Consider the following 144,179-nt stretch of genomic DNA (forward strand, 5'->3'; position numbering starts at 1 on the left):
CTACTTGTCCAACATGGGAGTCATGTGAGTGTGGACAGTTGCCTCAGCGATTTTAAATTGTAGAAAATATTTTCTGATCTGGTGAGTCCATTCTTTTCAGCAGTGCACCGTCCTCCTCCATGAGTGCTGTTGAGGAAAGAAAAGCTCTTGATTTGCCGGTCGATCTGAGGTGAGGAGATGGGTCTTCTGCACCCTTAAAAATGCTGGCTTGTTTTCCTAACCCGTTCATTGGGCAGCTCTGGACTTTAAGGTACCAACCAGCCCAAGGTTAAGTTTCGTATTTTGACCGAGCTGGCTGGGTCACCTTTAACAGGCTTCAGAGGATGATGCTGACCACCATTCTGGACACCGCAGCTTCTGAGTAATGCCCAAGGCGCTGGGTATATAGAACCCAGCATTGGGTCGGTCTCTCTTGGGCCAAGCTGTGGGTTAGCGTTTTCCCCCAATTTGGGCTACTTTTAACCCCTGTTGAACCACTGCTACTCCATATAGACAGAAGCCAGTTGAGTTGGCTCAAGCACCTTTTTGGGATTCCTCTTTGGTAAGCAACTTTGGACATGACCAACTGGGAGGAGACCCCAGGAGAGAAACTTCGCTGGATCAGGTTCAACTTAATGACCATGAATCTCATTTATAAAAGAAGGCGTTGGAGGGAAACCGAAAGTTGACCAATATGGTTTTAAAAATGTCCACTGTGAAGCCAAACCGTGGCTTTGTGGAGGGCAAGACATATGGTACAGGCGTCTTTGACTGCAACACAACAACCTCAAACTTCGTCCGTCATTTGATGTGAGGCAGAGGTGGTTTTGTGTATATTGAAAATCATAAATGAATAATTCTATGACAATACTTACGACGTGACAAGACTTGAGCAGGAAAGCATGACTTCTGACTTACCTGAGACTGTAAGGTTAAGGTATTTTGTCATGTATTTCATTATTTCATGGTTCTATTTTACGTAATCTATATAAAATATTGATAAAACTGTTTGGTGCAACGATAAGCGATCGGCAAAAGCTACAATTGGGGAATAAGGGCTGTATGGTTAGAGTGTTGAATGTAGCCTTAGATTGAAAGTTCTGCCCTGGAGAGGAGGAGGAAGTGACATCATTGAATATGAGAGGACCAATGGGAACAACCCTTGATTCGGACTGTAATAGAAATTGTATTTGCTTTGTGTTACCTGGGTCTCTGCAGGCATGATGTCAAGCTGGACGGACTTCTTACGTGTGATCACCTTTATATACTTCTATATTTTCGACTTTTCGCTCTTGAACTGCTCCATAGTCAGCCATCATGACCAAAGAGCCTGGGTCTAACAAGACTTACGGGAGACTTGAACGTGTTACTTCCTTTTGTTATGTCCACGTTTTCCTTGTCTGTATTGTTATTGTCATGTCCGCATTTTCTCCATGCTCTTAGTTTCCTGTTCCTTCATTTCCGATTCCTGGTATCTCTCCAGCTTTCCGAGCGACACAGCTGGCGTGCATTGATCATCAGACTTTCCACGAATATCAACCCCTCAACGCCAGCTTGTGTCGCCAGATGGTTTCCTCACGTTCCTAATGGTAAACTCTCCTCTCTCGTTTAAGCTCCCTCAAATATGCTAAAGTTTGTGCGCGCTTGATTTCTCTTTCAGCCGCTTCCCCAGTTCTCGTTCTTCTCGCTTCGTTTCTACTTTCGTTTTCCTTCTCCGGTAAATTTCCGTGAGTGAGTATTTTGTAGATCCCACCTTTTGTTTCCTCATTGATATAGTGATTCCCTTGTGTGTGTGTGTTTTCCACCACCGAGTGTTTTATGTTTATTGGGCCTCGCGAGTAACTTCCGAGTGCGTTTGTGTTCTCCCTGTGTGTAAGCCTCTCTCTTGTTCCAGGTTTTTCCCCAGCCCTTAGGTGTAACTCAAGATCCGTGTTCTGGTCCCGCCGCCTTTCGTTCTTTGTTCCAGTTCGTCGGTGTATGACCTCATCTTTGTCTATTAAATTATTGAATTTAATCTTGTCGCCGTGCCTTCAGTCGTTCAGCACACATTTGCACCTGGGTCTAACCTCAGACAGCCATGACACCATCTCTGTAAATTTGCATTAGTCTACCTGTATGGGACATGATGTTGCTACTTCTTGGTCTCATGTGTCGCCTGTCGACGACAACACACTCTCACCAGCCAGTAATAGCCGATACCCTGCGGGCTGAATGTCTGCAACTGCTGGAAGCATATTACTGCTAAATGAGGAAGAGGCACACGCTCACACGGCTAAATGGTTGCAAACTGGGACTTGGACAAAGATTGTCTATTAGAGGCTGAACCCAGGGGTACAACATTGAGACGGTGTGTGTCATTTACGCAGAGATTTTATGTTGTGGAGCGATGCTGGATTCAAGTCGACGTCCCTCACGCAAACTGAACTGGATGCAGCCATTCATCACTCGACACTGGAGAATTACGCCAGCAGGAGACGTATTTGGGGACATTAGCTGTCTGTCGTTATCCTGCTCCAACTGAAATATTGTTTTCGCCTTCACACTCAAAGATGAATCTCTCATTGACGAAGCGTTTAAAAGCACCGTGACCCACGGTGATATTCATTTGACGTGTTTGATATCTATTTCTGTCCTTCGCTTGATGTCTCACCGCGTGTTAATTACTTGTGACAGCAGCACTGCGTTTGCGCCGTAACAAGTTCAATAAGACATTTCTCCTCAGATGCTACAGCTTGGGAGAGTTTGTTTTCCTGCGTCGAATTCCACCCCCGACCTGATATGTTGTCCCACTTCTGCACGATAGTCATAGCGCAGATGCTTAGCGGAGCAGCAGGCGGCTCACTGAGTACGCAGACGGTCTTTAACCTTGAGGATGTGGAAGAAGTGTCTTTACTCTGCAGTTACCGAGCCTCTTCATTGCCTCATTTTTTCGGTGGACAGGCTTTTTCCTCCGAAAAGAGGGTGGAAATATGCCGCGCAGGCACTGAAGGCTCATTAGGACATTTCCCTCCTTCCTGACATACCTTTCTTTGTGACATCCTTTGATAAAACATCCCGAAATTCAGGACTTGGTAACCTCTCGTCACCTGATACAGTGAGCATGGCTTAAAAATAACACTTAAATAGTGTGTTGAAGGAGACAGTCATTGTTAGTGTTGACTGTGCTTAACCTCAAATGCTGGCGTCTCAACAGGCTTTTAGCTAGGAGGGCGTCTGGGCGCCTGCAAAACATGAGAAAATGGACGTCCGATTCTCGACCGTAGCTTGGCATCAGATTACACTGATATATGGCGGCATCTGGTGGCCAAGATATGGTCGAGAAGCAAGCGTCCATTTTTTCATGTTTTGCAGGCGCCCAGACGCCCTCCTAGCTAAAAGCCTGGGTCTCAAACTGTTATCTTCTGTAGCCTTCTTTCACACAAGTTTGGTCTACTTTACTTATTCACATGGACAGCTACCATATGAAAATAAAATAGACAATTTTTAACCAAACCGTTTCTCCAAAGTGAGGTGAGCTTTATGTAGTGCCCATCATCGAGGGGTGAAGTAGTAGTTTTGTGGTGACTTTTTCCACCCGATACAGATTTTCTCAGTCTATTGAATGTCAGTTGCAACGAAAAAAAATAGCCTGGCTCTGTGGTTTGGACTGATTTAGTCCACTTCCACTTGAACGGGTCCACAAACCACACTTTGACTCTCCTTGTTGTGAGTTAGTAAACAAGCAATGATAACAGCGACGTTCCTTGCATCTCCATCAGTGGTTGCTCAAACATTACGGCCCCACCCACATGCCGCCTCGATGTACTACATTGTGTTACATTGTGCTCCTGAATCCCACTTGGATGACAAAGAAAAAAGCCAGAGTTTCATCAGACTGTACTTTATTCTCATGTATACGTCAGTTGAGTAGATCATTGAATGTATTTGCATAAGGAGACACAGCCTAGTCATAGAGACACGTGAGGTTCAGCAGGTAAGTGCACAAGGTTAAAGTGAAGGAATCAGCATGAGGCTGCCGGGGGAACTTGCAGTCGGCAAAGTCTTTGAAGGTCTTTCAGAAGTCAGGGCCCTCTTTCTTCAGGCTCTTGTAGTCTGTGTTGATGGCCACAAACTGTCGAGGACAGGATGAATACATTTAAATCTATTTAGCTTTAATTAACTTCATCACAGACGAGCCGTGGGACAGCAGCACTTGCACCCCACTCCTGCGCCGGGGACCGCACACACACTGCTTTACTTGAATAAAATAGGTCCATAAGAGGCGTTTATGTTTTGCATGTGAGCGAGTGCTTTGTTATCTACGCTGAGCCGCAGCTTCTGCATTTGTCACCCGCCGAATCCATCGCACCCCTCTCACCCGCTTTCCCTCCTCATTACGATCATTGTTTGGACTTCAGTAGAATCTTGATGCGAGACCTTTGCCTCTCTATTGAGAATTAAACATTTTCTGTTCCGACCTTTTGTCTGCTGCGACTTTCATTCCACTGTCGAGCCTTGAATTCCTGAGGAAACGTGAAAAACGTCATCCGCCTCTACCTTTGGGATCCACCCGTCAAACCTTGTGCTTCTTGTCTATCCTTTGATATTTCAGAGAGCAATGGCCCTGTTTTATATCCCTCTCAAAATTCGAACTCAAATGAAATGCAAACTATTGACATGTTTCTGGAATGTTCCCATCTGTGTGTTCGGCACACTCAAAACCTTTGTCTTTGCCGCGTAAAAGAACAACTGTTTAAGGTGAAATGAACTTACTTTGTTTCTATTCCATGGCTTCTCAAAATGAATGTGAATGTGAGGTAGTTAAACCAACATATGTTGCAACATACTTGCACCCGATGTTATAATAATAATCATTTAGGATTTACCTTGTACTGGTAGCTGGGGTCCAGATTGTTCCAGGGTTCTGGGTTTCTCCTCTTGTCCCAAAGACTGCATGATAAAGGGTGAAAAATAGGGAGAAAGAGAAAGATGGATTTGAAATCTACTGACAACATCATGGAGAAGAGGTCAAATAACTCGAGGTCATATAATAATATTTAGATTGTACACCGGTTCTCGTGTCCACACCCCTCTTTCTCTGCTCATGTAACTTCGCCACACCTCAGATAAAAAGCCCCTTCCACCTTCTAACCCCTCATATTTTCCCACTACCCCTCTCCATTACGACAAATAGTATCTGAGAGAAGAAGCTGGTGACCACAGCACTCATCACCAGCTGCTGATGAGGTCAGGCTCCATGGCCGACCCTCAGAACAAGTTGTTCAGTTGGGCACAAATGGAAAACAAACAGAATGTGACCAGTCCCGGAGAGTGGGAGGTCAGCTGTGTTTGTTAAAACCTGATGACTCGCAAAGATGTGTTGTGTAACACCAAATGATCCTTTCAGAAACAAGTATGTTTTCAGTCACAGATTTGTCATGAATGTTACTTCATCCTGAACACCAGAGGGGAGCAATACTGCTGGACAATATGGGATTATATTTGCACAGTTAGGACAGCACAAAAGGACTTCCACAAAATCCTCACAAAAGGATGGTGTATTTTGTGATTGGCTGCGCAGTGGCTACTCAAAAACCCATTCTTTCTATTGCCTTTTAACATTAGGCGATCCTGACACACTGCCTCCTCCTTTACCAATTTATTACATAACCCCCCAAGTCACAGCTATCACATTCACTGTTCCACACGTCTTTAGCCTCAAAGTGTCCAAACCGTCTCTAAAGGATAAATATTTGTAAAAGTCGCTTGAAGTTCTTCGATATCCAGCACCCTCAGTGGTGTCACGAGGCTTCAATGACTAGTTATAGTTTACTTATTGTATTGGACGATGTCCAGTGCCGACAACCGCCAGAGCTCTACTGAGCAGCGTTGAGCAGAGAGTGCTAACATGTTAGCACAGAGCTGCCAATTCTCTCGTAACCGGCATAAACCTCTGGCAAAAGAGGCTTTTGTCTGCATTTGACAATAGTTGGTGTTTGAAAAATAAAAACTTGTCAATCGTTCTAAACGTGTGTTTTGATCAAGTGCTGCTTCCAAACTGTTTACCAGCAAACAGACACGTCAGCCTGACCTGAAACTACTGCTGCTGCAAGGAAGCAATGGACTGAACCTGCCCAAGTATCATTATTGTTTGATGGTGCTGGTCACCATTCTGCAACCCCCAGCGAGGTCGATTGACTTGCAGTGCTGGTTTTACAAGCTGTTTCAAGAGAAAGAAGTGGGTTACACTTGATTACATTTGATCCTTTTAGCAGAGTTAGAAGGTAGCCTCCACTAATGTGATCAGTTAGCCCCAAGGTTGACAGTGGCGGATACATTCAAGAGACACCCCAGACCTTGGTGTGTTTTTATGGCTTGCAACAGAATACCACGCAAAAAAGTTTGACACAGACAACTTGTTTACTGTGTCTGATTTGCCTTTTGTAAAAATGAGACAGTGTGAAGTGTGTATTATTGCTTCTATGTGGTCATTATACTGTAGGTGTACCTGCACTGTATGTTGTAGTGGAATCAGGGAATTGGAATGACTGACATACCAGTTGGCGATGAGACTGGCGACTGACAGACTTACGTGACATGAGGTCCACGTGCCAGACGGATCAGGTAGAGGGTGGCCCCGGTGACACCCAGTGTCATGAAGAAAAACTGAGGGATTAACTGAGGAGGAAGAGACGAATGCATTAAACTCTGAACCACTGAGACATATAAAGGTAAACAAACCGTCTCAATCACAGCAGTTGGCTGCGAACATACACAGCTGTTAAAAAAAAAAGTGAGAGAGAGAAACACACACATTGTTATTCCTGTTTTTCCTTCTCCCTGCCCCTTCTCCATATGCATGAGGTCCAGGCCATGTGTGAGGCAGCCTGCTGTCAGACCGGGGTGAGCGGGCAAGGACGCCTTCACGAAAAGAGCAAGCACATCTCATTGTATTCCTCCTCTTCCTCAGTCTGTTACATGTCAAACTGAGTGACAGCACCACATCTTTGCACTTATGATTATATATATATATATGTATATATATATATATATGTATGTGTGTGTGTGCGTGTGTGTATGTATATATATATATGTGTGTATTCGATAAAAAAAAATCATCTAGTTTATTTGATAATTCTGATGAATTAATCTCAATTAATCGCAGTTTAATGGGATAAGAATATATACCATAAGAAGCTACATTTTTCAATTTGAATGAATTTGGTGTATTACTGAATCAAATGATGGACCCATACATGCATTTAAACAACAAAATATTGTTTGCATCAGTTTGACAACTGCACAATAAATCAGGATGGTGGCTATATTCAAGTCTTTATATCACATTATTTAAACTAAAGCTCTTTTAATGTCTTGAAAATATTTGCAGAAGAATTTCAATGTAATAAGAATTTCAAGTACATTCAGAGTAGTGGAAACCCTGGCCATTGTGTAGTGAAAAACAGCAAACAGAAGCTTTTGTTTGCTTTTGTTCAGGGATTCCTCCATGTTTGTTGTTGTTGTTCTCATCCTAGCTGCCACGTGTCTTGTGCATCAGTGTGATCAGTGGACCAGCAACTCCTGCACTTACAAAGGTTCCCTGTTGTCTGGAGAGCAAACTGTTACATTCAATTATTTATTTATTTATTTTTCACACATTTATCCAGATTGTAGAAGCAAAGAGACGCCATGAGGTATTTGCCTGGATTATCCACATTGCCAGTCAGTTATCAGATGTTTCAGCCAACATAGCAAAGGTGCTTTAATGATCACTGTACATGAGTTTATTCGCTGTACTCTCAGAACCTTTGACCAGTAGGGATTAGAAGTTTTGAAACCGTTGATAGTTGAAGCCATAAATAAAAATAAAAACAACTAATTTCAGGGGGTTACAATGTTTTTCAACTTTTTACTGGATAACTGCCCATTATTTACATCTCAGTTGAGCCAGCAGCAGAAGACAAAGATGCTTCAAAGTTAACGTCTTTTAAAACACTAAGAATTTCTTGCTTCAGAAGTGACATTTATGGCGTGCGTCTTCTGTCTTTACCCATTAGTGGTTACCGCTGCAACTTCTACTCTACTGACCTACGTCCTGCTCCTGCCTCTGACTAGACAAGTCGCTGTATTCACAGCAAACATCGCGGTGGAGACGCCTCCCTGGCTGTGGCAGTCAGCTCAGTCTATAAATTCAGGTTTCAAATCACTATTAGTGAACACACAAAGTTCTTACAAAAGAAATTGGTCTACACCTTGGAATATCAAACTCATGGACCGTGGGCCGAATCCATCCCACAGTATAATTCAATACGGCCTGGGAGATTGTGTCATCATGTCAGTTATTCATATGCTGCCCATCACTCATTCTACAAAAAGCAAAAATATGTTTTTCCATTCTGGTGAGTTTATTGTTTTGTTTCGTGCTCCTCTGCGATTGGCAGCTGGCCGTCATTCATGTGAAGAATGAAAAATGCTAGATACATATATGACTGATTCTTTTATACACAGAGTTTTCTCCCTGTTGATGTGAGGCCGCAGTGAAACAGCCTCCATTATGTTACGGAGAAGTATGTAGCATTTGAGTGTGGCTGCTAATTAGCCGACGCCACTTCCACTTGTCCTGTCGTCTCTGTGATATAGCGAGTCCCACTAGTGGCGAGCAGCTGTTCCTCGCTCCCACAAATCTCGTCAGGCTGCAGAGAGACAGTTTGATCAGGTTGGACTGAAGGATGTCACCGCTCAGCCGTGTCTGGACATCTGTCTTCTGTCTCTGCTTTTCATGTGGTGGATTACAGTGTCTGATGGTACCACTTAAATAGCTGGTGTTTAGAGCTGGAGGAGGGAAGCATCTGTCTCAAAGCACCATCAGACACATGCTATATGTAACTGCTGAACAGTTCTGGCCCCAAACTTTTGATGTTTGTTCTCAAGTAGCAAACACAGTCAAACCTGGCGTCGCACTGCTTTGTCAGGTTTGGCAAAAGGAGCTAGGTGGAGAATGAAATGTAGTGACTGAGGTTTAAGGAGAAGTGTTGATGCAGAAGAGAATCCAGGCCTTAAATATGGATTATATCAGTTTCACTTGTAGTTAAACATCAAGCTGCTATTGTATATTCAACTGAATACAACATTATATTTCACGTTTGTGTCTCCTTTTCTACTCTTGTTGGTCCATAATTTCAGTATTTATTTTCACAACAGGGTTTCCATTCACGTACTCTTGTTCACATTTTCACAAATGTGGTAAATTCGATAAAGCGTTTTCTCGCTTGGAGGAGGTGGATTTGCTTGCGTATATATAAGACATTACTTCCTTTTACCATGGAAACAGGCTTTGTGGATAAACAATAACATCACGACCTTGGCCTCAGCTCTCTCCTCCCGAAAGTCGCCACTTTAAAACAATACTTGACACACCATATAAATCAGTGTACATTCAGCGACCACTGTTCAGGCTATTGTCAATATTAACACGAATTCTTCGGCTACTCAGCGAACTATTGTACAAGACAAATGTGCTCCTGTCATGTGAGCAGCATTCTGCAGAGAACATTTAATTTTGCAAACCACAGTCAAACATGAATTTGAAATTCAAGCTGATCACCTGCTTCCTGGAGCAGGAAGAGCTGTTAAAAACAGAGATCATGATTTGATCATGATCTCTGACTCATGATCAAATCTGAAGCGCATCATCGGTAAACACCATTGTCTCCTTTAGCAGCCGATTTCTTATGCTCTTCTTTGTTGCTACAGCAGCACAGTGCCTCTACAGTCCTGGCGTAGGAACTACATGCAGTAGTTTTACATCCACGTGGACAGCTTTGTTTTTACAGAGCCCTTTTTTCAGATAGGAAAATGTGCAGCTCTGTGTGTAGTGTAATGCTATTCTGTATGGAAAGCAGCAAAAAAAGCCTAGTGTGTGTTTGGTTTGGTTGTGTGGAGACGCTGTCTGATGACATCATCTCCTGGCGCACTCTCCTTTCAATAATATAAATGGAAATGGCCATAAAGTGGCATTTTCTTTCACTTAATTTTGATTAAAAAAAATGTTGAAACATTTGAACGGAAATCTGACTAGGAATAATTCTTCTAGTAAATAATGCAACTCAATTTATGTGTAAATTGTTGTATTATACAACGATATATGAAAACATTATACATTGTTATACAGTATTTTACACAGTAAGAAATATGCCCATTGAAGTAGCTTTAGATCTTCTCCACCTGAGAAGAGCAACATAAAAACAATTATTTTAAAATGAACTTTTGAAGACTTTCCTGCCTCATAAATCCACACAAAGCCATCAAAGACACAAGTGCACACATGGAGTGTGGATGCTCACTTGCTCAGACTCAAGTAAACACAGTCATAGAGAGAGACACATGGAAGCAGGTCAGCTTTGATCACACACACAGACACACAAATGCACAGACACACCAAATAAGTTACAAAAATAGGCCTGTGCGCGCAGAACTCTGCCAAGTGCTGATATCTGGATTTTGTTTCTCGCAAGTGGGTTTGCTACCTTTTCCTATTACAGCTGACCGATATGGGAAGTGTTTTATTCACGGCGGAGTTCAATACTGTTGCTGCCCTTATTACTTTTCTGGTGCTCTGCCAAACCATCCCCGTCACTCCCCAAATTCAGGTCACCCTCAGCAATGCTCTGAGGCAACGGAAAAGAACAAACTCGCAGGTCACTCAGTTCTTTTCTTTGTCGACATTTCATGATGAAGACTGGGGCATAAATACTTTTCAGTGTCAGATGGTTACAACCACTTGCTTCACATCAGTTACATTTTGGGGTTCAATCTTTTATTTGCCTTTGTAAAGAGATCACTGGAAAGCAAAGTGTCTGTTTATTTTTGTTTGTTATTTAAGCAGAGTTGAGCAGCATTTTTTTAATAAACTGTATACCAATGAGAGTTTTCTGTGTAGGGTTTACAAGAATATTTTTGTGAAAGGATTTATTCAGTCATCACAAGTCAACAGCAGCATGACAACTACCTACCCCAGGATGCTTCTTCGCATGGTGAAACATAGTCTTTATCATCTTTACTGATCTCCTTTTAAGATCCACGAGAGCAGCAGAGGACAGAGAGAGTTGTTTGTTTGCAGCAGTACAGTGATTTGCCCGGTACAGTGGGTTTCTGCCCTCCCTTCACTGTCCGAGGCTGGCGGAGGGGGGCGGAGGGGGGCGGAGGGGGAGAAGTTTATAATCCTCGCCGTCACATCTGTTGAGGACAGTTTATGCTTCCGCAGTGGCCTATTGAGTGTCAAGTGTCCTAAAGTGTTTTTGTTGCACAACCGAAAAACTGCCACATTTGAAGCGACACAATTCGTCCCGGAGGTAACTTGGAGTGCTGCAGAAGTGCCGCTTGTTCCGATAATAGCTTCATGTGTCAAGCTCACACCCACAGTGCAGCCATTGTGCTCAATTGTGTTCCTTTAAAGTGTCTTTTGTCAAATGACAAGGCATTGTTGGGATGGAAAGCTATCACTTTTGAAACTTTGAAAGTTTCCCCCGGGCTGCCGTCGTTCCATGATGTCGCCGGGCCCCGTCGATGGCCGGGGGGAGACCTTTGGACCAGGCGTGATAATGGCGATTGATTAGCTGGTGAAGCGGCGCTTGCAGACCTCTGAGGTTTCTTAACAGCACATTTGTATCCTAATGTAACTAACAAGAAAATGCTCTGCTGGGGAAATACACAATCATTACTATTCATTACTTAAGACTCTGGCTGTGACCTCTCCATTCATCATGCTTAGAGACTGAAGACTGGACTTTTAGCGTCAAACTCATCCACTGCGTTGTCGCCTTTAGAACGTGAGTAATGCTTCAAATAGAAACATGAGCTTTTATTGAGTCAAAAAAAGTCTTGTAAAACAGTTTCCCCTTGAATGGTCCAAGTCACATTGTTTTGTCAGACTTTTATGGTAAGGTTAGGAGCCTGTTTAAATGGCAGACTGGGTGTTCTGCAGCATGGTGGTTTTTGGAGAGACACGAGAAGGCAGCATATGGTGCTGTCCCACTCACCACAACAGCTGTTGGCACCTTTCAAGCTCCTGATTTCTTTTTTTTAAACACATGGCACATGGTGATAATCACCAGGTGATATCTTTTAGTAAGCGCTGTGTTTTTCTGAATATAAGTCGCTCCAGAGTATAAGTTGTGCAAGTCAAAAACTGCATCACAACCAAAAAAAAAAAACTTTAAGCGAGCAACCCATAACCCCGCCCCTAACCCCACCCCCGCCCAACACACCACGTCAACGACTGACAACTAACAACTTGCTTTGTCAAAAACAAAGCTGTAAACATCCATTTGTACCACAATAACTTGATAAACAACAAATAAACAAGCATCTGAGTCAAATAACAAACGTGAACAGACATGAACTCAGTAACTGTTGCCACAGTAACACTTTGAGATGCAGGGGTCTCCTGGGCAGTTTTTTTACTTGGCTGACCCTGATAAATAAAAAAAAGAATCATAATAATAAAACATTTTTAACGATTCTTTACCTTACAACAAGTCATCGTGTGTACAGCCTTGTGTTTACATCTTTTTTTTCACATATTTATGCAAGATAAGCATGCGGTTGTATAGATCGAACTACTGGAATTTTGATCCCTGTTAATGTATTTTGCTCTCATTCTGAAAGGGCTGCGTGTTCGTCCGTTCGCCGCCGGGATGTAGAGGGGTATGGAGTGGAGCGCCAAATACTCCTCCCACTAGAAAGCCATGAGTTAGTTTTGTGAACGTTCGTTTCAAGTTTGGAACTTGAAACTGCGGTTTCCTCCTGTCGTCAACGTCAGATCAGTAGCAGCGCGCTTCCATACTACGAGTGTCGCAACTCGCAAGACCACCGCGAGATAACAGCGGTAAACAAATATGGCGACCACGATGGCCAAAACACGGTTGCGAAATGTTTGAGAATCTGCGAATTTGGATGATATTGGAAACACAATTTAATGTAAAGTGAGATGACAATACAAGTCGGGCATTATATAGGTGCAGATAATACATTCAGTGCCCTCTAGCTGAAAGCCTGATGTTAAGTCACAATGGACTGTAAGTTGCATTTTCTGGAGAAATCCATTTTATATAATCCATTGCATGAAGCAGCAACACCACAGAGGTCAGTGGTGGAACAGAATCAAGATTATTGCGGTGCGTCATGGACATGAAGCAAAGTTTACTCCTCCGTCATGAATTCAGGACCTCGGACAGCACTTGTGAACACATCATGCAGTACAATGCCAGTCTTTTAAGTGAAGTTAATTTCCCAACACGTTGGCTGATGTGTATCGTACATGTTTCCAAGTTAAACACTATTCAGAGTCCGCAACAAGAGTGCATTATTTAGAAATTTCACCTGAACTACTTTGACTTTTTGACTGATTTCTGGTATGAACCATCATCTCACCTCAAAAATAGAACTCAATCCTATTTCCAGGCTCATCTGGTGTTAGCCTGTGTATTTTTCACTCCTTTCTATTTCCGCTGCTTTTTGTTTGAGTCCAGGGTTAGAATAAAGCTGAGAAAACAATTTTGAGAAAAGGGTAAACAAATGTGCTCTTGACGTCACCTTACACTGACCCGATGTGTTCATCTCCCCACAACCACAGCAGCCATCCAGGCATTATTATGCACCAACAACACCCTGTTTGACCTGTAATCCAAACATGAAACGTAGAAGAAAAACATGGCCTTCAGTTTGATAACTAGAGGTAAATATATGAATCTATCAACACGTTATTTTGCCAGCGTGACAGAGGCAGACTCTGTTGATAACTCGCTCTGTGTGTGTTCAGTGCAGACAAACACGCTGTTTTCTTCCACTTTCATGAGCCTGAACCTTCCTTCAGACATCTTGTCATGACCCAGTTGCCTGTTTTGGTCAGTGTCCACACTGAAGCCTGGAACTGCGTCTTACTGCATGATTTTGTAAATCCTCTGGCTCAACATTTATGTGAGTCAAGCTCATGGTGATAAAAGACACAACATATTATCAAGTGACATCAAGAGTAACATACCAGCCTGAGCTGTCGAGCATCACCCTCCTGCGCTCATCCTAACTCCAAGCATCTTTTTGAAACATCAGGGAATACAGCAGAGTAGGAGACGTTTGAAAGGCTTAAGCGTGATCTTGTAATGCAGAAGTGTGACTTGTGGTGCCACAAGTTGAATTCATTCTATCCCAAATCTCTTAAATCAGTTTTCAAAATGCTATCCGTCCAATATGGGCCGTGCTTGATGGGTTTTGGTTGCTCCGCTGTGAGGGGTCATCTGTTGTTTTTTTTGTGCGGCGCTTGCTTCAGCCTCCTTGGTGTCAGGTGGTTCCTCAATGGGACCTCCATGTCTCGACAAGCCTTTGGAGCAGGCATCATTGACACTAAAGTTGCTCATCTCCTGTCTATTGCATCAGCGACCTCTGTGTCCTTTTGTTGATCATGCCTGCTTTTCTTTCTGTAGTTTGTGTCCTTATTCTTCTTGGCCAAATATCTTCACGTGGAGGTGGGACTGCAGCTCTCAGCCCCTTCCTCCTTGCGATTGTGATGGACAGGTTGACAGGTGAGGTTAGACAAGAAGCCCCTTGGACAATGATGTTTGCAGATGACAATGTGATCTGTGGTGAGAGCAGGGAGCAAGTGGAAGATAAGCTAGAGAGGTGGATGTTTGCCTTAGAAAGGAGAGGAATGAAGGCGCAGTAAGACGGAATACATGTGTGTGAATGAGAGGGACCGAAGTGGACAGGTGAAGTTACAGGATGCAGAGATAAAAAAGGTGAAGGATTTTAAGTACGTAGGCTCAACTGTCCAGGGCTAATGGAGAGTGTGAGAAAGAGGTGAAGAAGCGGGTGCAGGCAGGATGGAATCATGGGAGAAAAGTGTCAGGTGTGATGTGTGACAAAAGGGTGTCAGCAAGGATGAAAGGGAAGGTGCACAAAAGGGTGGTGAGGCCAGCAATGTTGAATGGTTTGGAAACACTGAGGAAAAGACAGGAGGCAGAGCTGGAGGTAGCAGAGATGAAGATGCTGAGGTTCTCTCTGGGAGTGAGCAGGATGGATAGGATCAGGAAGCAGTAGATCAGAGGGACAGCACATGTGGTCAGGTGTTTAGGAGACAAAGTCAGAGAGGCTAGATGGAGATGGTTTGGACATATACAGAGGAGAGAGAGCCAGTACATTGGTAGGAAGATGTTGAGGTTGGAACTGCCAGGCAGAAGGTGGAGAGGAAGGCCAAAGAGGAGATTTATGGAGGTGGTGAAGGAAGTAGGTTTGTAGAGAAGAGGAAGCAGAGGACAGGGTGAGATGGAGGAGGATGATCCGCTGTGGCGACACCTGAAGGGAGAAGTAGAAAGGAAAAGAAGATACTTCAAATCAAGGGTGATTCCATCCGCAGCTTCACCGGGATGAGGAGGCCAGGTGGTGGCATACAGTTTGCCCTCTGTAGGTATTGACTTGCTACGGCGGATATACAGTCATAATTCAGCAGAAACTCAACTGTAGAAAGTAGTCTGATTAAAATGTTTTTATTTAGGTTTTCTTATGAAGTTTATCCCACCGTTCCTTTACTGTAAAACCTTGCATCACCTCGATCCAACAAGGCAGTTCTATCAGTTCCTCCCCTTACTTTCAGTGATCTTTCTTATGATGCGTGGTTGGTCCAACAAAACATAAAAAAAGAAAAACAAAACAAGCCCAACGACCGTGTGACACTCTTTGTCACGATGGCAGAGGGCATTTAATTCATTAATATAAGAACTGTGGCTCAGAATTTAGCTCCCAGGTATAGCAAGATCCACCAGCGTCATGGTCCTTCTGTATTTCCCAAAGAGGAGGTGATGTCGTCCTGTAACTGCAGCTTCATTTACACAGCAATTTGTAACTGCTTCCAACAGTCTGGCTAAAGTGAAACAAGCATTACTTTCTGGAGTCAGACATATTTATCTCTAAAGGCGGCTTGATGTTATCCTAGGACTAGATGGATGATAAATCCATCATCTCTGTGAAGAGCTTTGCTGGGCTCAGTCTGTTTTACTGAGGGATGTTCATCCATTTCCACAACTTTTAAGTGTCTGCAAACCCAGAGTTGTCAAATGTTTCAGTGATTGATGCTGTGATCCTTTTGCGCTCGCGCTCTTGCAGTGGTTCACCTGACGTTCGTCGCCAGAATGAATGCTATTTCTGTTCACGACATGACAAAAGGTAATGGATGCAATTTTTCACCCTGCTAGAATAGACACTGATGAAGGTTGATGGGAATGGACGCAAAGGTGCTCAACAAAAGTGGAGAAGGAGGGATACGGGGGTGAGATGCATTAAGATGAAAGAGGATAGTAAAAGTCAATACGTGATGGCCATCCTTCCTCTCTCAATATCTGCCTCGTCCATTGTTCTCCCAACTGTTTGTCGGCTGAGAGTCTAATATCCATCCCTGTTTGGGTATTTTAACCAAAGAGGAAGAAGGGCTCTAATAACATTTTGTCTGTGAGAATGGATTCAGAGTGATGGACATTTCGGATGGCTGGATTCTGCCTCCTCCAACTCAGACTGCATTCCAAATCTCTTATTGTTCATGAGGGTGTTATTCCTCCCTGGATCTCACTGTTTACTTCATAATGAAACACAATCCCACAGTTAAAGAGACTTGATTTCTTTTCTTTTTTCTTTTTTTTTATGCTGACCTCGGCTTATTTTTGGCGTCCTGTTAGTTTTGAATCGCTATGGAAAATATCCAAGCAACTTAATGTAATTTCCCTGACCACCAAAACAACCCGTCCTCCTTCCATGGTGTGATATATTAATGTCAGGAAGTGGACTCTTGTGTCCAATGCTGACGCCGAAGGCAGCCTGATGATGACACATTAGGCTTTCAAACAAAGCACAAGCAAATCCTGACGCTGTAGGCAGTGCATCACGTTAAATGAAGAGAGAGGTTGCAGAGGTTAGGTTAGAGGTTACACCATATGATGGCGCTCAGCCAACACTAAGGAGGACAGCCACATAAGGGGTTCTACTATAAACAGCAACCAATGTCATTTAGTAAAGAGAGCTTTCGAACGTTGTCATTGTCGGCTGTGGTGACTGCTGTAACATTTTTTATAGTTGTACCACAGTTTTCGAACGTCTCGGACTTCGAACAAATCGGAGTTTGAACAAAAAATTCGAGATTTCGAACGAAAATCCAGAACTTGAACGCCCCGGAAAAAAAACGGTAAAAACCTAACGTGCGCGGACCGACCATCTGACCCACAACGCGCTTTGTTATTGTGTATAACGCAGCTTCTGTATGTAGACGTGTCCCGTTAGCTACATTTACTGACTGTTTTTTCTTCATATTGAGGTGTAAAACCTTTCCTGACTCTGCACTGGACCGTGGTAGAGTGTCACAGGGGAGGTGCTCGCTCTCCACACCTCTGAGGCTGGAGCGCTCACTCCAGGGTTTGATGTCCTGTTGTGGGCTGGAGCTGGGACAGGGATGAGGCGAGTCTGGGACAGAGCGTTACTTGGTTTATGACTTTGTCACAGCCAAACTGCACAGAAGCGCACATTCAGAGCTGGACACGCACCTTTTCCCATTCATTGTAATGGGAAAAATCGATTCAGATTTCGAACAAATCGCTTCTCGAACGGCCGCCTGGAACGGATTGTGGTTGAGAACCAAGGTACCACTGTACTAGCGTTTAAAAAATAATTTTAAACATTATTTAGAATTTGCATAATTGGCATTGAGGAATGGAACATGTGTGAAATTTAAAATAAAAAATAAAAGCTTTCATTTGCCTTTGAATTGTATAGATTCTTTGCATATTTGTTCAACTGAATTGTGTGTGTGTGTGTCTCTCTCTCTCTCTCTATATATATATATATATATATAAGTATATATATATATATATATATATATATCAAGAATCTTCCAATACAATAAGAAAACTAACTCTAGTCATTGAAGTCATATTACACCATTAAGGGCGGTGGATATTCGAAGAACTTCAAGCAACCTTTACAAATATTTCTCCTTTCTCAAACTGATTGGTAAGGCTCATGAAACTGTCTGTTGCGAGACAGAATTTTGTCCACTGGAGGCCACCGTATTCAGTGACTGCTCCTCATGGAACAGTGAGCCTGTGTGGATGAGGGTAAAATGAAGAAGGAACAGGTTTCTTTCACTGACTACTCTGTGAATTTCCTCACCTGACTACCATGTACTCCCTGTGTATTGTAGCCTGAAAACTGTGCTGCCACGATTCTCTCTCCTCTGCGTAACTCCACCACCCCAATTGGCTTGGTGCACGTGCACATTTTGACCAACCACCAGCGACTTGAAGAGAAATCAGCTCTTAAACATCAGCCAGCTCCAATAGTTCACTTCTAATAGTGGGGTCTTCTAGTTGCTGTTCGTCCCATTGTGTATGTAGCGGTGTCACTCGGTGGAAGGTCTTAAGCACCGCTGCACTGGAGGAAAGAAACTGCTGGTTAAGGATGCACACGGTCGAACAGTGCAGTGAGCGCTTCACTTTATTGTTCTATTGAAACAAGGCTTTATGTCTCGACAGCAAAAAGCCATGTAGTCCAGAAATTATATTCAATTCAGGGTTTCAATTCTGCGGTCTCCCACGATGTGCTCCATCAAGATCACCATGGGAGTCATTTGTCTCATTTCATTTGATCTGATGCCAGACATTAAACTCGTGTATGTTACTGGCTTTTCTCCTCTGACATTCGTGGCACTTGTTGACTACAGTCACCATGTACTCACTGTAATGAAAGAGGAGCAGACGTTCGGTGACAGTCCTTTTGGTTTGTAAATACCTGTCATCTAAGACCCAGCCATTTTTTATGTGTCTGCTCTAGAACCTAGTTTCCCAAACTTGAAGAGCAGGTGACATGGTGGAGACTGGTCCCAAACCTCGTCCTGCGCTGAGCAAACCTATATCTGCCCCAGATCTAGTCTTCACTCGAATACTCTGAAGTACTGTCTGTAGCGCTTAAACTGTCACACTTCACGTTAGAGTGATGACACAATGACATGAATTTGTAACACAGCATGTGCTGCTGAATCACTTTATGTGTTTAATGTTGAAATGTTAAACCTTTCATAATCTTGAAAAATGATCTCCAGATAGATAGTTTGTGTTCGGCGCATGTTGTCGCCCCCATGTGTCTACAGAGAACAACTGGTGATTAAAAAAAAAAAAGCTTAATGGTAAGTAAATGTTTGCCCTCACTCTCCTTCATAGAAAGCCAGATGTCCAAACACACCGGCGCAGACAAGCTTCACCTTTCAGCGGTGAGAGGTTACACAAACATTCTCTGCCCCAGATATCCAATACCAACACTCTCATCTCCCATTAATTTTCCAGAAGTTTCTGGTGTCGCAGGGGTTACGCGCACATCCAGGAAATGGATGTCTGACCCCTCTTTGCTCTCCTTTTGAGATATGTTCTGACCCCAGCGTGCGCTGCCGTGAGAGTGGGTGGTGCTTCAGACCCGTGTGTCCAGTTTGATCACTGGAGGAGGACTTGGCGTTTGATATGGTTATTGTGATACTATATCGGTAAGGTTCCTCTCAAAGTCACTTTCTCTGTGTAACTTCAAGTGCCGAACTGAGCTTTGGTGTTATCTGGTTGGATGATAAAAGATGGTGGTGGCAAATGCTGGCACGGCTGATGACAAGATTTTCTCCCTTAATATCCTCCCCTTTCATACTGTCCCAAAAACCCACCAGCGGCTGTTACAAAGACATCGCACCGCTTGAGCCAGCAAGACTTAAAGGATTAAACAATCTGGCTTTCTTGATAGCAACACTAAAAGAAGGGTGCCATCAGTAACGTCCATCCGGTGATGTGTTGGAAGTAAAGATGGGGAACAAACTTAAAGCAACCTTCTCAGGCTGCGCTAGACTGGGACCATTTCTACTAGAGCTGCGCTGATTTCCTTAAGCGCGAGCGACCAGTGGTCTTTTGTGTGAAACCGATATTTCTTACAGATGTTATCCACCATCACTTGCACTGCATACAGGTGAGATGAAGATGGGCCGGGACATTAGGACCGGTTCTGACGGAAGAGTTGCCATGTGTCAAACTCACATGAGGTTGTAGTAGAAGGTTGATTGTGCTGCATTATTTACATTATTTTACATTATATTTGCAATAGCATTGGTTAGTTCGTCGGTGTGCGAAATAACTTTGGAGGGATATGGATGAAATTTTCCATAAGTGGGACAAAAGATTCAATTTTGGGAGTGATTCAGATCATTTTTTTAGATATACACTGATTCAACATCGCCATACTCCCTGGTGGTTTAGGGGTTAGAATTCAGCTCTCACCATTGAGTCCCAGGTTTGAGTCCCGGTCAAGGAATTGAGTTTTTCTTCTATAAATGTCTCTTTATTGGCAGAAGTTTGCGCTCTCAGAGTGCTTTTCTAGTTTACATTCCTGGGAACAGTTTCCATGCCGGCAAACATTACCGTCCCGTTCTGTAGTGAACTCTGATTTGGTCCTCATCTGTAACCCCAATCTAGTTCACCCTTGCCTCTGTTTCACGCCTGGCTCCTGTCACGTTCCCATTGTCACCCCTCAACTCGGTAAGTTTTGCCCACCTATGTCCTAAGAAGGGTCTGTTTGAGGAACCCGATCCATGCCGCCTTTGTTTCCATCGAAAAAAAGTGTTTCTGCTACACATAGTCGCGACTGGAGGATTCTTTTTTCTGTTAGCCCTCTGTGTGTTCAAATATAGAGAGCCACTAATGTTATGTGTTTAACTCAAGAGAAATTTTTCAGAAGCCATGTCCAAGAATTACAAAGCAGGAGATGAGTGGAGGAGACAACATCTGTGGGGAGCAATCCATCTGCAATTGATCTCGCTTTAATTCCTCTCAGTCAGTCTGCGTACATGAAAGTGGCAGTTCGACTGAGGACAGCCACACTACACCGTGTAGATGAGATGCTCACGCTTTTTTTAAATTCAATTATTTACAGTCATACAGGCTGACTTCTGTTTCTCAGCTCTCCACTGCTTGTTCAGCTCAGCCCAGGGTTGATTCTGTGTCTAAACTCAGTCCCAAAGTTCTGCTTTTTCTTTGATGCATATTTGAAAAGAGCTGTGACACGTTTGCCAAAAACCCTCTCCCCACCTTCATGCTGCACCAGAATTTCTGTAACAAAAACAGATTCTGTTGCGCTTGTGTTTATGGAGCGCTAAAATACCTCTACCCCTGCGTCATAAATAGCTTAGATTATTTTGGGGGCGGTTTAATTCAAATTGAAACTTCTTTGCAGCCCAGAATTGATCCTCCCTTTGGTGATTGAACCACAGTGAATGAGTAAAACTGGATCGTCTTCTGTGTTGGTTAGTGGCACAACCCGTCTCAAATGTGAGCAAACAAAGAATAGTGTTTGTTGAACCAGACAAGTTCCATCTGGGTTAGATTTCTTCTGACTCTTGCAGTGCATTATGGGAGGATGTGTCTTAAGAGTTTGGGCCTCTCTTAAGCCATTTGGAAGAGTTGTCAAATAGCTGTTAAACTTCTCTTGACACGTCACTGGTGTGTGGATGAGCCTTCCAACAGTGTCTCGGAGAAACCTGAAGTTGAGAGTGTGACTGCTCAGTGAGCCTTGTCAGTAGATCTGTGCACTGCAAGATCTCTGCATAAACCAAAGTGTTAACTACGTGGCGTTGTGTGTCGTCACATTAACCTACAGTCATCACTTCCAACCAAACTCTGCTTTTAATTTGTCACCCGTGCCGACACATTGTTTGCACACGCCTGTTGTTCTCCACCCTGCTGTTAAAGTGCTTGCAGACAAGGCTTAACGCAGTAAGTGTGACATAGACGACGTAGATCACCACACCAGGCATCGAAGCGGAGGTGTGAACGCTGTTGCACCTGCTCAGCTTTGCAGGTCAGCACACGAAACACGTGCGAAGGCTGAACGTGTCAGAACAAGTGGTTTAAAGCGCTGCAAGTGTTAACATTAAATATGAAATGTTAAAGGCGACAATTTATATGAAGTTTTTTCATGTGAGTTTTGCTGAAGTTTTCGCTTCACAATTGGTCTCCGCACCTTTCAAACACTTGTGTAACTCAAAATCTGATTAAAAAAAAAAGATGTTTGTGCTAAAAATAAGATCAATCAATTAAAAAAAAAACACACACACACAAACCAACTGTACATCTGTAGTTGTCGAGACATGAGCATACAGAGACAAAGACCAAGCCCAAACTGGTGCCCCCCAGTGGAGAAGCAGCACAGGTTACCACAGTCGTATTTTAGCATTAGTCACAAACGCACAATAAAAACAATAAAATTAAACAAATGCCACGGCTTGATCCTCCAGTTCCCTTGATCACGCGATCTATGAGCATTGAAAGGAACTAGAAGCAAAAGGCTATTTAGCCGTGTGTCACATGCTTGCAGCATTTCCGCTACATGTTAACAAGTGCAGCGCTCTGCCAAGGCTTCGATGTGATCTGCCATGCCTTCAGATAAAGGATCTCTTTATCAAGATGAACTCTCACATGGTCAAACGTAGCGAAACAAAGTGGAAACATCGAAACGAATGTATAACACACAACCCTTCATGGAGGTGGAGATGAACATACGGACATGCATTGGTTTATTTTTTGGATGTGGCATGCTTTTTTTTTTTTATCTCGAGATAACTGTTATCTCGAGATACAATGGTAAATGTCAGCGCATGCGTAACTGCCTCTCTGGCAAAGTATTTTGTTTACATCCACCTGTAACCACTGCCTCTCATGGCTTCGTAACTGTTTGTCAACGTCATCATTCACTGTCTGCAAGTTAGTGCTTTTTTTTATCACTCTGATCAAGTGCTTTCTACTCAAAATAATACCATATGTGGTTAAGCTACATGTGTTAGGCGTCCCTGGAAGCGACATGCATGGTTCATTTTTTTTTCCCCCACCGAGATAAAAATGATCTCGAGATACAAATTATCACAAGATAAAATTTATCACAAGATAAAAATTATCACAAGATACAAATTATCACAAGATAAAATTTATCACGAGATAACTGTTATCTCGAGATAAAAAAATGAAGTCATGCATACCAATTCCAACAAGTATAGCTTAGCTACATTTTGAGAAGGCACTTGATCAGTGTGTTAAAAGTGCAGAGACTTAGCCGTCGGCAATATTCTGACTTGCAGACAGTGAATGATGACGTTGACAAACAGTTACGAAGCCATGGCAGACATTGTAGTTCCAGGAGGACGTATGCAAAATGCTTTGCCAGAGAGGCAGCTATGCATGCGCTGGCATGTACCATTGTATCTTGACATAAAAATGATCTCGACATATTAATTATCACAAGATAACAGTTATCTTGAGATAAAAATTATCCCGAGATAACTGTTTTCTCGGGATTAAAAAAAATTAAGTCACCCATGTCACATCCAAAAAAATAAACACATGCATGTCACTTCCAGGGCTCCATAGGAACATGATGGTTTCAGCGTGTTTTTCACGGAAAGATCCCCAAAGAAACCTCATAATGACTGAAGTCTGTTGCTTGAAGTTGAAGAAGACATGGACGGCGTGAGGACGGCTGCCGATTTGCTATTGGTGCCAAACTTTTCCCCTCATTTTTAATTTGAGAATAAGGTCTATAAAGTCTCACCTGTTAAGGTGGAGATCTCCATAAATAATTCTTAGACTCACCTCTGGTCCGTGGTTTCGAGCTCCACAAATGCGAGAGAGAAGTTATATATATATATATATATATTGGCGGCTCCGGATGAAAACCTAATGTTATTGCTACAGTCATGATGGGCTTATCTTCAGGTGTGATGAGGCCATTTAATGAAATCATTACGAGGGATTACTTGCGCTCTCCTGTCAGCTTATTAAAAGGACCTGCGCGGCGTGTGATAGGAAAGGCTGTTTTCCTCTCTTCCCCCTGAATAATTGCGTGTTTGTCAGTCTGGCAGTCGCACCATTCGTGTCGGGCATACAGGCCCGCGGGGAGCAACAAGATCTGATTGGGAATCTTGGGAAAGAGAGGTGGAGGGGGGCGGGGGGAGATACATTTGCTTCAGTTGTATTGATGTGTTTGAACATTGGGCTCTCATTTCATGCCCTCAAAGCACACATAAAAATGGTTTTTCAATAAACGCTCTGCTTTGATGCATAGTTTATCTGCTCAGGCTGCAATAATGGAGTTTCCTTCTTTCTCCCTTTCTCCCCGTCTAATTGTCCCGGCCCCTCTTCTTCCGTCTCTTCTCTTCCTCTCTGCTCCTCTTGTTCCGCTTCCTTGTTTTCACAACTTTTCTCTTACCTTTTATCAACCACTTCCCGCCCTCAAATATTGAACTGACCCGACGCCCAAAACCTCGTTCCTCCGGCGCCGGAAGGCAGACTATAGATGTAAAGTTTAATGAGCGGCTCAGGCGAATTACCGCCGTCAATAATTCTGAATGGTGCAGGATGGAATCGATGTCCTCCTGCCCGTCTTCACTGGTAGTTATTATTTGGCTGTATGACAGAATAACTCAGATTACACCTTCATCAAGCGGCTGTAGCCGCGGGGTAGCCGTTCATCATCGGCAGGCGACGGGGAAGCCTGACTTAATTCATATTTATTGTTGTTATCAATGCCGCCGCTAGTTTTACGAGTTTAAGAACACGCAAATAAAGTAAAATGAAAAGGAGGCTAAGAGGATGACGCTGCTGTGGAGGATCAGCGTGTCTCCACAGCAGAATCTTCGCAGCTTGTTTGGTGGCCATGAAGTGCTCAACACACCACAACACATTAGCAGATCGCTGGACACCCACCCTGAAGCAAACCAAATTCCTGACGTGACATGAAATTCTCAGAGCCAAAAGAGAATAGAAGTTACCTTCGAAACAGAAGGGGATTATCTCTGGGAGAAAAAGACACGTTGAATGGATGAAGCCAGATGGAACAGAAGCAATGTGTTTTATATTCACGGAATTTGATTTGTTTTGCTTCACAGCTTTTATCCTTCTCAAATCGACAACAACTTGATGTTGCCACAGTTCATGATTGACACGGAACTCTTTGAAAATCCTGCCTCCTGTTCGAGGTTCTTGGGGTTGAAGTCACGCTAGGAGTATGATGGTCAGTGGTTTTGTAAGTCTGTCCTCAGTAGCCACAAAGTAACTATGCACTGCTTCCTTCTTCAGCACTTAAAGTTACGTGTACTCTTCTCAAATGTGACTTGGTGAGACTTGTTGTGCAACCCACGCCCTAGTAGTCGCTGGATGCCAGTGAGCAAAGCAACTTCCTCCTGGCTCTCATGGAGAACTGTTGAGGTGTGAAGTCAGTGGGACGTGGCTTATGAAAGAGGCAAAATTGTAGCCCTGAAAAGCAGAAATGATTTCATTGCAGTCGTCTCTGGGTCCATTCGATTTTTTTGGCCTTGCCATCAACTGGGTGAGCTGTGATTGGTTAACACACCGCCCCTTGGAGTTCCGATTTTTCAACTTCAGTTTTTACGTTTGGATCCAGATACGGAAGTTCCGTCTGTACTTCTGCACGTTTTCCACTAAGCACACGGAGACGGACCAAACGGAGCAATACCGCCGGAAACTTTGGGTGCAGTGTTGCTGTTGCTACCAGATACATAGCTCTAAAGAGACACAAAGAAGACAAAACAATGGCGGAAATCCTCCGTCCTCCAGTCGCAATATATTTAACGGCCTCCTACAACGCTGCCTCCGTTTTCCTCTTCTATGCAAAAGGTACATTATCAATACTTCTTCCCCAGTCGCCATATTGTTTTTAGAGTCATAACCTTTTGACTCTGGGCTGCTCCCCCTGGTGGATATATTGGTGAACAGCAGTACCATCACAAAGAAGGCATGGAAGTACGTGATCAGCGACCTGGTTTGAAACATACAGGTACAATTTTGTTTGTAAAATGAGCATCATTGGGCCTTAAAACTGCAACCCTCCTGTCCCAAAGGTGTAATGTTCCCCCTCCCATATTGTGGCACGTGTTCATGCCTCTTCAGTGACTACAGCCGTTTGCACAGTGTCAATAGACTGCTCCAGTCCAGTCGCTCATGGTTCCTAACTACTCAGTAAAACTACATTTTGTCATGACTCATGAGGAGGTTTAAAATGTTGAAGAAAACGTTGACGGTGTTGTGGAAGTGACTGATAGTTTCACTCAGCGCAGTTGCCGTGTTGTGATGAATAGCTGGACCTGACTCGTCCTGCTTAAAAGAGAAAATGAATAAATGTATGAAACATTTGTGTTGTGCCTGGTCAGCAGTGATGCTAGTTAGCGCAGGGACGGAGCAAAGACGACGGCGGTGGGCACAAAATCAAGCGCTCAGCAGCTCCACCGCACCACATTAGTCTTCATTCTGGGCAGGACATGCAACAGGGCCGCCACGTCTCCAGGAACAAACTGAAATTTATTGGATCGGCCGGTGCCGGCTAATTGAAAGAAATTGTCTGTCTGTTTGCCTTCTATTAGGTTTGTGGACGGGGGTGGGCCGGGGCGGGGTGATGATCTGGGACCTGAGACTGCTGCCCTCCAATTGTCACCTGGGTCTATTTTCCTGTTAATGCTTTGATCCATGAGCGTCCTCCGCCCAGCAGACAGTCGCAGCCGTGGGAATCATTTGAGGAGGAATCATTTAGGGAGAATGGATGAGACGCGTTTCTTATAAAACGAACTTCGATCTGCCGTCCAGAGATCGTCCCATTCACCACATGAGTTTTGATCAACTTTTAAGGACAGTCAAAGTTGACAGTCATAGCATTATGACCGCCTTTTTTTTCATGTTTTTTATTTTGGCACCTCTTGTGATATGCAGTGGTCAGTGGCCTCTGACAGCTGGTCATAATGTTAGTTTTAAGCAGGGATGTCACTACGTAACGAGTTAATCTTATATCACAACTTACGCGTTACTATTTCAAACAACGTATTAAAGTTACTGCTCTAAGCCACTGTGCATTACTATTGTTGTAGCGGTAGCTGAAAAATATTGCTACTTCAAAATACTACTTTGAATTAGTATCTGCTATAGATGATGGTATTAATCCTGCAGGGTCCACTGACGTGCAGAAATCACCGGTTAAAGATAGCGAAATAAAGTAGCTTCGCAAATGTGTCAAAAGTGCCTACTCAAAAAACTATGTACCAGTTTTTTCAAATCCTATTGATAGGCCAAGTTAAATGACACTTATGATAGATTTTTAGACTTTTATATATATATTATAGTTTTTTCTTTAGCGCAGGAAGAAACGGTACTGATGTGACGGAGTAGAGGCGAGTAACAGCAGCCACTTAAGTGAAACTACTGCCGGTGGCCACCAGGAGGCGTGACACACTGAGATTTCCTAAACTTTTGTCTTGTAGTTAAAAAAAAAAAAAAAAGCAAAACAGTTCAATAATAATTAAAAAATAATAATAAAAATAATCCATTTATGATATAAATGACAATATATCACTTTGTTTTGTTTTTCATGCTTGTTGCTTTTTGTGTATGATTTTTGCTCCAATGGGTCAGAATGCGTCAAAGTGAAGCACTGACAGTACATTCATATTGTGCTAAAAAATGACCCCAAACATGGAAAAACACTGGACCCCCAAGAACTCCAACCTCAAAATTGACATAAAAGATGTTGTTTCGGCAATGAGAGCTTGAGTCGGCTGCCTAATGTAACTTGACAAGTAACTTGTAATCTGACTTAGTTGCTTTTAAATTCTGTAATCAGTAAGTAACGGTGGCAACGCTGGTTTGAACTCATACATGAGTTGCGTTGTCTCCGTATGTAAAGGCCACACACCACTTTCCAAATACAGTGTTTTCAGTTTTCTAAAAATTTCAGTTTCAGTTTCAACAAAAATTTCGAGATTTTTTGCTTTGGATTTCGAACGAAAATCCAGAACTCGAACGCCCCCGAAAAAAGCTGGTGAAACCATAACGTGTGCGGACCGATCAGCTGACCCACGACACGCTTTGTTATTGTGTATAACGCAGCCTCTGTATGCAGACGTGTCCCGTTAGCTACATTTACTGACTGTTTTTTCTTCATATTGAGGTGTAAAACCTTTCCTGTCTCCACACTGGACCGTGGTAGAGTGTCACAGGGGAGGTGCTCGCTCTCCACACCTCCGAGGCTGGAGCGCTCACTCCAGGGTTTGATGTCCTGTTGTGGGCTGGAGCTGGGAAAGGGATGAGGCAAGTCTGGGACAGAGCGTTACTTGGTTTATGACTTTGTCACAGCCAAACTGCACAGAAGCGCACATTCAGAGCTGGACACGCACCGGGCACCTCTTCACTTCTGGAGAGACGTCACTCACTCGGCAACCCCTCCCACATGCAGCGGCCACACACATAGAGGAACAGCGCACCTGCAGCAGACACTCGACATTCACTCCTACAAAAGCCTGTTTTAAGGCTTGGAACGCATTATTTCTTTTAATAATGGGAAAAATCGATTCAGATTTCGAACAAATCGCTTTTCGAACGGCCGTCTGGAACGGACTGTGGTCGAGAACCGAGGCACCACTGTATGACATTGTTGAGTGACCGCCCCGCTGTCAGCCATTCAGAAAAGTTCGAGCACGATGCTGGAAATCCAAAATGCACACCTGTCAGAAACACTCGACAAGCCGAGTCTGAAGCCTTCTGTCTGCCACCAGGTAGATAAACCCTCCTCCTCCTTCTCTGCTCCATTAAATCGTTGCCATTTAATAGTCATGCAAGAAGAATGTGGCGGGGAGCGAGCGCAGAAATAAATTAAAAAGTCGGTGGAAGCGCAGTGACACCGCTGTTGGAAATAATAACATGCAGCTGTTGATTGTAGCGACTGTCACCAGGTTTACTTCCCCGTGGCCCGTGTGGCAGCAGAGGAGCCCTGATGAAGGAGGCAGCTGACAGGTGCTCCAGGATGATGCTGCCTTCAAGTGCATCTGCTAAACTTAACTCTGGGAGAGGCAGGAATAGATGGTGGAACCAAAGAAGACTCTCAGGCGGAAGAGTGTAGCTTACAATACATGGGAGTCATTATGAAAATAGATGCGCTTTTAATTTGACCTTTAAGAAATTCAACTCATCTTTGGTTAATCCTGCCACCAAAGTGGATATCAACAACATTTTGTTGGATCAATGTGGCAGAAGCCATATTGTTGATGGAACTTGAACCTATATCTGAAGCTCATGAGGAATGAGGGGAGAAAACTAGGGCAAAACAAGTCAATGGCAAGTCAGTGCATTTTGATTCTAAACCCATCTACAGCAACATCAACCTCAGTGAAGACATAAAGTGCAGTTACCTCTGAGTAGTTTGGACTGGCTTCTTCACAGGGCTCCTGTCTAGCAGTTAGCATCAGTAGCTCAGATGAGTGGTGAAAATGGGGTCAAAAAAGCTGGTGTGACTTTAACAAAGCTTCTTCGTTTTCAGTTGCCACATAATCTTTGGTAAGACGTGAATATTATGAACCGGACTGGAATAAGCCTTGGACGCAATGTTTTCAGAATTTTGAGGCACAAGAATTTGTGAATTGAAGTTTTTTGCCTTTGTTACCGACTTACCTTAGAGCCTAAAGTTAGGTTAGAATTTGGGACCACGTGTTAAACAGAGCTCGACAGCTGCCCTTGCTTGGTGCAGGTCAGTGTTAAACAACATGCCATGTTAGTGGGTGGAAACAAGTGAGGCACTCAGGCACTCGAACCATCCCGGAACTTGTGATGTCACACTTTCAGCTAGGATTTCACCAGTAAACAAATATGGCGCCTGTTATCGCAAAGCTGCAACTTCACAAAGCGGGAGACTGTGAACTTTGATCTAATTCAGCAAAATGAACATTTAGAGGCACACTTTCCATGAACACCAGCATGGCACATTTTTGAAAAACACGTAATAAGATGATTTTAATAAGATAAAAATCCTAAATGACAAGGACCATTGAACATTTTTTTTATATACAGTGGAACCTCAGTTTTCGAACGTCCCGGACTTCGAACAAATCGGAGTTCGAACAAAAATTTCGAGATTTTTTTGCTTCGGATTTCGAACAAAAATCCAGAAAAAAGCGAAAAAAGCCGGAAAAAACATAACGTGCGCGGACCAATCAGCTGACCCACGACACGCTCTGTTATTGCGTATAACGCAGCCTCTGTATGCAGACGTGTCCCGTTAGCTACATTTACTGACTGTTTTTTCTTCATATTGAGGTGTAAAACCTTTCCTGTCTCCGCACTGGACCATGGTAGAGTGTCACAGGGGTCCACACCTCCGAGGCTGGAGCTCACTCTCCAGGGTTTGATGTCCTGTTGTGGGCTGGAGCTGGGACAGGGATGAGGCGAGTCTGGGACAGAGCGTTACTTGGTTTATGACTTTGTCACAGCCAAACTGCACAGAAGCGCACATTCAGAGCTGGACACGCACCGGGCACCTCTTCACTTCTGGAGAGACGTCACTCACTCGGCAACCCCTCCCACATGCAGCGGCCACACACATAGAGGAACAGCGCACCTGCAGCAGACACTCTACATTCACTCCTACAAAAGTCTATTTTAAGGCTTGGAATGCATTATTTCTTTTTCCATTCATTGTAATGGGAAAAATCGATTCATTCGCTTCTTGGACGGCCGCCTGGAATGGATTGTGGTCGAGAACCGAGGTACCACTGTAATTTGATACCATTTTTGCATGTGAAATGTCATTGATGCAATGAGCTCAATGGGACAGCAGGTGGCGGAAGTGTCCCTGAACTCGCTAGCACAACACACAGTGCAAATGTGAATAATAATGCAATAATAAATCTGAATGCCACTAAAATGTGACGATCACATCACATCTTTGGTGGAGGTGAAAGGTGTTAATAAAGCGTTGCAAAAGGAAATTGGTAAATCAGTGGGAAGTTTGAGCAGCAGTGGCAGAGAAGGTTCCAGACACCGAAGGGCTAACAAGTTGACTGAGCTGGTCATGAGACGGGTAGACAGGGAGGAACTATAATAAGCACTGATAATGAGCTGGTGCAGAAAATCATGGAAAATAATAGAGCAGGCGGAATGAAATGAGAAGGTGCCAGAAACTTGTCGCTTGGCTGTGAGTTTGTGTGAGTGAGTGTGTGTGCATCAGCGTCTGCATCAGCACTTTGCTTCTTCTCCACACACTTGTTTCCCTCTCTCGGGGTCTCGATATACATCCATAATGGATTCACTGGCGGCTCTGACAGCGGTGACGGCGACTTTAATAAAAGGTGGCGCCGGCGCTAGTCTGGAGTCAAGTGAAGCCCCTTGAACCTTGGGCGTCGGGGAGGGCTTCCTTATCCTACACCATTAAATGTTGCGATCACGACCGGCGCACGAGGAGCTTGCCCAAGTGGCTGATCCGCCCTCACCTTCTGTTCGAACCGCCAGGTTACATCCGGCGTGGCACGCGCATGGAAATGAGCCTGACATGGAGCGGTACGTGGTAGGTGGCCCGGCAGAGTGTCTGGGTGCAGTGTCACCAATTTGTTCCTCGCCATGGGGGACATGCAGGGGATGAGCAGGTGATGACAGCTCCCTGTCCTCATCATGGCGTAATGAGGCGCCAGCTTCCTCTTGCTCTTTCCGTGTATTAGTATCTGTACGTGTGTGTGTGTGTGTGTTGGGCTCCAAAAGAACAAAAACAGCACACAGCACTGTTCACTCCTCTTGTAGAACTCTTCTTACTGAATTATTTACCGGGCCAAGACTCGGACATGGTGAGAGATCAGGTCTTCTTCTTCTGCACTGGCTACACCTGAAGAGAGGGAGGTTTCCTGATATCACACCCGGGAAGCTCTTGTACACACATCATGATCATCTCTCGCGCTTCAAACAGATAGTAGGTTTCCACAAAGAAATATGTTTGTTTTCTTCAATCATTTTAAACATGTGCGAAAAGTAAGTCATTGCTGCATTCAATACTCCATTTTTAAATGACTATATATTGAATAGTTATGTCAAACTATAACGCATCCTTTTTCCACCTTTCCACTTGCGGTGCTTGAGCGCCACCGTGTGGTCGAACACTGAACATGTCAAGAGAAGCTGTTTCTAACATCAAATTTAGGGACTCGGTGAAGCAGTTATCAATCGAACGCTTTGTTTTTCCGTTTGTAGTTTAGTTCATAAGGGAAAAGGAGTGACATTGAGTCATTTAAAGGGTTAAAAGCTGTAGAAGTAGGTCACCATTATTAGTAGTTGGAAGAATAAATTGTTTTTTGGAGACACACTACAATTATTCGAGTATACAGTGTTTAAATAGCATAATAACATAATTGACACCTCATTATAAAAAAATAAATAAGTCAACTGTAATCATCAGAAACTGGAACATTGTCGGACGATTATAATGAATTAAATACTGCATTGATGCTGATATTTGATACACATACTGTATGTTCGAAGTTGAGAACACTTTCTGTGGAGTGAAATTCAGTTTAAATAGTGTGTCAGAAACAAACCAAATGACTTATGAGTGGTGACGATATGAGTGGTGACGTCCATGTTTGTTTTCTTTTCTGAATTCAAATAAACAGCAGTTGAAGGGATGAAAATCTTAAGAAGATTTGAACTGCTACTTTGACTGTGAAGAAACTTGTTTTAGATGGTTTCGTCTGACTGTTACTAGTCACTCACTAGTTGTGTGTGTGCATTTTGTCCTTTTGACATGAATTCTGAAATTAATATAAGCAAATGAATACATTTCTGAACATGTTTCATTTGGAGTCAATATTTTACAGAGGCCTTCAGTCAGTGACTGTGCTCAGTAATTCATTCATTACTTTTTACATGCACAGAAAACACACAAAATCAAAGGAGAACTTCCTTTTTAATAATTAAATACACACGTCCCATTAAAAGAAAACGCTTCCACCACAACAAACCAGAAAATTCACTTGAAGTATCGATGGACTCTTCACAGCATTAAAAGAACAAACCTGCTTGAGAGTGAAACTTCACGTCCCTGATTGTAAAGTTGCATTTTTAAGACCATTTTGTTCCCCAAGCATCCGCAGCCCTGCCAGTGTTCGGCTGCGCTTGAATGTTGTCACCGGTCCTCAGGGTGCAGGAGTCGGTGGTTTAAAGAGTCCCGTCTTCCTCAGGTAGCGGACGATGAGGGGAACCGATACCAGGGTGATGCTGATGCGCACTGGTGCAAAGAGTTTGTGGACAGCGTAGGCCAAGACAAACGTGCTGGTCCCTGCGGCCATTTTGGAGCGGATGATGGCCTCACTGAAGCCCAGCTTCGACAGGAGACTCACCATGTCCAGCCCACTGAGGAGAAGGAAAGGATGAAGCAGGTTAGAGAGCCAGTTCTACACACGTCCACTGAGAGGCGCTGTTAAAGCGTTATAGTGTAAAGCAACAACAGAAACGGCTTTCACCTGGATATCAGGAGGTAGAACATTCCCAGGGACATCAGTGAGATGCAGATATGAAAGGAGACTCCCACTGCTCCGTATTCTTTGAAGACCGTTTTCAACTGCTGGGCTTTGGAGGGTTTGACGGCACCCAGCTCCGTCTCCTCCAGAGTCTTGTCTGCAGACGAGGGGGTCACGTCCTCCTTTACATTCTGGTCGACCTGTGAGGATCATTGAAGAATAGATGGTAAGACACTGACTAACAGTCAGTCATAAAAATACATGCCTGGATTGGAGATGGCCTTCAAACTTGCCATACATGAAGCAGATGATGGGGCAGACTAGTTTGACACTGCGTTTTAGGAGCACGTTCCTGGACTAGGACTGTGAGAAAACATTTAAAGAACAGCACAACAGAGTTTAAGAGGGCTGCGCTGGAGGGAATACAAGGGCTGCCGGCCTCGTCTCAGGGGCCTCTCTCATGTGTGTGTGTGCACTTCTCCTCTGTACTCATGACCTCGACACACGACCCTCAGAGAGGAACAAGCAGAAGACTCAGTCCCAACACTCACATGCACCAGTGTGTGTGTGTGTGTGTGTGTGTGTGTAATAAAACTGATTAGTGACGACAAAGACGGGACACAGCAGAGGCACGTGGAAGGGGAACATGTGACTCCCGATAGTTTACGGGGCACTAATAAGTTGGCCTCTTTGGATGCCTTTATTTGTCCAGGAATATTGTGGAAGAGAAGCAGTAGCTCCTACTCCTCTTCGACCTCAGGTCACTGCTGGAAGACCAGATGTGACGGGTGGTTGCAGCGTCTTCTTTGCGGGCGGTGCTGATGAAAGATAGCCGTTTCATTCAACGGGCGAAAGATAAAGAGCTCCACCCTGCTGGCCACAAACTGATACAACAAGTCAGTTGTAACCGTTTCACGAGAACTGTGACTCACTTACAAGACTCACATCACTCAAAACAAACTTGCAGCACACCTAGCTCAACGTCTCCTCTCACAAGTCCAGAGGATCAGAACAAATCGCTGAATTAAGTTGTCACTCTGCTTTTTGTTGTCTGACATTTTTCGGCCTGACAGATGAAGCTGCAGCAAGGGGACGTGCTCGCGCGCCAACAATAGACAATAGCAGGGCGAGAGTGGGCGCCGGGGCAGGCTGCTGTTTTTCAGACACGGCCTTAGAAAAAGCAAAGGCGGGCAATGGCGTGGGAGGGGTCATGTGACAAAGGAGCCAGAGTGAGTTGTGCTAAGCAGAGTGGTGAGAGTGGTGTGAGGAGTAGACACACATGTGGAGAGTGTCAGTGAAGGCATCTGAAGAAGCTTTTGATATGAGAAAATAAAGTGTGCTTAACCACAGACAACAAAGCCAGGGAGAGGCCTCCAGTTGGAGCTAAGATCTGCAATATTTCTGTGTTCAAAACCTAGAATCTCAGGTTGTGTTTTCATCACTGAATAAACTGGCCTCTCTTCTAGGTGCAGTGACCTTCTGTCACAGTTGGAGGACGCATCATAGGTTAGTGGTAAATCTAGCAGCAGCACTGACTTGACCCCTGACTGGTGCACGTTTGTAGAATGACACTTCAAACTAAGGAGCACTACTGTGTGCTGTGTCTCCTCTACAACTGTGGGTTCACAAATATGTTAGCAACACTGGGAAACAAACAGACGCATGACAACTGAAGCTTCACCAAATGTTTCATATGCATATCTGTTCACCGGAAAGTTCTGTCAGTCCAAAAACAACCGTGCAGTTCACCAAGACTGGAAGTAAAACCTCATTAAATGTCTTCACTTGCAGTTTGAGTGAAGCTACTCTATCAGGTCAAAGTAGACACGGTCGGAACAGCGGCTCCATCGTGTACCACAACAAGTTTTGAGCTTTTTTTTTTCTTCCGCAAAACACAAACCCATTTTTCACACATTTTCATTCCTAAAATGTTCTGTGAGCCACTGACCTGCAATGAAGGCCATCCATGTTTTTGTGTGCTTAAAACCTCTAGTTCAAAGGTCTTTATTATCATATATTTAGCATTAAAAAAATAAGTTTGTCTGAATTTTGAGCCGATTACTCTTTTTAAATAGCTATCTGAAATGATTTAGAAGAGCAGATTTGGGCCCCAGGTCTTGGGTTGACGCTAAACTACGTTGGCATCAAGACGACCAGCGTTATTTAACACTTTACAATAGTGAATAACCATAAAGCTGTTACACAAAGCCCCTTCCTTGTGGTGTTTGGAACAAAATAAAAACAACAACGATGACAATAACGTCTAAAATGTTTTCAAGATTCAGGTTAACTAGAACTAATTGACTTTAACTTTAGGAGTGTATTTTACATTGAGGGTGAAGGGCAACACTGGACTTCTTATCTCGGTGTTCTAGTATGTTCCTCCGGCGAGCCCTGGTTCCCTCAAAGTGCGGCAGACAGAACAAGTCAAACCGGATGTTGTTTGTTGTGGAAGGAACATTACCTGTCCGGGGCTCTGGTTCCTGCTGCTCGGTGACGTGGAGGAGCATCTGCTGGGCTGCATGGTTCTGCCTCTGCTTACACTGGAAGACCAGCAGCTTCCCGTAAACAAAACATGACCCGCACTTGGCGGACCTCTGAGCCCTAGCGCGACCGATGAGGGCAGCAGGGTCACGCGACCCGGGCTCCGGATCAGGAGCTGGTGCTGGTGGTGCTGTCGCAGGTGCGGCGGCGAGCCTCGGCCCGCGACGCTTACGTGCAGGTACCGGTAGCCGCGTAACGCCTGGTGGCTCTTACGTAACGTCGAAGTGACGTCACAAAGTCCGTTTGCCTTCAGTCGAACTGGTTCGATCCGACCCAGAGACGCAGCACACCGACACCGCGCGGCTTGGCTCAGGAACATGGCGGTCGAGCCTCCGACGGTCCAGATGATCTTCGAGGCTGAAGGGTGGCTAATGTCCCGGACTGTTTTCCGTAAACATGGTGGCCGTAGTGTGTGTGAGAGAGAGATCGGTCCGACTGACCGGAGGCGACCACAGCCAATGAGCGCGCAGGCGCAACGGCAGATGGTGACGTAACCAGAGAGGCGGAGCCATTTAAAGGTGCAACTCTGAACATGGTTGAAAAGGTGAATGACGTCATTGTTCCGTAATATTGGGGTGAAATATGACACTGTTGTCTAAATCACTGACGACGTCAATATACACAAAATAAGTGGCTTGCGAAACTCTAAAAATGTAACTATAGTTCATTCCAGTATGAGAATATGGCAATGTCTTTTAGCTAAAAGCTTTGCTGCTACAGTCGTCTGATGTAAAATGTGTTACTCTTTATTTTGGAGTGCGAACATCAATTGTAATGATGATATGACTGTTATTTACAGTCTCCCTCTTCATGTAGTCTCTTTGTTCAAGTTTGACATCATTAATTATTTCATTGATTCATATGATATCAGCTGTTCATTCTCATGAAGTCTCTTTGTAATATATTTTTTTCAATTGTTATTTCAGCGTTTCTTTTGTGAAAAAGCAAGTGCAGTTTTCGAATTGAACACTGAAGTTCTTGCTAAAATATTTAGGCGAAATGACACAGTTACAGAGTGAGTCGCTTTGAACGATGGCAGTTTCTTCATTCTGAGATAAGGGAGCGTCTCCTGGCATCAGGTCACATTGCTAGACCACGGTGGCAAAGCTTGTGTTGTGAAAATCCATGGACTGAAATGTGGTGGTTTATAAAGCTGCTCGATCTGGGCCTCTCAGTGTTTCTTCCTCTTTATCAGCTGCATGAAGTCAAAGCTTTCCGCTGCTGGGATGGAGCCTTTGAATATACTTTATTGAGCCTGTTTTATGGGACTGTAACTCTTCCTCTTTTGTAAAGCTCATTCAACTGTTTCGGTTTTCTCTGTGGTCGTTGTTATGAGCTCCTCATGACTTCATTCACTTTTGGACTGTGTAGTATCGATGTGGTACAACGTCAAATGGGGTGTTTATCATTCATTTTATGTCAACTTTTTACATACATATACACATTGTCAGTCCTGTTTACTAAGAGTTAAATTGTGGGGGGTTTATTTTTATAAAAAAATAAAAAAAGATGTTGTAAGATGTAATTTTGGTTGTTTTCAAATTATTATTTTATCATTAGTAGGAGTATATTTAAAATAATTATGATTTAATCTGTATTTTTATCCGTATTATTCTTTCGGTTCGTGTTTCTTTAATGAATGTATATTCCCACTTGACAAGTTTTTTGTGTTTGTTCTTTAAAGGAATTGTTGAGCAGGCGAGAGGTTGTTGTTGAGCCAAGATCCGATCCTCGAGGAGCCGTGAATGTTATCTTACTTTCAGAAGCATCTACACCAGTACCACAGTATTGACAAAAGCTTATTACATGACATGAAATATACATTTGCATGTACTTTGGAAGAATAATAATCATAATGAATTTTGAGTTTAAGGCTGTGGGGAAGGTTTGTTTGTGTCTATGAAACAAGAACAAAGCTTTTAGACCTGAAGTGACCTGTGAATTGAAATGTAAGTGTCTTGTGGTGTATTTTAGACAGCAGAGCACAACATTACTTCCCACACACAACAATCCACAGTTGAACTCTAAACGTATTACAGTTTACGCTCAGCTTGTTCCCTCCAAATCACCTGCTCAGTGTGGAGGCAGGTCCATGTGTGGTGGGTCCAGTGGAGCGTTGCGGGCTCTGCCTCTGTGAATCCACTCAGTGTCCAAACAACTAGACATATTTTCTCCTTGGAAACGGCTGACGGTTCCTTCCTCAGAATCCAAGCATTTACCCGTGCTGAAGAGCAGGCCGTGTCTCTGGGGCTGGGACCAGGTCCAGCTGGACGGCTCCCTATAACTCAGACACAATAGTGAAGCCCCACAGAGGAGGCAGTTCAGCGCACGTACCCCTGTGTGTGTGTGTGTGTGTGTCTGTGTCTGGAGCTGGGCTTTGACAGGACACCAATGCTCCACTTTGTTTCGTCAGCGAGCCGCCTTATGTGGATGTTTGGTCTGTAAATTTGTTCAACTAATCCTTGAGCTAACATTGTCAGTGTCACTGGAGGACGCTGAGTCAGCATGCTGATATTAAATACACCCAGAGGAGTACTGCATGAGGAGAGAAGAGCGTGTTTTAGGCCTTTTTTTTTTTTTAACTGACGCTTGGGCCTCACCTGCCTCCTGCACCATGATCTGCTTTCATTTTGTGGTTAAAGTCCAGGGAGACTGAAATAAACACACTGACGTGATGAATTAGCTGTTCATACTGTAGCTACCAATGAATGTTGAGAGCAGTCCAGTCCACACTTTCTGGATATGACCTGGGTAAAATATGATTTCAGTGCACTTGATTTCAACATCTGATTTTGTGTAATGGTATTTCAATTGTTTTTAAAGTGTTTGAAATGCTGGTGCTCAAAACCTTTGTAAACACTTGTTTGTTGATGAATTTAACTCTTAAACAGCCATTTATAACTGTTTATTAGAACATATTTAAATACATTCTAACCACCATCTGGACTATTCCAAGGAAACTTGGCAGCCAGATGTTCTCTTCAGGCTGCAGGTGCATGACTACAGTACTGGCTGATTCTAGACCAAAAGAGGAAGCTGTGTTATTGTGATCTTTACCATCTTATTCACTCTCCACCTCTTGTTTGAAGGTGTTTTATTGCCATTCATTCTTTTTTCTTTTTTGCTTATTTTTAAAGCCAAATATAACACCCTCTACATACTGTATATTTTTTTCCTTCTGCTCACTGACAGAGTGCTGAACTCTGGGCGTCGCCAATGGACACACTGACCTCGCCGACCTGCAGCGAGTGAATGAGAGGAAGTTCCACGGAGAGAAAACAACTGTGAGTCTTTTGAAGCCGACAGCTGAGGTGGAGCCGAGAGACAGCTGAGTGGTGAAGGACGCCTGACCTCTGACCCCTGAGTGGAGACGACACCTCAGAGAGAGGTACACGCCAATCACACGGAAGGATTATTAAATCCTGAAAGTCATTCAGCCAGACGTAGTGAAAATTCCAAAATATACACTTTATTCAAAATATGTTAATGCAAGCATGACTTTACTCCAGTAAATACAAAAATCAGTAGTTTTCTTTTCGGGAGATGAACACAAGCCTCGGTCAGCACACCATATGGGTCTGGAACAGGTGAGTCACTTGTAAGGAGAGCAGATGAGGTCAAAGTTCAGGATGGGACTGTAGGGCCAGTGAGGAAGCACGGCATGAATGCATAAACTGAATTCACTTCAAATAGTACGTTTATTTGAGGGATCGTGAATAGAAACTGGGAGTGTATATGTAAATGTGCACAAAAATAAAAGGCAAATCTTGGTCATTAGAACGAGTCTGAGAGGAGAGAGGCTTAACATGATCATGCAGCTTCACTGCTATTAAAAACCTGGGATAAAATGTTGATGAGGATCACAACTTTGAACAAGTCATTCTTTAAAGTCTCCGGACAACTTGGATCCGCAGTAGAATCTTACAACGAAAGTGGTTTTCTTTGGCACTGACCAGATGATTATCACAAGGAGAGAAACGGTTCTATTTGGTCCTTTTTTTTTTTAACATGGATTATTTTGGCTGCTAAAAATAACTGATACACCAAAAAGCATCACTCGGTCGTGGCATTTTTGGTAGCAAATTTTGTGGCAATAATTTAGTTTCCCCATATTTATTGTATTCTAAATTGTTCTTTGTTTTAACCGGAGAGTTGCACTGCATTAGCCGGTAGATGGCTCCAGTGTGCAAGGAAACAATACGGCTGCAACGTAGCGAAGAAGACGTTAGTTAGAATGTCCTTTTAAGATACATTTGTGAGTATTTATTATGATTTTTTTTTTTTTACAAAATGCTAGTAGGTGACTGAGTTTGTGATATTCAACACTGTAAAAGGGATCGTTTTTCTATAGAAAATAAAATGTAACGCAAGTTTGAGCTCAGAACAGTTTGTGCAAATGATTTAATAAAAAACACTGAGTAAGTCGAGATGTGACATCATTAGACGTGAAAAAGCTCGGCAGGAAAGTTTAAAAAAGAGCGGGCTTCAAATCTTCTGGATTTCCAGAAACAAACTATTGTACAGTAATTCACCATTTCAGTTCATGACACAACGTCAGTGATGAGGAGACCCACAACAACACAGGACTTTTCTGTTTTTTACACATGTACATGTCACTTCACCTCGGTTCTTCACGGTTGTTTCTCACTTCTTTGCACACATACACCCACGTAATAAATACTCTTTAAGAAATAATGCTTTGCACACATTAATTTCATAAATAAGGAAATATACAGTCGTTCTTTTCAACAAACACTTGCTTAAATTAGCTCCAACAAACAGATTCTGTCAGTTTCAGATGTCGGGACGGCGGCATGGAGCGGTAGTTAAACCACGTTGCTTCCCTTTACTACAGCAGGCAGCGACTCCCGCAGAGCCTGCAGTTTGCTACTTTTTGCTGATTCTGATATGTTGCGGCGTAAAAAGACATGAGTGGCTTTCACTGAAACAAGAGTTTAGCGGGTCGGGTCAAACGCGCATTTTGGGATTTGCAGTACCTCCAGATATTCCATTTGGATGTGCAAATGTGAAACAGCTGACGGCCTGAGCAGTTTTCTTCAGTCGAATCAGTCAAATCTGGAAGTATAAAGTGGCTTCTTTCTTTCCACTGCAAGGTCAAGGAGGAAGTGTGTGTAAGCTGGGGTGTGTGTTGAGCCTCCGTACCCCTCTTGACTTCTGTGCAAACACTTGCTGTCACTCCAGTGCTACGACACGCAGCAGCAGGTCCGTGCTTTGGGCTGCTCGTCCTCGAACGGCTGCTTCAGTTTGAGCAGGGGCGGGTCGCCGCTGGCCGGAGTGTAGAAGACCGCGTTGCCATTGGAGGAGACCAGCGGCATCCTGGGGTCGTCCGAGTTGATTTTGGCATCGGAGAAGGAGTCCGTGGAGCCGTTACCGAGGTGACCGTTAAACAAAGGGTGATTCAGAAGTTTGGCGGCCGCCCTCTGCTTCTTCAGCTCAGAGAGAGTCTGGGCTCGCTCCCGAGGCCATGTGTCCTCTGGGGTGGGAGGGGTGGTGATGACCACGCTCCTGTCTGACGTCGGCGTGTTGCCGTTGGAAGGCGACTGTGGCGGCACGGACGCTGTCGTATTGATGAGGCCATTGTGTTTGTTCTTGCTGTCTTTGAGGATGGTGGGCAGCGTGGGCTTGTCCAGGAGCTCCGGGAGAAGAGACGGCTTCACCTGGACAGAGAGCTGCGGTCATTGACCCGTTCATGGCTTACAGACAGGAGGCATGGCTGCTGCTTGACTTCAATCCTGTACGACTGAGTGAACTCTTATGTGGCTTTATCCAAGACAAATTTCATTTTCAATATCTGCAATCTATTAAATGTTACCACCAGGTTTGGATTATTTCATAACAGTTAAAGTGGAAAACCGCTGGTGTGGCAGAACTGAGCAACCGAGTGGTCTTCCCACACTCGCTGGTTTTGGGTGACACTGCAGTGTCTGTTTCTGGAGTAGATTAGGCATTTTAAACTTGTAGATTATTCTGGAGTAGATTAGGGATTTTAAACTTCTATTTTTACGAACATTTATTGAGGATCACATGCGCAACAGACTGCATGAAAATATCACAATCTTGAAAATCATTCTCGCACAACTCCACAGCCCTGCAGGCATTAATCTTGGCAAACACTTCGGAGGAGGCGTCCAAAATGTCGGTGAAAATTAGTCTTCTCATTCACGCTGGAGGTTTGCATTAGCCTTTCACTCCTCACCCGGAGCAGCTTCACTTGACCTAAAAACACTTGGCCTAAGATGGGGACGTGCACTATTTCACCCTCTTTGATGTCACTTACCTGGATGGTCTCCTGATCCAACTCCTTCTCTCGGTCCTCGTCCTCCTCCCTGCCTCCCCTCCACACGATGGCTTCAGTCTCGTACTCTTTACGGCACAGGTTGTGTCTGTCGGACAGGCTCGCTCGACGCACCACTTTCCTGTGGACAGACGCAGAGGTCACGCTGAGGTCATGTCTGCTCGACAGCCAGCAGGGGGCGGCGCTCACCCGCGGCTGCCTGCGCTGGACGTCCTCCGACACAGTGACGTCTTATGCTTGAGCTGCGACTTCATGATGATGTCGTGTTTTTGTTTGAGGTCCAGTAGGATGGTGCGGAACTCCTCATCCTCACACAGGTCTGTGGAAGACAGGACGGAAGTTAGAGTGTTTCAGGCTAAACAGACACCAGCAGAGTCACCAAGTATACAGAAACAAAAACGGAAAATGATGGGGAAGGAAAGGAATTTGATGGAAAGCGGAGGATGGAGGATGTTTGACTTCTGTGTTATGACACAATGTTTGGAGGATATGAAGGAGGAGAAACAGAGCTAATGATGCAAGCTGTCATCCCAGGATTTAACCCGGTTGGCTTTCAAAATACTGTTGCCTGAAAATACCTAGGAAGGCATACTGTAAAAGAGAAAGTCCTTCAGTGTGGCCCAAAGTTTGAGACTGGAGTAAATTCACTCAACTTGCATATTATGATGTCACCAGCCAGCAGCCATAGTGAATCAGATAACTTCTACAGATCCCTGGACACGGTGAAGCAAGGCATCGACTCTAATATGTGCTGCTTGTGGACCCTCAGGACGTCTATCACTACATATAGAAGCTTTCTGTTTCACTGTCTGACTGAACACCTTCACAGGATGAACATTTCTCTTCACAATCTGAGTCAGTCTAATTCACTCTCTTCGTTTTAGATATGCTCCTGCTACATAACTCCTGCCTCCCTCATCTCCTCGATCGCAGGGTAGTTGTCAAACTCCAAAAATCTAACAGAAGGACACCCACAGCTGTTTCTCAGATTGAAGTTACAGGTGTCCACCACCTGTTAGTGTAAAGTAGTCACTACATCAGGCTCTACATTTGCAGCTTGACTTGCTTAAATGCTTGTCGCGCGACTGTGGTGCTTCAACGTGTAAAACATAAATTCATGGTCAGACTCATATTTCCTGTCACAGTTCATGGACAGTAATGTCTTGACAGTAATGTCTTGTTCGTACCGCAATATCTGAGAAGTGAGTACAAGTTTACACAACAAAGTCACTAGTTAAAAAAGAAAAAAAGATGGGCCATGAAGAAAGGGTTATTCAGGTGTGAAATGGTGGGATATTTCGGCCTCTGAGTTTGACACCAGCTACAGAGGTGATGTAGTGATGCATGCTGCTGTGTGGCGCAACGTTACCGATGGGGGTCTCCTCCAGGAAGGTCTTGGCGTTTAGACTCGCTCCATGAGACACAAGCAGCTCAGCAACGTGCATCTGCAACATCAGCAGTGGCGGCAGATCAGTCTGCAGCATCACAACTGGTTCCTTTGCTCCGGCGCGTGTGGCCTGATCCTCACCTGACCCCAGCAGGCTGCAGCGTGCAGAGGCTGCCATCCGTCAGAGTCCCTCAGGTCCATGCGCGCACCGCCCTCCAGCAGCAGCTCCGCCGCCTGGACGTAGCCGTTCGCCGCCGCGATGTGGAGCTGCAGGCAGAGTCACAGACCAGTGATGACCACGGCGGAGAGAAATCTTCTGCGTGGCCAAACCCTCCAAGAGGTTTTGTTCGCGAGCGCTCTGGTAACTCAGCTGAGCAGAAACTGATGACACAGAACTGACCAGCTCCAGAATTTCCTCCCGCTGTTGACTAAACATTTTCAGCCCCACACAAGCAGAGGCTGCCAACTTCCCTTGGCACACACTCCAGCTGCCCTCACTTCTAATGGACAGTATGAAGATAAGCATCGTACAACCTAGCCGCCAAACGGCAATGTGTGACTGACCACGGGAATTTAAAAATCAAGGAGAATTCAATGAACAACATCGACCTCCTGCTGTTGCAAGATTCATTTGCTAAAACTGTGCTGAGATACATCTTGGCACGGTGCGAGGCGCGTACACGGCTGAACCCTGATATCGGAGCGGGACGTTGTGCTATCTCCGTCTGTGCAGGATTCACCCTAAACGCAACAAAGTGCACGTTCATGTGATGACTTCAGCATATATTTATAGACCAGGAGGAATATTGCCTACAGTCTCTTGTTAAAGCGCATAAATGAGCTCACATTGAGGAGAAGCGGTTGTTGCTCTGACCGTTTGTTGTGGAATGTGATATTCCTGCAGGAATATTAACACAGAAATAGCAGCTGTAAAGGCCAATAACTCAAGAGTGTTCTGGCCCAGACCTATTGGATTTCACACGCAGCGTGTTTCATCAGCAATACAAATTGATTTTACCTCAAAGAGCTTCAAGTGTTGCAGTGCATGATGGGACTTGAGCATTAGTGGTCAATGATGACAGACAGTAAGTCGATGGCTAAACAGATAGCATTGTCTGGCCAAAGAATTTATGGAGTGAAAAAAACTAGGGGAACAATGAGGGGGCAAGAGGGTTTCGCTACTAAAGGTTAGAAATGTCTAACTGGGTGGAAACAGTTTGGAGTGGGTTGAATTCCTCAATGACAGATGTTACATAACATTGCAGAATTTCACTTTTCCTCCCTCCCTCCTGTCTGGAACATAGCCAGAGGTACTATCAGGGAACAATCCTGGCCTAGAAGGATTTACACGGTAAATGACATCAAAAGTCTTGGCCAACAACACAAATACTTCATAAATTTTAATCATTAATTATTGAGGTTAGATGCAATTACATTTCCAGGATATGGTGCTGCATGTAAAAAAAAAAACTGGAAAAAAATAAAGAAACCTTTTCTCTCAAACTCCCTCCACCCCACAGCCTTCGAAACATAAGTAAATAATAAAATTATGCGCTAAACGTCCAATACTTCTTTTTTTGCTCTATGCCTCGTCTTCACCTTCATTTCTCTCTTTTTTACACTTTATTTGTTTCATCTTTTTTCAGGTAAATGCTACATTGAGTCCTCAGGAGTCCTCGAAAAAAAAACCACGAGACTTTTGATTTAAACAGAAATAGATGTGCGATTTATCATTTTCCCTCAAAACAGGTAAACAAGTGAATAAAAAACAAAACAGGAGTTATGCTCGTCATGGAACTTTTAATGCGTAAAACTATATTTTCCCACTAGTGGGACTCGCAGCCTTACCGAGATATAACTGTTGATCTCTGTTTCAGAATAAAACACTGAGTGTATTCAAAGGAAAGTATCAAAAAATTTCATCAGAAGCAAGAAGTGAAGGCGGAACAGACGCTTGTGCGCTCAGACTTCACAGCTCAGCGAGGTTATTCCGGGCTACTATCACGTCCCCTCGGCTGTTTTCATCCTGAGAGTCTGTCGCTGTTTCCCACTGAGATTAAATCTCTCATGCAGAGACTCCATCGAAACGCAAACTCTATAATGTCGCCATAATTCCGGGTCTTAGAGCGTCGCTGCTTTGGCGGCGTGGAAAAACGGCAAACAGGTGCAGCTTCAGATTAAAAACATGGAACGCTGAGATTGTGGCCGACTCTCGAGGGATTACAGCGAGATTACGCAATTGGTTTACCTTTAGTTGCGTCTCTCTTATTTTGATTCCCAGCGGAGGAACAGAGGTGCTTTGACTGTGACACGTGGGTTTGTTCTTACGCGATATGACTTGATTCAGTTGAATCAGCCGATAACAAGAATTCCAGATTTAGACTTCAGAACAGAGACACGCCACTCATCTGTGAGCCTGTTCTCACATCTCTTCACCAGAGTAGAGAGTCAGACTCTGCTCAGAAGTCTTTCCCACTTTACTCTGCTACGGTGGACCAACTCTTCCACACACAAACCATCCCAACTCAACAGAAGTGCAGCAGAGCTCCAATAGTTCACTTCTAATAGTGGGGTCTTCTAGTTACTGTTCGTCCTATTGTGTATATAGCGGTGTGTCACTCGGTGGAAGGTCTTAAGCACCACTGCACCGGAGGAAAGAAACTGCCGGTTAAGGATACACATAGTCGAACAGCACTGTGAGCGCTTCATTTTATTAGTCTAATGTCATAAGGCTTTATGTCTGGACAGCAAGAAGCCATGTAGTCTGGAAATTGCAGTAATTTATATTCAATTCAGGATTAATTTCTGTTGCGCAATTGCACACGCGTGCAGCTTAGAGGGAACATTGCCCGTGTGTAGTATTTACATCACATTAAACGTACAAGTCAAACTGAAAGTCAGAAACTCTTTGACAGCGAAAATTCTCTGCAACAGCCTGAAACACTTTACAGCTTTGAAGTCTTCATCACTTCACCTTTGCTGATATTTACTCTTGAGATCTCACTCGGCCAATGCATCCACTCACTTCTCAGCAACACACTTGAGAGACCTGAATATTGATGCGGAGAAGTGCTCACCAGCGTCGCCCCCAGCGAGTCCTGCTGGTTGACTTCGTCCCCTCGTCTCAGTAGCTCCTGAATATCTCCCATCATCTTCCTCTCTGTGGACGCTCGCGTCTCGTTGATCATCTCCTGAGTGATGCCTGTCAAGGAAGCGCAAAGATGTTGAAAACGTTCTGCCCTGGAGCACAAGCGAAGAAGATCTGGGTCACGACTGCACAGGAGGAATCGCTGACGGGGAGGTAGACTTTGAGTTCCTCCTGGTAAATATCAGATCATCGCTGAAACTAAGTTTTAAGAGAAAAAGCTAAAGAAGTTCTCCAACTTGTTTTTTGAAAAGTTAATGAGAACTTAAGCTCAACTCTCCTGAATAATCTCTTCTCACTGAATCAATCGTTCTCTTCTATACTATACTTAGTGGCTGAGTGTGTGACTCAATAAACGGAATCGATTCTTCAAAAACAGAATCAGAATCTGGAAGAAACCAGCGTCAGGTCACATGCTTCCCTGAGGTTTCAGACTTTCACAGACATAATGTGTGAAAGCCACAAAAACAACTGAGGTTTTGTAACAATAAAACTAACACTCTCAAACTATTTCCTTCTCTTCTCTTCATGCCTTGCAGTGGGTGACTTCATAGCACATGGACCCCACGGCCGCCACTCGTGTTCCCGTAGAACCCCGAGCTCAAATTCGAAGCAGAATTGTTGAAAATGACGACCGCTGCGCTCTCGGCCCAAAACACACCATTACAGACCCCGCGTGTACGCTGACGTCTGTCGGTAATGCAGAAGCCGAGAGAAAATGGAATATGATTTCATTGCAAATTCTCCTCGGCAAAGCCATTTTTGCATTATGCGCCAGACAACATTTGTTTTTCCGTTGCTGCCTCCGCGGTAAATGTCATTCCCGCGAGTCTTTTTCACAGAATTCAACCCAGAACTGGAGGCGTGGACTTAATGTGGGATTTTTCACATAACAAATTAAACAAGAGGAAGGAATTATTGTGTTTAGGCACCACAATCACATTTTCCTTTTAACTCTAGATTTCCATAACACACCCTCAAACACAGGCTTGACACAAGCCTCATAACACACTGCAACGCCTTTCTTGTCATAAAAGTTTAAATTAAAATGTTAATCCTGTCGGACTGAGTTCACTTTCTGGGACTAAGTTTAAAACAAAGGTGTCAAACTCACAGCTCAGGGGACAACAGTAGTCTACCAGTTCTGTTTATGTGGACGGCAAGAGATTTAAATACCTACGGTTGGCATAAATCTAAGTTCAGTAATGGAATTGGAAAGTAAACTTTCAGTTTCAATTTTCTGCTATAGACTGACTTTAGCTATTCAGCTTCTCGTGCAAAGTAAGTTTAACGTTATTGTGTGAGCGTTTGTCATCCCTGCCTAACATATTTGTCACCACAGTGTTAAAGATTTATGTGTCCAATTAAATCAGGAGATGCTGAATCTTAAATATCTTTGTATGAAAATGATCATTTTATGAGCAGACTAATGTTGTGTGATCACAACCACAGGGCTTTTCGTTAATGAGCGATTATCACAGTCGTTTATTGACGATATCGCAGCGACTTCTGCAGATTCGACTGCTGCTGCTGCTCATAATTCTGGAAACTGGCTGTTCTCTGGATCCCTCACTGCTTTGTGTTTCATCCCCGCAGCATCTCTGGAGAGTTCTCCAGCACAACAGTGCTGGGAACATTACCAGCGCAATTAGCGCCTCGGCGCCCCCTTTGATCGGCCTCATATTCATTCTTCTCACCTCTCGCTGTAGTGCCGGACGCAGCTTGCCGTCGAGCTCGCTCGCTCGCTCCCCTCATTAAACACCCGGTCGCTGGCTCGGACAGATTTCCAATATTATCACTTTGAGGACAAACTCTCACATCTGCACCACTCTTTTTTTTTTTCTCCACAGAAGTTCTGTCCTGTAAATAATGCTGTTACACAACGTTTTTCTGTTGACCGTAAAGCCTCAGGGATTCAGTGTTTTACAGAAGTCACCTTCCCCAGATTGACAGAGGACAAGCTGAAAATATGATTGTGTTTGTATCTCTCCCGTTTGGCCGTCACCAAAACAAAACGCGTTTGGAAGTTTAAATGGAGACGTCTGACCCCTTTGTGTGTCACAGCGCGTGCTGTAGTTACTCACAGTTTGGCACAAGGGCCAAATATATACAAACACACAAGGTTGGTAGCATCTCGCTACTCATTCAGTCATTCATCAGCACTGTGGACAGAGCTAATCCCAGCTACTTGGTGCAAGAGGTGTGAGACACCCTGTTCAGAAAAGTGCCAGCAGGAAACCCATGCAAGGACGCAGCACACACATGCACAAAAAAGGGACTTATTAAGCTGGAATTGAACCTACAACCTCCTTTCTCTGAGGCTTCAGGACCAACCACGACTCTATAAGGAGGAGCCACTCGTTCAGAGCATCTTTTTAGCTCTGTACTCTCATAATAAAAAGTGAGTAGCCGGGGAGAAGTTGATGATCAATTATGCAAATAAGCAGCCTTCTTGAATCTAAGAGGGCAACAGAAAAAGTTGTGGAAGATTCATCACCTTGAGAGGCTCTCACCGAAACAAGCCCTTAAATTCCACAACCTTCCCATGGCAGGGTGAATATTAAATGAAATGTACCCATTAAAGATTCATCCCCTACCTCTGTTGGCCATGGCGGACTCGATGATGTCCAGCGTCGGGTCGTCCTCACACAGGTCATACGGCATGTTGCCATCCGAGTTGACCGCCAGAAGATTGGCGCCGCTGAGGGAGGAGATGAATAATTCACTGGGTTGTAATGGGAATGCCGAACCAGTCATACATCGCATCATTGATTAACATTTAATCCCGGATTGAGACGTCCTCATGACGGGTTGTTTGTCACCAGGAGGCAGCGGCAAGCATGCGGAGGTTGTTTCATAAAAGCGTTAATTGATCCTCAAATGAGCTCAGGCAGCAGTAAACAAGGGTGTAAACACCCCGAACTGCTTTGCTAAATCTGTTTATGGGCTTTTTTTATTTAATAGATGCAGCAGATTAATCTCCATTTCCTGCAGGAATTAAAGCTTGTCTAGCATGTGCTGCATGAACTTTGGAGTTCTGGGAGTTTTGTTTCAAACTTGGGCTCCACAGACAGGATGACGTCATCTTCATCACATCATCGGGACACAGGTTTGCCTCATGGGAAACTTGCGTCCTCCTCTGGGACAGAGGGCGGATGGAATGGGTTTGTGACTGGATATAGGGCGACTGGGCAACAGATGGATAAAGTGATGAGCTGGAGCATCCAAGTTATGGAGCTGAATGAGTGAAATGGCGGATGAATAAAGGGATTAGAGGAAATCACTTACGGTTGAATTAGACAACATAAAAAAGAATGGAAGGATCAAACAGGAAAATGAAGGAATGTCAAGATGGCCTGTGGTAGAAGAAATAAAGGACGGAATAATACAGTGAATGATAGATGGATGAGAATGACCTAACAAAAAGCGGATGATAGTTGTGTGGATAGAACAGAGATGGAACAGACAAGATGATGGAAGTTTAGGAAAGATAATTCTTTAAGGGAGGATGGATGAGCAGTGCTAATGGATTGCTTGATGGATCAATAGATGGAGGAGGAGAACAATGCTATGGAAGGTTGTAACATCTGGAAGTAAAGAAAGTATATGGCCAGGGTGGAGAAGGGAAGTATGAGTAAGGGCTGGGCAAAGATGGACAGAGAATGGGCATTTGAATGGAAGGGTGGCTTGGAAACCCTCCATCCTTCCTGTAACCAGGGCAACATTAAACGTCTGGGAGCACAGTTCAGCTGAACTGCAGCATGGATTAATTGAGTTTGGTGTTTCCTCCGCTGCCAAGAGCTTTTGCCAAGACATCTGCTGATTCAGGTGCCACATTAATCTGCATCTGGACCCAAAATGATTTAGGCTGCATCCTCATCAGCAAAAAGGGGTGGTAAAGACTATCCACTAAGCCCGTCACGTCTCTCCGGCCTCTGTCCCTCTGAAAAGTTCCTTCGCTGGTTAGACATGATTTCCGTTGCCCTTCGAGTGGGGTCTGTCTTACTGTGCAATGAGGATCTTAACCAGTCCTGCGTGGCCACAGGTGGCGGCGGCGTGCAGCGGCGTCCAGAGCTCATTGTCCTGAGCGTTGACACTAGCCCCTCGGTCCAGCAGGATCTTCACCATCTCCTCGTAGTTATCAATGCAGCACTGGGGTCAGATGAGAGAGGAGGAGTTACACGGAGATAATCCTCATCTTAATTCTGCATTTCTGATTCACACTTACATACAAGCGTCACTCCCAGTTTCAGTGCACATTCCTCTACAACAGACACCAGGACCAGAGTTCATCTGTTTGAGGCCATAACTGAGAAATAATCCCTAAAGAGCATTCGGCTTTTTTTTTCTCCCGCTATCGCACGCAAACACCTGCTGGTGGCACAAGGACAATTTAAGACTCATTAAACGTCATGGTCAGACTGACAGAGGTGAGTTTCTGAACAACAGGCACAGCGCCTTTGAGCAGTCCATCTCCTACAAAGAGTTATTCTGAAGACCAATTAGCAGAGAGCCAGCGCGCTCGGTGGCCTCAGCAGTTTAATCATTGCGGGAGAAGAATTCGGAGACAAACAAAGAATCAAACGGCCAGCAAATTCACTTTAGCTGCTCAACTTTGTTTAGCTCCAGGGCTGCTTCTGAGAGGAGGCAAGCAGTCGGTGCTTTTTCAATGAGGTTAAATCAAACTTGTACATTCAACTTTTTTTTTTTATCAGACGCACCAAACCCGAGGTCTGTGGGCTACAGCCAGTCCTGAAATCCCACAGTGCACTGCAACAGTTCAACTTATAAAAATGTAAAATCTGTGGAATCTAATGTGACATATTTACAAGCAAGTGTGATACAAATCCTCTTAAAACCAGTAAGAATTCTAGCAGTGGCAGTGCATTATGGGCTTTGTGTGAGCGCTACTCACCAGCCACTCATTAATTACCCACATTATGAAATATGTCATAGGCCAAGTATGATCATGTTGCGTGACAGGTGGAGCCTGCTGTAAACCTCACTGAAGATACACAGGACTGAGATGTATAAACACATGTATAAAACCGACGCAGCTCTTTGGGGATTGTCAAGAGAGACCAGTCGGGGGAAAAAGTGAAAACAATGAAATAAGAATTCCTTCATGGGACCAGTGTGATAGGTGAGTCTTTTTTCCAAGCTGACTGAAGTGAGGGAGAGGACTCATGCAAGCAAGGGAAAAGACAAGAGTCGTAGAGTTGGAACATTCAGCCACTGACAAATATGAAGACAAATCATTATGACCACCAGCCTTCTGCATCAGGATTAAGCCAAATTTTTTTTTTTTAGTTCATTTTTGTCTGCGACATGCTGAGGAAAAACATGTCACGCAGCAGCCTCGAAACCTGGTTCTCTAAAAGAGCCTTCACTCCCTGAAGTCATCAAGCATCAAGTGCCAAGGCCGCTCACACAAAGGTGCAGAGATTGTGTGTGGGTTGTGATATTAACACATAGAGGAAGAGGAAATGAAATTACTGGGCACATACAAGACCTGATGGCTATGTGCTGATACGACATGAACCTGGTGCTCTGAAAGATAAACCTTAAAACAGAAGAAGCCGATGAGTCTAATGAATATTCTGTTTTAATTACAGGCCTTTTTGTACACTGAGGACAAACATTTAACTAAAAACAAAGTGCTTTTTTCACTCCACGAAAATAAACAAAAATACAGGGAGAAAACACAAAGCAACAGAGAAAGTCACACTCAGTGACACCAGGTGGATTCTAAAACCTTTTTCCAAGTCTGACTCATGATGAATAAAGACCCATTTCACACACAACTAGATCTCTTTGTAGATGCTTGTATGACTCATATGCCTGTCTCTCACAAGGTCATCCACAAGATATTTTGGTGCGCCACTGTTGATGTGTTGACTGTAAATGTACAGTAGATACAAATTCATAATAAGACATACTTTTGCTCTTTTCCAAACAAAATAAATACACTGACAGTTATTTCCAGATGCACATCTCACAAGTAAAGTAAATTGAACTTCTGTGTTTTAACACAATTTTAAAACTGACAATTCAGTTTTAGCTTTCACGGGTTTATCTAGGTGGCATACTCACAGGACACCTGCATCACCTCAAATGGCATTTCTTAATATGGTGAAGCAGCAGCTAGTGCTCACTAACACCCTCCACACAACGCCCATTTCAGACACAATCTTTTCCTATCCCATTTTATTATGTAGCTGCATAATATCTCAGGACTCCTCAACAGCGTTATGTAATTTACTAACAAGATAAACTCAATTGTGTTGCATGCATGCGAAAAATGGGTGACTCTAATGAGATAGTCATGAAAATATTAACCTTAACCATAACAATTTGAATATGCTACATCTGATCCTTTAATAACCTTTAAAAATATTTTACACAAAATATAAAATACAATTGTTTACCTACCAACCTACCACCAACGTCGCATGGAAATGCATTCTAAAGCTTGAAGTTTAAAGAACAACTCTAACAAGTCACGAGTCTTAGCTTTATACAAGTCATTGTCAGAGCACTAGATGTCCCACAAGCAACTGATTCAGCTCTGTTGCCTCCAATGTTCTTCACAAAAAAAAGTTTCGGCTGTTTTTTAGCTGTACATCAACTGAGATTTTTTTCTGACTGTGTAGGATATTATTATATTATCTTTAAGATGTGATGTTAATCAGTGTGTTGAATTAGGAGAAGTGGTGTGTGTGACATGAACACTGCCGGGTTAAACATTTTGAAAATGGTTAATATATGGAATATATGGAATACCCATTCGAAAAGCAAGCATTGTCGGACAAATAAAGGACAGTTACCCACATTGCTCAAATATAGTCGCTGAAATACTGAAGCTAGAATTACATTTTAAACAATGTACCTTAAACTGTAACAATGAACCGTTCTCAAGTGTACCAATCCTGGTTATGTGTCACAAAAACAAGCGGGACCAGTGTTCCTCTGAGACCTCAACTGAACAGGTTAATTCAGAGCTGCAGCGCTGCAGAGTGATTGATTTGTGGCCCAACTGTTTTTCAGTCAAATACTCAGAGAGTAACAGACAGGAAGTGTCTGCAGCCTCTCGTGTCAACTCAGTCAAACCGACGGTTGATGAGCATCTAAAGATAAACTGACACTGAGTCACATCTTCCTTCCAGAAATCACACAGCTCATTACACGCTGATGCCAGGAGAGATTGAAGGTACGTTTCGATCGCATGATTCGGGGAAAACAAGCACCAGAATGACGAGAAAAATACACAAAAAAACAGCAGATAACTGCCAGAAACATCCGTCTCACCGACAGATTAGCCGACTTCTTTTACCACTTGGCGGTGAAATGACAGATGAACAAGCGCAATCAAAGAAAACAACCTACACAACAAAATGTTCTGAACCCACATGTATGACACACTAATGTCTTCGCCTTCTTTCCAGTCATAAACTATCCAGACACCTGCTTCACTTCTCCCTCCTCCTCCTCAAAACTCTCTTGCGTGGCAGCAGCACAATGCGACAGGTCGGAAAATAATGCGGCTTTCATAAAAACTGTTGACACTGTGGCGCTCACAAAGAACCGGGTTGTTTCCATCTGGCTGGAAAACAACGACAGTCGTGCCGAGATGTTTCTGTGGGCTGAGGATTGTGGTTTCTGGTTCAGTGTGTCTGGGAGGTCAAGCAAGGCGGTTCAATAGTCTCACATGTGGCCTTTCCTAAATGGTTCACTCCAGATATATTAAGTATGGAGATTTGTTTAAGGGACCTTATAACGCCTCTCCATGAGTTAAGAGTTATCTACTGTGCTAGCATCATGAAAACCCGGTTGTGGGTGTGGAGCGCCATAAAAAACATTTTCGAATTTGAAGCGGCCTGGAGGTCTGCCACTATGTCACGCATCTGTTGACCATACATACCTGCAACCCCCCTCATCTACGTGAGAGCTGACAGCCCTGTAAAAAACTTTGATGCAGTAAATTTGCGGAATATAGTGAAGGAAAACTGTAGTAGTTATCGTGTGCTGTCATTTCATTTTGAGTACAGCAAAATAGGCCAGTATCGGAGCGAGGACCGATGCTGGTAATGGTTTCAGGACATCCCTAAATAAAACCGTGGACATTATGGGAACATTCGTCTAGGAAACTACAAAACAAAAACTCAAGCATCGTCCACTGAGAGTCGTCACACTTGTCTGTTTCTCACTGATGCCAATCTCCTCCTCCTCATAACTCAGAGGAAGAAGTTCGCAGGAGCAGCAGTGTTGTTGGTAAACCGACAAAGATGTGATGCTGACGTGAGACTCAGGTCAGATAAAGTCCAGATGAAGGTGTGAGTGAGACGATGAGATCCTCAGATTAAAGGTGGTCAGAGCGAAAGCCCATGAGACTAATCACATAAGACAAGTTGGGATCGGGCCTAAGATGGATGAGAGTCTGGATAAAGGAGACAGAGCTTCTCACTTTTGGAAGTCATTTAACCGGACGCGCGGGTCAGTGACTGCAATTGTTGGAGTTGTCTGTCGATGATTCAGTGGTGGTTTTGAAGGGCTCATGTTCAGTGACTCCAGACCTCTCTGAGGACAATGGCATCTCAGCAGGTCAATAAAACACAATTTCAGAAAATCGCTTTGAAACTGTATCCAACCAAGAGGAAATGATGGAGAACACTGGTCATGAGTGCTGTGTCTTTTTCTCAAGTTAACCCAAATATATATGAAATTCAGACATTTTGAGGGGTAATTTTTAAAAGACTTCAGATTATAGATTTTAAAATGATATATTTGCAATTTGTTTGGGACCTACAGTATGTTGATAATTATTATTGACCACCATAATGCAAATATAACAAATTAATTTAAAAAAAAGAGAGACTTGATATTTCTCTCCCTGAGGCCTTTAAGAACCTCAAAAAACTGAGAAGCTTGGAAACCAACAGGCCGCATAGAAAACATTTCCACATAACACACAGAGGTCACAGTGGATGCTACAACAACCCTAAAATAGTTTGTGGATTGTTGGCATCTAATAGTTAACCACAGAGCTCCACATCAGGCACAGGGAGAGAGATAAGAAAGATTTTAATTTAATTCTCATAACCACAGATTAAAGTCAAGAAAAAAGAAGCGTAATTTTTTATAGTCTGCTTATAAAACTGACAGAATTTTTGTAATGTTGCCTGTAATAAAGTCCGTAAAACTTTCCATTCGCTGCCCGAACCCTACAAATTTGCATCACAGGAGGAGAGCAGGAGCCAGTGTGACCTTATATAGGCTATGCAACCGCAGCATTAGAAATGTCCAGCTTGCATGGAGCAGAAGCAAGAAGAAGCGCACAGAAGTGTCAAAAAGTGCAAAAAAGAAGCATGAAGATGTGTCAAAAAGAGCAAGCATGAAGAAGAAGCACGTAGAATTGCGATGAGTTGTGCAGTAAAAGACGTCGCTAAACCATCTTTCTGACGCGCCATACAGATTTAAATCTCTAAATCCACAGAATACATATTTATCTCATACTACATTATTTTATAGTGGCTTTACATTGGTCATCTTTCTTCTATAAGCCGTCCGTGATTTATGGAGGCGAAGCTTAAAAGCAAATTGACTGAGACTTGGTTTTCATCATTAAAAGAGAAGCAACATAAATTTTAGATTCATCACTGGAGCCTCAGAGTGAGAGGATCTGTCACTTAAAGGCAGAAGTAATGAGGAGCTGAAGAAGTCACTCAGACACTCGCCCTCGGCGCCACACACATCAAGAACCACGTCAAGTCCAAAAGTCACTGCATGAATATTCTATATCCAAGGTTGTGAGATCGCCACACCAGGTAGTTTAGAAACACTACTGTTAACATAACTGCAACAATGTTTCTTGTAAGGAGAGCACTCATCTATTTCATCTATTTCTATAAGTTAACAGAAATTATCAACAGGAGACAATGGAGATTTTCTTATGTAGCTCATATATTTCACATATGATGATGTGTGAAATGGAGTCATGAGACCAATCTTTGTGAGAGAAAGACAATAAACATTTGCGAACCCCTTGATGTTTGCACACACAAGTCAGGGTCGCCCTCGGTGCCCACTTGATGACCCCAAGCAAAAACAAAAATCTGTGTACCATGTGGTGAGTCGCCAAATTTGGGACAACATGAGGTGAATCCTGGAGCAACTGCTGGCACCGATGACCTTTGAGTGACAAAAATATCCGCACGTTGTGGCTGCAGTTTCTGCATCACACTGACATGTGCCACTGAACGATTCAGACAAAGCAGGAAACAAGAATTCCCTTGGAGAAACCCGTCTGCTGTCAGCTGAAGTCTAAATGACTGAAACTCAGCTTGTTCTCAGCAGTGAAGCCCAGAAGGGAGCAGCCAGAAGTTGACAGTGAAATATGACTATCTTTCTGTTCCTCCACTGGTGGGTGCAATATTGTCTTGCTAGAGGGATTTTATTCAGTCATTGGACGTGCAAATTTTATGATTGAATAGCATGAGATTTGTTTCACTAAATCCAGTTTGCCGTGAGAATTCCCTTTTTAAATTTAAATCAGTTTAGATTGAAAGTCAGATTCATTCTTTTTACTTTTTAATTAATGATCACAGGAAGCAATGACAGCACTTTGGCAGAGATCCTAACATTCTGAAGGTCAATTAAGCTTATTTATGGGGCTGCACCGATCGATTGGCTGCCCGACTTAATGTAGATCATATGACATCATCATGACCAGCCGATCAAATAAACATAAGCTGATTTTTTATTATGTATGTATTTATTTTAATATGATGCCATTTATATTTATGCATAATGAGAAAAGGTATTACTCTTAAAATAAAAATGACAACACAGAGCAGTTGTTGTGATTCTGCAGCCCGGCCAGCAGAGTAAACCTGAGGCTGCAGACATGAGAGCCATCCAGCGACGATGGCGATCGTTTTGGCAATGCTTCTCTCTCCAGGAAAATGACAGTCAAATAGCAGTTTGCACCCACGGGCTCATAAGCAACATTAAAACAAGACACTGGGCCTCAAATCACCGAGCCAAATTCTAACATTGCCTAACAAACAAATGCTAAGCAAACCAGGGCTAGCTTGGGTTTAAATATGACGCACAGACAGCGAGCACAAAGACAGCTATGCAAGTGAGAGTCAATGATTAAAGATTTGAGTGGACTGAGAGAGAGGAGTGCATTTCAAGTCCACAGAGTGTTTACATTGACACAGCAGTACTGGTGTCTTCATTGAAGCATTACCGGAGCACCAACACACGAAAACCAGAAATAAAATTCCTGCATTACTGTAATCTGCAGCCAATGAAGAGTGAATTTGTCTTTAAACTCTGTGTTGTGCGAGTGCCCAAGACCGAAAGGCAGAGAAGAAAGCGGTCAGTGCAGTGGCAGTGTCTGCTGTCGACGCTTTTAATTGGGCCCCAGGGCCCATTCTATAGAACTGATTCATCACTCTTGATTTCATTTGTGATCAACAACCATATTTAATTTACTTAAACGTAATAAAACCGAAACCATGTGAAAAACTGAATAAAAATCCGAAAAAATATACATAATAAAACCATGTCTAAATATCGTAAAATAAAAATAATATGTTTCATTTAAACTCCAAAGAAGACATAAGTGAAGTTTAAATAAAAGTATCGCCATAAAACATTCCAATTAATTTTCAAAACGCCTTCAACAGGTGCTTTCATGGACAGTTGTTATTGTTGGGGGCGCCATCACTTTCTTCATCGTTTTTTTCTTTTCAAGAACATGGCTAACGTATTTAAACTGAGCGTCTCGCGGCCCCCACAGCCCATAGGTGTAAAGCAAAAAAACTTTTAGCAGCCCTCAAGAGGCCACTCACAGCCCAACCATGGGCCCCGGCCCTATGGTTAAGAATCACTGCACTAAGGGATAATAACAGTTCAGTGTGTAACAATGTACGGAGGTTACTAAATGACCAGGCTTGTGGAGTGTGGAGCAGATATTAAGGTTGCATTCCTGCCGCAAGCAGTGTGTGTGTGTGTGTACGTTTGTATGTGTGTGCTCATAACTGTATGTTCAATCTCACTGATGGAGCTCACATCTATGGGCAAAAGGTGGACCAAATAGGTTCGACATCTCATTTCAGAACCATCATCACGACCACATTCCTCTCCCCTCTTCCTTCACTGTGTGTGTTTTCACACTCTTTAATCGCACATCATATTTCCTCTGTCCTGAAGCAAACAACCGAAAAGAGAGAGAGGTTAACAACGGCATCCTTTGACCTCCCCCATGTGTGCGCTTACAACTGTGAGTACAATGTGACCACCAGCGGTGCGGACGTCTCTTCTCAAAAACCTGTGTGCCGGCCGACCGCTCCAAATGGCAGATTACAATTTACACACACATTCACAGCTTAAAGGTCAATCTGATCTCATCGTCCCACGGCTGAGAAGACGCTGGCTCGCTGCCTGACTGATGGACTTCAATTTTCTCGTCTACACTTCATCCCGCTGCCTCCCAGCAGGAGGCCGAACGCCAGCCACGGAGGGAAAAGAGGCAGAGCACACCAAAGAGGAAGAACGACACACATGGAAATAAACACTGAACACAGGCTTCCTCTGTCCGCTGACTTTAAATCATGGCAGCCAAGACCATTGTCAGATGCATCTGTGCTCAGACTGTTATTTGGTCATTACTGGCTCATTATCACGCTTGTTTTTGTTTGTTACTCAGACTATTATAAACGACCAAAACATTATTTCTAGGGCCAATTCTCAGATCTCCATGATCAACTCATTTATGAGCAAGTTCATCTGAATATGATACAATACTTGACAACACAACACAAAAAGTGTTGGTTTATTAATAAACAACCAGTCTTCTTCTTCAGTGACTGAAGAAATAGATTGAAAATACATACAATCCAAAAGTAACACGGATCATGGGTCATCTAAAAAGACAGAAAATACAATACACTGCCGCTGTCTATTATGGGAGTTGTAGCGCAGATTTTGTCTCCAAATGTAGTTGAGCTCACCAGACATGCAATAAGAGCACCGTCTAATTTTGCCTTCCACAGTGGAATGATGGATTTCTAAGTGAAGACACCATTTTTAATTCATTGCTCGGATGACTGCAATCACTAATACACACAGACTCTCACCTCTCCACAGTAGAAGACCTTTACGTGGAAATCAGACCCATCAAACTCCCTGACTCCACCACCCACACACCTGTTTGTGTGTAAGAGAAAGTCAACAAAAGCCATGCAGCTTCCCTCCAGATTAAGAGGGATGAGTTGTAAATGTCAATCCAGATGAGTGATGAGCGAGAGAATCACTGTAGACATCGGAGGAATTCCTTCACACGCTCTAGTTTTGATGATAATGTGTGGTGTAGCTTTAATGAACAATTTCCACCTAAACATTCGGTAACCAACTTGTTTCCTCCATGAAGCAAAGCTCATCAAAAAAAAACTCATCTGCACCAGAAACTCGATGTTTGAGCTCATCCCAGGACACATTTAATAAGCGGATTTTAAATTAGGAGTTTGATTATTTCAGTTCCATCGGCAGGAGTGAATATTAGATCTTGCTGCGCTGCAGAAACACCAGGGGCAGGAGAAATGTTTGTCCAATAAACTTCAAATTTCAGTTCTTGTACTTTCATCAGCGAGTTTGTTTCTCAGTGAAGTGCAGAACTTGACAGAGCAGAGGGAAAACACTAGTTTTAGAAGACGTTTCGGGGGAAGGCCATTTATAAAAGTTAGTCCTCCTTTGACTTCCAGTAAAAGAGCAGGCTCACGAAAAGTTCTCGCAATAACTCAGAGGGTAAAACACACTCCTCTCCGTTTTTTTGCAATCGTCACATGACTTCAATGGTCCAAATAAATTTTACATTTGCTAGTTGAAATATTAAACATGGTAACTAAATAGGCTTTATGAAGCCAAGCTCGCTTCTATGTTGCGTGCATGTTAATATTACGATGGTCAAAAACAGTGTCAGCTTCTGAAAACGGCTATATGGACAGGTATAAGCTGACCAACTCAGTCGAAAAGAATGCTTTCAAGTAACCACAGCTCTAGTTTGACTCCTTACTACAGCGCTCTGCATTTTGATATGTTTGGCACTAGTGGCGGGTTGTCAAAACTCACCTGGTGCAGAGCTGTGAGACCGTCCTCGTTGCAGAGATCTGGACTCACGTTGTTCTTCAGCAGGTAGCGGACTAGAAAAGAGAGAGACAATGACTGGAATGAGGAAGATTTTTCAGGGTTTGTCCATCAATAATTGGCATTGCGTTTACCCGAGCTTAACAGCGACACTCCCTGGGTCTGGCCCAGGGCCTCCTCTGGCATCAAGAAGAGGATTTTGGCTGCTTCTAATCGTGACCATGTCCTTTACATCGGTCCACAGACTTCACAGCCATAGCCACCTTCATCCAGTATTGACAGAGAACAGCAGCCTCAGAATGAAAGCCGCTGCTCCTCATCCCCCGCTGAGATGAATATATAAGCTTATCAAGATAATATGACCCATAGCCTCTACTTCACTCGATTTCCTTTGAAGTTCATGGTAATAACCGTTCCAGAGGGTGTTACTGAGCCTCAGCTTCCTGGCCACAGGAACATCCTCCCTGATTATAGAGATGCTCCCCATTGTCCCGCCATCCATTTCAGTTGTTCGACCTCCAGTGACAGGTGCACTGATAACACCGTGTTCAGGGCTGTTAAATGTCTCAACACTATACTGTCAATCATCGCCGGGAGACGAGGCTTCACCTTCCCTGACACACTACATCAAGACTGCAGTAAATCTTCTGACATTCAGATCGGTCCCAATTGACAACGAGTTGAGGACAAAACCTCCACTGACAGCTGCCATGAGCCAGTGGTCACGATAATACGCCTCATCTATGCAAGGGTCCCTTTTTTCATCAACGGCGACTGGCATTAGCCAGTGAATCTGAATACGTCGGCAGCTTCACCACAAGAGCGTGCATGGCAGCAAAAGGAACGTCTGAATCAGACAATACATGAAAGGCTTTTAGTGAACCCGACAGATGCGTAAAAAGGCGACAGCTCCAGCGACCATTTCGTGGATCCTAAATGAAGACCGGCGCTCCACTTCAGGAACACTTCACCAGATGACGGCACCTGATTCACTCGCTCCATGGGGTGCTCCATTCCTAAGGCATGCATAACCAACGCAGCAAACAGATGCAGACTGCATATGTGAATTCATTGAGACTGTCATGTTCGAGTCCCCTACTATGGTACATGACTATGATAGGACAGATATACTATGATTAGTCCCCAATAGAATAGAGTTAAACAGTGACCATAAATGTCAAATGAAGACATCATTCAGTTCCACTTGAAAGGTGCACTTTCAGTGGCAGACTGGCCAATAAATCCTGAATCTACTGCATATTAAAATCAGCAAATCCGTTTGGATGTTGCATAACCAACCTCGGCAATATGACTGAATCGAGTAGGTGGGTTTTTGTTGAGCTCAGTGATGTAATAAGATATTATTTGTTTGCTCGCATCGCAGCCCAAAGAGATAAACCCACCGTAGGAAACTAATCACTTAAATGTAAATCCAGCTGGAACCGTAAATCTCGTCGGTGTTACGTCACACTCCAAAACTCCATTATCATGTGGTGTTTTGGTCATGTGGCCTATTTACTGAGGGACAAACAAAAAAAAACTTACTGAGCAGATGATTGGGCTCATGGGGCCAATAGTTTTGGAATTAAGGGTTGGAAAAAAAGCTTTCAGCTGATCAGATTCATGTTCACTTCAAGTACAGAAATTACTACAGACTGAAACCTATTAAGGATCTGCCCAGCAGGGAATCACAACTCACTTGGCTAGAACCTCCATAGGATCTTATAAAAATAGTGACGGCAGCATTCAAATCTTTTTTCATTTTTACTGTACTTCCAGGGTAGATAAAGGGCTGCAATCCTGCCTCTCTGATCTGCATTGTTGACCCACCAGTGACAGACTGAGCTATATATTTTAACGCAACTGGAGTGGCGGGTGAAAGTGAAAGTCGCATTTACTGATCCCAATAAAAGCATCAATTTTCCTTATTTCAGAGCAATTGCTTTACTAATGGCCCTAATGGGGTAACAGCAATCTCTATATAAGACTCACTAAGTACGTGTGTCACAATGACTCGCTACAATGAACTACTTTTATTTTACTTGAAAGGAATGTGTTACTGAGGCAGTGAAACCTAGTCAAGATCACGTACGATTCACTCCGTACACACTCCAACAGTGTGCTTGATTTTGTAGCCACCAAAGGGAGTCATGGTACTTGAGTATTACAGGTTAAAGTACAGACCAGTAAGACAGCTTACCAACCTCACACAAGAGCTTGCAAGAGGTAACACATATTCTGGTATACACAAAATGTGGAAAACACCATCCAAAATGGTCCCAGTGGTGTTCTGTGGTCCATTATAGCAGGTCAGGTCACAGCACATATTCTATTTCTTGATACTGATCTGCTCATTGTTGGGCACGGAGGTCATCATCTTGTTCTCTAATGATTCACTAAAAGCTTCTGAATGAATGACAGCCAGTACAAAGCACCCACATTTCAAGGTCTAAGAAGTCACAACTTAATAGTTTCATGGAAAAAGATGAGCACAGAAACGAAATTAAAACAGCCCGTACGTTGACGTGCCATCCAGCTCAGGCAGAGGAGTCATGTAAAAAAAAGAAAAGTAACATTAAAATGCAAAAGATCTGAAGTGTTTAATCAGTTAGTTAAACATTGAAAATTTTGTATGATAAGTAGGATATTGTATTTTCTCAGTTAAACAAGATGATTCTGATGCGACTCTGCCGCGTCAACTGCATCTAAGCAGGGTACTTGTCAACATCCTGCCGTTAGAACGTTTGATTACATCACAATCTCCGCCACATCAGGAACACAGCGAGGAGCTGTTTTTAAATTACACCAAAAAGAAACAAGCCACTGCCTGGAGCAAGCGAGACGACGCGCCGCTGCTCGCTCCCTCCGCAGAGATTAAAGCAGAAGAGAAATAAAAGATGAAATATTAGCAGAAGATCAAAATCCAAATGCACCATGTTGCTTGTTATTTGAGCGCCGTTTTGTGTTGAGAGTTGCAAAAGCAGCGATACACATTGGTTTGCGTTTGGCAAACGGATCATATTATGTTACCGTTTTATGAAGCCAAACAACAATTCAAGGCATGCAAAGGTAACACCCACATGGCTGACAGGAAGAACATTTTTAAGCTCTTCATCAGACTCACTTAGTCAGAAATTATTTGCATTTAAAATTTGACAGAACTTAATTATAATTCCGTGACGTCTACTGTTAAAGCAACCACTCATATGACCATGTAAGGTTTTAAGCGATATGTTTCAAAAAGGGCGCTTAATATTTTTGGGGTACCCTGGAGCATGACTCTGGGCTAAGACAATTTAAATTAAACCAAATAAAGGTCATGCCGGCACATAATTGCCGGCAAATATAGACTTTATTAAAACATACCTACTTAACTAGCGCAGTCATCGCAAACATGCCAAACGTGTTCTGATTGTGAGAAAAAATGCCAGCATATATAACAAAACACAGTAATATTGCAGTAGCACTTGAGGCTCTGAGCTCTGAACAAAAGCTGCATGTAATATAGAGCCAAGGTCCCAGAGGTGCAAAAAAAAAGCTGCAATCAGATAAGAAATCAAATTTTGTTTGCATGCGACACTCCATATTTTAGACGAATTGAAAACAAGCGCAGGCTGGCAGTCCCATAGTACTAAAAATAAATGAAGAGCAGCATAAGCACTTGCCACTATTTATTTCCGTGCGCCTGTTTGTGATTTAGAATCATTGTCGTGCATCATATCATATTCATGAGGCTTCAGCACTCTGAAACATTTGACAGTCAATGAGCGGAATGAATTATGTCGAGTCGGACGTCGCAACATAAACATCATCTGTTTGTTGGACTCAACAGAAGCAATCAGAAGGTGAGAGGCCGCGTTGTGTCGCTCCTCGATTCGATTACACATCAGGAAATATGAGACGCGTTTGAGTCGCTGAATCCAACTGCCGACTCATCTTATTCATATTTGTCAAGTGTGTTGATGAACAGCAGCGACTGTGAGCAGACGCTGGAGGGAGAGTTCGAGACGTGCGATATTGCTCACAAGGTTGAATCTAAAGAATCAATATGCCATCAAAAAGGGCTGCCTCTTCATTTGTTTTATACTCAACAGCCATCAGGTATACAGCCTTTCACACAAACGCAATGCGTATGTATCATGAGAGCGATCCAGTCCGGCAAATACTGAGGTCTGGTCATACATTTAGCTCATCTTGTCTTACTTGTATCATCGCTCCTGCCTATAAAAAGAATGTATTGCAGTGTAGATGTGTCTTTGTGTCCGGGTTTAGCGAGGATTTTTCTTGTCCTCAGTTCAGACTAAAGTGTAGAAGAGTCTTGAAATAAATCAGACAAAAATAATATATGGGGATAAATCGGATACTCCACCGATCTGCAGCGGCAATCCAAGTTGCATCACATAATTCTCACCAGTGAAATGAAGAGATTCCGCTACATGTAAACAATCGTGGCGGCTACTGCTTAAAAATATCCATTGTTGTTTTCAAAAAATCGTCGCAGAAATCCTGAAATGCAAAATGAACACAAAAGAAACCGACTGCTAGAAGGGCCTGAGTCTGCAAATTATATTCCATGAAGTTGCCATGGAAAACAGCAGTAGAAAAGCAGGTAAGCTCAAGTCGTCTGGCCTTAAAGTAAGGTGTCACATTTTCAGTGCAAGGTGACCCCAGGACACCAGGATGTCGTGCTAGTATCTGTAGAAGCTGCTGTGCATCCTCCTTGTGCACCAGCTTGCTGTACCGAATCAGATGTGTCACACATTCAGCACTCTGTTGAATCCGACTGAATTTGAAGAACAATGGCTTCAGAAGACGCACAGAAACGGCAGCAAAACTATAATCGGCACATGGTTCTAATGTTATAGGTGATGAGAGCATGTGCTCACTTGGGATTGTTAACCATTACATTTTTTTGGGCAACATATATCACACATTTTCATAGGGCGACAGACCGCATCTAAGTCACAGATATGATGACAAAATAGTCATTTCAAGAAGTTTCACATTCATTGTTTTCCAACCAACCAGCTTCCACGTTATATAAAATGCAGAGATACAGCATGTAAAGGATTTGTTTACGCAGCACATGGCAGCTAAATAACAACACCGGCCGATCGATGAAGAAACAATCTGGTTTCAACAAGAGATAGCACTCATTAAAATCACAACAACAAACAATCCTATACAGGCTTCTCTGATTAACATTACCTTCAATAACCAGTAAACACCCCTGACACATTAACATACCCAACAAAAGGCAAACACATAAAACACATTAAAGTTGAACGAAGTGAATTTAGTTCTCTAATTGCAGAAAGAGATCTGGAGTTGATCTGGAAGGAATAAAGCGCACCGATCATTAGTAACAACGTCTGGAACAACAACCAGGAGTTTCAGATCTCGCCGACTGCTCCTGTAATCAATTCTGCTCTGTAATTTAAAAGCAAACAAGTTAAACTTTCCATGTACCATTGAATTACAAGTCAATACATCAGATTATACACCCAAGTTTCAAATTCAAACAAACTGAAACATACCATAATACCCTCTTTTTTGATGTCTGAGGAATAGGGATGCTTCAATCAGGATTTTTGCGGCCGATCACCGATACCGATCAGCCAGAGTGACGATCACTGATACGGATCACAATGATGAGACCTTCTGTGTACATGATGTGAAAAAATGAACTTTAAATCATTTTAATTCATACATGTTTTTGTATACCTCTTCAAGGTGGCACAAATAGAAAAACCTTGCAGAATGCAGCAACTATTCTGTCAAAAGAACGACTGAAAAACATTGAATTTGATGTGAGACGTCGCAGGAGAATCTCTAGAGACTGTGCTATGTCCGTGAAGTATTTACATACTGTGTAGGGACTCCGAGACAGAGACCACTGCATTTATGAAAGTCTCAGGTGGCTAACGAACGCTGCACCTGACTCCAAATCGGCGACGGATCCGGTCGTTTCCGTTTCTGTCTCCGCGTTAACAACACCTGAGAAAGGCTGGTCATCTAGCTCAGTGAAATAAATAATTATTTCTTATCATTATGAATGTCACGGTCGGACGGCGGGTGTTGCCAAGCGTCAGCTGCGCTAACAGCCTGCTGCTGAGGAACCAGTGGTCTCACTTTCATGAGCCAGAAAACTCTCCGTTGCTCAGTCGAGTGCTGGCGCTTGAAATGGCATGTTTAATTTTAACACGCTTCCCTGCACAGCATTTTCCCGTGTATGTGCAGCAGGTTGCAAACTTTACATGACAGATTGAAAGAAGCTCCACAGTAGACATGCTGCTGCTTAGTGAGCAGCAAGTAGAGAGGAGCGGACGCGTCGTGATCGGTTGTTGTGCTCGGCAATGACAGGTAGTGACTGGCATTCACCGATCACTCTGAAATCGGCCGATCATGATCGTGACCGATCGATCGGAGCACCATCCCTACCGAGGAATATACTGTGCATGGAAAAGTCAAATATGCATCAGTTCATTTTCAAACATGAGCCACAGTCACTGCAAAAAGACAGTATATCTTACACTTCTAAATTGGCATCTAAAATTCAGTGTAGCTGGGCTACTGTGGCTGCCAGTGTTGGCGAACACTATACGTTGACGCACGGGCTGGTCTTTGGACATGCCTGATCAAAGGGCATTCCACCAACACAAAGAATTCAAAAGAACAGTTTTCAGCGCAGCAAAATAACTCAAAACTGCATGTGATTTCATATGCACTTCCAGGTATAGATGATTATTTTGGAGTTTCTGTTTACCATCTGGATCTTGTAATGTTCATTACTCTCTGCAATGAATCATGAGCTCCCTGTCATTGCCATCAATGACACCCCATGGACCACGATGTTTGCTGACGATAAAGTGATTTGTAGTGACGGTTAAGATGAGCTGGAGGAGATGCTGTTCTCATTGTGAGTGACTAAAAAGGTCAGGATCGGAAATGAGTATATCATAGCTCATGCTCAAAACATTGGAGATTAGTAAGGGAGACTTTTGGCTAGGACACATAGGGAGGGGAGACGGGGAACATGTAGATCAAAGAATGTTAGCAGGAATGAGCAGGTTCATGGAGAATCAAGAATTGCAGCATTGAACAGTATTAATGATCAGATGGGCCAGAACTTTATCAAATCCATAATTTAAGCACACCCAAATTGTCAAGTGTTTTGACAATACAGCTGCCACTCTGTTCAGTAGCAGCCGTGTTCAACGCTCATGTTGCCTGCTATAGGCAAGCAACAGATGACAAAATACTCAAGTGACAGAAAACATGGCCCTGGGGGGCTGCAGTACCTCACTGAGAACAAACAGTTGAATTCAAAGGTCAAAACAAGGTTGTCTGGTTCATATGCCGCGTGTCATGTTTGTGGCAACATTCTCAGAGGAAAAGGAAGAAGCTGAGTCGATCTTGTCAGAAGTCAAGATAGGCCTTCAAATGAACCCGTTTGTGCACATTCAGACCAGCAGAGAGATCTCACAGGGTCACAGTCAGATAAGAAGGAATGTACCAGGACTGTTCTGACACTGATGGAAAAACAGTGACACTTCTGAAGACTAACGGCAGACACCAATTTACTGTTTTCAAAATCCTCAAACTTCTCCTGAAGTTCCAGAAGATGATGTGCAGCGATTGCATCGAGCATGACAAATGATATGAAACAAAGCCACGACAGAACAGACCAGTGGGCTATTCTGGGTTTTTAACATGCAAATTGCTTTTCTTTTCAACAACTTTATCTGTCCAACATTTGTCAACTTGTCGCTGGCGAGCATGCCACTAAATTACTATAGTCATTAGGATTTATCCTACAGAAACACTAGCACTTTCAGGATGCTGCAATGAATCACTGTGAAGTGGGCTCACCACCAGTGATGAAAACATGCAGGTAGGAGAGGAATCACTCCGGGAAGTGCTGATGAATGCGGAGATGGAACATTTCTTTGATGATAAAAAAAAAAAAAAAGAAGTAGAAGTGTGCTGTTCAGGTGTATATCAGAGTAGTGAGAGTAACTACACAAAAACAAGAGGTTCAACTGAATATGAGATATGTGGCTGGCAGCTGGGAAGGTTGGTCTCACTCTTGGCTCGCTTTACCTTTTCGTGACTGCAACTTCATACTACATGTTTTGATTATAAGGTTGTAAAATTTCACCTTGTTTTGATTTCATCCCACCACTTAGAACGATTGAAGTGATTTGACGCATGCAAGAAAAAAACATTGAAACAGGCGCCCCGTACCAAAACGGATTCCCATCAGTCTGCTCAGCTCCCTATGCGGTGTGAGCAAACACACAACTAGATTAAAAAGCCATTGAGGACACGACAAGTCGTGCCACGGGGAGCAGTTCGCAGCCCGCCAGCAACAACACAGCAGAAACCTCATACTTCCTGGGCAGGCCCCATGAATTCCAACTCAGGGAGGAGAGAGAGGACTAGATGCTTCCCAAAAGATAAAAGATCCATCAACAAACAAGGGTGCAGGAAGAGCAGCACGCCCTTCCTTCCTGTTATCTGACTGACAGCACGGCGGGACGGTGAGTGACAGCAAAACACATCCAGTCGGAAGGGAAAAGAGTGTTTATGAGTGGGGTTTTAAAAGAATATCTTTTAAAAAATAACATTATTTATTAGGGCTGAACGATTTTGGAAAATAATCAAATTGCGATTTTTTTCTCTCAATATTGCGATTGCGATTAAATGTGCGATTATTTTTCAAGGTCTTCTTCTCATGTATTTTACAGCAAACACAACTAATAAATCAATCTGTATTATAATACACCATACGTGATTCAGTATATATATAATTGTTCTTCCTTATAGGCTATTCTTATGTTAAGATAAAGGCAAATGAAGCATGGATTAAAATGAAAGATGGTTTATTTGTCTACTTCAGTTTCAACTGTAGACTTACTAAACTGATAAATCACACAAACTAAAGTGCATATTACAACAATAATGCAAACCAATATGTGGCTTTACCACTCTAACACGTCCAACTCTTCATGTAAACGTAGATTGCACTTTTTAAGCACTGTCTAAACATAAACAGCCCATAATTAGTAATAAAAAAGCTGATTGGACAATAGACGTCACATGACTACCGGGAACGCACATGGAGTAACAGGCACGTATTGCCGCCACTTCTACGAGTGCGCATCAGTTTCATTTACAGGTGCGAGAAGAGGTGCAAAAGGGTGCACGCGCACACGGATCGTGTTCTACGAGTACGTGGAGCTTATGCACCCGTTTTGGCGGTGGTAGAGGTGGAAAACTTAGCAATGTGTCACAACTGCAGTTTCAAGAGCTCGTGTTTCCACTTGTATCTGTGCACTTAGAAAATGAAGGCAAATTTACTTTTCGTGTTTGTATGAATGTAAATCTTTTTACACGCACGTGCCACGGGGTTTACGGATGTAAATGTGCACTTACGCGTATGTGCCTCTGACGCATGGATATGAGTCTTGTGTTACGGGTATGTGCCACTTTTGCACCCATTTTACCTTCATAGGCTAAAGCCGTAATTTACAGCTCAATGGCTAAAGCTCACCTTTGCGCTGCGCCACGAACGTGAAAGTCACGTGACCGGTCAAATCGCAGCCTTACGGTTAGAAAATCCCGTTTTATCATATTGCGATATAATCGCAAATGCAATTAATTATTATTTATACTATTATTTATATCTATATTATGTTGGGGAAGCACATCAACCAGAATGAATCATATGTGAAATACTACTGATTATACAGTCACCCTCCGTTTTAATGACTGGAGGCTACATGCGTGTGAGAAGAGCCGAATTGTGAAGCGTTTTAACAATACGCTGAGCAAAAAAAAACCAGTGGGAACAAAATTCGTTGACATTTATGATCTCTGCTTTATTTTACAAAGAAAAACAAGTTGAATCTGATATTATTTAAACTCATTCAGGCTACATAAAATTACTTGGCGGGTCAAGGTTGGCTCTTGGGCCTTGGGTTTGACACTGGTGTGTTTGTATTGAAACTGATGACATGCAACCAGAGTGATTTGGGTCTTAAATGTTGTGCGCTGCTGAAACAACAAGAGCATGGTGGCCTGGTGACCACTGGGGAACATCAGGACGCTGCCGACGACTGACATCAGATAATCACTCCAAAATCCTGCAGTAACATAGAACTACCAACAGGAAAATTGATTTGCTTTGAAGAAAAATACAATGTAGTATTAGAAAAACAAAAGTCATTGGGATTATAGATGATAAACTGTTGAGCTACAAAGGGCAGAATTTGGCTTCAGAGGCAGGAGATGTAATTCAAAATTCATAGCAAAACAATGTTGAAGTTATTGCTTAGAGCTCAACTTCTTGTGTCCTAAAAAGCTCTCTGAAATACATCATACAAGACTTGACCGGAGTGTCAGCCCTGAGAGCTAAATGTCAAATCATAAATAACATAAAAATGTAGTCACATTTAGAAAACTAATGAAATATATTGCCCAAAATCCTTCTTTAAACTTCACATCATTAACTTTTTCTTCTTTTCCCTCATTCTTTATATTCTCCTTTATATAACATTCTACTTTCTGATAATATTCATGATTTTTTTCCTTGATATCTTAAAAATTCTATTTCATCAATTGCTTCATTATTTTCTTCTCAAGGACATATTCAAAATGTTTTATACATTCTATTCTGAACTCCTTTGGGTCGCATCTTTTCTTTTTGGTCACCCCTTTTTTTATTTATTCATCTATTGTTATAAATCTGTACAGCCCATAATTCTTCTTTTGGGGGAGAAGGTTGTTTTTCTTATCATCTATCCATCTTCTCCCACTTATCCAAACACGGGTCGCAGGGGCAGCAGCCAAAGTAAAGCGACCCAGACTCTCCACTCTCTAGAATCCTCCTCCAGCTCTACTGTTTACTACTGCTATTTTAATACACAACTACACACCATACAATTGCGTTTACCAAAATTCATGATCCAACTGTGAACATGAGTTGAGTTATCATTAACATTGACATAACCTCTTTCCAATACTTCCAATTCCCGATATAACACGCAGGTCAGTTCCAAGAGTCCAGATGCTTGAGTGACACAGCAACCGAACATATGTAAATAAAAGGCATCATTACGCCACAAACATCCTGCCTGCTCCGTCTTCCTGTCTGCACAGCAGTGAAGTAGGACACAGCACCTCCATTAGTAGCAGTGGAATGACTTTGTCTTTAGTAGGTCGATCTCAGAGATTGCTGATATAATTAGCATTTAGCTGCGTGATATAATTATCCAGCACACGAGGAGGTGCTTGAGAGACAGCGATTGTGCACTGTGATGCTTCATCATGTGAAGGGAGGACAACACGCCTTGATACAATACACATTCACTGGGTCTCAAGCAGCTAATAAAAAAAATGAGATTGACGCAACAGAGCGCCACAAGTGCACACAACACTTCTCTAGGGAGTAGACAAACACATCTCTCAAGAGTTAAGTCAGTCTTTGGAAAAATTCCATGCACAACTAGATCATTACCAAGTCTCTGTATTCATTTTCACCGGATCACTTGCAGGTTTTATTAGCATACCAGTGGGCCGGCGCATCCAGGACTCATTAACGGTTCAAAATAACAGGATATTTTAACTAATGAGGCCAATTCAATAAAAAAAAAAAACATGTATCCCCAACGCTCAAGATGAAATTATGCAGTCAATTATTGTTGAGTTCAGCGCTGCAAACACATTTCTTTGAGGGTCTTAGGTGCAAATCAACTCTGAAACTAAGTCAAATACTTAACACACATGGAGCCACTGAGTATTACTAACACTGAGTCTCAATGCCCAACGGTCTACATTTTTCATGTACTTACCAAGACTTTTAAACACCTACAATATATTTTTTCTGTTTTTTTTTAAGCGAGCCCTTGTGCCCATGTACACAAAATTGGACCTTGTTACAGGTTGATTTAACAGGGGACCCGACTCTCAGCCAGTTCTGCCTGAGCATCAAGCGGTCCCTACACCTCACCCAGACCCAGCCTAAATGTGGGTCAGTGGTGCTTCCTCCAACCATTTATTTCCCCAAATGCTCATTTGTACTTAACTGATTTGCACCTTGAGTTGATATCATGTTGAGTGAAAAGTGCGAAATATGTTTGGTAGATTGATAGATTGGAGAGTGCTACTCTCCAAATAAATCATCAGGCATCACACAATTCCCAGTCAGATTTACAAGTCGGTAATTGGTAGCACGAAGACTCCAACAATCCTTAATAACAGCCTGCGTTTAGCGTCTGTAGGGGTGAAGTGGTTTAAGTGCTTCCAAAACACAGCAAATGCGGGGTGTCAACATGATCCAATGAAAGATCTATAGCAGCTTTCACTTGGTGAAACTACAAAACAGCCAGTGCAGACAGGAAGGAGGCAGAAGAGAGTAGTAAATTACAGTTGTTCTTTCTCCCTGCAAACCCCAGAGCAGAGATAAAAATTGTACCATCGATAAAATGGTAAATTTTAAGGCCAAACAGCAGTGCAGAGAGACACCGAAATCGTCAAATTTAAAAGCTCATATTTCAGATCAACCTTTAACATTAGACAGTCTGACCTACACTACAAGATTTAAGTTCAGATGCCCAACGGTACACAACGAAGATCTGAGCAGCAATGCTCGCTCCAAAATCCTCCAGATTAAAACACTTAACCACCCAGCAGAGACTCTGAGTAGACAGGTTCTGCTGTAACTTCAATGCATCAGAAGTTAAAGATAAGACCGCATGTTCACTACATTAATTCAGCCAAGTACTGACTCGATCTCAAAAATCATATTATTCTAGTCCCACTGACGAGGTACTACTTCATAAATCATTTGAATACAGAGACTGAGATTACATCATGACATTCATGTCTGCACTGTCCCCAGAGACAGCCATTCGAAAGAAATCAATTACGTTCAACATTGTAACAACATTGGTCAAAATGACTTATTCGTACACTCAAGGGCAGGAATTTGTGTCAGCCGACATGTTTTCCAAGCTCAAATGAAACTTGGTCTCCACGGTGTATTATACATGACTGCCGCAAACAACTTGGGGAGCAAGACCTGAAGATGTTTCATATTCACATCATGAATGTCCTGGGGGGAAGGGTGGGGGAGTTGTGCCTCACCATTTTCTGGAGGCATAACATTTGTGTTGAAATCCGCGTATTGAAATTTCCCACTTTGCACATGTCTGCTTGTAAAATATATTCATTGGATCACATCCTCTCCTCGGGCCCATCTCTGGTGCGTCTTTGTTGCCTTTCGGCTTTTCTTCCGTAATACTAAATGAATTGCTGATTTCACTTTTGCGCAACAAAATTTAGGCAAGAAATACATATTTAAAATTTAGAGATAAAGGAGATTCATTTAAATGTAGTAAATAGTATGCAAGAACCACATAATATACCATCATAAAAATGTGAGCTACTTGAGTACAGTTCAGCTCCAGCAGTTTAAGCCATTTGATCACAGTCCTTTAGGCACTTCAGAAATCTCCACTCAGACAACAGCTTCTAGGGTACTGAACATTTCTGGAGCCATTACATATCTGCTCCACCAGCAGGATGTAAGGAACAGGAAGCTAATATGACGATTTAAAGGATTAATAATATTTTAGAGGTGACATTCTATACTGCAATCTGAACGCTCTCACTCAAAATAAATAATAATTATTGATCATTAATTCAAAATAATAAGGAAAACAGTCCTTTAAAAAGAGTTGTGGTGCTTGTATATAGTGTCATTTTTCCCCATATTTCTTTTTTGTAATCTCACATTTATGGTCATCTTCCAGTCCAGCCTTGTTAATCTCCTCTCTCCTGTGGTTGGCCCTCAGGAGCTAAAGGATTTCTTCCCCTGAGGTCAGGGTTGCATTGAAGACATAAACGGCATCGCAGTATTTACTTACATCTTTACAATTACATTTGGTCATGGATTGTAGTATGAAAATAAGGAAGAATCTGACCTTTTATTTGCCTTACACTCATTTCAGAAGGAGGTTTTATCAGTGATAGTCGACAACAAAAATGACATTGTCCATTATGTTTCACACAGCTGCACATTGTTGTTTTACCCAAACCACATTTGGCTCAGAACAGTGAGTGAGCCTGAACGGCTCCTGAACTGCAAACTATTATCCTTTAATAACAGATTAAATAGCAGCAAAGCTACTTTCCCAGCTAACAGCAAATTTAAATATGCGCAGCATAAATCATCCAGTAGCTCTTTGAGTACAGTTCAGCTCCTGCTGAATTTATGGGGCGTTTAAGCCATTTGATCAGTCCTTTAGGCACTTCAGAAATCTCCACTATGGCTTCGAGGGAACTGATTGGACAAATATTTCTGGAGCCATTTCATATTTGTGATTGGCGAGTTGCTTGCTCCACCAGCAGGATGTAATGAACAGGAAGCTAATATGATAATTTAAAGGATTAATAATCTTTTAGAGGTGACACTCTATACGGCAATCTAAACACTCTCACTCAAAACAAATAATAATTATTGATCATTAATTCAAAATAATAATAAAAACAGTTCTTTAAAAAGAGTTGTGGTGCTTGTACATAGTGTCATTTTTGCCCATTTATTTTTTTTATTTTTGTAATCTCACATTTATGGTCATCTTCCAGTCCAGTCTTGTTAATCTCCTCTCTCCTCTGGTTGGCCCACAGGAGCTAAAGGATTTCTTCCCCTGAGGTCAGGGTTGCATTGACGACATAAACGGCATCGCAGTATTTACTTACATCTTTACAATTACATTTGCTCATGGACTGTAGTATGAAAATAGCATTTTTGTGGTCAGCCTCACTCCAGCTCCCTCTTGGACCACAATTACAATCCCATCATCCGAACCAACCACAATTGGGTTCACTGTCTGTCTTGAGATGCCAACAAGGGGGCTTCACTTGCCGTGACACTCATCAGCCCTTTGGAAATTATTCCAAGTTGTTTGAAACAAATTTACATATCAACTAGCCCCCAAAGTCCTTATCAGTGTCTCTGACTGAAGCCCACCTGCCTCCACTCAGAGCTGCTGCCTGCGTTTAAGTACCAGCGAGAGGTGGTCTGGATCTACAAGTACCAATCCACAGAATGCACGCTCAGCAGCCCCCCCAGCGCCAACATCCTTTAACAAGCTCTTTAAGCGCCGCTCCACCCGCCACCTTCCACCCCCAACAGTCGTGAATGAACTGCCCACATTAATCCCGCAATAGGATTCGGGATTATCCGATGAAGATTAGTCGTCACCAGACCAAGCAACAGGGTCGGGAAACCTCGCTAGGGCAATGTGGTTCAAACAGAGTGTGAGTGACTTCTTCACCTGACATTCCTTTGAATAATAATAATACTGTTTTTAGCTATTGATTTATACCATATCTGAGGGCACACAACGTTAGGCATCCAAAAAAACACACAATAACGCCATTGCTCAAGCCAGATCCCTGAAATAAAGAGCAAACAGATGCACCATTTGGAACCAAAATGTCAAAGAAGCACAGATGGTTATGTCCAGAAGAGCAGCACCATTATGTTGCAGTTTGGCTCCAACATAGTTTAAACTTTCACATGCAGATCCACAATTCTAATCAGACAAAGTGGCAGGGGGCATAGAGCATTTGGTTTTATTAAACTAACAGGCTGTTTCGTTCACTTCGGTAAATCATTCACTCAGGTCTGCTGCTTTGGTCTGACTTCCAATAGATCTCAGGTTTATTTAACTGAGGGTGAAACAATTAATCTACCTCAGTTTTCAGTGCTATTTTATCCATATTCAGAATGCTGGCATTAATTCCTTACTTTCAGGCTGTAAAACCGTGCCTCCAAGTGCCTCCAACACAACTCAGGATTAGATTGTTATGTCATTTGTTGACAAGGTTTTGGGGACAACCATCAGGACGATCAATACCAGCATCTCCAAGTAAACAAGGCCGTAAAACATGTCAAACTCAAGGCCCGGGGGCCAAAAGCAGCCCATGTGGAGTTTTATGTAGGCCACAAAGATTATGCTAATCAAATGTCTACATGCACCAAAAACAATATCACTCACTCCTGGCTTTTGTGCTTAGGCTTCTGGTGAAGCTCAAAAGCCAATCCATAATAAGTTCCAAAAAGTCTTGAGGTGGTGAAGGAGAACACTTTGTATTGCGACACTACTACAGATACTGAAGAGATACGCAAATGAACTACCCAATTAGCGACTGGAGGATAAATTAGCCTCGAATAAGTAAAGCAGCGACTGTTGTGACTTTTTGCTTACAGCATTATTTAATGTAAAAGCGGACTGTATTAATTCCAAAATTATATTCAACTCGTGACCCCTTGCGCAATTGAATTTAACCTCCCCCAAGAGTTGAAAAATGAGTCATATAGGGTGATTTGACTCATGGATATTTTGAAGTGCTGCATTGTTAAGTATATACCTTCCCTCCATAGATATTTTCTCCACATTTCAGTTAGTACACACCTACAAATTTATTTATGACACTCAGGCCGGGACCCCGGACCACTGGTCTTCCATAAACCATCCCATGTGGCAGTAACCACTGTGATGAGGCGCAATTTATATTTCCAGCTGAGTAGCTCAGAGTCTGCGTGGCCTCGTCCCCTCTGGATCTGCCTCAGTTACCATGGAAATAGGTGGTTGCTTGTAAGTCTGAGCCCTCGCAGGATTCTTGACTGATGTGGAAAAAAGGAGAGCTCGCCAGGCTTGATAGCAGACTATTATTTACTTTCTACAAGCTTCACTACACCCCACTTTTGCAAACACCATAGAATGTATTATATCAAATATTATCTCAAATGAGTCTTTGAAAATGGAGGCAAAGGCAAGGATATACGTAATACACAGTACAAAAATAGTCAGTATAAAATAACAAATACAGAGGTTTATCATGGCCTGCCGAGATCGCAGCATTTAAGTGTTTTGTTGCTAGCATCAACAATGAATCTGCACATTTACAAAAATCAAGCGATGTAGAAAAGGATCTGAGATCGCTCACATTCCCGCTGAACTACAAGTATAAAAGTACTAGGGTCAATGGTGACTATAATTCAGACACTAAATATGCATTTTCTTTCAATGATGCTGACTGTTTTTACTTTTTGGGTTCTACTCTGAGTGAGTTTGCCACTGTTGGAAGATTATCTATGGTGTACAAAGGTTGTGGGACGTCTGAAAATGTCATCTATATACAGTACTGTGTTGTCTCAAATTACTTGATCATACAGTATAATAAGTGATGTTTTTCTAGTGAAAAGCTCACATGAGCAATAATTTATGATATAAAGAAATTATAAAATATAGTGATTTTAACTGAAGAAATTACAGTTTTGTTTAGCAAAGAGGAATCCAACAGTCTACCGTCCAATAACAGGCCGAAGGGAACCACTATTTCAAACTCTGAATACGAATTTGCTGGCATTGCTCAACTGGAATGTCATTATGTGATGCAAATGATTCATTCCTGTTTACCCGAGCAGAAGCATGTGAGACATCGTGGCCGGGAGGAGACGGCACTGCCAGTGTATAGGAGGCAGCGGAGAGCAGGACAGCCTGGAGGAGCCAAGCTAGATCAGCCTGTTGGAGGCTTTAATTTAAAATGACAAAATCTGAGCGCATTGTCGAATGGGACTCAGGGCAAAGTTAAAGAAATGCTTTTGTTTAAATTGAACCTGCCGTAGCATCCAATAAATCAGCCTTAATCACACAGCGCTGACAGAATGTCAAGAGATAAAACTATATATTCCAGGAGAGGTAGACTGACAACAAATTAGCAAAAACAATTTCAGCAATGTCTTAGAAACGTAATTTAGAAGCAACATCTCTGTCTCTTGTTCTAACAAATTGCTGTGGCACACTGACAAGTGCCTCAGAAGTAACCCACAATGCAATATATCAGGCTTAGTCAGATGTAGAGATAGCAAAGTCTGTTCCATCACAAAGTCCTAAATAATAGGAGAATGAAAACAGCAGGGCCAATAAATAAGCCTTTAAGTTGTTATTATGCTGAAGATTAATTGAACCTTTTCCCCAAAGGTCCCGGATGTTGCAGACTTTTGTTCCAACCCGTCAATCACAGTTTAACCAATGATGTTTCATCTGAAACACATCCATAAACATTATTAACAAATATTTCAACTCACATCTGATCATCACTGGAGCACCGTGATGTTTAAGGATTTTTTTGTACAGGTTTCATTTAAATCTGATCATTCAGGTATCAAGCACTAAAATGCCATTAATCCTAATTTATCAATTATTAAAACTTCAATTACTTCATCGGATTTTTGTTAATTGAGTGCTACGTCCAGGTAGGCTGGTTGACTTGGATTCATTCTGTTTTCCCACACTGTAAAAATAGCGTTGCACCACAACCACATTTGGTGTGAGTCCAGTACAGTGTATATGAAGTACCAGTGATTTCAGAGTCATTGGGGAACTTCAATTTGCTCATACACCCAGTTAAGATAGAGTAGGAGGCTCAGAGTAAGAATGGTGAAGAGCTCCTTAATTTCAACAGCAACAACAGCCAGCAAGGTATTCCCACCCTCGAGTCATGTTCCTGCAGAGATTACATCACTGAGATGACCTCGAAATATTCCAGCAAAAAAAATGAAGGGAGGAAATTCCAAGACTCTTAGCTGGAGTCACTCACAGAGAAATTTCCACAGAATCTTACAATGTGGTCAGCAAAAGTCTATAGACAGCTGCCTATGAAAACAAAAATGAAACGATAAGGGGAGGTGGGAGTTTAACAAATCTTGGAGCAGCGTTTAGAAATAAGTTTCAGGCTCTTCCTCATGTGGGCTTTCTGTGTCAACACTAGCTCAAAACCAAACCTCCTCCATATCCACTGTGCTCCTTGATAGTGAGATACTTCTGCAAACTGAGCTGATGTTGCAGTCAAGCTTTTGTACTCCCAAGACAAGATTAAGAATAGGTTTAGAATAAGCTTTCGGAAATGAAACAGCCATGACGCTGTTGATTATGTTGGCATCCAATGATCGACTTTCAGCAACCACTTCCTACAACAACTACCGTCTCATTTTTGCCCCGTCACTTCCTTCCTCGCCGATCTACCATTTCAGGGGGAAATGGTGAATAACCAGCTTCAAGCAGAATTTATCGGCCCCAGTGCCTACTTCTGAATCCTTTGCTTTAAAGAGGGAGACTCCTTTCATTTAATAAATTCTCTTTGGTCTCGGTGGAGGAATATCGGTGCAGACTCAGAGCAGCATTGATGTCAAGGGCGAGCCAGGAAGGCAATCATTGAAGAAGTTGTTTCATGCTGTGATCCGAGATAACTTGCATCACTTCATTTGTGCGGCTCATTTCTCTTTCATTGCAAAAGAAGAAGAGAAGTAGCTGGTAAATTAAGGAATCACTACAGCATAGGGAATATTCTGAAGTTTGACACATTCACTAACAACCCAAAGTCCCTAGTTGTAACTCACCCAAACATCACTTAATAACACAATATTCAAGATTGTTTTTAGGCCTGTCTTTTCATATTGATGGTCTAATACACAATGTAGCATGAGATAAGCAACATAAGAAATAGCACGCTGAATTTCCCCAGACGCTGATCATTTTAACTGTCCATCAATCTCCCTACAGCGGCGCCTCAGGCGCACTTAGCTGTCATCATATTTCTTTTCACAAGTTGTGACTTTGCTTTCTTGCTCCATATTTCATTTAGTACAGTGCAATTTCAGTCTTCAATTTCGAAGGTCAATACTGGACGGAGGGGAAGATGAACATTATGAAACAATCATCAGTTTTCTTTTTGCGCCTAAGAACTGAGTGCTGTATCACAACCCGGGTTGATGTGACACTTATTCAGTAGGCGCTCCTGTAAATGGTGTCAAAAGTGGCATTACACCATACAAAAGAGTTGTACTGGTCTGTGTTGTTATGCAGTGGTGCCTCGCTCACACACATGGGATGTGACAACAGCGTTTCGTTTTTACAGTTAATTTGCATGTACTTTGGGTTACAATTGACTCACATATGGCGTATACCATGCTCAACCTCAGAGGGAGGTAATTCTACGCATTTTTGCGGGACAGGAATTAGCCCATTGTGCAGCAAAATGAAACACAGCCTTTACTGTGAAATGGACGTCTGGTTGCTCAGTATCTCATTGACACACGAGAAATCCATTCCACAGCTTGCGGTGAGCCAGCAGAGCAGCAGACAGCATTGAGCTCAGACTCATGATCACAGATTGGAAATCTGTCAGGATTAGGAAATTCCGATCCATCAATAACATTGGAGCCCAATACTGAAACTAGACCGGCTCGTCCCATCCCCAGCCATTAGTGCATTTGTTAGCGTTGTCTTGATGTGCTGCTCCGTAATATGATAGTCAGGGAGTAGACAAGAATGTAATCAATAATGGCTGCCTTTCTAAATTTGGTTTACTTCTGAATGATGCTTCCATTGATGGTGCATCCAGACTGAGCGGCATGAAGAGTCTGCGATCTGTTGACCACTTTCACGTCACTGAGCAGATCTCAAATGTTCACTCCACCATCGGCAGAAAAAATAACAGCATCAAGCAGGTGGATGATTCACAGACAGGTTTGTTCATGAAGTTGATGGGGACCAAAAGGTGAACCTCAAACTGTGTGCTCCTCATGAGCAGTATATGTTGGATGGGCAATCTACTAGTCCATATCTCATTAAAATTGAATGAATATAGCAGTTCACTGTGTGACATTAAAACAGATGGAACATGTCAGCATTATAATATTGTTATTCAAATGATCAAAGTTTCACTCCTTTCTGCTGCAGCCATATGTCTGGGCCTCTTAGGGGAAAAAGATCTTCTATCATTAATGAGACTGCAATGACACAAGCTCCTGTGAGAACTCATTTGCACACAAATAGCTACTAAGTGACATAAAAAGGACAAAACCATCCATGAAGGCTTTGTCCCCAAACTCCACTCGTCTCTCCCTCCTGTGTATTTTCACAGTGATGACATGTTTGCAAACCAGGGGCTGGTTAAAAGGGGAATATGGATTTCCAAGGGTGGCGCCACACAAATCAGGTTAGCATTTTCAGTGTCGGCCAAGTGTCACTTCGGAGTGCCCGGCGTTGAGGAGGGAAATGTGGAGGTGCCGAGCACCATTTCACAACTGCCTTTTCTTCATCAGCACTAAGATAGACCAAAATTGCAAACACTGATAGCAGAAAAAGCTAATATGAAACACTGCGTGATGAAATGTTTTTGCTCAGGGGCAAGTCAAGTGGTCAGAGTGGAGTTCATTTTCACTTAAAACAGTGTGCAGGATCACGCTGAGTTGCACTCCTGTTCTCATGCATTCCTTAAATGTGAATTCAATTTTCTGCACATGTACATTCTTTTTCATGGGACGTCAGACAACTGGGCTCTATGAATAACTTGGAATTGAAAATAGATTCCACAGAGCTGGAATGCATGCTATTCATTTTAACTATCACAGTTAGTTGACAGGTTGAGCTTTATTTCCTTAATTCACACTTAAGCTGCTGATGTAACATTAATAACTTAACTCTCAAATACTAAAACACTTTTTTTTGAGCCTCAGATATTTTTCCGGGGGAATTAATTTACATATAAATGAGAGAAAGAAAACATAAAATCAACATTTAGGCTAAATTAATAATGAACTGAAGGTTAAACGTCTATGTGGCAGGATCACAGCCTGTGTAAGGGGAGGCCCGCGGCAGTGTTGGTGAGCAGAGCACCGGAGGGGGAATAAAGTTTTTGAAGTAAACGTCCTGATGGACTACAACCATTTGCCTCGGGGAGAAGTTACAAGAGAAGAGCGATGAGCAGTTGCGAACGATCAGCTGCAGCAAGCGTGGCAGTGGATCAACATCTTTGCATAATTGATTGTCCACTTCATTTGTCCCGGTTGCAGCCGAGTACCAGAGAGTATTGGGTGATAACGCATGACAATGTACTCAAAGGTTGCAGTGTAAAAATGCATCATAGCCAATTTTGGGAGGTACAGTTTCTTATGTTGATAGAAATCAGTTTCTCAGTAGTTGAAAAAAAATAAAAATTCAATGGTGCAATAAATGAAACACACAGAGGTCTACTGGTGACTCTTACTGTAGGTGTAAGTGTTGGTGAGTAGTTCTGTTCAAATAAATGTATTTGGCTGAAAACTTAAGACTTTAAATGAAAATTTCAAAGAATCAAATAAAGAGTAATAGTATGATACATGGGAGGGAAAGTCAAAATCATTTATACTTGTGTTGGACCAGCCAAGGCTGTGTTGCTGATAGTGTTGACAGATTCCTAAAACTGCGCTTCTGAGAATGGTGGAGTGGGTTGCCAGAATTTCGAGGTCTCGCTAAGATCATTTCACCTCCGTGGCACATTTTCACATTTAAAAAACACATCCATCACACTGCGTTGCCGATTTGAAGCAAACATCATTGTTCAGGCTGCTCTGCATGTTCAGCCCCTGCGACTCTTCAGTACCATAACCGAATTTGCTTTTTTGCACTAATCTACTGAATATGTTCAGCCACTGAATATTCGGTGCATTCCTTGTCTATTCTAACCAACTTTTTGGGAAAGCACCAGAAAGGTAGCAGTTAGCGTGACACTTTGTAAACATGCATTCTTAAATGTGCTATCTAAAAGTATTCTTTTTTTTTTGAGTCGGACAGGCAAATACATGTTGACTGATGTTCATGAATAAGACCATAAATAACACACACAGATCAGTAAACATCAGAAAGGGCCACTGCAGTTGTGAGTGGCAGAGTTTGTGCGGGATCACACTGTGATGTGTTTGTGAGTAAGATTAACAGCAACTGCACTGGCAGAAAGTGATGCGTTCCCTGCAGCGCTGTGTCCTCTCGGGTGTGATGGAGGTGAAGCCAGCACTCCGAGAAGCCCAGGTCAGCAAATGTATCCACTAATTCTGCGCCGGTTCAATACACTTTCCAACTCCAAATCCTCCCTGCGGATTACTGAGTCGACACAATTGCCTGCGAGGGCAACTGATGGTCAGACAATCTGTATCATGATGCGATGTGACGGTTGTTGACGTAATTAAAATGCCGAGCAGCTTTTAAATTAATGGTGGATGAACGTGATCTTGATGTTTTCGTTCGGCCTCATCCTCTCTCTAATGAGTGCTTCACAAGATTACAGAGTGTCGGCATGTGATCCCATGTGTTCCGATTTTTTTTAAATATAGATAGCTGATATGTGAATTTCAACTTTCTTTCAATTTTCCTTGAACTCTAGCAGCCTTTTCAGGACTGGATGGACACCTTGTGTGCTTCAACAACATCATTAGTCCAGTTCCTTCTGACATGTCTGACTCTTATCTGAGCCGTTGGACAGCTCCATTATAAAACGCTGAAGTCATGTCAGAATATGACAGTCTGGTCCGTCTCTCTCTGATTCAGCGAGCTTTTCCGTCAGCGGCTCTCAGGAGGCTCCAAAACAAATCAGTTTTGAAAGCCAACGGGTGACACGCACCAAGTTGATTCACAGTAATTTAACAGCCATCAGCCTTTGTCAGTGTACGAGGGCACAGAGTTCACAGAACAGGCAGCGACTGGGGAGTTAAAACGGGCTGAGATTTGGGATTAATCCCTCAACCTATACTCCTGTTCATCTACGACAGGGTTTAGGCTTCAACAGCAGCCGAGATTCAATAATGTCACACAGTCTCACACAGAAACGCCTCCCTGAGCACAGGCTGCCCTCTAGACACACCGTCACGGCCCATGAGCGCCTTTTCAGGTTCCACTGATGCACTTCTCAGAGGAAACAAAGCCAATTTCTTTCTCTCCAAAAGAGTTATTCCTGCAACATTTTACAATATCAAAAAAGTGTGTCGGAAATCCATCTATTACACACAGTGTTTGGAAATAGGGAGCTCAATCTACTATTGACTTTAATCAAACCATATTTTTGCATCCTGAGCAGAGCAAAGTGCAGCCCAGGGGGCAGACCCAGTCCTCATGAGGTCAGTGTGACACTTTGAAGTGTTTTGTGCACTGACTGCTTCAAGTTTCAAGTTTTTCCAGTGATAATTACCTGCTCCGCTGTTACTTTCTTTGACTTTATGTATCTTGAGGTAACGACTACATTGTGTATATTTCCTTCCACTTTTTCTTCAAGTAAGAAGTACATGGAAATTTTATTTTATTGCAAATCTTTCTATCCTGCTTGTTGGATATTTAACTCGAGGACTACATTATATTTCTGAATAATGAATATTTCAAACAAACTATATATTTTATATTTTGACCATTATATAGTGTTTTCACTAGGGCTGCAACTAACGATTATTTTCATTGTCAACTAATGTACTATTATTATTTTTTCGATAAGTCGACTAATTGTGACTACCTTTGTTTATACCTATTTTGAATTTCTGTTTAACCTAAAGTTGCTTAAATCATCTCACTGTAATACTCAGACACCATACATTATTAAACAAGTATATTAAAATAATAACACATAATCCAGGAACATGTATTAACCCTGTGAAGCATGAAGCATGAAACAGTTTCACTGCATCAATGAAAAAAAAAACACTCTAGTAGCGCAGATGTGACGTGTGTGACATCATTAAAAACAAACCAATCTCCTTTTACAAGTTAGCTTCGTGCTAACAGACATGCTAGCTGTTAGCTGGAGGGTGAGTAGCGGCACAGACCAAACATGGAACACTCTTTCATCATTCTACCATGGTGTCGAAAGGGGTTTGCTCATCCTTAAGACGCGTTATCTTCGTAAACAAAACAAAGCCACACTTTAGAACACTACGACCCATCGCCACTCGAACTCCCCTCGGAGCGACCGCAGCGAGTTAGAGTTGGACCTCAGGAACCAATTAAAGGAACAGAAATGAACATATCTTAATGATTCCAGAGAATTAGATATTTTCTCACTGCTTCTGAATGACTGGCATCACGCTAGCCCGCGATCTACAAATACCCATCTCGCCAGCCCACAAAAAAAAAACCATGCGCGTCTATTTGTGCCGATACGGTAGCGACTCCGTAAGCGCCAGTAAAGGGTAGTTGTGTGTTACGGAGATGATAAATATTATTAAATATTATATAAAATATATTATATAAATAAATATGATTAAGAACACATATTACAAAAACCACAAGAGGTGAGTTTGGAGTGTTTTTACTGTAGAATTCTGAAATAAATTGACTTTATGTACTGTAATAACATGTATATTATAAAAGAAATTATATAAAATAAACCAAAAGAGGTTAGTGAAATCTTTCACTGCATTCCTGTTCAGGGTGGTCTACTCTACTATCCCTGTGAGTTTGGAGTGTTTTTACTGTAGAATTATGAAATAAATAGACTTCATGTACTCTGACAACATGGATATTAATAAAAAATTATATAAAAAAAACTACAAGAGGTTAGTGAAATCTTTCACTGCATTCCTGTTCAGGGAGCTCTGCTCTACTATCCATGTGAGTTTGGAGTGTTTTTACTGTAGAATTATGAAATAAATTGACTTTATGTAATGTAATAATATGTATATAATGAAAAAAATTATATAAAAAAAACTACAAGAGGTTAGTGAAATCTTTCACTGGATTCCTGTTCAGGGAGCTCTACTCTACTATCCCTGTAAGTTTGAAGAGTTTTTACTGTAGAATTATAAAATAAATCCACTTTATGTACTGTAATAACAAGTATATTATGAAAAAATTATATTAAAAAAACTACAAGAGGTTAGTGAAATCTTTCACTGGATTCCTGTTCAGGGAGCTCTACTCTACTATCCATGTGAGTTTGGAGTGTTTTTACTGTAGAATTATGAAATAAATGGACTTCATGTACTGTAATAAGATGTATATAATGAAAAAAATTATATAAAAAAGACCACAAGAGGTTAGTGAAATCTTTCACTGGATTCCTGTTCAGGGAGCTCTACTCTACTATCCCTGTGAGTTTGGAGAGTTTTTACTGTAGAATTATGAAATAAATTGACTTTATGTACTGTAATAACATGTATACAATGAAAAAATTATATTAAAAAAACTACAAGAGGTTAGTGAAATCTTTCACTGCATTCCTGTTCAGGGAGCTCTACTCTACTATCTCTGTGAGTTTGAAGAGTTTTTACTGTAGAATTATAAAATAAATCCACTTTATGTACTGTAATAACAAGTATATTATGAAAAAATTTTATTAAAAAAACTACAAGAGGTTAGTGAAATCTTTCACTGGATTCCTGTTCAGGGAGCTCTACTCTACTATCCCTGTAAGTTTGAAGAGGTTTTACTGTAGAATTCTGAAATAAATTGACTTTATGTACTGTAATAACAAGTATATTATAAAAAAATATTTATAAAAAAAACTACAAGAGGTTAGTGAAATCTTTCACTGGATTCCTGTTCAGGGAGCTCTACTCTACTATCCCTGTAAGTTTGAAGAGTTTTTACTGTAGAATTCTGAAATAAATTGACTTTATGTACTGTAATAACATGTATATTATAAAAAAATATTTATAAAAAAAACTACAAGAGGTTAGTGAAATCTTTCACTGCATTTCTGTTCAGGGAGCTCTACTCTACTATCTCTGTGAGTTTGGAGTGTTTTTACTGTAGAATTATGAAATAAATTAACTCTATGTATTGTAATAACATGTATATAATGAAAAAAAATATTTAAAAAACTACAAGAGGTTAGTAAAATCTTTCACTGGATTCCTGTTCATGGTGGTCTACTCTACTATCCCTGTGAGTTTGGAGCGTTTTAATTTGTAATTACAAAATAATTACACCTTATGTCATAATAACACGTGCATAAAAAAAGGGCCTAGTGAAATGTCACTGGATTCGTAAGTGAGAGGAAAGTTGTGTTTGGGAGTAGTCATTTTTCAGTTTTTTGGAACCAACAGTGAAAACAATTAAAAAAAGTCACTGCAAGAATTGCAAAGTAAAAAGTACAAAAATTCCGTGGGCGAGTAGCCAAGCACTTCCTAAACATGAATCCAGTGGAAAAAAATTGACTTGCCTCTTGTGGTTTTCTTAAATGACTTTCTTTAGTGACTCTGGTTTTCTTAAATGACTCCTACTGTGCATGTTGCTACATGACATAATGTGTTTTACAAACTCTTGAAACTCACAGGGAAAGTAGAGAATAGCACCTTGAACACGAATCCAGTGACATTTCACTAGGCCCTTTTTTTATACACGTGTTATTATGACATAAGGTGTAATTATTTTGTAATTACAAATTAAAACGCTCCAAACTCACAGGGATAGTAGAGTAGAGCTCCCTAAACAGGAATCCAGTGAAAGATTTCACTAACCTCATGTAGTTTTTTTAATATAATTTTTTCATAATATACTTGTTATTACAATACATAGTTAATTTATTTCAGAATTCTACAGTAAAAACTCTTCAAACTCACAGGGATAGTAGAGTAGATCACCATGAACAGGAATCCAGTGAAAGATTTTACTAACCTCTTGTAGTTTTTTTATATTTTTTTTCATTATATACATGTTATTACAGTACATAAAGTCAATTTATTTCAGAATTCTACAGTAAAACCTCTTCAAACTTACAGGGATAGTAGAGTAGAGCTCCCTGAACAGGAATCCAGTGAAAGATTTCACTAACCTCTTGTAGTTTTTTTTATAAATTTTTTTTATAATATACATGTTATTACAGTACATAAAGTCAATTTATTTCAGAATTCTACAGTAAAAACTCTTCAAACTCACAGGGATAGTAGAGTAGAGCTCCCTGAACAGGAATCCAGTGAAAGATTTCACTAACCTCTTGTAGTTTTTTTTATAAATATTTTTTTATAATATACATGTTATTACAGTACATAAAGTCAATTTATTTCAGAATTCTACAGTAAAACCTCTTCAAACTTACAGGGATAGTAGAGTAGAGCTCCCTGAACAGGAATCCAGTGAAAGATTTCACTAACCTCTTGTAGTTTTTTTTATAAATATTTTTTTATAATATACATGTTATTACAGTACATAAAGTCAATTTATTTCAGAATTCTACAGTAAAACCTCTTCAAACTTACAGGGATAGTAGAGTAGAGCTCCCTGAACAGGAATCCAGTGAAAGATTTCACTAACCTCTTGTAGTTTTTTTAATATAATTTTTTCATAATATACTTGTTATTACAGTACATAAAGTGGATTTATTTTATAATTCTACAGTAAAAACTCTTCAAACTCACAGAGATAGTAGAGTAGAGCTCCCTGAACAGGAATCCAGTGAAAGATTTCACTAACCTCTTGTAGTTTTTTTTATAAATTTTTTTTAATAATATACATGTTATTACAGTACGTAAAGTCAATGTATTTCAGAATTCTACAGTAAAAACTCTTCAAACTCACAGGGATAGTAGAGTAGAGCTCCCTGATCAGGAATCCGGTGAAAGATTTCACTAACCTCTTTTAGTTTATTTTATATAATTTTTTTTTCATAATATACTTGTTATTACAATACATAAAGTCAATTTATTTTATAATTCTACAGTAAAAACTCTTCAAACTCACAGGGATAGTAGAGTAGACCACCATGAACAGGAATCCAGTGAAAGATTTCACTAACCTCTTGTAGTTTTTTTAATATAATTTTTTCATTGTATACATGTTATTACAATACATAAAGTCAATTTATTTTAGTAATTCTACAGTAAAAACTCTTCAAACTCACAGAGATAGTAGAGTAGAGCTCCCTGATCAGGAATCCGGTGAAAGATTTCACTAACCTCTTTTAGTTTATTTTATATAATTTTTTTTTCATAATATACTTGTTATTACAATACATAAAGTCAATTTATTTTATAATTCTACAGTAAAAACTCTTCAAACTCACAGGGATAGTAGAGTAGACCACCATGAACAGGAATCCAGTGAAAGATTTCACTAACCTCTTGTAGTTTTTTTAATATAATTTTTTCATTGTATACATGTTATTACAATACATAAAGTCAATTTATTTTATAATTCTACAGTAAAAACACTCCAAACTCACAGGGATAGTAGAGTAGACCACCATGAACAGGAATCCAGTGAAAGATTTCACTAACCTCTTGTAGTTTTTTAAATATAATTTTTTCATTGTATACATGTTATTACAGTACATAAAGTCAATTTATTTCATAATTCTACAGTAAAAACACTCCAAACTCACAGGAATAGTAGAGTAAAGCTCCCTGAACAGGAATCCAGTGAAAGATTTCACTAACCTCTTTTGGTTTATTTTATATAATTTCTTTTATAATATACATGTTATTACAGTACATAAAGTCAATTTATTTCATAATACTACAGTAAAAACTCTTCAAACTCACAGAGATAGTAGAGTAGAGCTCCCTGAACAGGAATCCAGTGAAAGATTTCACTAACCTCTTGTGGTCTTTTTTTAATAATATCCATATTTTTACAGTGTTTAAGCTGTATTTTTGTTTTAAAAAACGTTGAAGACACTTTCTTGAAATACATAACGTCTATTTATCATCTCCGTAACACACAACTACACTTTACTGGAGCTTACGGAGTCGCTACCGTAACGGCACAAATAGACGCTCATACTTTTTTTTGAGTGGGCTGGCGAGATGGGTATTTGTAGCTCGCGGGCTAGCGTGATGCCAGTTTCTGAATGACAACCACTTCTCGATGCCCATCCTGCGGCCCGTGTGTGTTTATGGCAACAGCAACACGACGCATCGACGCACAAATTTTAATGTCGATTAATTTTTATTGTTGACGTTATTGATGACGTAAACTAATCGGTGCAGCCCTAGTTTTAACGTCACCATATTTCTGGTTGTGATTATTCAATAATGAGGACATTGCACTCGATCATTATTTTCTGTATTTAACTTGATCTCCATATTTACTCTTTTTCTCTTGTCTTTTGCACAAAAATATTGCCAACATAATTCTACAAGTGTTTGTATTGGGCTTCTTCACTCCATCTTCACATCACACCAATGATCTAAAATGCATTTACAAAATACAGAAAGTCAAGCTCACAATATGAAGTGCGTAAAGGGTGTTCAGCTCCATGAGAAGCTATCTCAGTCCAGACAGAAAACAGCAGCTACAGTACAACCAGAAAAAGGAACAACAGCAAATAAATCCAAAATAATCCAACTTCTATCAAATGAGATTAAAGAATCTAATCCGGCCAATCCTCAGCATGATTACGACATCAGGAGCAGCAGTCAAGAGCAAGTCAGATTCAATCTGAGCACCACACTTTTTCAGCCACATCATGGTTTCGTTCAGCTGAAATTAATCTGCGTGTAAAACTTGACTTATGCTACAGTCAAAAATATAATTTTTCCATTTCCTCTCAACCTGATCAGACGTGACTTATACAGGCAATCTGCAGAACTGTCAAGTGTGTTTTTTTGTAGAAGAGCAAGCTGCAGCAGTATAGCGTGAGGAGTTACAACGCCTGGCTGAGCATTTGGGGACCAGAGGGAACGAGAGCGGAGATTATCAGGCTCCTGAACTAGCCAGCTGCCACTGGCGCTGTGTGGGCAACTCGGCATCCTGTGTTCTCCTCACCATCAAACCACTCTCCCTCCATTATGTTATGCCAAACTGCCATTTGAAGTAACAGAAAGGAATAGCATATCTGCCTCAGATATCTTGAGTGATTGAGCCAAATTGCAGGGTTCTGACAAAGTTTAAGAAACAAATAACTATCAGTGCAGTGAAGCGATCATTGTGGGTGTCAAAACACCAAGCAGAATGCCTACATGATAGTTTGACAGACCTGGGCAAAGCACAGCACCGGGGCCAAATGCAGACCTTTGCCTGTATTTCTTCGGTCCTTTTGAGGTTACAAACTTAAACGGATCATGAACTGATAGTTGTGCATTGCACATAATTCTTTCCCCAAGACATTCATCGCTTCAAAACATTCACATAATTCTACGCACATTTAAAAAAAATCCCTATGTTTATTTTATGTGTATATATTTAATGGAATAATGAGACTGATAGTGATAGGAGTTTTTTCAAGTGCTCTCATCGTTTTACAACATCTTGAAGTTCATTCGGTTTGTCTCACAGTATATCATGTGAAATTTAGTTGACCAACCCTGCACTGTAGTGTTGTTGTTACTTAACTTCTAAAGGAACAAAATGTTAGTGTTTAGCAGTATCCAACCATGAAGCATATTTGACTCATTTTTGTCTCAATGGAGAGACTCAATTAAATGTTGCAACAAAAATTGAGATACTACATTGATATCAGAGAAAATAAGGAAAAATAGTTGGCACCACTTAAGTCGGCTGAGTGACCAATGATGTCTGTAGAACTAAGAAGCAGCATGGCCAGCGACAATCTCAAAAAGACATGAGGCTAGAGGTGATGCTACATGTCAATACCAACTGTACAGCTCATTATTGCAGCACTTTGACTCGAAATTCATTGTATTTTCGGTATGAATAACTAATTATGCAACTTCAACAGCTACTTCTGCATTAGAGACAAGCAAACAAAAACAGAGAGGCATGTGGATTAGTGAGGCTGAGATAACTTCATCACTCTACAGAGCTGTACCCATTAAAGGCTTGTAATTCACTTCTTCTGGCAGTTTAGGTGAGAAGGACCAGCTAATTGTTTTTACAACCTTAACCTTTGGCTCCGACCGTGCCAAGTTGATATCAGAGTAATTATTCAAACAGAACATTTGTTCTTTGACTTGGAGCTCATGATTACCACCCTGCTGCATATTTATTGTGCCTCACACTGCAAGAATGAATTTATAGCATTTGTAGCAAACAAAAGTATAAATCACAAACTATGGTGTTTAACTTTCACACGCCGTGGACTGATACCTTCATCGGGGTCGTTTCTGGCTGAAGCCTCCAGAAGAGCGACACTGGCGGCGAATGACACTCGCCTCTTGGGCTCCAGGAAGTGGAGGTTGCTTGCGTTCCGTCCCTTCTTATCTGCTTTACGCTTCTTGTTTTGCATCTCCTTCTCATATACAGCCCATCTCTTCAGCTGCTGGGTTCGGCGCTTCTGGGCCGCCCGTAGCCGCTCCAGGCTCGGCACTTTGTCCAGCTGCTGCAGCTCCTGGATCAGCTCCAGGTGGTTTGCCATGGCAGCAGAGTGAAGACAGCCAGAAGTGGGTGACGTATAGAGAGACGAAGCTGGAGAGTCCAGGAGGATCCTAGCAAGGGCCGCACATCTGGAGGTGGCCCCGTCCCACCATCCCCATTTTCATCACCAGCAGCAGGAATGTTCTGAAAAAACAGAGGTACAAAATAAATTAGACAACAATAAGGAAATAGGTGCAGTACTGGGCAAACTCCAGTCCTGGAGCCACATAAGGCCCTTTTCCTGTATAAACCGGTCATGAGGTCAGAGTGAAATTGAATTTTTGTGGAATCATTTTTTTTATTCACTTTAAATAGCTGTGACTTACTTAAAAAAACTGCGGCGTCAAAATTTATTACAGAGCAGCTTGAAACTGAAAATCCATTACATGCCATGGAACATGACGTTTATTGAATTTAAAACGTCCATGTTGAAGACAGTAACAACAGATTTGCTGTTTGCAATGATTGTTCAACCAACCTATGGCCATTTGTTTACATTATCAGCCTACTATATAATGTTATTATTGTTTTTCATTTGAATAGCTGAGACAGAGAAAAGAAAAACGTCAAAAATAGTCATATCATCTAAACAATAACTCTTACACAAACGTGTAAATGTGCTCTGGACTGTTTATGCAATATATAGTTTATAAAATAGTAAAAAAAAAAAAAGCATAACCACATTGTATATTCTGCAATCTGTATTATTCTGCTTCTGCCTCAAATTTTCAATTCTGCCTCGCTGAGATGTATATATCTAAATGTTCATACAGATATACACATATAAAAAATAAAAATACAATAAAAATGTCACACAAGACATGGCTTTAAATAAATAAGAGTCATTGCAGAAAGGCCCATGAATACTGTGACAATTTCTTTTATGAATACAAAGGAGACATAATTAAACAAGTAGATCAGAGGGACAGCACATGTCAGGTTTTTAGGAGACAAAGTCAGGAAGGTTAGATTGAGATGGTTTGGACATGTACAGAGGAGAGAGAGCCAGTACATTGGTAGGAAGATGTTGAGGTTGGAACTGCCAGGCAGAAGGTGGAGAGGAAGGCCAAGGTGGAGATTTATTGACGTGGTGAAGGAAGGAGGGCATGAGGTTTGTAGGTTTGAGAGAAGAGGAAGCAGAGGACAGTGTGAGAAGGAGAAGGATGAGCCGCTGTGGCCACCCCTGAAGGGTGAAGCTGAAAGGAAAAGAAGGAGACAATATCTATAACACAACGAAGTATATATAGTTTTAGACACCTAATGACACCTAATGACAGGTTCAAGGTCCTGGCCGGACTTTGCCCGCCATGGCCCTCCCCTTGTCATCACACAAATAACACACAAATTGTGTGCCACAATGAGTGTTTCAACGGAAAATATCTTGTTGTCACGTTAGAAAGAATTTGCGCAAAAAGTGTTATATATTGCATATATTTATGCAATTCAACTACATTTCTTACAGAGAAGTCGGCAGTTCTGTATCTTCATACGCAAAAGTAAAGTTTTTATGTCAACATCTAAATCAATAACTAGATGTTCTACCACTCAGTGTGGGCCGCTACAGATCTGACTCCCCCGCAGAACCACTTCCTGGCTGCTACAAGTAGACAGCAGCACAAAGCGAAAATAACAAGACACAAAGGAATTGAGGTGAACGGCAGATTTTTCAGATCAAGGTCTATGGTCGACGAGATTGTGATCTTCGGGTAGGAACGGAAAATGTCAACACACCAACGACCTTATTACTCTATACATGTCGCAGTGTTTATTATACATAAGCCGATTATTATTAAAGCGACAGCTATTGGCATGTTCAATTCAACTGTCCAGAAGAAACAAAACAAATACATGCCATATATATAACCATCAAACAGATTGATACAACATGAGCACACGTTTCATTTCATTTCATGCGTTATAAACAATTACTTTCCAAAAACTAAAACCAATGTATTTCATATTTGTGAACTTACGGTGCTAGATTCTGTTAATCCCGCTGCCCTTCAACAACAAGACCCTCTAGCTGCAGGTGCTCATCATGAAACAGCCCATCAACACAATGAGCTTCAGCACCTCGTCAGCTTTCTACTGTATTTCCTCCACCGCAGTACAGAAGCTCTGCTGACAAATTACAGCCAGGAAACAAGCAGCCGTATAATTTCCCCAAGCATCAAGTCCAAACACATCAAAACACATCTTGTACTCTTAATAAACACAAAGAAAAAAAACTCTCTCTCTGAACCGAACGGGTCGAGACCAAGACTAAACAGAAGATTTCAGTCCTTGATTTATTTAGAAAAATATACTTCAGTTTCTTTTACAGTATGACTGAGAGACCTAGGCATCTGCATTCTGGATTCAGTTTGGTCTCAGTCTCAGTCTCGGCCCCCTTATCGGTCTTGGTCTCGGACTTGCAAAGTGTTGGTTTTGGACTTGGTCTGTGTTTTTTTTTTTTTATTTGAAAAATAATTTATGACATTAATAGGTCGTCCACAAGGTCACACACGTGTGTATGTGACAGTGTATATGATAATGCGTAATTTTTAATCATTTATTCTGTTCCATTAACATTTCCAGAGCCATTTTCGCTTAAAAACAGAAACCTCCTTAACAGAGGTAACAAATCCAACATGACAATACAGTTTCAGTCATCATATCTTCATCTTTTTCCTCACCCAAAATCCAACCTACAACTTGGATGATGGTCACTTTATAGCTCTGCATCAGCATAAGGACATTTAACTTTGCATCCTTATTAATTGTTAAAATAGTTAAATGAGTAGAGTGTATTACATTTCAGTCAATTTCAGTTTCCTTAATTTAGCATTTTTGTGATACTGTTCCCACGGCACTGCACTAAAAATGCTAATTCATTTAAATAGTGACATTTAGATGGAAAATAAACTTAGGTCACATTACCTAATGGTAGCAGCAGATTTTGTTAGCGGCACTGCTTTTGGAGGATGAAAGTTAAATGAAGGAAGACCATTAAGACTGTCTGCTGCCTCGGAAACAAAAAAACATAAATTCATGTCAGAAAATATAAATTATTCATGCTTCCTAACCGAATACAAAAACCTCCGGTTCCATTAATCAAACAAAATAAAAAGGCATTTGTTGATAAATAGTTTCCTCTGGGCACTCCAGTTTCCTCCAGTAGTCCAAAAACGGAGAGTTTAGTCTCTGGCTCTAAACTGTCTGTTGGTGTGAGACAAGGCTTGTGACCTTTTAATGGAATAAGTGGGCAAAAAAGAATGAATAAATGATCTCCAGTGTTTCTCATCCAATGCCTCTGCAGGAGTCCAAACCATCTGGCCTCCCAAGATTTGTCTCCAAACTTCTCCACATGAGCTGTCCTGAAAGGTTAATCTCTAGTCCTTTCCAGTCACCTTGTGACTTTGTGACTACAGCTTTGTAAACTTGTGACTCCTGAGTCACTAAAGTAAAGATCATGGTTGGGACCACCACTGACCTGACTTTCCCATTCACTGTGGCTTATACGTCACATGGTCGTGTCCACCCTGCCTGCACTCTCTTCTTCACCTCTAATAATCCCTGTCCACTACTCTCCCACGCGCTCTCTAACAGACATATTCTAACTTGCTTCTCCCCTGCTCTCCAGTTCACACCACAACCCCTTCAGCTTCTCCTCCTCCCTACACATCACTATATCGTCAGAAAACATCATTGTCCAAAGAGACCACTCCTCACTTCCTCTGTCCCAAGTAGGGCTGAGAGCTCATCTCTGATGTAACCCTACTCACACCGAATAACTCCATGACATTTCACCACTGACCTCATCATACATGTCCTGCACAACCCTCACATACAGTACATACTCTCAGTAAATTTAGAATAGAAATTTGAGCAACTTTTTTAAACCGAATGTTAATTGAATAAGACTTGGCTGGTTACAAAGCTCAAGCAAATTAATTAACAAATGCAAATTAACTTTGTCAGACTGACCTTTAAAGCACCGCTGTTATTAATTTGGATGTAATAACTATTCTGTCGCAGATATTGTGCTTTCAAAACTCATTCATGTATAGCTAAAAAAAAAGTGTGAAGTGAGCGACAGTTGTCGGGCAACAACGCAACTATTTAAACATTAAAATGGCAAGTGCAATAAAAGACCTGACAAATGACATGAAACGTTGGTCGTAACTCGTGAATTCTGAGCTTTGACACGTCTCTCTGGCTCTGAGAGTGCAGATGAAAGTGATCCCACGCTGGACACGGACATGTGACAAACACCGTGCTTTCTTCCACCGACTTTGATGGTCAATGATATTAGCAGCAGGAATATGAAACGCAGCAGACAGAGCTGATTCAATCAGAAGACTCAGTGTGTAGGTAATCGAATCTGGAAATTATAAAATTATAAAATGCACACAAAGAGGGCAGCGGAGATGAAGAACACTAACAGTCGAGTGGATTAAACAACAGCTGATAACGGTAAAGAAATGATCACAGAGCTTTCATGTTACAGTGTGGAAGTGGTTTCTGTAAGTACACAAGAGCAGCACTGAGGCACAGACCCATTACAGGCCCATTTGAAGTTTTAATATAATTAATCACTGTGTAGTTATATCAGGACAGTTTCATTTAGTCTGCTCATTCAAGTGCAAAGCCGAGGCTCTCCATAAAAATGGATGACATATGAGAGCATGGAATGACCAGTGTATTAGATCAATGAACTAATAACTCAAGAGCATCTATGGATGATAGATGATATATATATATATATATATATATATATATATATATATATATATACAGTATTATATGCAATGTTTTAGAACATATGTTTCAGTAAAAATGTGATCAAGTATATATTTTGAAAAAATGTTAAAAGATTCAGTTTTATAAAGTAGAGAAAATTAATTGAGAAGTGTCTTTTGAGAAAATGGTGATAGATTCCTGACCAGAATAGTAACTGTGACTACTTCAACAAGCTAAATACAAAATACTTAGCAGTTGCGACACTGCTACTTTATCTCGACTATTACAAGTGAAAAGCAGAACACGGTTGAGTTTCTCACGACAAAGTTCGTAGACTTAAGTGGAAACGGAGCACGGAAATATTGTGGGCAGCTTCTCAGATTGTTGTCACCTGCTGTTCCTATTTTTGTGTTGATGAAGACGTCACCCCTGACTGCTCATAACCACGTTTACAAATCTACAAATTAAATAACAGGTTGACTGATTATGCCCTGCTAAATTTAGCCAGCTGATGAGCTCTAATATGCTACGGAAAAAAACCCTAAAATGAACAATAAATATGTTATTGTCATGCATCTACAGCAGGCAGCTGCACATCAAATATTGTTCGCTTAATATAAGCCTTTTGGTGATATCACAACCGGTCCCAGGACCAAAGCAGCAAATCACAGATTGACCTCAATCAGTTTTCCTGGCTCCAGATACAAACGTTACAGTTGCATCTGACTTTTAAAATGGAAACCACACAGGCTTCGTCAGGCTGTTTTTAAAAAAGGAGGTCAGACAAGAAACACTGACACCAAATCAAACTGTTTCTGAGTTCTGACATGTGAAGGCAACGTTTAAAGCCACCAAAGTAGAACATTATTGCACAATCATAGTCTGGAAAACCCTGTTGAGATGAGTTGAAGATGAACTGGTCCTTTCACAAAATCATGTTGATCAAGTATGACACAAAATAGTTCATCAGGGAAATGAGCCAAGGTAACACACTCTCGGAGAATTCAGCCATCAAAAAGCACTACAGCACATGAAGGAAATGAGTGATTCACAGGATGTAACGGTTTAACACTACTGTGCACATGTATCGAGCTCCGAGGTGAGTAAATACATCATTACATGTGACAGGCTGCCAAGCCACAAGACGCTAGAAAATGAGACTTAAATATGTGTTTTGAAGCTAAAATACATGTATAAACAAGGAGAAAATGGGAAGAACTATAATTGCACCACATATCATATGTGTCAAACACGTTATTTACTGACATAATTTCATTTAATATTAATTTTACTTCAAGATTCTCAATATGAATCATAACAATTGCAAGCTCTTTTTAAGGGGTGAACTATGAGTTAAATTATTACTCTTCAAATAGCATGTCAATACAATGTCAGTATGATTATTAATTGCAACAAACAAGGACAAAAAGTGAGCAAATAAACAAAATAAAAATGTAATTTACAATTTTGATCATAAGTACAATGTGATTTTATAGTTTTGATTTGACTTCATGAGGGCCACTTCAGTACAGGTAACGGCCAGCCCCGGTCCACACTTGGTCCACGTCAAATCTAAATTCTAGTACTGAAATAAGTACATACAAACAAGAGTCGGCTAGCACTAACAAAGTAAATAACTAGAGAACATCAAGACAGCTCTCAGTACGGAGCACAGACAAATAATCATCAATAGTCATTTGTAAAATTAAACATCACACACTCTCTGCCGCCTAAGTTTTTAGCACCACTTTTGGACCTCATTTAACCAATGACCCCAGAGAACAACCTCCAAACCAAAGTCACCAACTAAAGTCAAACATGCTACCTGATTACAATCTTAACATCAACGTGAAAAACACTCAATATGAAAATGAAAAACCTCCTCTGAACTCATCTTGTACATAGAGTAAGCTGCCGTATTTAGGTCGTTCTGGAACTCTTGTCATTATTACGCTGGCTATCAGGGGCAGGCTATATACAGTATGTTCACACACTGGCAACGCAGAACATCCCATACATCACAGCCCCCAGGCAGGATTATATGAAATGTCCCTTTGATGAAATGACTAAAAGCAAAATTAATTAAAATCCTGGTAATACCGGAATTCAAAGATTCAACGGCACCAGGCCAAACATTTGACAAAATAATCTCTATTTAAGCTTCATTTAACATAATAGAGCATGCTGCATTTGTGCTTCAGTCCTTGGGAGAGACTAGAGATTATCAAACCACAGAGAATTAAGCTGCAATTTGGTACAAATGTTGGCTAGAAATAAGCTTGTGGCCTGTAAACTTGAGAATTTGCTTTTGTTATATTGGTTCCAGATGATCCCAAACCTGATAGGACATGTACCATCTCCTTATGCATTAAAACATGGGGTGATTCTCGCCATCTGGTCGCATGATAACCCATCACTTATCAGTGGTTAAGCACAATTAATAAATTGACTATCCTACCAATCCACATGCCAACAAGTCCAAAATATTTTCCATGATCACCTCACTAAAAGCTCTCGTTGCCCTTTGGTGGATCAAATACGCATTTTGCTGCATATGATAACTTGTTCTGCATGAGGACGCCGTTCAAAAAGAGGATACAATTATGCAGGCGATCACTGAGCAGAAAATGCCGTCTAAAAACCTTCTGGGTTTTGTTCCACTATTCAGATCAGTTTAAAAAAGTTCCTCAACTGTTAAAATGCTTTGTGCAGTTGTTTGCAGGCAAAGGCGTTCTGTCAGTGAGTACGTGAGAGAAATTACGTTGGAGAAATTGTGATGTCAATCCTGCTGAAGGGGAACACTGCGCTACCGGAAGAGTGAATCACTCATGTGTGGCACGTTGTTTTCCTAAAGGAGGAGGCACGTAAGCCCTCATATCAGTCTTCCTCGTGCAGAGGTCAGCATCGAGACATAAGAGTAGAAGCCAAAGAAGCAACAGACGAAAACATTATTTCAGACAATAATAAAGGACTTTGGGCTCACACCCAAACCAGTGTTTGTTCCAAATTGGCAAATTTCTTTCAGCTTCCTCCCAGTTGTTCCGCAACGTCTCTTTGCTTAGTCTATCGCTTGTGTTCTTGCAAAAAGGATTCTGATAACATGACTATTATCATCTCACGGGGATTAATTCCACACATACCAAAGGACTGACTGAAGGTTTTCGAGTTAAAAAGAGAGGCATGTTCTTGGGGGGCACAGATCGAGTACCAACAGCTTCCTTATTGGATTAATATATAACCTGAGCTTCTTCTGTTTCCTGATCTTTTCTAAAGAAGACAGAATGAATTTAAAGTAGATATAGTCTGTCAAAGTGAGAATAAAGCATCTCAGACGGTCCTACTTAAAGGGGAGTGAGTATTGGGGCTGTTGATAATGTTTTTTTCGTTACATCATGACGCAAACATGAATGATTCCAATACAATGACGGGTCATAATCTATTATTATTATTATTAAGGAGTTTATGTGGCACTCGGCAGGCTTCAACTTTCTATTCCATGGACATCGTCATATAACTAACACGGTCACGACACAAGCGGCATCTTTAAGGCAGCAGACAGCAACCTCGAGGGAACAAACTGCAAAAGAAAAACAAGGAAAATGGCCGAGGTGCAGCTGATGAAAAAATGCTCATGGATGGAAATAGGAAACTAATTTAGGAGGCCACCTTAGCCGTTTCCAGACAGAGATGCTAACACCAGAAACTGGCGCAGGTACCATCGTGAACAATAATAGTTCTATTATTATTAAAAATGACAGCGTCTGTATACCACAAAGGACCTACAGCCTGTTTCAGTCCAGTGAAAAACTCAGGAAGGGAGCAGAGAGAGAATAGATGATGAAAAATTAAAAAAAGAGAGTTGAAATGTAACAACTTGTTTGTCGCCGTTGACACAAAAGTAGAGTTTCGGTTAGATGAGAATTCAAGCAGTACATTTTTTGTGCACCGAAGATGCACAGTCCAACCATGTATGGTGCAAGCGTCTAGTACAGTGCAAGCAAGATGAACATCACCTTCACATAAGGTGAAGTGAAAAAGTGCACATCCATTTCTGAGTGATGTTGTTCTAAAAAAACAAGCCTCCAAATTACCTACCTACAAGCAGCTTGACGTCACGAAGCACATTCGTCTGATCCACAAGAAGCAAACATATAGCTTTTTTTTTGTTCTACATTAATACCTTCCATTAGATAAACACAAATGTGAACATATTGTATATGCTGGCTCCAAGTTGCATCACTGCAGGTTTGTTACAGACAGAGTGGGATGTTTAAACCGTGAGGAGGCGTTTGCTGTGTCAGGACGCTCTGCGCACAATTGCCTCAGTGTCAGACACAATGGCCCAGTGTCTTGTCTTCGTTCCTCTAAAACAGCACCACGAAGAGTGTGTACACCGTGTACCTGCAGGGAAGCCGCGTCCACCCACCAGCATTTAACAGGCCCCCGTTCCACTCCAGCGCTTATGTCTTCAGAACTTGTTAATTCATTTAATCACCTTCCACTTCCAAAGGTGGAGCAGGCTGAATTTAAAAAATGAAGTTGAACAAAACCACCCAGACAGAGAGTGACAGGAATTACAGCTGTCGCACAAGTAATGCTGTTCATTGTTTGGCGAGGAGACACAGGCGCTTCATTTAAAATCATGGAGGACAATTTCTATGTCCATAACATCACAGAAGGAATAAGACATTTATTATGCAATTGTATTCCCGACATTGAAACCAAAGACAACTTCTACATCAACACTAACGTGCAATTATTGTGTAGACTGTTTTGTGAAGATAAAAGAGGCAAGTTAAATCAAGTCTCGTGTTTGTCGCTACTGTTTTAAAGCAATCATTTTTAGTATCTGTTAATTGCCAGTAATTACGCAGCAGGGAGAATCTGATCCATTCTACATAAGACAGTGAGTGAAGACAGCAGATGAAGGATGGGGTGAACTTTTGGGGTGAGTTAATCCAATTTTAGCAGTGGCACACAAACAGATGAAGAGCCTCTCGGATTTGATCATTCAGAGGATGATCATTAACGCCAACTCCTTTGACAAACTGCTGTAATTAATTGACTATAATAACGTCTATATGGCTGCATTTTTCAAACACCTGATTAAAAACGGAGAGTAGGTCACTTTGGAATTATATTTCTGAGTCAGGAATTTAAAAAAGTGGATGAGAGTGAGAGCAGAAACAGTTTCCAAAACCATGGAATTAAAAGAGGAAAAAAGTAAATATTGATAAAGAAAACTGAAAGAGGACATTCGATTTCATTTTGAAATGAAGTACAACATCATAACCGGTTCGTTTTTTCAGTTCAATGAAGAGAAATTACTATAGTAATTGCTATTGTTACATCACAGTTTGCTGAAGAACAACACAATACATCTGAGTGTACATCACATTTCTGCTGCTCAAATATTCAAGAACTACAAAATCAAACCAAAGGGGAAGATAGTCTACTTTAACAAACAGAACAAATAAAACAACCACTACTTTCCAAAGATTTACTGGTTTTAAAGCTCGAGCACAGCTCGGGCACAAGGCTATCACAGACCATGAAAAGACAGACAACCAGTCACTTACACATACGCACACCTACTGAAAACTTACAATTATCCGTTAATAGTAACACGTTTCTGGGGTTTGTGGGAGGGAACCAGAGGGTCTGGACGAGACTGATGCAGGCACAGAAAGTGCATGCAAACTTCACAAACAGCTGCAAATTGCTGGGAATTTCTCTTCAGAGATCAATAAAGTATCTATCTATCTATCTATCTATCTAAATCCAGAATAGCCTAAACAGTTTGATTCGAAACTCCGACCTTCTTACTGAGAGACCGCACAACTGCACCAGCAAGGTCCATAAAATGAGGCAGAAAAAATATATATAACAAAAATACAACAGATAATTACAACCAAAGTCTTAAATGACACACATTTCTAGGTAACAAGTTATGCAATGTAGAGCAGCACTCAGTAGAGGTGTGCATCCATGACTTTCATTGTTATCATTCATGAAAACAATGAAAGCAATTCCAGCTCCTTGCATGTGACATAAAAGCTAACAGACGAAATAAGTACATCATTTAACATTCAAACAGAGTAATAAATAATCATAGTAGATGCAATGTTTGTTATACTGCGGTTTTAGAACACAAGTTGTTTTGTTTAAGAGCTGATGAATGACTCATTCAGAATTCTAATTATTGGAATAAATTATCTGTAATGAAGCAACGAGAGTTAAATTTAGCACCTATTATTATCCTGTGGTGTTGAAGAAATGCGACAGATCTGGGGGAACCACTCGCCTCGTGGCAATTAAAACAGAGAACAGTTGGCTTTGACAGCAACGTAGATACATGAACTCTGACCACTTTGGCGACCGCGACCATTAGCCGACACACGACCCCACGGCCGTGTTGAAGTTAAGTCACTGAAGTGAGAGAACCCAGACCTGCAGGAGACAATAATGGGCCAGTTATTAGAGCAGTTATTTGCTGAGCCACCACTTTGTTTCAAGACCTCAAGAACTTTTTAACCAGTTTGTCTTGGTTAGGCGGTGCGAAACGCGTCAACAAGTAATCAATATTTTAATACGACTTAATTCAAATTGAGAATGCAAAAAATATACCAACAACAATGGCTGTTTCAGTTCACAACTCCACTGATCAAGTTTTGAGTGAAGTTGACTAGTTTCTCCTCTTTCCTCCTATAAGCACAATCTTTGGGTTAAATGTTGACACTTTTGATTCTCCAAAGACTGAAATCAAAAACACTGTAGTTGTTGGATAAGGAAGAGGTAATTTGAGATCGATAAGCTGGAACACTAGGAGTTTCTCTAAAAGCATCAGCAAACAAAAGAATGATGGGTCATTCTTGAGTGACAGGAAAAAGCAGAGGAGTAGAAAACAAATGTAGAAGTGGCAGCTGCTGCTGTATGTAAACAGAGTAGGAAAGGCTTCATTGAGCCACGCTAACACACACACGCGCACAATCCTGTTTGATGTAGCGAGTCAAAGAGACACAGGTGGTTATAGTCAAGGCCTTGAGCCAGGACCTGGAGCAAAATACATTTGCTTTGGAGGAAAAAATAGTGGGACATAAATCACTGTCTGGGAGTGATAGTTCCATTCTAATGTGTTTTGATTTATGTTTAAATACAGTCTCAAATTAAATCCAGGATTGAAAATGTGTCTTGACATAAATTTGTCTCTAGACAAGATAACACGCGATTATTTCAAGAAATTTCACTCTGAAAGAATGGATACATGTATATTTATTCCCCAGTGAATAGTAGTAGTCAGAAAATGACCCATTAAAATAGACATACTGAAAGCTCACAGAATAAAAATTGTAATTTCTCTTATTCTTCAAATGTATTGGGCAGCAAAAATCTTTGGCTGATGATGATGATGATTATCTATAGCAGGAGATTTCACCTGCAGAGAGACAAAAACAGAACCAATGTTTAAAATGTAGGTGACAAACTAAAGCTTTGAAGTGCAGCATGATCTACTTTTTAAGTCTTTCAGGAATAAGTGGGACAAAATGAATGAAATACACATCAACCATTGCACGCTCACTAGCGGCTTCATGTTTTCCCTGAGCACCACAGAATCCCAAAAAGAAAAACACTATATCACAAATATTATGGGTTAAGAGTTACTACAAACATATTTAACACAGCAGCCTCTGATGTAATCCAAACAACAATCCATCTCCTCACCGTCCCCACTCTGCATATCTTCTTCCTCTAACACTGCTTTTTTTTCTAATCTGGATGACTTGTCCTACTTGGCACTTGGCTTGCTGGAGGGGATGGACTTTATTTCCTTCGATGGAGCCTTGATTTAAAGCACTCGGGTCAACTTGATTCTGGGTCGTTGTCTCCCCTGTTGTAATGATCCAGGGCACCGTTGGATCACGTTCACACAACAGAGACCTGCATGAGGACATGCTGCATCCAAGGCCGAGTTGAGAAACATCAATTCCGATAAAAAGTAATTTAAGGGCATGTGTGGAAAACATGAGCTTACACTCGCTCATGTCCACATAAGCCATTTACTTGAAGCGTGCAAATAGCACACTCGGAAATGGGTTTTCTGCCAAGCCAGATGCTGCAAGCCCAGCTGACAAACATATTAATCTTAGTAACACATTCATCCACTATACTCTATTACATGCTGACGATACAGTGGGATCATTAACAGCCATGGGAAAGAGGAAGCCAAGTCCAAAAACCTCTTACATCACTGCCTACACCTCTCTGACCAGCAAGGTTTGAGGACAGACAATGATGGGAGAAAAATGCCCTTGAAACATTCATATCTCTCGAGAACAAAAGCCAATTTCCTCACTAAACTGTATCATAGGTCTGTTCACTAAAAACAGGAATCAAAAGTAGCGGTTACAGTCAGAAATTAACCATTGCTATTAGTGCAAAGAATTTGATTCAGGGTGGATAGAAACTTCACATCAGCTATTTAATTCCAGACACAGCCAGTTACACAGAAAGCCACCGATCTATAAGGGTTACACCTACCCTCAAGCTCCTTACAACGAAAAAAAAACAAAACTTTACAGCATAAAAAGCAGTGGGTCGGCAGACGCTAATCAACACCACTTGCAAGGTGAGGCCGAGGGTGACACAAACCAGACACCATCTGGTGACAGATGTGAAGAGAATGCTAGAATAATTTGTACCATCCCGCAAATCCAGCATCGCACATCTGAATTTAAAATCGTTCATTGTCCTTTGATTCCGGCTGGTTACACTACCTGAAGCGATGCACAGGCACGCACTTTTTGACAGCCAGTTCCATTTTCAACTGTTGCAAACCAGCAGCCTACAATGATATAAACGTATCGAACCATTTCAAATTTAATTAGGCAAAAATAAATGTTTAGATTGGAGCAGCATAGTCCACCAGCCTCGCCTGCTAACTTCAACTGAGCAAGGAATGGTTTTTAAAACATGTCAAGAAGAGGAATACACCTGCAACACATTTTCTTTTTTGTGTGTTTGTTTGTTTTCCAAAACAAAGAAAGGATTTATACTGTATGAGAAAGATGCATGCTGCACACCGAGTTGGCTTTCTCGTCGTGATGCTATACTATCTCCCTACTGACTCACAGAGCTATGTTTATTTCATGTCTTGCAAAGCTGGGAAAAGTTTTACGACGTATTTATTCACTAAAGCCCAGTTGCTGTCCAGGGTGATCAGATGATAAAAATGTACACAGATAAGCCTCAACTCACCAACCTCAACTATAGACAACTGTGCAGCAAAAGTTCACCAAGGCCAATAGTTGATCATGTGGCTATTTTTCATCATTTTAATTCAATTGACATCAAGATTCAGCCACAAAATGTGAGCATTTGGTGGACTGCTGTACATTTAGGGTTCTCCCCTGCTTTTGAGCAGTAAAGAGGCCCCTTATGATGGGATTTTGATCCCCAACACTGGGAACTGTTTTTGTCGACATTTAGTCAAGTGTGACTTATTGCTGACCCATTTATTGAATTATGATCAAAGCCCAAATTTCAAAAACATTTGGGCTCCAAAAACACAATTTTATCTTAAATCACAAGTTTATCTCCCAGCAGCGCTGTGAGTGATAGAAACTATGTCAATCTCAGATGTAAACAAAGTATAAAGATGTTGACTCTCATGTTGACTCTCAGCGCTGCTGAATTAAAACATCTTCACAGCAATCAATGATGAATAATACATGACACAAGTTTGATTTTGGTCCTCAAACACTGAACTGACAGACTTTAAATCATGTTGGTCATGGAGCTGATGATAACCCAAGCCACAACTACCATCTCTTTTGGGTTGCAGCCCACCACCTGAGAATCTTCAGAGCACTTCATGTTTAACTTACAAGCTTGTACTACACAGGGCTCTAAGGAACCAGGCACAAGCTCAGATAAAAAGTCAATTATGATGAAGTAGCAATTCATGCATCAGTGCAAATCCATCACAACCTCTCAACCAGCTTTACCTTATGCCAAAATTCCACAGGCAAATTGTAAACCTTTCATCTGTGATTAACATCCACATTCTTCTGCTTTTAAAGTCCAGGTTCTGAGCAAAGCAAAAAAAGTGACAAACTTTGGTCTAAAACACAACAAGGTGATTTTATTTAACAATTCCCAGAGCATTCCAATACAGAAACAAGGTCCCGTTGTACTCAGTGTAGCCATTTGTTTTAACGCAGCTTATTTTTTACCTGCATTAATGAGGTTATTGCTTTGGGTTACATCAGCCCAGGAGACCACAGATTTCACAGATCTAAAGCCAGTCTTGTTTCCCATATCAGAATGAATGTTTTTGTGGGAATATTCTTAAGTGGGATTTACTGAAATACCACAATCTTGGAAATTGTGTCACGAAGCTGTGTGCACTTAGACCCTGCCGCCTCTGTCCTGGGTGGGGCCGTGCATCTCTCTCCCCCTGCATTCCTTCCTTCCTATTTAAGCCATATCTGTTTATTCATCGAGGGTCCTGACCTCTGCACACTCTGGACCCCGCTTCCAAACACTCTGTTTACTGTCAGAAACAAAGTTTTGGAACTCAACTCTAAAATATTCCGCCCTCTCATTTTCCCTCTTTAGTTCTCTTTCTGGACTTCTGCTCGACGGCTGAGTCATTTCACTGCCTAATGATGATACGAGTCTCCAGCAAAGACCCGGCCGAGTAAACAAGGCTTAGACTCAGCCAGCCTGCAGTAAGTGTCACGTCTAATCTAGTGCCAGAGCAAGACGGGTGCACATTCAACCCGCACTGTCCCAGGAACTGCAGCCACGAAACTGCAGCAATCGGAGCGGAGAAAAGCTGTGCATGTCAGCTTTTCATTTAACTATAACAACAGAGATGAAGATCCATCTTGTCCTGTTGGTGAGATGTAGAAGTGCTGAGTGAGACAAGAAGGAATGTAAATGTATTAAACCAGCACAATCTGCCTGTCAATGTAGACAGTCTGTGTTTTTATCTGCAGAGATATTTAGTTTAGTTTTCCGATGAATAAGGAAAATATATAGGTTTCCTTTTCTATTTGTAAACCTAGGGAAGATGAAAGTCTACAACCTCTGTGTAAAGTAGTGATTATAGTTTAATTAAACTAGAATTTAGTCGCTATATTCTCCTGTAAGTAATGTAAACTGCATACTTGTGTTCTATTTTATTAAAGAAGGTTTTTTAACAATGGCTCCAATGGCGAACCAGTTGAGAACCACTAGTGACTACAACTGCACCAAGGTTCTACCAAGCACTTTAGCTTTTCCCATGATAAAGGGAGCGTTCCACTGTTTCTGTCAACACATACTGAAGTGTGACTCGCAATGTCAGTGCTCCCTCACCATCACTTGATAGACATGTGATTCTTAAGATAACCATTAAAGGAGCAGCATTAAGGATGTACTATGCACTCCGCTTAGATTTTTAAATGCATTTCATAATATCAAAAAACAAAATGTCAAATATTGACGAAAACAAAGCCCCTGACATTGGCATGTCAAGCACCAATAACTACAGAAGACCCGGCTCATTGATTACTGGGGGAACAAAAACATCCGTGCGGATCATTGCCGCCCTTCTAGTCTTTTTCCACTTGGCCATCCATGTCATTCACTGGTGCCGACAGGCCGACAAGAGAATTCATTCCGTAAAAGCACTGGTTAAGGTCCACTCGCCAATAGAAAGGGATTACACAAGCATGACAATTAGGGAAACAGCAGGAAGCAAGAAGGAGCCAGAGAAAAAAAATGACCACTCAGACCAAGAATGAGACAGCACCATTAGTCCCTGGCCTACATGTGGGTTCTAATGCTCAATTAGGAAGTCATTTAAAATACAGTTTGAATAATTATGTGCACGGACCACATTACTGCCAGTTATTTAAGTTGTTTATTGAGTTAAGGTGGCCAATGTAAGCATATAGAATGCATATTTAGGGGTTTGCGTATGAAATAATCTTATAACGTTAGTTCTGATAAACAAGTGTAAAAGTAAAGTAACGGTCCTCAGAAGCACCTCTACGATGTCAGGAAACTTCCCTGTCAACAGAGCCACGTTTAGTCAATCCAAATAAGCTGTCGGTCCACCAGATCAGCGAAAAAAAGCAGCCCATCAGATAAGTGAAACAATTGTGGGCGTTAAGGTCCAAGCTCAAAATCAATCACAGCAAATCCAATGGTACATGACCAAAGTAGCGTCAGCATCGCTTCCAAAACAACATGGTTCAAATTAATAGAGCTCCAGTCCAGCGTGAGAATCGTTGCTCATCTTCATCATTTCATATTTTTTCTTGCTCAAAAACAACCGACAAATCACTGAAATATCTGCTGACATCGCTCACAACTTTCCCCACATTAGTATACTCATCAAATCTTGTTAGCGTCTTTCGCTACCCTCACTACGTCACAAGATGACATCTGTGTTTGACCCGATTTGACATGCAATTTATGGCTGCATATGGACACAAATTTCTCTTATTATTCTTTCTAATTATGTCACAGACCCTTAAAGCAATGTAGATTTTATTCACACAACTATGATAATACACAAACTATAGCTGACTCATGCATATGGCAGTCTAGGGAAAGTGTCAGATTTATGAGGACATCCTTTTGATTTGTAAGCAATGCCAGAATGTGCTGCATCAGCTGCAGACCTCGTAGCTGTCAAATGACTAGTCACAAAAACTAAAAGTCTTTTCATCTCAGCAGGAGTCCATCTTAAATATTTTAAATCTGCACATTGTGGTGTCCATTTGAGGCGCTACAGGGACAGCAACGTGTCTAGACAGTAAACACTAGAAATGTTTGGCCTCTTTCCCTCAGAAGAGCCTTTCAGACAGACGCAAATTTATCATCAATATTTGAAAACAGCTGCAGCACCTTAAGGGTTTGTTTGCTCCTGATTATGACTCCCGTGTGGAGAGAAAACATGTAGTATTGGAGAGCAGAGAGAAAAGCTACATGAAGGCAGTAGTCATAAAAAAAAAAAAAAAACACACAACGCACACAGACTTGACACAGAGACGTTCAATGAGGTCTTGGTACAACCAAGCACGGCCAGGCACAAGAGAAGCACTCAGTTCCGAGGAGCTCAGATGGAGAAAAATGAACTGCCACGTCAGGTAGAATACTAAAACTGTCAACATGAAGTGAAACAGTCTTGCACAGTGTTCAAGCTTTGTTCATGAAGTAGAGCATGTACACACCTGATAACTTGATGTGTGGTGACTTTAAGTGACAAATACATAATCTTTTGTGCGCCAAAGGTATATCTTCCGGCCAACTGCGGCCCTTAATAAATAATCAAGAGGCCCTAAGCCTTTTCTTAAAATATAATCCATTGTGGCCCACAATCACTATTAACTAGGATGTCTAAAACATATCTGCAGGCTGAATTATCTGTGCCAAGATGGCATACTGGCATACATACCGATTGAAAAGTCAAGACTATGCTGAATTTTGCAGCGTTCTACATTTAACAAGGGGTATCCTTTTTACTAATTCAAAACTGTACATCCCAATGGAGGTATTACACATGACACAACAGTTGTGGGAATTTCCCTAAAATCCCACAGCCCTTATTATGAAGTCACAGAATAGCTAAAGAGCATTTAACACTGTGTACGGTAACCAGTATCACCATAGATTAGATTTGATTATCTTGGGGGTGTCAGGAGCCTACAGCAGTTACGCAGGTCAAGAGGCAAGAGACAGCATGGACAGGTTTCAAGTCATATAAATACAGAGCACGGATACATGTTTTTAGCCTGTGGGAGGAAGCCAGAGTGCCTGGAGGAAACCCACACAAGCACAGGGATAACACATCCACTCAGAGGGGACCCATGTCCCCTTGAACTCGAATCAAGCCCACAAACTTATGACTGTAATTCTCTACTAGCCTTTGTGCTTGCTGAATTACAATGTAGTCTGCCACCACATTCATGTGCACCATACAATCAAATAGTGAATCAGATTTAGCCACACACTACATGTATTTATAGGAATAAAAACCCAAACTGTCAAATGTCTGTCAAAAATGAAGAGCAGCATTGAGCAAATCCTGCGAGAGAAAAGAGTGGCCCCTGGACACTTGACATGACAATTTCAAGTTGATCTCAAAGGTGGCAATATGATGGACTTCCTGGTCAAGTAAAAGCACTTTTCTATGAAAATGTTATTCCCCTTTTTTCACCTAATATGTGAAATTCTGTTCATTCAGACAAAGGTCAGCACACGACACCAGCAGTTCAACCATGCAAAAAGGAAAGAGTGAGATGAAAATTGAAGGTGTTAGGATACAATAACATCAGAGCAAGCCAGGGACTGTGATGGGAATGCAGCAGCTCTGGGCATCTGACGCTCATGGCTGAAAAACTGCAAACATTATAATCTAAACTGATGATGGAGACATCATAGACAGTGCTATGGAAATAGTGGCATAGCAGACACAAAATGCTCACAATACAAGGGTGATAGCTCATTCAAGGCCTAAGGAGACCAAAGGTTTAAACAAAAAAAAAAAACAGGGGTTTGCTGCTTTCTCCACAACAATGTGAGGAAAGAACATTTACAAAGCTCCCCCTCCATCAAGCTCCTTCCTGTACACTTCCTGTTTACATTAGCGCTTTGAATCCAATTGGTGCATTCAAACGTAAGGCTGATGATGACGGATTTTAAAAACCAAACACGACTAGACACAATTACAGCACCGGATCAGAACTGGCTACCCCCTCACTGCTCAAGAAGCTTCATGTCTGAATGCTGACACAGATTTCACTTTTGAGGTAATGAATGAATCCGCTCAGAATGGAAATTAAAATGCCTCACAGACAATGCTGACTTGGCGTTTTGCAGATAATTAAAGGGACTACCTAAAACTGTGAGTTGGAACTGTGTGACCTCTTGATAACTTTGTGCACTAGAGAATTTGCTTGCAGGGTAGAACAGACATGATTATCTTACCGAACGGCCACCTCATTATGAAGATGTATGTGTGGCAATTCCTTGATACGAAACCATGTCTTTAACGTTTCAATGACAGTGATCAAATGAAACCAGATCAATGGTTCGGTGAATTAATTTTGGATAATTCACCAAAATAACTGAGGACATAAAGATGAGCACATTTAATATAAATAATGTCTTGGCAACAGAGACGATTGCCTATAATATAATGATGATTTTGAAGCGTGTTTAAATGTCGATATAGACTCGACGTCCACATTGTAATACAGACGTGTTCGGCTGGGATAAGATTTGGCTGTCTAACGTCACTATTGAGATAACAAAAGATAACATGGACATATCTCCCCTTCTGTTTGCAGGTCATGTTGACTCGTTTGCAGATGGAGTGTGATAAATAGCGTAATTAAAAAAAGAAAAAGGCAGATCTCAGAAAAGGCTTGTATTATTTTAACTGTCATCCAGGTGGCTGGGATTTATCTTGAATCTGTGGTCGTAGGATTGCAGATAAATGTACTAAAAGTAAGTGTTTTTGTCACATTTTTCAAGAAAATTCACATATGCAACATCTGGCCGTTCAGCCAAACTTGTGTGTGATTGTGTTTAAATGGTACAGAAGCAAATCTGTCTCACAGACTTTGAAATCCCATATATCTATATTTCTCATTCCCATTCATTTATGTTCTTTACTCATAGACTTAATGGTTCCATTTTTTTGTATGAAAAATAAATATTTATTTATTTATTTGATTATAGCTACAAATAGCAAACTTTTACTCCTGGACTTCTGTTATACAGTTTTCCTGACAGTCAGGAAATCAATATCCAGGAGGTTTTTAGCAGCTGTGTTAGGACTGAGCAGCCAGGAAATCTTCCCACTTGTGCTAATAGCATGATTTAAGGTACGCACGCAAAAAAATGCAACCTAAGAAAATAAAACAATACAATTTTTATCCACTGCATTTCCTAATGTAATAAGCACTCAACAACCCTTGTCCCAACTTTGCTTTCTGTTTGTCTCACACATGAAATCATTGCTGATCTCAGCAAACGAGGCACGAGCATACATCTTCAGAAATCATACATACTGCTCAGTTTTTTTTTTAATGCTTGTCGAGCGTTCAGGAGTTATTATGTTGAGCATACGCTGATGCCGCACCAGTGAATTCAGTCTGAAGAGGTGCCACCATGGCATCAGTATTAACAAAGCTCGGGCTCTGCTTTAAGATAGTGTTTGAATTTTCAAGACAGGATAAACCTTTGAGGCTCAGCCGTCATTTTAAATGCGCATACCAAATCCTGTCTGCATCAATTGGATCATCAATAAAGGAATGAATGAACCATTAAGGAGAACGTATATAGTTGTTTTGCATAAACTCATCCAGCCAGTTTGTACTATAAAATGTGAATAGCTGCTGTATTCCATGCTGTAACGTAACAAAAGCGGCACTGCTGATTATAATGACAAATAAGCATTGTTTCTACAATGTTTCTAACAATAAGATAGAAGGCGTGTGCATGGAAAGACCTTGAATGTCTTTATTCAAATGAATAAATCACTTCAGACAGAACAAGTGTTGAGAGTAGCGGGTGTGAAGTTCAAGGGTGGCTAAGTAGCCACCATTGCTGCCCTGAGATTTGCCTGTCTCAGAAATAAGACCACAGATTAGCAGCGAGTGCCCTGTTGCTGGCTGTAATCAGAACGCTGATCTAGTATAATCGCTTTTCAATCGTAGGAGAGCACGGCGGTGTCAGCCACAGCTCAGAGAAGACATCTTATTCAGCAGGAGGTCAAGAAGCCGCTTTGGATTTTGTATAAAGTTCTGTTACATTTAGGGGGTCAAAAGATTTCCAAGTGCTCCATACTTTCACAACAGCCAACAATGCAGCGGCAGGAACACATAAACATTTACTGTGGCGTAAACCGTCCTTGCGCACAACATGTAACTGTCTTGTGAGTAAAAACGTATCGCAGCAGGATGTCTGGGAGATCAGAGACAACACTGCAGGGAGTTGGAATTTCCAATTAAACATTATAAAGCCTAATGATGCAGCAATTTAACCATCAGTGGAAATGATTAATCACGTATTTAAAGCAAAACTAACACACAAGAAAAAGTCCTGTCAATGAGTGAGCCAGCTGAGGATGTGGCCGTTCTGGCCACTTGCTTAAAAAAGGATTCATCAGTGGCCTTGTTTAAAGACGTTCTAAGGATAAAGGCAGAATTAATCTAGCATTAGAGGAGATCCAAGGCAGTTGAATGCAATTTGGCATTATATTATCGACGTATTAAAAAGGGATCAGTAATGCTGATCACTACTGCAGTACCCATTTTGTAACTTTATAAAGCCATTCTTCACTTAAGCACTGACATGAATAAACACTTCAGGGACAAGGTCCATGCCTATGTGACCTCTCAGATGTAGCAAGTGATTCAGCCCTTACATGCCTTTCTCTTGCTCTACTTTGTTGGGCAAAAGTGTAAGAAAAATGGAATTAGACCTTCGTCTCACAAGACATAGATGCATGGAGGACAGACAAAAGACAGGCGCTGGCGCAGCTTGCTCACAGCCGGCAGCTGTACACAAGGTGAGCTCTGAATCACTGCACCAAGTAAGTTGAGGTATTAACAGTGCCTTCATAAATTACAAGGGTAGTCTGCAGCAACAATAAATCCTGGGTTGGGCAGCAACTACAACTAAATCCAGCTTAGCAATCGAGACTTTGTTGACCCAGAGATTCCTCAGATTCCATAATTAATTCCATAAATTCACTGAATCTACTTTGTATTTAAGACATTGCATGGAACAGCAAGAGTCAGGAAAAGGGTCTTGACATTTTTATGTTATTATTAATGGGAAGTAAGTGAGCCGTGCATACTTTACCAAAAACATTGTTTTTGTCTGCAGCAAAACATCATTTATAAAACATAAACATAAGCATAAAAATAATGCACTGTATCCTGCTGCTATAAGCAGCATGTCCTAAACAAATACATGTATTTAACAATTTGATATCTAATTTGTCACTGGCTTGTTTGAAGAAAATCCTGATGCAGAAAGAAGCACACAATGCGCTCAAATGGGGGGAAATATGAGCAGGAAATAATGATGTACTACAGGAGAATAAGCTGGACTGCTGTATGAAAAAGACTTATGCGTAGATGTGTAGCAGGAGGATATGATTAGAACACAAGATGTATATAAAGATCTCAAACAGTGATTTGAGGGATTGCTACATTGCCCTGAACATACACATCTTTTTAACAACAGCAACATCCATAAGTTTATTAACAACACAGACAAGCATTATGCAGATTTTAACAGTGGTAAGCCAATACAGAAAGGCTGCGGAGAATAGCTGTGGGCGACACCTCCTTCCATCGCAGATGTTACAGCAGACGGATGAGTGCTGAATAACTTATAAAATATTTAAATTGCCACACTGTCTGACACAGACCACCAAGTTTAACAACGCTGTGAGTGCGTCAATATGATGAGACAGCATCAAGATGTAAAAGTTTCTCTTGACGGCACAGTCTGATGAGGCGTTATCGGGGTCATATATTTTTAATGAGGTCTTGTCTGTATCCAACGCTGGAGCGATTGTCCACTTAATGGAATCTGTTTTAATATGCACTCAGTCAAAAGAAATCGGTTTACTTATATCTGTTCAAGTCCAAGGATGAGCCTTCTTTATGGCTCAAAGTGCTTACAAAAGACGTGTATTCACAATAGTCACAGGGATGGCGAATCAGTGAAACACAATAAACTTCAATTTACCATCAGGGTGCCACAGTAAGTCTGCCTTCTCCATGAAACTCACTGGTTATCTAACTTTTACCTGGAATCCTCCATCACCCCTCCTGCCCCAGTCCAGGTAGACCAGATAGCTTTTATTCTTCCCACAATATCTCCTTGTCACAACAGCAAACAATAAAGATATAAATGATGTCAAAGACAAACAGACATAAAGACATTACACAAGTAAAATAAAAAATAAATATCATGAATTTAAATAAAGAAATGTTACAAAATGATGAACTGTTACACACTACATTTAGGATTTCCAAAATTGTTCCACCACTATTTCAACTATGATTCTATGATATCTATTGTGACCAATTAGTATAATTCTTAGCCTACCCTTTGTTTTACAGTAAATGATAGTCTAACCTTGGATTTGTCACAACTCCAAGTGGTTAGCTTGACCCTACAGCCTCACTGGCGCCAACGCAGCCTGATATGCGGTGACCTGCCAGACTTTAAGGTCCTTGGGAGCCATATCTCAAAAGATGGAGCTAAGAAAGACAGTGGGTGTTTTAGTGGGTGGCAGTTCCATCTATCAACTATCTTGCTGGCCCATAAAGTGAGTTGCCATTCAGCTATCAGGAGTTTGACCAATAATATACGTTATTCCCCCCAAACAAATGACATATCTAATCTAATTCAAAGCCAAACATAGAATCTAAAACTTAACTGTTTGGGTCCCAGTTTGGAAATGACATCGTCCATTGCCATTTTAACATACCATTTTAAAAGGCAGTGACTTGAAAACTGTGATAAAGAGATAAAGGAATACCGTAAAGAAGAAGAATCTTCAGTGTGACTCAAAGTTTGGGATGAAAGCAAATGCACTCCTTTAATTTGGTTGTTATGACATCACTAAGCGGCTGCCTTATATAAATTTTTATCTGACCTACTGCAGAGGCCTCCCTGAAGCAACACTGATGATGATGAAGATGGCTGGGCATCACCATGGTTGTTTATGCCGAGACTGTGATGACCACCGCAGCCTTTTCTCCCATGGCTTCTACCGCATCCGGTGCTATTTCCGAAGGTTTTTTTCCCACAATCCTGCTACCTCGGTCACTGTTTTGACCATGCCACACCATGTCCCCGGACAAACATGCAGTACAATATGTACTGTATAGTAGGATATGTACTGCATATGTGCTTGTGTAAAGTAGTTAGCACATCAGGCATTAAATGTGCTGCTTGGCTTGTTTAAATACAGCAATCGTGTGTGTCACAATTTTGCAATGGTGGCGGCCTAAGGGTTAACTTCACCCCTTTAGTCTTGCCATGCTGCCGATAGATTCCTGCTCTGCTTTAGGTCCATGATTCATAATTTCAGTTGTTGTCTGATTCCGTACATCACTAACCAAAAGTAAAACCTCTTATCATTGTACTTCACTTACTCACCATGTATATATCATATCAGTTCTGCTTTTCAAACAGTATAGGCATCAATAAATCAGGCAAATGTATGTGTGGAACAAACCACACCTGGAAAACCACCTCACATTAACATTCAAACAAAGCAGCACAGCAATAGGATTGTACTAAATGATCAATTAATAAGTAAATATGTACTTGGTCATCAGCTCATGTGGTTGGCAACGTAATATGCAATAATTCCCGACATCATTTGGATGCAAAAATCATAATCATCACATCATAAGCAGACACTAATTGTTAAGACAGTCGGTGACTAGTCAAAGTAGTTAGTTGTAGCCCTATTTGAAAGCATCCAAGTGCAAGATGTAGCATGTTTTTTGAGAAAAAGATTATATATACACTCTAGGATGAGACACATGGTCCACCCAGATATGAATCTCTCACCATACTGCGCAGCTCAAATGAGACAATGTTCCATGATATCATAAAGAGGCTTCAATATTATTTGATAAGCGTAAGTCAGGAAAACTACTGGAGTGAGTCCATGAAAAGCGAACCACAATTTAGTGAGGGGTCGTTGCTCTCTGGTCAAAACAGATCACGGCAACAATCTGGTTTTTGTATGATCATAACAGACACACAGTTTGTGTACATGTTATATATGCACAAGATGCAGCAAGCATATACTGTGTATATATATATATATATATATATATATATATATATATATATATATATATATATATATATATATATATATATATATATATATATATATATATATATATATAGAACAGTCTCGACATCAATCGAAACCAATGTAACTGACTTGTAAAGAAAAATGGGACATAAGAGTTTCATGACCAAGTGGGAACCTAAATTTAGAGAAGTGTGTTCTGAGCATCGGTGAAGCAGGAAGAGTGACAGCTCGACAGCCCCGGGTTCTGGGGAGCACATCCGCGCACTGCTCGGTTAAACACTGTTTACATTTAGGCTTTTAATGCTAGCAAACACTTTGAACGGGCTTTTTGGCGATGCAGCGCGCAGAAATCTTAAAATGCAGAACCGCACAAATCTGTTAACAACTTTGGAAAGAACGTTTTCAAAGCAGGTTCTGGTGAAGCAGTGACCTCAGAAGAGAAGTGACCACAGGGGCACAGCTGAATGAAGGCAGGAGCAGCCATGTGAAAGACACGGAGAGGATGTTGAGTCTGATCACCGGAGCTCAGTTCACAGGCGCCAGCAGCGGAAACGAAGCTTTAACCCATTTAATCGCGATTTAGTCAGACGTTAGTCGACTCCTCCGGGTGGTAAAGTGAGCTCAGGAGCTTCAAGAGTTCCTGAAGGAACTCAGTCCAGAACTCCAACGTGCTCTCCTGAGAGAGCTTTTCTTACTGACAGAGTAACCAAACGTCTCGGTTCAAACCTACCTCGGTCCAGGTCCCGGGGACGGTCACATTTCCAGGCAGCAACAAAGCAGAGGAACCACGGAGGTATCCTGAAGTTGTCCCGTTAGAAGCGGGCTGCTAAGAAAAGCTTAGTGTGTGTGTGTGTGTGTGCAGTGAGGCTCTCCTCTCTCCACCAAGTCAGTCCGGGAGGGCGGGGCCGGGAGGGGGGGGTGGAGACTCGAGGCATGGGTCAGTGCAGCACGGGCGCGCACAAGAGAGCTTGGGGTTGGAGGACACACTCCGCCACCAAAAGTGTGAAGGTTACTCTTTTTAATATTTAAAAATAGATAAAATCTCAAATCTTGACAAAACAGCCCATACTCCAATGACGTAATGGAAAGTTTTTTTTTCCCATTTGACGCCGCAGTTTCAAGTAAAATTTTCTGTTTTTATTATGTTCTTCACCAACACCAACACCTCGACAGGATGTTGTGAGTTCCTATCCATTTTTAAAAATGTATTAACTGTAGAGAATACAACGGCGCAGCACATAAAGGGAAATGTGAGTGACACAAAAATTTATCCTATTTCTGGTACATTATGTCCTCAATTTAGTACAAGTTTCAATCCCATTGGTCGCAAATTGGTTATCACCGTAAATTGTTTGAGCTATTCTGAAGGCCTTTTGACACGGATCATGGAATTTGTTTTGGTCCCACTGTATGTCAGTTACAGCACAGCGAAGTATCCAAATAATCCTACACAGTTGCTGTATTTTCAAAAACATGCCATGAACTTGGTCAGTGAAGGTTACCTGCATTGTTTTACAATGGCAGACTACCCCGCTATAAGCTTTTTGCATGGACCCCGTCCCACCTCTGATATTCCCCAACACAACATTATCCTATGTTATGGGGTGTCATCTTTTGTCGATGTCTAGTAAGTGTGAGGAGGAATGTGTTCGTTGTCATTTCTCCATAATGTGTCATTATTCACGCAGCACAGCGCTCTCTCCCATCGTCTTCGGCCGTTCCACAAGGCGGGGGTGACCATGTTAGCAAAAACAAAATCCTTGCCCAGTTATACAAAAAATAATAATATGGGATTGTGACAAAAAGTTGACTGTCAAAGTGTCCTGATCTATCACAATGTCCAGGCAAGTCTACTACATGAGTCTAGACTTTCTGAAAGGTGACACATCAAGGTTGTTCTTCGCTTCCTGCCCTAAGAAGCTGGGACAGGCTCCAGCCTTCAGCCCTGTAAAGGGAGGCAGAATATAATAAATGACTGTGTTTAAAAACTTGACCCTAACTTGAACCTCATTTTTGATTGAACTTGATGATGTCGATACGTTCACTGGCGATATATCACACCCTCGCCTCACACCTACCAAGAGTTACCGGGACAGGCGCCAGCTCCCGGTGACCCTTTTATGGGAATAAGTGATGGAATTTGAATGACTGAAGTGAAACGCTTTGATTTAAGCGCAGAGAGAAGGGACAATCTTATCCTATATTCTCCTGTTCTGTACTTTCCACACCACGTTTCAGAACAAAACTATTATTTGCCATGAAATCTAAAAGTATTTCTTTTTTGTTTCATGATTTCATCCTGAGTTACGTAATACGGTTATAAAGGGTAGGAATTAAGAAAGTAGGTTGATAGAGGAAAGCATTTGTTCAGTTCCCCCCTCAGCCCCTGTCACTTCTTAACCCCAATCTCTTTGGCCCCATGGTATCTGCAACAGCAGGCCGGCTTAAGATTTAATGTTCTGCATATTTCATGGATTTGTTGCTCTACTTTTTCAAAGGAAACATAACCACTGGAGATGTTTATTGAGTCTCACAATTGTCATTTGAGCAGCCATTATGCTTCATAAGGAGCTGCTGACAGTGATGCACTTGAGGTGATTAATTTCATCATTTTATAATGACGATTACTGGAAAACCGTGTCCACGCCGGAAGCTTTCCATCATCAAGTTTCATGACAAAAACATATGCTGTTGGTGAGCGATGAATCAGCGTCAGCGACAGAAGACATCTCGGTTGGTGCTATAAAAAGCTTTTATGAATCTGAAGTGCGATACACAGCTTGTCTTGCTGCCCTGCATTGATCCGCCGAATCGTCCCCAAGTGCCTCTCCAGACACTGGCTCAAAGCCACTAAGCTGCGGAGAGGTATTGGTACATCGATGTGGTTTGCATTAATAATGAGCAGTTTACAGTTTTGATCAATCAGCGCGACTCAGTAGTCCAGCTTTGCTCTTAATCTGGACGACTGTGGTTTATTGTATTGACCTTCTTGCTGCGGTTAACAGGACTCAGCCAGCTAGGAGACAAGGCTGCCAATAGCATAATGGACTTCACGGTGCAGATCCTTAAAAACGACTCGCACATCACAGTAAAAATGATTAAGAAATGCTAATACATATGTCTGATGAATGGATTCAATATAACAAGACGACCTGTCAAATGTGTCAAGCCTCGTTATTCATGACGCTTTGTGAAAGTTCTAGAGACATCTAGTGGTGAAATCTCTTTGTATACAACGCATTTGTGTTCAATGACTGTACGATGGCAAATTCGTTCCTTTGTGTTCATACCACACGGGACTGGATATAAAATAGATCTTTTAACAATTTTATGATAAGTAAATCTCGATTAATCGCATTTTACACAATATTTTACACCAGAGTCATTCACATATCTGTGTTTCCATCCTGATGAAGCACACCGTAAATTTGAATTGCCTTTTTCTGTTGAGCCAAAATAATTTAAATTTCATTATTCATGACATGCCGTTATGCATTTTTGATTTAGTGCGTCGAACAGTATAGGATACTGTTTTTGTTTAGTTTGTATAGTTATATATATATATATATATATATATATATATATATATATATATATATATATATATATATATATATATATATCAATGTGGTTGTCAAGTTGCACTTTTATTTAAGTTGTTAAAAGCTTTACGTTGAATAGTAAAGTAAAAGCAGTTGTGCACTGCTTCATTTACACGATTAACAATTTTTTGAGATATGTTGAATATATCAACCAGATCGGTTTGACCGACTCAAGCTTACAGTATCGGTGTCAGAATCTAACGGGGGAAACATATTATCGAGCCACCCCTACCGTTAAAAAAAACCTGTATTAATTGGTCATTTTTTCCTGTAAATGATTTTTCAAAATGAATTCAGTTCATGAATACTGCAGAGTGATATTTCAAAGCTGTGAACTTTGCCGCCACTTGAACCCACATGTTTCATGTAGAGGCAAATGCGGCAGTTACAATTGTCATGTATCTTTATGAGCTATTAATAGAATTCCACGTCTGGTAACCTGGGAAATTTGCGTGAGGTACTTATGTATCAAGATTTGCATGATTTCTATTCATGTATTCACAATGTATAGGTACCAATGCTGAAGCAATATTTCTGCTGTCCTTGTAATTTTAGTTCAATTTCCATTAGTGAAGCTTAATTGTGTAAAAGGGATGACTCTTGAAAGGATGCTGAATTTAGTATTCTCTGAAAGGACCAGATGATGCACTTGGAATGCATTTCTCACAGTCAAATCTGTCAGTTTGTCTCATTTTGTTAGGCGTTTCATCAGTACATTTGACAGCTGTCATAAAAAGAAAATGCTCATGACATTGTCACGCAAGTCTTCACTTTTCCAGATGACAAAAAGGGTGTTCAGTAGATAGTAAATGACAAAACCGTGCATTTCTTTGAGTGCCTACTACATTCAGGCAGTTGCACACAGTATTATCTTTCCCTCTCGTCAGAGTTGTCAATGACCACATGCACATCTTGTCAAGAACAATAAAGTATTCCCATGGAGCGTCTGACCATCAGAGATACTGCCACTCTGCCAACGCTGAGTCGACCTCTTTCATGTTTTATTGGCAAAAGTAAATAGAATCTTCCCCCGGCCTTTCATTCTGTTTGGCATCCTGTTGACAGCTCTTGCATGGTGTGCCAGTTGTGGTAAATGTCTAAAACTGCAAATCTGAGTGAAAATCCCTATAAAAAAAGAGGCTTTCGAGCAGTCAGAATGACCTATCCTGCTATGTTGAGCGCAGATATGAGTCATTTTTTGAGATGTTATATTGCGTGTCTGCCAGGAGGGATGTTTTTGCTAAGATTATGTTGAAGCTCCCTTGTGGTTTACAAGAGGTTGCAGACACTGACTGTGCAGTTTTTAGGCTTTACAATCACATTTTAATTTGGATAAATGACTTTGGTGGAGCAGAACTCTGTGACAATAAACCTTTGGTTGTAAGCTCAAAAGAGTTGAGGCTGGAAATAGCAGCAATTTAAGTCAGTAAAAGTTAACAAATGATGTGTTTTTGAGTGCCATGGAACATATGTATGAGGCACCATAAAAAGCCAGCAAGCCATTTGAATGAATGTTGGCCTTCATAGTTAAAAATAAATAAGAATATTTTCCATGAATAAAAACAGTGTTTCTTTGTTTGTTTGTTTTGTTATCTGAAAAACCACATCAAGCCAAACATCCAAGCCATCTTTATCAATCTCTGTTTTGAAGTCCAGTACTGACAACAAAATGTAGCAGTCGAGAGCAAATGAAATTTCTTTGATTAATTGTTGTCCCTTCTGAGTAAACTTTTAATGACATTGTACACTCACTAGAGCGACAATTTTGGTTGGCGAAATTCAAGAAGATGGCCCTGTTCTCTATGTCTAATATATTTAGATATTTGTTTGTATGTTTGTTTTTGTTTAAAATTTAAAATGTTTTTATTATTTCTTTTTAGGATTTATAGGGTATCAAAATTAGTGGTAAAATTTACATGTTCTAAAATAAATTTAGCATGGCCAGGTAGAAATTTAAATGGTGCTTAAATGTGGAATATACAATGTATTTATTATAATAATAAGAACAGCAACAACAACAATAATAATAATAATTATTTTATATTATTATTATGAATTCTGTATTAGACACCATTAAACGGCTAGCATGCTAAAAGAGATCATATTTTTTGGATTAATTGAATCACAGAACTATGCAGCTTCGTAAAAAAAAAAAAAAAAAAAAACCAAAACAATCAAAACGACATTTATCACTAGAGTTCAGGAACCTGAGCAAGACTCTCCAAGCAGTTTGTTACGGTACTTTGATGATAATTACTAATGAACTTTTTTTGAATAACTTATGAAGGTAAGGTAAGGTAAGGTAACTTTTTTTTACAATATGAATATTAAATGTTCACCGTCGGAAGGTTTTGTTATTTTCCTGAGAAGGACAATAGCGCCACTTAGCGTCAATAGTTTTAATCACAGGGTTTAATTCAGCCTTGGACCAGTCGAGTCTCACGAAAATATTGCCGTTATTTACACGAATAATTTTCCATCCCACCTCAACTTTCCTCCCAAATAAATACACAGGGGGCTTTCTGCTGCCACTGTACAATTAGTTGCTGTAGAAACATCACTTTAAGAAGCCCCTGAAGCAGACATGGCCTTTAAAAACTGTTTACATGAGCAACTATTGGGCAGCAGCTTTTGTCAGCAGATGAATCAGAAGAACCTTAGTCGACACTTTTAAAATATTTTTTTTCAGTGTCTTACTGTCTTACTTAAAATACGAAATGCTTTAAAATTATATATATTTTTAAAGTAACTTATTCTTAAAATACTAAGCACGCCTAGTGACACTAAGAAGTGACATAAGAAAAGCCTTTAAAGTAAATTCCTCTGGTCATATGTCATCACAACTCGTGCTGCTCAGCTCACGACCCAGATCGACATTAGCTGCACCGATTAAGCCGAATTCCAACGAAGGATTTTGAGTCGTTGCTGTTTAAAATTAGCTCTATCAATAGTGTCCATTGTTTGCAGCTTACTTGATGCAAGCTCCTTTCTTGGAAAACATCTGAGTCCATGTGAATTAACAGGCTGAGGGCATCACTGCCGACTGGTGGTGGGATACATGCGCATGAGCTGACTTGAAAATGGTGACGCTGGAAATGTGTCCGCTCATTTCTGGCCAACAGGGTTGTACGCAGTACACATTCTCCATCCATTAGTCTATTAACCTTGTTCAGACAAGTGACCTGCTGATGAAACTTACTGAAAACTCATAAAATAAATGAATTAATCTAAAGCAAAGTTAAAAGGCACATATTCATTTGAAATAATGTGATGGTCGGATAATCATTTAATGAGATTTCAAACAACAATTAACAAGATTCAGTTTTTACACTCAGCTAACGCTGGCTGTTATTTAAACTCTAGTCGTTAGTCAATACACCATTAATTTATATTTATATGTATACGTACAGCCCTGTATGAAGTACAATTAATAATTATGTAGCTCAACTGCAACAATTTTGTCATTAAATTCCTTTACTTTCTGTTTTATTTATTTGCCTTATTTAGTACTTCAACATTATTGTTATTTTTCTATTTAGTATTATTACAGATCAGTTGAGGCAGAAGAACTGGTTCAACGTTGCTGCTGTTTGTTAAGATGTTCCACAACACAGCAATGCATTTTAATGCAAAGATTTTCTAATAAATAAATAAATGAATAAAAAACAAGTGGGCTATTGTTACAATTTTGTGAGCAAAGTCCTAATGATAGTCAGTGTGAGAATCTTTTCTGTATTTTCTATTTGAGTTGGTGACTTTAGGAATTGTATATTGTCCATGAATGCGGGAAAATTTTATAATTGATGAATTCTTATTTTGACTGTTTACATATTACGCTTCTTGTCTCACCAACCTTGACCCAAAAAGAGCAAATGAATGTGACCATCTAAACGTTACATGATATAATTTAAGTTCGTCATCCTACTAGCTTTATTAAAAACTTTTAGTTTAACTGAGATAAATAAAACATCTCTCTCTCTCTGTTTTCTCTTTGAGGCACAGGTGAGTTTGGCCATCTAGATTTACTCACTGTGAGTTGCAATATAATGTATAATGTTTAATCAAAGGCATTTTCTGTATGCGGTGCTCTGTGTGTGATCAGCAAACGCACCAACGACGTGTTATAATTCTGCAAATTGTGACTAAACGTGCAACTCCAGACTCACACCAAAAGTGTCACAAACAAAAGACAGTGTTGCACGTGCCGTTTTGACGTGACGCTGCAAAGCAAGATAACAGATGTCTGGCCTCTTTCTCGGGTCTTGTAAAGCAGCTGAAGGCGTTAAGGTCCTTAGTGATCCTGCTTAATGCACACATGTCAGAAGGTAAGCCAATGTCGAACCTGAGCGTCAACATTTTTCTCTGCCGTGACAACAACAACAGGCAGATAGTCTTCCATGCTTGCCATTTTTAAAATGAGTGAAATGTTTTGACTCACGTGCAGAGGTGTTCAGGAGCCTGTTTAAAAAAAAAAAAAAAACCATCTACCCACGTCCTCAAAATTAGATTTTTCATTTCTAAAAAGGGAATACCTTAACTATTTTAACTTTTAAACTCCAAAATAAATCACCAGTTACACACCAACGGAAGTGTGTTGCTTTATGTATTCAGTAAAACTAACAAAATATATTCAGAACCTTAGTGTCTTGTGGCTGCATGTGTCTATGTGCAAATATTGCAGGTTGACCCTGTACTGTTTCCATAAATGCAGCTTTGCATATGATGTAATTATCGGGAGGGCTATTGTGTCTCCATGGAAACGCAGGGCAGCTGTGGAAGTGGGGGGTATTGTTGCCGGTCCAAGCCTCCTCCCAAGGGTCCCTGAGATTAAACAATGGCAGGAAGACATCAGGCGGCCCGACATACCCGCTGCGAAATCTATCAAAGCAGCTCAAGCATTCCTTCTCTGCGTGGTTATCTGTCTTCCCTTTTTCACATTCTGTCTCTCTCATGTTTGACCCAGAGAGATGAAATGCCTCCCTGCAAGAACGCTGAGTCCACAATGAAAACAAAAACAGGATAGAAGGAAGAATATATCTGTCCAGGAGGAGCGGAATTCCAACTGAAAGTGCAGGTGCGGAGTCCATAAATCAACTCCGAGATGGGCGTGTGAGGGGGTGAACATGTGTATATAATTACAGAAGTGAAACAGCAAACAAAGGAAGACAAGACTTGAATATGTGCAGCAAACAGGTTCAGTCAAGACTTATTGTTGAGAAGAGATATGAAAGCATTATGTTACTCAAAATCTGATTCAGTGTTCATCACGTGTCAGTGTTGATAACAGTAACCAGGAAAAACAGGGTAAGAGTATAAAACAAAGTAGGTTCTCTTCAACGGTGAACATATAGGTATCGTGATAATGTTTATTACCTATTATCTTGTCTCAAATAAATTACTGAGTTGCTTCAAACTATTGTTGGTGCTACATACATATTGTTTTTAGTACTATAATTATATATATATATATATATATATATATATATATATATATATATATAGCCATTATTTGTGTGTTGGCCCAGTACGTTTCCCAGGAATTCTAGTTTCCTCCTGCAGACTAAACACATGCTCTAAAGTGTCTGCTGATGTAAGACAGTGTCTGTGTGCCTGGATTTGTACCTGGGATAGGCAGTCATTATTATGATAACAATAGCACTGAAGCAATATATGGAACAACTTTTGGAAATAGTCTCATGATTTCTACGTCTTCTCAATTGAACACGTTAGACATTTAAAAATCTCATATTTTAATAAGTAAAAATTACTTCTAAAAACTGGCCTTTATTGACTTTGAATGCACAGTTATTTATCTCACATACATCCGATGTTAAGTCTTGAATATGAGTTCAAATGAATGATGGCTGGAATGATGGATCATAAAATGAAGTAGTGTACTCTAAATTTGAAAGCAAACACATTCCCGCGATACTGAATAGAACCCAGCAGGCATTATGGTTATTCTCCTTTATCTCCTCACTCGGTGAGCGTCCAGGTTTTGACGCTCATTGGTGACGTCAGACGCACCACTCTCCCTCCTCTCCCTGTGTTGTGCTCTTCATCCATCCAGCTGGAAGGTGAGAATCCCTCCCGCTTCCGTCTCGTTGTCTCCTCAGAGTGAGGCTGGTTTCTATTCCACGTGGAAGCATCGTCTTTTCCCGGAGAGTCGCGTCTTCTTCTCAAGGCAGGGGGGTCGACGCTGTTTCCTCAGGTATGAAGCTAGCCAAGATGCTAACATGCACGCCGCCTTTTAAGTTTTAAAATCAATTTAGAACCATTTAAGCGTGTTGAAAACATTTCCCATCACCATAGGTGTGTTTAGGGTTGTTAATTCAGCTGGACTCCTTTTATTCCACACTTTTTTATCTTCACGTGTGGTTGCTAGGGTCGCAGGATCCAGTTGCTATGGGCGTCCCCCTCGATCCCATTTGACCTCTTTGTTACAGTTATCGTTAATTAACAGTGCGGAGTAACTCAGATTGAATTGAGTAAATATGATCAATCTTCTTAACTTTATAGTGTTTTACTGCATGTGTGGTTCGTGTTTTGTTTGCAACATTTATTACAGGCGTCATTTAAACATAACCATGTGTTGTTTAAATTATGCAAATGAAAGTCACCATTTCTTATTTCTGTTTAAAAACACAACTTGAATGGCTTTGCATTAAATCTGTTATGCATGTGTAGTGTCATATTCAAAAGTAGCATCTTCTTTCGTGATGTACAGGTCAACGTTATTTTTCTGTCAAAATAAGTCAAGATGCTGTTGTTTGATGGTTTGATGTTTCATGTCCTGTAATATCCTGTAATAGTGGCAGTGTTTGACTCAGACCTACTGCTCGGAAGTGGGAAAGTGATGACTGAATTATCACCAATTTTGAATTTATTCAGAGGGCTGTTGTCACTGGAAATCACAGACTACCTCTAAAGTAGACTGAGTCATCTAAAGCAGGTTTTTGTCTGTACAATTGTTGATTACAACAAATAATGGAAGCAGAGCTGTGACCTGTGTCAAGTTTGTATGTTGAATTGCTGTTCTTTTTGAAAACAAATTTGGGACTTCCAATATGTCGTACAAAATTAAGAACCAAGGGGCATTATGTTGGCAACAGTACTGCAATTCCAGCAGCTGAAAACAAAAACAGCAGAGTAGTGCAGTGTTTGTAGTTTACTGATTCAACCTTTGACCTATATATTGTTTGGTTGTAGTATTTGGGGTGTGAGCATGCATTAGCAAAAGCACAACACATGCACTTGTGAGGCTGTGTGACTTCAGTGTATTACTATAGACCCATTATGTGAACTTTTGTCTGTGGTGTTGCTGGTTACATTTTCTTTTGATTAGACGGACATGATTCATTCATTTTTACATTTTGTCAATCTTGTTATGAGGTTGGAGCGGGATTGGAGCCAGTCCCAGTTACCTAGTGCAGGAGTCAGGGGAGACCTTGATCAGGTTCCCTGGTGCATCGCAGGTCACTGACAGACCAACAGCCACTCACATGAACAGCTTTGATTCTCTTTTTTAAGACCATTAGTCCACTCTAGAACTGCTTGTGCCAAATCCTCCTCGACTTTTACTTTTGACAAGATCACTGCCCTTCAAGCCAGGGGGTGGATGAACAGGGTGTGAGGCTGAGCCGGCTGTCACATGCCATCTGTGGGGGTCAAACCCAAACCTGTCGTCCAGACCTTTTTGCCTTGAGGCATATCCATGAGCCAAGTGAAAATGTCAGCAATACGAAGAAAGGTTATCACCTGTCAGAAACGTAATGGAAGAAATGGACAGTCTCATGGATTAAAAAAAAAGGTGTTATCCGCTAACTCAAATGGAGGAATTTAAGCCAGATAATGACGCCTTTATGTCAGATAATAAGCTCAAACGTGGAAAAAAAACGAACAACTCTCATATCAGTTTTCTTGCCAAGCAAGTTAGGAAAGTAGATCCTCAAAGTCGCTTTAATCTGTGTTAATCTAGTCAGAGACTGCCAGAGTCTGGGAGAGACAGTCAGAGTCAGAGTTCAGCAGTACAATTGGAGATTACACCAATAGTAATTCAACCACCAACTCTGTTAATTATCTTACATGCACATTGTTATAGAAATATATTTTATTTAAATGTATTGAAATTATTATTATTTTATTCTGTTGTTGTTATTCTCTTTTGCAGCAAATATTTTAATGGGATGGATTTTAGAAATACATTCATATTTGATGTACATCCAGTGATATAATTAAAAAAAAGAAAACCCAAACCATTCTAAAACTTTTATGTTGAAATGGTTAAGCAGTTGCTATATTTTGAGTATGATGGATAGAAAAGAACCCTCATCCATTGGAGACTCAAGAATCCTTCCTAATGAAACCCATTTTTGCTGTTGATGATCAGATTCCTTTATAGTTTGGAATGAAAGCAGTACATTGTAAGACTGTTTTGACCTAATTAGTGTGGACCGGTGAAACAAAAAAGCTCTTTACTTGATGAAAATCTTCTTTAAGTGATATAGATGCAACAACACTGTCCCTTCAGGCACCACATCACCGCTCAGTCCATGCAGACTTCCTTTCCTGCCTCAGGATGCGTGGTTGTGACGCGGCTGTCGACGCAGCGACACAGTCCTTGTTCTAGTGATGTGTTTGTGCTCTGAAGAGATTACAAGGAAGCAGCTTGCCGAGGGCAGGCAGCTGCTGTTTCCTCCTGCTGTGGTTTGGGGGACATCGGCAGGATGCCGTGGGGGAGAAGCGGCACTTTGGCCATGCTGCTTCTAACGGGCAAAGTCATTGGTCGAGCCAAGGCCAGGTAAGAGAAGGCCGCTGGGGTCGCTACTGGAGGCTTAATGTATCAGTTTTAGGACTTAAATTTGCCGCAAGTGAGGAGTGGAGCTTGTCCAGGTTTTTAAGCGGATGAATTGAGTAAAGCATGCGTGGAGTGTTGTATGTGTCATCAAACTAAGACTTGTGACTGGCGGCTTTTACATTCTCTGAATACTGAGAAGCTTTTTGCATAATTCCTAGAGCATTTAAAACTGTTGTTTTCAACACGAGACTCCTAATCTGCTGTCAAAAAAATACCTCTGTATCAGAGTGACTTTCGGTCATTTCTCCTGGATATGACCGTGAACAAGTGCTTGACATTTTGTCCATTCTGTCTCCAGCCACTGGCTTCCTGTTGTTTAACGTGAAGGCTATTCAGCCAAAAACAACCTCAGCAACTTGACATTTTCACTGCTCCCTGTTTGCTATTGTTGCTCAGCGCGCATGTATTATTTATGGCTGTCTGAAGCCTGAGCTTGCAATATGAAGCGGTTAATGAATACAACAGTTATTTTATAATTATTTTGATATTAACTATGGAGTAAAGGATGCAGTCTGTTTGCTGGTTTACTTCTGGTGCGAGGTGTTAGGTGTGGAAGACACATCTGGCACATCTTTCATCACATCGTTTCTCTATTGCTGTTTTACTTTAGGTTGGTAATTTGCTTCGATTTCTGTTTCTCTTGGTTTGAACGTCCAAGTAGCTCTGGACAAAAGCAGTGATGTAATGTGAGGTAGCAGTTCGATATTTTCAATAGTGGTTCCAAACACTGGATGGTACGTGGTAAATGTCACCATTTTGGGTTTTTTTTATACAAGGTTGTCTTTGTCGTCTATATGCAAAATTCAAATTATGAATGGATTGCAATTTCCTATAAGTGTTCAGGAACAGAAGATTCAGTTGTTGCATTGTTGCGCAAGCTCATCCAACGTTTTTGCTCAGTCTCTTATTGGGTTGCGCAAGCATGTTCTGGAATGCTGCTGTCTCATTGGGCTCATATGAATTTGGCTGTTAATGAGGTAAATGATATTTCAAGTGCTAACACAGTTAAGCTAATTAAGACAAAAGTACATGTAGGACAATAATGTTAAGGAGACACAACATGGGTGTAAGTGAGCTGCTTTGCAGCGGTCTGTCATTATAGTTGTATCTTTGATGAAGCCTGGACTATGATAACATGACTTCAATATGTGTGAGGTCCTTGATATTGCGTCTAACTGTCAGTCGGCAAGCTCTCATCTTTGAAGTCTCTTCTCAAGAGAAAGTCAGATACATTTACTTGAAATCCCTGGTTCTTCCATTTCTTCTGACAGTGAGTTCCACATTCCCTCACATTTCTTGAAATACTTGGAAACTTGGTGAAATGGTTTGTGGTTATTGTTTGATTTTACTACACAAGGGTACACAGGGCATGTTTGTGTTTAAGTAGTAATGGGGGACAAGCTGGTGCGCATTACTTTCTTTAGATGTCTTTTAAGTGTAAATGCTAATATTTTTAGCTTCATCTGATTGTTGAACATCGCAAACCTCCATGCTGTTGGGGGTTTTCTCTTGTCTTGTTTGAGGGATGTAAATCTTTGTCCTTAAACTTTCTCAATGCTCCAGTTTTCATGAATACATAAGCAGGTTTACAGGATTATGATGGATTTATGATGGCTGTTTACATCTATGACCGATTAGCTGTGAGAGATTCTGTGTAGAGCAGTTCTGTGTGGGAAACAAGCTCATGATTGCCCATGGTGAATGGGAAAAGTTTTAAGTCATTTTTAGTGTTCATCGACGCTATAAGATACATTCCTCTATTGTGGCCAGTCAAAAATGTTCAACGTTAATAAAGTGCCATTTAGGTGTCCAATCCTGTAGGTCCTGCGCCAATACTAGGCTCACAACCAGCATGACAAAAAGAATGTTAGAGACTCGTGATCAGCAACCTCCCACCCCCCCCCAAACCCTGCCAACACATGAGTTTGAAAGACCTGCTGCACCTGAAAAACAACCTCAGTCACTTTCTCTTGCCATGTGTGTCTGCACTTTGTCTTCCTGTGCTTGCACTGATGGTGATTTATCACTGGTGCCCAGGTATGAGGTTAAACTCGGCTTGCGGAAGTACGAGCACAATCCCGAGTATATGACTACCCTTCCACGTCACCATTACAAGCATGAGCTCAATAGTGCGTCATGTAGATAGGTATGTTCTTCGCTGTTTCAGATTAAGTTCATTCCAGAGACATGCAGGTGAAGCTAAGAAGCAACAATGTGCCGTGTGTTTTTATCAAAGGCTGTTGATTAATTAGGTCAACCCGAACTGGGAAGTTCGGAAACGGAACTGAACGTTTCACTGAGGTTGCTCATTAATGACAGTGGGCTCTCTGTTCTCTGTGAGAGTATTTATACATTTAACCGTTGGTTTCAGCTTGCTCTTGAAGTGTCGTGATCATTATTATAATCAGGCTAGAGCCATCATCTGCTTTACGACAGGGTGTGTCTCCATTCAAGGTGCTGTGGGAGGGGCCAGGTGAGCCTGCGCTGATAGTCGCCCCTCCCTCCTCTGTGCAGTCAGCTTTCAAACCGGCCTCCATCCAGTACAGTTCTTCTTTGCCGCCACTTCACAGTGGAACTGGAGCGACTGAAGATTTGCAGAGAACTCTGAGCAACCGCCCGTGCAGGATTGAGTTAGACCGTACTTCTCTTTGAGCCTTTGAGGATATGAGAGACAGAGAGGAGGTCATGGTGAGCAGGATGGAGCAGGCCGTCCAGTTTCCACACACAAGGTTGAACCGATTCAGGTTTCGCCCAAAAAAGGACCCAACGTGGAGTAGGCGCTTGAAGCCCTCATCTCTCAAGAAAAAAGTCAGGTGAGCTTGAAAGATGCTCCAGTATGTAAATGTGTCAAATCACTGCTCTTATTTAGGAGACGTGATGTCACCACTATGCGGTACATACAGTGGTTTGTTGCAGTAATTTTGTGTTTCACGAAAATCTGTACTAAAAATAAGGCTCATAAAGAATGGGATTGTGGTTCATCTGTGACATTTTGAACACCAACAATAGCCCCCTTTGTGTTTGCAGTGTAGCTGTGCAAAAGTTCAGCTGGAGCTGTGCTTTTACTGACGTAGTCATACACTTGCATTTTTACACTTTCAACACATTCTGTTTTGTTGTCATGTGTTGGTAGTCACATTGGCTGTAACAATATAATAACTGCATCAGTAACACCTTTGATTGGGAAACACATATTAACTATTAGTAAACTAATGACATGTTTATTAACGGTTAATCCTTAAAAGTTGGAGGATGTTTTGAGTGAAATTTCTGTGATTGTTGATTGATTAGTCTAACAACGTAGATTATTTCATCAACATCTAGTCTGTGGCACGAATCAATTCTTTATAAAGATTATTTTTTGACAATGTGCTGCAAATACACTCAAGTAAGTAGGTTATTTAGGGTCATAAATGTTCCCAAATCTAAAATGCAACCTCTGTTTCTAATTTTGCCAAATTGAATTTTAAAACGTGGTTCTTTATAAATGCATGTTTAGCAAACTATGCTACCTTTTCATGAGAGTCAGAAAAATACTATTAAACTATTACTAGATTAGTAAAGAAAAAGAGATTTTCTTCCGTCCTTCTTAGTGAATTTTTGTGACTGACTGTTGGTAGGAAAACGGGGGGTTAAGCAGTCCCAGTGATGTCAAGGCATGTATTTTAGCTGCATGTTAAGAACTTGACATGACTTTAACAAAGATTCTCATTTTGCAAAGCTGTAGCACAGTTACAATGAACAATGAATGTTTTGTTTGTGCTATTCTATGTCCTCATGATGACCAGAAGATTCATAACACAACAGACTTCAACAAAAGTCTTTTGTTCCTTGCCTCTGATGCCAACATGTAGATCAAATCTTCCATGGGTGTCATTGCACCACAGATGAAAGTACAACTTGTAACTGTCGATCCTAAATTAGATTCTCATGATCTGGCAACCTCTCTGCATTCCAGACTGATGTACTTCTTCAGTTAGGAATGTCAGCGCAACATTTCTGACCATTAGAATGTGCCTGAACCACACATTGATGGCGTGAGTCAGCAGACCATTTCCTGTGTCTTATCAGGTCACATTATACTGCTCCAGGGTGTGAATGAGTCTTCCAACTGAGAGTTCTTTTGTTTTAACAGCCTCTTACAAGAATGAAAAGTTCAACCTCTTGATCGAGTCTTTTTTTCTCCATTTACTCCCTCCTCCTCCAGTGTAGTTCTTACTTATGGCAAAGTCATGAGGCAGTTCGAAGTGCCCACCCAATACTTTTGGGGGTGACTTGAGCTTTTACTCCCAAAAGTGGAGTTCTGAAGCATGTAGAGTGAAGGAAACATTGAAACATTTGTTCTTGAGCAAGTTTTAATGGTACAATTTCAGATGCCAATAATGCCCTAATGACTCAGACTCCGAGAATCAAACACGCAGTCCTTGGAATGCTGATCAACTTATCGTCCACTTATTATTGTCGTCATGGCGATGCTTTGAGTTTCTTTTTCCTGTCATGCATCCCGTGTGTATATATGTAGTGTGTGACTAATTCTTCTGTAGCAGAGCTTCCTGTTTTTTGCCTTTGCTCTGATTCGTGGATGCTTTGTTGCGCTAAATTTATCTGGTTAACAACAGCTGGTGGTGAATGATATTTTGATTATTTTTTTTCATTTTTGTTATTTTACTAAACAACTGATTTTCCCTTTTGCGTGTTGTGAGCTCTATAGCTGAAGATTGGGAATACAAATACAGTAATAATACACTTGGTTCACTACAATGCACTGTAAAGAAGCACAAAAAATATTTGAAACTAATACTGCCACCCGATTCAATTATAACCCATTGGATGGAATGCATTCAAAATGATCCACATCGTTGGCTGACGCCCATTCGTTGGTTTCATCCTACTCTGCTGACATCTAGTGGATTGGTGAGGTACTATGCCTGCAGGCAGCGTTTTGCAAGAACAATAGACTCCCCTCCTTTGTGTCCGCTCCGGCGTCTCCTCTTCTCCCTCCATCCTCTTCCTTTTGTCTCTCCATCCTCCCCGGTCCACTCCTCCCTCATCTGTCTTTCCATTTCTATGCTTCTTTGTGGTGCCACTCGCCGGTTTGCATGCATGCGTGCGATTTCTTTACGTGTGTGTATGTCTGTACCAGAGATCCCAGCCCCACCGAGATGAGCGTGGAGCCCTGGGTGAACCCGCTGGATCAGGCTGCAGCTGAACACCCACAAAGTACACTTTCGCCCCTGGATCAGGAGCAGCATCTGGACAAAATCTGCTTGGATTCCTTCTGGAGCGAGGTAGAAACCATAAGGCAAGGGAGTGGCGAGGACCTGGACTGCAGCAGGAGGGATTCCAGACAGTCTGAAGGTAGAGATGATAACTGAAATGACCAAAACAACACACACTATCCTGCTGTTACACTGCTTTAGTCTGTAATGTGGGGACTTCCTGCTAGCCATGACCAATGTGGCACCATATCAGGTTTCTCACGCTGCAAAGTAGCACTGATCACCATGACAACACCATCAACACTTAAGGGTGACTTGCATAGCGCAAGCTGGTAATGATTGATTCTCCTCATGATGGTGATATACATATATATATATATATATATATATATATATATATATATATATATATATATATATGTATACACAATTGAATCAGTTTGTGTGATGTATATTTGTTTCTAGTATATGTGGTAGTCGACGCTGCTAGAGTCATGATGTGTGTCCACCAGAAGGAGAACAGGAAGAGCAGTGGTTGGCGGACGCAGGCTTGTCCACCCTCATCAGCGACGACAGTGAGGATGTAGAAAACGCGGTGCTGCTGTCTACTCTAACACGAGCTCAGGCTGAAGCTGTCCAACGCCGACTGGATTCCTACACACTGTCACTCCGCAAGAGGAACAAACCAGCGCCGAGGGACGTCCGCGACATCTTTCACACTCCCATCAGCCAGGTGAGAAGGGTGACTTTGTTCTTGACCTACTATTATCCAAGGTTATTTTGTTTACATGCAGCTCTGGGGTTTCTAAATCCCCAGTGATGGTCCGAGGGACCTCTCTTGCCATATTCTAAAGTAGCAGACACATAAAGGTCATCTTTTGTCGTGCTGTTCTGTCACAGCACCTCAGGGACTCCTCCTGTGATCCTTGTCAGTGACTATCAGCTCACACATTTGTTTTGCTGAGGAGCCAAACACATTAGAAATCCCACGGCTGCAGATGAGAGCGTAGATTTTCTTGTTGTCCAGTTGAAAGTGTTTGAATGTGCTCTTTGACCCTTTGGTGTGTGATGCTGTGGGTAACGACTTTTGTATATTTTCCTCTCTAGACCCTCCTGTCTGAGCCTCATCATAGTGACGACCTCGCACAGAACAGCATGGCGTCGGTTCCAAAGGCACCGTTGTCAGGTGGGAGGCTGTGTGTGTGCGTGTGTCTTTCGTCTTTAACTTCTATTCACATTTGTTGTTTACTAACAGGAACAGCCCAAAAATTATGGAAATATATAATTAATAATTTTTTAAAAAATGTTACAAATTGACCACGTGTCTGAATAGGATTCGTCACCTTCTAACATCTTCAGATGCACACGTTGACAGCTATAGTTATTAAGTCCCAAGGCTGCGGTGCTGGATGTCATCTTCACACACCGTTTCTTAGAAAGGGTCGATTAGTTTTCAAAAGGAATGAGAGACCCATCCATCTTCTGTCTTCTACCTCAGCCTCTGTGTCTAGAGGAAGTCACGTCAGGTCGTTGGCCTGCTGTGCCTCACGCATCTATGGGATGATTCAGCCACCAGTTAGCTTTCTAAGATGCGTTGGCAAAGATGCTCTTAAGTCATTCAGGTGAGCTGCAGATTAGAGCAGCCGTGTCCTTGTGATCTTGTTATTGAGAAAATCCTCCACATCTTGTGGATGCTAACTCTGCCAGAGGACTGTTCACCAAAGAGCGCTGCTTTGAAGAAGAGTTCAACAGTCTTTCAGTTGTTTTTGACTGTAAATTCGCCAAAAATTTCTTGCTGCACATCTTAGCGTGTATCAGCAACCTGACTCCTCTCCTCCTGCAGTTTTGACCCCTGAACACCAGCGAGGCGCTCCGAAAGAAGAGTTCTTTATCACTGATGTGGCTTATTGCGAACAGGCCGTCATTCTGCTCAAACAGGCCAAGCTGCCTCAGAACAACAGCCAGCGCCGGAAAGAAGACGGGACACTGCCGGTGAGAATGGCAACATTCGAAGAGAATCTTCAGACACACATGAAGAAAAGAGTCAAAATAATCATTTATTCAGTAGTATTTAGAAGTCTGTAGTGAATATTAACATTGTATAATATGTGTATAATATATAAATATTGATCAGACAAATAATAATATTTTATGAGAAAATATGAAATGCAGAAAATGAAAAACTAATAAAGTAATAATACTCGGAAAATTGATTTTTGGTGGGGGGGGGGGTATACAGGTAGCAAAGCTTATGAAGTAACAGTGACCTAAGATCATTCTAATTGTCACTTGTGAATATATAGATTTTTATAAACCAATAAAACCAATAAAAAAGTTTTAGAGTTTAGAGTTACTAGTTAAGCAACTCAATTAATACATACATAATGAATTTGTAGTAAAAAAGTGTACAAAAGGGTGATCCGGCCAGCAATGTTTAATATGGTTTGGAAACAGTGGTACTGTGGAAAAGACAGGAGGCAGAGCTGGAGGTAGCAGAGATGAAGATGCTGAGGTTCTCTCTGGGAGTGAGCAGGATGGATAGGATCAGGAAGCAGTAGATCAGAGGGACAGCACATGTGGTCAGGTGTTTAGGAGACAAAGTCAGAGAGGCTAGATGGAGATGGTTTGGACGTGTACAGAGGAGAGAGAGCCAGTACATTGGTAGGAAGATGTTGAGGTTGGAACTGCCAGGCAGAAGGTGGAGAGGAAGGCCAAAGAGGAGATTGATGGAGGTGGTGAAGGAGGACATGAGGTTTGTAGGTTTGAGAGAAGAGGAAGTGTGACAGTGTGAGAAGGAGAAGGATGAGCCGCTGTGGCCACCCCTGAAGGGAGAAGCTGAAAGAGAAAGAAGAAGAATTTGTAGTAAAACTTATCGCTATTGTCTTTCATGTCAATCTAGTCACAAAATGTTTTTTGAAATTTGCATTTGTTAATAAGCCAAAATGACTAATGATGTATTTTTGACAACGAAGTGAAGTGTCTTTACAGTTCAGCATTACGTAATATATTTTAAATCTCAAAAAAGAACTGTAATGATGTAACTAGTTTATCTGAACTTGCAATTAAGCTTCTTGCGTCCAGTGCATTTTTGCTGGTATTTGGTCCCTTCGCCCTCAATTATCAGTCTTAACCGGCCTCTATTCCTCAGCATCCCTGCTGATTAGACGCTGTATGAATGGAGGCATTACCTTGGAACAAAGAGGTCTTGTTGCGGTATCACGAAAAAGCCGATTTAATACACTACTTCTGGCTAAATTAATGCATGCAGGCAATGAGAAGTAATGAGTGGGTTTGTTTCCATTACGTCTTTGATAGTAGCTTCATTTCCCTTCATTTCCAATAGAGGGTGATCTGCCCCAAATGCCGGTTAGGCGTGACCCGAATTCAAGACCTGTCCCACCCTGACCTGAAGAAGGTGCGTCAGCTGGCTCTGATCGACCTGACGGCGCTGTGTGACCTGCTGGAACTGGAAGTCAAAAGGCATAAGACTGGCAAGAGAAAAATTCCAGGTATGACAACGCCTATGCAGGTTGAGTGACAGGTACGCAAACAACAAAGATTTGGGCTATGCAGTTAATTCCTGTTCAACAGTGTAACCACTTCACGACTGTCACATACTTTCTCGATGACTATAAGCAAATGGAGACATGATTAGTCACCTGCATGACTTGCTCAATGGCAAGTTAAGCAAGAGACGTCCAAAGTCACGTCCCTCATTCCATAGACCTCTCGTCCTTACCTGACAACTTCAAAGCCCACGGCCACAAGGTTTGACTTGATTTGGTGATGACTTGCCCACCAGTGGAACTCAATCCCATATTGCACTGCAGCAGTCAAAAGCCTTAATATACTTTTCTGATTAAACCCAACTTGATTTGACCCAAATACATTTTCAGTTTTGACCCTCCCTGTCTTCCATTCTTTTTTAAAAATTAGCTGACATTCCCTCAGTATGTTACGACAGTAAAACGATATGCATCTTTACTGACAGAGAGCTCATTGTTCGGAGTGCCGCTGGCGACACTGATGGAGAGCGACCAGAAAGTGAAGCCGAACACATCAACTCCACTTTTTCTGCAGGCGGTAAGACCTTGTTTGATAACCCTTGTACACAGCATTCCTACAATGTTGTGGAGACCTTTCATCATCCGTGTGCATCGCATGGCATGCTTATGTATGAAGTTACCTTTCATTAGCTTGTGGTCTGTTTTAAATGCATGTTGAAATGTGTTGAAAATGTCCTCATGATTCTAATAGTTACACTTTAGATTAAGCATATTCATAAACTACTTCAGAATCAGAATCAGAATCAAATTTATTGCCATGATCAGTGGGGATCCCACCAACTAGGAAAGTGCTTCAGAATAAGGTGCTGTCGATAAAATAAAATAAAATAACCCACAAACAACAAAGGCTGTTCACGAATTGAACAGTCTGACAGCCGAAGGGATGAAGCTATTCCTGTGATGGGAGGTTCTGGTCTGGATGGACCGCAACCTCCTGCCAGAGGGAAAAGGAACAAGGGTCGGCACTGATATATATATATATCTTCATATATCTTATATCTTCAAATGTGCATTGGCAGCATGTTAGGCAGTTCATAAACATTATAAAGCGCTGTGTGATTCTTTGACCACACCCTGCTGTAGCCGCAGTTACTCAGAACAACCAGCAGAGGTGACCAAGATTCTTATCTTGTGATGTCCTCGCCTTCCTAATACATCTTCCTCCCTCCCCTCTCTGCAGCTGCTGGCATTTTTGGAGAAGAAAGGAATCGATTCGGAGGGGATCCTGCGGGTTCCAGGCTCTCAGTCCAGAATCAAGGTGAAACGTCTCATCAGTGTTTTCTGTGAAACACAGACTTAAGGACAAACCATTATTTATCACAATTAAAATGGAGTAACGGCACTGAAATATGCAGCACATGTGTAACTACAGGAAAAGGCTATTTTATTTTCACATGAAACCCGTTATTGGAGTCACCAGCAGAGGGTGCTGCTGATCTGAAACTATGTGACTAGTGACCTTCCTGTAGAGGTGATCTGAGTCAAGGTTTTGAAATGCGCTGTCCTTCCTTTGTGGAGGGCACTGACATTAATAAGGCCAATATCTGAGGTGACTGTTTACCTGCATCTGTCACTTGCGAGTGTTCACGGTGGAGTGGGTTCATGTGGGTGCGCTAGTGTGTTGAGGTTGATGTATCATTGTCCTTGGTCCTCAGCTGCTGCAGCAGAACCTGGAGACCAACTTTTACTCAGGTCAGGTGAGCTGGGAGGAAGTGAGTCCGAACGATGCTGCGGCTCTTCTCAAGAAGTTCATCCGCGAGCTCCCCGCTCCTTTACTCACCGCCGAGTACCTTAACACTTTCAGCGCCGTGAGAGGTGAGTCGAGATTGTGTTGTGGCTGACTTTAAGAGGCATCTGCATCTTGAACATTCTCCTTCATGTCTCCTAGCTTTCGACCCTATCCTCTAATTGCCCATTCTCTCCTCTGCGATCATCTATTCATCTTCAGCCGTCTTTATTTCATGTTGCACTGACACAGATAAATCAGCAGGAAGATGGACCTGACTTCTTAGAAGGCGTTACCACGCAGCTCCTCTCCGGAGGGGCAGTAACAGATCAGATGTTTTCTCCCATTTATTATGAAAAAGGACTGATATTGAGAGAGTCTGATAAATGATGAGCCATGCATGGTCGCCTCGAGAATACCGACAGTGTAATGAATGATGGCCGTGACCACAGACATAAGCTAACAAAGCTAATGGCCACCTGTCACAGCGTCATTAATCTTCACACATCCCATCATTCATTGTCATACAGAGAGGAAATGAACTTTGTGTTTGTGCCTGTTTGACCTGACTTGGCTCCCTTCCTCTCCAGACATCACAGATCTGAAGCAGAAGCTCCACATGCTGAACCTGCTCATCTTGCTGCTGCCGGAGCCCAACAGAAACACGCTGAAGGTAAAATGATAGTGTGATGTTTATCGGCCGCATTTCTAGAAATTGGAGATGGAAATTCACCGTGGCACCCCAATTGTGATGCAGTGTACCCTAATAAGCAACAACTGAAGCTAAACATTTCAACAGATTAACAGAGCGACATATTTGTTGAATCTGTTGCATAACTGTTGCTCTTACACAAGTTGCAAATCTGTTATCAGGTTGGCAGCTCAAGGTTGTTGGCGTGAACCACTGAAACTTTTCACAAGGCCTGGCAGCCAGTGTGGCGCTGCATACCGCTGTTCTTAATTCCTGCTGGTTATATAATGCCACTCACTCCCACAGACACTAGTTCAGCATGAAACCCACCTGATCACACGATCTGAGCTCCAGTGGAGACATCTGAATACGTGTGTTAGACGCCTGATGTTGATTCTCTGCATGTCCTCCAGGCTCTCCTCGAGTTCCTCAGCAAGGTTGTTTCCCGGGAGAAGAGGAACAGGATGAACCTGTGGGCGGTGGCCACCATCATGGCGCCGAATCTCTTCCTCCATAAAGCTGTTCCCAGCAAACTGACAGAAGGGGCCGAGAAAGGTCAGGCAGAGAAGGCCGCCGACGTCATGAGGCTCCTCATTCGCTACCAAGACCTGCTGTGGACGGTATGACCCACCCCTCGGCTGTCACTCTGTTAGCACCGCTGATAAGAAAGACCAGTTAATCACAACACACTCTTGGTCATTCATCCAAACTGAGCAGCTCGTTGCATAATGCAGTAGAGCGTGTGTTCATGTAGCGACCTTTATAGAATACATACTTGCTTTTGAACATAATATTGTCAATGACATTTTTATATATGTATTGAATATGTATCAGTTTTACCAAACAAACTTAGATATTAACTTCATAATGTTGTAAGTTCATAATGTTTTCAATTCCTCCAGGAGCTAAATGAAACCATTCTTATTTGCTGATTTATTTATGCTTCTCCCGGTTGCATTACATGCTTTAAATCTGTCTGTAGTCTACTATAAACTCACTTCTGACCCAGTGATTAACAAAAACAACACTTGAACAAGTGATTTTCAGAGCTACAGTGGTCGGAAATGTTTTTCACCATAATTGTCATTATTTTTTGTGACTTTGAGGATGACTGCTTTGCAGAAACACTTTGGAGGAGACATTACTAGTTCAAATAATAAGGAGAAGTTACTACATGAACGTGAATAGAAATATGACTCAGTTTGGAAAGAATGGCTCTGTGTATCTATTGGAATTTCACGCCCAGGAGAAGAAAAAATAATCCTATGATTTAAATACGTTTTTGTTTTTCAAAGTAACAGTGTGATTGTAATTTTGTACTTCTGTTCTCTAGTTTCTTGGGTTGTTGGATTGTTAAAGTAAGATTGTCCTGATACATTTGCAGGATAATTAGTTATAACAAAGCTGACATGTCCCTTTGGGTTTGGAGATGGCAAACAGGGATGTATTGTCCTTAGAAATACCCGCTCACATGATACAAGAAAATAGATGCCAAAGATGTTTAAGGCACTTCAGAGTCTTTTACGTCCATCATCTCCATGGTCCTGTGCAGTAGTTGACCAAAAGATACACTGGTTGGCTGTCTATATGAGCCACCAGAGCCCCATAAAGTCATAGAATTACATGCGGAGTTTGATGTATAATGTGTGTGTTAAAAGCATCTCTATCATCCTGACTTGGATGTGAGTCTTCGAAACATCGAAACAAAACCTTTTAAACAGTAAAATGAGACAACGGACCTTTTCATTTCAGATCCCTAACTTTGTCATGAGTCAAGTTCGGAGGCTGAATGAGAACAGCAGCCGTCGTTATCAGTTTTACGACCGACGGATCAAGAACCTGCTGAGGAAGATCCACACCGACAGTCGGGATAAACCGGACAAGAACTCCTCCGAGGTCAGTTTTTTGTTGGCGCTAC

The 144,179-nt window shown here is 41.5% G+C and overlaps 4 protein-coding genes across 9 annotated transcripts in view; 1 reads left to right on the forward strand and 3 right to left on the reverse strand.

The window, feature by feature from the left end:
* Positions 1 to 3,843: 3,843 nt before the first annotated feature.
* Positions 3,844 to 11,094, reverse strand: LOC128760931 (cytochrome c oxidase subunit NDUFA4). The gene is made up of 4 exons (XM_053868687.1): positions 10,971 to 11,094; positions 6,551 to 6,636; positions 4,845 to 4,908; positions 3,844 to 4,090 (listed from the first exon to the last, which is right to left on the reverse strand). The coding sequence occupies exons 1-4, from the start codon at positions 11,010 to 11,012 to the stop codon at positions 4,034 to 4,036; spliced, it is 249 nt and encodes an 82-aa protein (XP_053724662.1). The 5' UTR covers positions 11,013 to 11,094; the 3' UTR covers positions 3,844 to 4,033.
* A 21,685-nt stretch (positions 11,095 to 32,779) lies between these two features.
* On the reverse strand, positions 32,780 to 36,362 carry fam210b (family with sequence similarity 210 member B). Its single transcript, XM_053866976.1, has 3 exons — positions 35,805 to 36,362; positions 33,344 to 33,540; positions 32,780 to 33,233 (listed from the first exon to the last, which is right to left on the reverse strand). Exons 1-3 carry the CDS (start codon positions 36,201 to 36,203, stop codon positions 33,017 to 33,019), a joined length of 813 nt encoding a protein of 270 aa, XP_053722951.1. The 5' UTR covers positions 36,204 to 36,362; the 3' UTR covers positions 32,780 to 33,016.
* A 2,969-nt stretch (positions 36,363 to 39,331) lies between these two features.
* ppp1r16b (protein phosphatase 1, regulatory subunit 16B) lies at positions 39,332 to 119,477 on the reverse strand. Of its 5 annotated transcripts, XM_053866974.1 has the most exons (12): positions 119,331 to 119,438; positions 103,987 to 104,187; positions 92,749 to 93,159; positions 60,869 to 60,939; positions 50,739 to 50,884; positions 49,330 to 49,433; positions 46,665 to 46,789; positions 43,729 to 43,854; positions 43,570 to 43,645; positions 42,390 to 42,519; positions 42,183 to 42,321; positions 39,332 to 41,562 (listed from the first exon to the last, which is right to left on the reverse strand). In XM_053866974.1, exons 3-12 carry the CDS (start codon positions 93,014 to 93,016, stop codon positions 41,089 to 41,091), a joined length of 1,659 nt encoding a protein of 552 aa, XP_053722949.1. In that variant the 5' UTR covers positions 93,017 to 93,159; positions 103,987 to 104,187; positions 119,331 to 119,438; the 3' UTR covers positions 39,332 to 41,088. The 5 variants fall into 5 exon arrangements, with proteins under 5 accessions (XP_053722949.1, XP_053722946.1, XP_053722947.1 ...); XM_053866971.1 differs by lacking the exon at positions 103,987 to 104,187 and having other exon boundaries at positions 119,331 to 119,477; XM_053866972.1 differs by lacking the exons at positions 103,987 to 104,187; positions 119,331 to 119,438 and adding an exon at positions 117,200 to 117,392.
* An 11,260-nt stretch (positions 119,478 to 130,737) lies between these two features.
* The window catches only part of LOC128760975 (rho GTPase-activating protein 40), a 16,883-nt gene continuing 3,441 nt past the window's right edge, over positions 130,738 to 144,179 (forward strand). Inside the window, exons 1-12 of one of the 2 annotated variants that reach the window (XM_053868781.1) lie at positions 130,738 to 131,002; positions 136,203 to 136,417; positions 136,791 to 137,011; positions 137,386 to 137,464; positions 138,122 to 138,270; positions 139,622 to 139,787; positions 140,270 to 140,361; positions 141,025 to 141,102; positions 141,500 to 141,659; positions 142,161 to 142,243; positions 142,675 to 142,881; positions 144,014 to 144,157. In XM_053868781.1, the coding sequence (XP_053724756.1) occupies positions 130,929 to 131,002; positions 136,203 to 136,417; positions 136,791 to 137,011; positions 137,386 to 137,464; positions 138,122 to 138,270; positions 139,622 to 139,787; positions 140,270 to 140,361; positions 141,025 to 141,102; positions 141,500 to 141,659; positions 142,161 to 142,243; positions 142,675 to 142,881; positions 144,014 to 144,157 (1,668 nt within the window). In that variant the 5' untranslated portion in view covers positions 130,738 to 130,928. The other variant, XM_053868780.1, reaches the window with a different exon arrangement.

This window comes from Synchiropus splendidus, chromosome 6 (assembly GCF_027744825.2).
Source record: "Synchiropus splendidus isolate RoL2022-P1 chromosome 6, RoL_Sspl_1.0, whole genome shotgun sequence".
Classification (NCBI taxonomy): Eukaryota; Metazoa; Chordata; class Actinopteri; order Syngnathiformes; family Callionymidae; genus Synchiropus; species Synchiropus splendidus.

What these genes read in the sequence shown, in the direction of transcription:
- ppp1r16b (XM_053866971.1), bottom strand. Translation starts at nt 93,016, where the DNA reads ATGGCAAACCACCTGGAGCTGATCCAGGAGCTGCAGCAGCTGGACAAA. An exon ending in CTGCAGCCTGCTGGGGTCAG is followed by an intron (nt 43,646 to 43,728) that starts GTGAGGATCAGG and finishes CTGATGTTGCAG; the next exon opens with ATGCACGTTGCTGAGCTGCT. An exon ending in CCTGGAGGAGACCCCCATCG is followed by an intron (nt 42,520 to 43,569) that starts GTAACGTTGCGC and finishes TGTCTTCCACAG; the next exon opens with ACCTGTGTGAGGATGAGGAG.
- fam210b (XM_053866976.1), bottom strand. Translation starts at nt 36,203, where the DNA reads ATGTTCCTGAGCCAAGCCGCGCGGTGTCGGTGTGCTGCGTCTCTGGGT. An exon ending in GGAACCAGAGCCCCGGACAG is followed by an intron (nt 33,541 to 35,804) that starts GTAATGTTCCTT and finishes TGATCCTCACAG; the next exon opens with GTCGACCAGAATGTAAAGGA. An exon ending in TTCTACCTCCTGATATCCAG is followed by an intron (nt 33,234 to 33,343) that starts GTGAAAGCCGTT and finishes CCTTCTCCTCAG; the next exon opens with TGGGCTGGACATGGTGAGTC.
- LOC128760931 (XM_053868687.1), bottom strand. Translation starts at nt 11,012, where the DNA reads ATGATAAAGACTATGTTTCACCATGCGAAGAAGCATCCTGGG. An exon ending in ATGCGAAGAAGCATCCTGGG is followed by an intron (nt 6,637 to 10,970) that starts GTAGGTAGTTGT and finishes CTTCCTCCTCAG; the next exon opens with TTAATCCCTCAGTTTTTCTT. An exon ending in GCACGTGGACCTCATGTCAC is followed by an intron (nt 4,909 to 6,550) that starts GTAAGTCTGTCA and finishes TTTATCATGCAG; the next exon opens with TCTTTGGGACAAGAGGAGAA.